At 43.9% G+C, this 120,919-nt stretch overlaps 2 protein-coding genes and 1 long non-coding RNA gene across 9 annotated transcripts; 2 read left to right on the top strand and 1 right to left on the bottom strand.

Annotated features, from left to right (window-relative positions):
- Nucleotides 1-1,360: 1,360 nt before the first annotated feature.
- Nucleotides 1,361-38,233, bottom strand: CCDC40 (coiled-coil domain 40 molecular ruler complex subunit). Of its 3 annotated transcripts, none has more exons than XM_077328181.1 (22): nt 38,081-38,233; nt 36,104-36,170; nt 34,534-34,590; nt 33,826-33,882; nt 32,993-33,463; nt 30,297-30,453; nt 28,355-28,524; nt 26,933-27,016; nt 26,627-26,846; nt 24,901-25,058; nt 23,934-24,056; nt 22,934-23,055; nt 18,983-19,226; nt 18,680-18,862; nt 16,344-16,589; nt 15,536-15,749; nt 14,321-14,490; nt 13,697-13,788; nt 13,354-13,474; nt 10,147-10,335; nt 8,471-8,629; nt 1,361-1,769 (listed from the first exon to the last, which is right to left on the bottom strand). In XM_077328181.1, exons 1-22 carry the CDS (start codon nt 38,095-38,097, stop codon nt 1,521-1,523), a joined length of 3,570 nt encoding a protein of 1,189 aa, XP_077184296.1. In that variant the 5' UTR covers nt 38,098-38,233; the 3' UTR covers nt 1,361-1,520. The 3 variants fall into 3 exon arrangements, with proteins under 3 accessions (XP_077184296.1, XP_077184297.1, XP_077184298.1); XM_077328182.1 differs by having other exon boundaries at nt 1,362-1,769; nt 28,355-28,521; XM_077328183.1 differs by lacking the exons at nt 1,361-1,769; nt 8,471-8,629 and having other exon boundaries at nt 10,192-10,351.
- LOC143832974 (uncharacterized) lies at nt 24,047-26,971 on the top strand. The gene is made up of 3 exons (XR_013229469.1): nt 24,047-25,310; nt 25,763-25,960; nt 26,841-26,971. It is a non-coding gene; the product is annotated as an uncharacterized LOC143832974 (long non-coding RNA).
- On the top strand, nt 38,123-119,484 carry TBC1D16 (TBC1 domain family member 16). Of its 5 annotated transcripts, XM_077328186.1 has the most exons (13): nt 38,123-38,233; nt 39,148-39,256; nt 65,070-65,313; nt 67,523-68,135; nt 106,354-106,551; nt 108,551-108,698; nt 110,974-111,141; nt 112,054-112,202; nt 113,947-114,081; nt 115,154-115,340; nt 116,029-116,208; nt 118,267-118,413; nt 118,628-119,484. In XM_077328186.1, the coding sequence occupies exons 3-13, from the start codon at nt 65,133-65,135 to the stop codon at nt 118,871-118,873; spliced, it is 2,352 nt and encodes a 783-aa protein (XP_077184301.1). In that variant the 5' UTR covers nt 38,123-38,233; nt 39,148-39,256; nt 65,070-65,132; the 3' UTR covers nt 118,874-119,484. The 5 variants fall into 5 exon arrangements, with proteins under 5 accessions (XP_077184301.1, XP_077184304.1, XP_077184300.1 ...); XM_077328185.1 differs by lacking the exons at nt 38,123-38,233; nt 39,148-39,256 and adding an exon at nt 46,083-46,272; XM_077328187.1 differs by lacking the exons at nt 38,123-38,233; nt 39,148-39,256 and adding an exon at nt 46,083-46,282 and having other exon boundaries at nt 110,977-111,141.
- Nucleotides 119,485-120,919: the final 1,435 nt, after the last annotated feature.

Here is a 120,919-nt window from a genome sequence, read left to right as displayed (position 1 = left end):
CCATTTGCAACAGAAAAAAGATATGTCCTGTAAAAGCAATTAGACATTTTAGTGGACCCATAAAGCAGCTCACTGGGATAACTAACCCAATACAAATGACAATTAATGCCTATATAAATGTTCCTCAAGGAGGAGAGTCAGAATCAGCTCGACTCTTACAGCAGTCCAATTCACAGAATCATAGAATACTCAGATTGTTATATCATTATTATCATTATAATGGTATACAACTGCCACTTTTTAAAAAGACTGATAAAACCTGGCATGTGTGGTGGGGAGAGTGGTTAGTCAGTTTCTCATTGGTCCTGAGAAATTTATACTTCATTTTTTTTGGTGCTGCAGAAGTACAACATTAACAGTGACCAGGGAGGGGCGCCCCAGTCATGAATTCTTTCAGTTTTCAGTTAAACTAATATTGCTGTAATATTTCCTTTCAAAACAGAAACAGAGCTCATACTTTCCTGAAACCTATGCACTCTGCTAGGGGTGGGGTATCTCCAGTGGGTCTTCCGCCTCTCCTCCTCTTGCTTTTATACCCCGCTGCCCTCCTGCTCCCTGCCTCCAGGTTTCTACCCCTAAGGTTTCAAAGATGAGGCGTCCTATCAGACACCCAGCCACTGGGGCTGACCAGCTGCCTGTTGCAGGAACGAGGCCTTATGTACCCCACCTGGGTGTTGCAGGGGTAGTGGCTGGGTGCTGGGGGTCAAGGTGGCTACTGGGGTTGGGGGAGGTCCCCAGTCTGAGTGAGTTTGAGCTCCCGGGGGCTTCACACCCCTTTCCTTGGTCAGGACAGTTTCACTGTGCTCCACTGCAGCTCCTCTGGCCCTTCCACCAGTGTGTACTGTCAGAACTTGGTGTCTCCATTAGTGGTGCTGAGACCTGGGAATGGCTGGAGGCCCAGTGGTGCCTGGGAGGGTTGGTGGCATTGTTCTGGGGTCCCCTGCTGCATGACAATGATTTGGGGAGCCTCTGTCCTTTGGGTTCAGGTGAGGTCAGGCCCCACAAAGTGGGCAGGAGAAGTCTGGGGTGTCTGGGAGGGGACCCAGATGCAGAGGTAAAAGGAATAAAAATCAATTCCTGCCATTAAAACTGTGTCTATTAAAATATATAATAACACACTTTAGAAGAAATTAAACAACCAAAGTGCAAACAGTCTCAGAAAAAGGGTCTTATTATTGCAAACTGTGACAAATGTTTCCAGCATTCCTCTCCAATGTGCCACAAGAATTCAAAACTCAGCCGAGCTGTGAGATTGATGACTGTCCTTGAATTCTAAATCAACAAACAGGCAGGAGGCTTGCTACTTGTTTGAAGGAAAAGTCAGAGATGAAAATTCACCAGTGACCCACATGTTATAATTCACTGCCACCCTGGGTCCAGGCCCACAACTTACTTTTCTTTCTTTTTATATATTCTCCCCATGCCAAACGTGGAATTAGAGTCTTGCAGTCATTCTGAAATATATATTTTATTTGTAACATTCCCAAAATTAGAAAATTTCAGTTCAGTCCAGCCATCTGCTACGCTGATGTTTGTGTACCCAGCTTAGAATGCAGGACTTGGGCGAGCCTTTGCAACAGCTTGTGGTGTTGAGGAAACTCCTGCAGCAGTTGATGGACGATGACGTTAATGGCATGTAGTCTGGTTTCCAGCTTCTGCCGTTCGATCCTTATCATCAGCTCAGAGCGGCACAGTGGGCGGTATTTCCCTTCCTTCACTGACAGCATGTATTTCACACGTCCCTGATGGATCACAATATCTGAAAAGTTCTTAGAAGAGCAACATTTAATATAATATTAAAGAAAAGAGGCTTTAGGACAATAAACAAAAAAAAACCCCAAAACCATTTCCCACCAAAGGATCATGGGGTAGAAGAAATGGTTTGACTAAAATCTATTATGACTTAAAGATCCCTGTTCACAGGACAGTAACTGATTTTTAGTAGATTCCAGAGAGAGATCAGTAAAAGAACAATATACTACTGGAAAATTAAACCATACAAACACAAAGCCAATATTAGTACATCTGTAATTGGGCCAGTGTACGTTTGGTGGACAGAGAACTGGATCTAATAAGTCCTGGTTCAAATCTCTGCAATGTATCTCACAAAAAAATGGCCTTGGGCAAGTCATGAGCAGATGCCCTAACCTTTTTCACAGATTGCTATGAAGGAAAGCCCTTCACATCTGGGACTAACATATCTGAAATATCGGTTCTCCTTCAGTGGGCGAAAATCGTCCAAGCTGATTAGGTTACACCTCCTCTTATTCCAAGCAGGGCTATACAAATCTTTGTTTGATTGACCTGGGGAGCAAGACCACCTTTCCAGTTTGGATAGCCCTGCAGCTTGAAGCAGCCTAGGTTCTGCACCATAAAAAAAAACCTTAGTAAATTAGTGAAGTTCGTAAGAATGCAAAGCATGGAAAGAAGAAAAGACCTCCAAGAGGGCTTCCTCGGTGGGTGGGGGAAGGGCTAAGGAGAGGAAGGAGGCAATAAGAAAAGTGCAGCCCCTCCGGCCTGGAACTCCAAGTACAGGAGAGGAGCCCGAGAGAGATTCAGCACCAGCATCTGCTGCTGAGGACAGGGCAAGGGAATCCAAAGCTCTGGATTGCACCCCCAATGCCACACAAAGGCAGATAACAACAGCCCATGTGGAGGAGGCTGTGGCATGGATCACCCACTGGGACCAGGAAGGAAGTGAGCAACTCTCCAAAGGACATTGCAAGATGGATGTGAGTGGGGTGGGGGCCAGGGGTGGCACAGCACAGGGTCCCTTCCTCCAGGATGCACAGGCTTTCCTTGGTCTATCAGCAAGCATGAGAAGCCCCAATATGGCAGCTGTGCCATTTCCCCCATATTTTTAAACTGAGTGTAATGGTATCTATAGGCTGGGAGATTGGCCTGGATGCCCCCCTATTCATCCACTCTCACACCATCAGGGTATCCCAGTATCCCGCTACCCAGGGCAGGGGACAGCACAGGACTGGGGAAAAGGTAGGTGCAGGCAGTCAAGGAATGCTTCCGGAGAAAGCAGAAGTGCAGAGGGAGTTCCTCTTCCCCTAGATCTTCCTCACTGAAGAGTGAGCCTTCCTCTCACAAGTGAAAGTGCCCTAGGAAAAGCAGGTACCCCAGCCAAGCTATAGGGGTGGGTGATGAAGAGGGTAGACAGTGATCAGGAGAGGAGTCTGATACTCAAGGCACTTCATTGACACAGTTCCAAGCCAAGCATTTTCAGAGGCTGCTAAAGAAAGTTATTTCTGCTCTGAATTACCAGATGGACAGCCCAGGAAAACCCATATCATCTGCCTTGGCCAGAAAGCCTGGCCTGGAGGAAATTCACCTACTATCCCACAGTGGTGATCAGCAATTTCCTGGGTATGCAAGGAAGGACCACAAGGGACAAACACTGGCACATCCCTTCCTGCCCACCCACTCACTATCTGCCTATGTTCATAAAATCAACATTTCTGTGAAATGACTATCTAGCCTCTGCTTAAAAACTTCCAAAGAAGGAGAACCCACCACCTCTTGAGGAAGCCTGTTCCACTGAGGAACTGCCCTGTCAGAAATTTCTTCCAGATGTTTGGCCTAAAATTCCTTTGAATTAATTTCAACCCATTGGTTCTGGTCCAACCCTCTGGGGCAACAGAAATCAACTCTGCCCCATCTTCTATATGACAGCCCCTCAAGTTTTTGAAGATGGTTATCATATCTCCTCTTAGTTGCCTTTTCTCCAGGCTAAACAGACCAAGCTCCCTCAATCTTTCCTCATACGACTTTGTCTCCAAGGGGTGGATATTGTGGTGCAGGCAAGGAGGCCAGCAATCAGGCAGATTTATAACTATACTTGGTCTGCATTCAGGAAGTGGGCCAGTGACCAAAGCATAGACCCCCAGACAGTTAGGAGATTCCTTACAGGAACAGTGCAGCTAGGCACCAGGGAGACATAGACTCCCCATCTGGAATCCAACTAAAGTCTTGCAGGCACTCACCAGAGCACCATTTAAGTCACTAAAATTTGCCTTTGGTGGCTGTGACCTCTGATAGGAGAATTCTGGAACTGGGGGCCTTGTCAGTTCCACAAGGAACTCTATAGTGCTTAGAACAGACCCATCCTTTGTTCCCAAAGTAAACTTGGCATACCATTTAAGCCAGTAACTGGTCCTGCCCTCCTTTTGTCACAAGTTTTCAAATCTGACAGTAAAGGAATGGTATAAGCTGGACATATCCAGGGCTCTGTACATATACATAAATAGAACAGTGCAGCCAAGGATAGACAAAAGGAAATCTTTACACTGAGAGTGATGAAAATGTGGAATTCACTGCCAGAGGATATAGTGATGGTCACAGGAATAAACAGCTTTAAAAAGGGGATTGGATAGATTAAAAGATGTGTCTATTAATGGCTACTAACTGTGGAGCCTGAGGGGATCTCCACGTTTCAAGGCAATAATCTTCTGAATTCCAGAGCCAGGAGGCAACATCTGGGGAAGGTCTCGGCCTCTATGCTAAGCTGTTGGCCCTCTGGAGGAACTGTGTGAGAAAGGATGCTGAATCCAGCAGGGCTCTTATGTTCTCAGGGTATATCTGAAGCACAGTCAAGAAGTGAATGTTTCATTTTAAGTCTTACATGTTTTCTTGCTAGCTTCAATCTGGGATAAACAGGTGAGGCAATCATAAGTGGTCAGAGGAATGTTGGACACATTACTCCCTTAGGTACTATAAACCACAGAAACATTATACATTAATTGAATGAGAACAGGCTTTGAAAATGAAAATGTAATGGGAGAACTGAGTTGAGGCAAGAAACAGCGAAACCCTAAACAAAGGTACACCCTTGTAACTTTCAAAGGACAGGAGGTCGTAAATCTGCTTTGTGTTGCACTGAAAGAATACTAAGCATTGCAACGTAACCAGATTGCATTGTCATAGCTGAAGCATTTCAGTCCCCTCTGCCTTCACACCAGACATGTTGGATGCATCTATATCTTGCATTCAGAATGTTCTGCAGCTTGTCATGCCTGACAGCCAGTTCACTTGGCAACACCAAGAAAGAAGTGCAAATGTGTTTCTTTTCCTAGTGCTATTAACACAGAGTACAAGTTTCCAGACTCAGGCTCCACTCAACTTACAGATTTACAGAATCTTGAGTGGGAGTTATAGCAGCAAGGGGAGCTGGGCTGCTGACAAAGCAGTCCGTAAAACTGCTGTTGCCTTGGCAACCACCCAGGAGGAGGAGGGACAATGGCAACCCATAGCTGTGTTACTATGGTGGCAGAAATGAAACTCCTAAAGGCTTTGCTGGGGAAAGGGGAGGAGACAAGAAACTGTCAAGCCAGCCTGCAGGTATTTAAAAGCCAAGAGCCTAGGGTGGAGGAGGACACAGAATCACACACAGCTGGAAGAGACTACAAAGGGTAATCCTGTCCAGCCCCCAAACTTCTCAGGATTTAAAAAATACACACTCCTATAATAGGCCCTCATCCAATCCCCTCCTAAAAACTTCCAACAAAGGAGACGCCACCACCCTCCGAGGCAACATATTCCACATACAAACAGCCCCCACTGTCAGAAAATGCTTTCTCATATTTAAGTGGAACCTCTTTCCCTGTAATTTGAACCCATTGCTTTGTCTCTAAAGCTGCAGTAAACAAGTTAGCCTCTTCTTCCACACGTCTACCTTTTACATAATTAAATCCTACCATGCCCTCCTCTTCTCCAAGCTACACATACCCGACTCTCTCAACCTCTCTTCATAAGGCATGGATTCCAACCCCTGAACCTCTGAACTCTGAACATGTTCCAACTTGTTACTCTCCATGAACTGTGGAGCCCAGAACTGGACACAGTATTCCAAATGAAATCTAACCAAAGTGGAGTGGTATTATCACTTCCCTTGCTCTAGATCAGGGTAGTCAAACTGTGGCCCTCCAGATGTCTATGGACTACAATTCCCATGAGCCCTGTCAGCAAATGCTAGTCCATGGACATCTGGAGAGCCGCAGTTTGCTACCCCTGATCTAGATTCTATGCTCCTAGTGATGCAGCCTAATATCCCATTAGCCTTCATAGCTGCCATATCGCACTGTTAGCTCATATTTAACTTATTGTCCACCAGAACTTCTAAATCCCTTTCACATGTACTACCACCAAGCCAGGATTCCCCATCTTACATTTTTCCATCACATTTTCATTATCCAAATGTAATACTTTACACTTCTCCCTATTAAAATTCATTTTGCTGGCTTTGGCCCAATTTTCCAGTCTATCCAATCTCCTTGAATAGCAGTTCTTTCCTTTGAGGTATTAGCCACCCCACTCAATTTAGTGTCATCTGCCTTATCCAAATCATTAATGAAATGTTAAACAATACAGGCTACAGTACAGAACCCTGCAGTACACCGCTGGTTACTTTCCTCCAAGATAAGGTGACCAGATTGTCCTACTTTTGGAGGGATATCTGGGGGTACCTGGCAAATTGTACTTATGTTGAAATTTAAAATATATATATTACAATACTATTTTTGCGTTCTATGAAAAATTTTGTTGCTCCATATAGACCAAATTTTTAATCAAGAAACCCCCCCACCCCCAGTCAATGGTGTCCCGCTTTACCGATGTTAAAATCTGGTCACCTTCCTCCAAAATGAAGATGAACCTCTGATGAGCACCCATTAGTTCTCCCAGCCAGCTGATTACAAAGCCATTTGATCGTGTTCTGACCTATCCCTGTTTTTTCTAACTTTCTCACAAGAATATCATGGGGAACCTTAGCAAAACCCTTACTAAAATCAAGCTATGCTATATCCACTGCATCTACTAAACTAGTCACAATATCAAAAAGAAATTTATTTGTTTTTATTTTCTTAGGTTTTTATTCCACCCTCCCATATGGCTCAGGGAGCTTTACATGGGAACTTTGTGGGATACATAGAAGGTTAGACATTAATAACAGTCACAACAATATATCAATAATAATTCAAACAGTAAATAGAAATTTAACAGGTTACCATAATTAACTCATTGAACATTTTCAATAGAACAACTTTAACAGAGCCACTAGAGAGGTCAGAAACGTTCAGATTATGGAGGGTATGATTTGAGGGAGACCGCCGGATGTTTATAGGTCGGATTGACCTCAGTCAAATGCCTGGTGGAGAAGCTCCCTTTTGCAAGCCCTATGGAATTCTGGGAGTTCGGGCAGGGCCGCGTCAGCCCGCTGCCTAAGGGAGCTCCCGGCAGTCGCGCGGAGTGCGGCTGCCAGGGGCTCCCTGCCCGGCGCCCTGATGCGGCGAGAGGCGCGAAGCGCCTCTTGCCGCATCAGCCCGCCGCCTGAGCGAGCCCCCGCCACTCGGAGATTTCAAACACCCGCCCGCAACTCGACATCACCGCCGCGCACACGCTGAAGAGCCCAGGACACCCCGCTGCCACCGCCTGCCCTCGAAGACGCCTCATCACTAAGGTGCCCTTCCTTTCTGCACGCTGCCCTGTCCCTCCGTCTCCCCCACATTCTAGCACCCATTGTATTTTGTTTGTATTTGTATATTGCCCTTACCAAAGGCTCAGGGCAGGTCACATAAAACAGAACAGAAACAATATAGATAACTTGCTCCAAAACTTTTTCTGGGACTGATGTTAAATGGACTGGGTGGTAGTTGTAGAGGACTAAATGAGGACCACATTTGCCCTTCTTCAGTCCACTGGAACTTCCCTGTTCTTCAGGACATCTCAAACATAATTGCTAAAGGTTATCAAGATCGCCTCTTGGATGTAATTTATCAAGCCCTGAAGGTTTAATTTCATTTACAGTAGCCAAATATTTCTGTACAACCTCTTTATCAATACTATCATTTATCCCTTCCCCAATATTAGCCAGCTTGGTGTAGTGATTAGGAGTGCAGACTTCTAATCTGGCAAGCTGGGTTTGATTCCCCGCTCCCCCACATACAGCCTGCTGGGTGACCTCACCACAGCACTGATAAAGCTGTTCTGACCGAGCACTAATCTCGGGGCTTTCTCAGACTCAACTCCCTCGCAGGGTGTCTGTTGTGGGAAGAGGAAAGGGAAGGTGAATGTAAGCCGCTTTGAGACTCCTTTGGGTAGAGAAAAGCAGCATATAAGAACCAACCCTTCTTCTTCTATTCTCTATTTCATTCCCCCCAGTTAAATATATGTTTCCTTACGCGAAAACACTGAAATAAATATGGTATTAAACATGTCTGCCTAGTCACCATCTCCAACTATGACACCATTGTCTCCATACAGTCAACCTACCACTTCCTATCACCTGTGTGGCACCACAAGTCCCGGAAGAGATGAAGCAGAGAAGTCAGGGTAAAGGGCAGAAAGTCTATATAACGAAAGCTTTGGGAGAGAAAAGCAGGAGATGTGCTTGTAGATACATGGGTAGATGTGGTAGAAGAATGTAAAAAACAACTCCCAAGAAAGAAATGAACCCAACTGTGCTTACCTGTAGTTTTTTTGCCTGCAGTTTATCAATTTTTATTTCTAACTCATTATTTTCAATATTCAAGCTAGAAATCAGTTTCTGCTTCTCCAAAATAACGTTGCTGAGTTTTTTCTGCGTATCATCAAGCTGCCTTATGATGCTGTTGCTATCCTCAGCATTCTAAGGGAGAGTCAAAAAGAAATATTCTGCATCGCAGTAACAGCTAAACTGAGATGTTAGCATTGTTGTTTCTTCAATACAGAGATTTTCTTCAATAAAGTCTGCTTATTGGGAGCAATTGGCTGGACTCTCACAGATTACTAAAACTCCTCTTTTGACAGTTCCCAATCCCCTGCTGTTCACATGTCTGAAAATGGGGATGAGGAGCTTGAGAAGAAAAATGGAGAGGAATGGCACCCAAGAAGCCCCCTGCCCATGAGAAGGGCACAAAGAGGCAAACTGCACCTTGTCTCATTACCACCACCCTGATCATGTGCACCCAGTTTTGGAAGCCCAGTCCAGAAAACATCAGCTGATGCCTCTACGACTTTCCACCCTGGCAGGTGACCATGTGGTGTCACCATGAGTACGTGACCTACGATTGCAAAATGGGGCAAACTGGTGGGCTGGATCCAAGCCCTGACTGCGCATGAGAGTGCTTTCTCCAGCGAGAGATGGAGGATCTCTGGTTCCTGGTTTGGGAGCTGACAGAGGTGATGACAGCCCTCTTGAGGGGAGAAGGGCAGCCAGACCCCCATGGCCAGGGCCCTGGTGCACCTGCCATCCCAGCTGGGCCAGCCCCAGTGGTGCCAGGCTTGCCACAGAAGCTATGGGCCATGTTCAACTGCTCCACAGAGAAGCTTTCGATTTCATTATGCAAGTCGCTTCCTTCATGGAGAATCATGGGCATGCTTTTGAAATAGATACTAGCTGCATATGTTATGTCAGAGCGCCTCTAGGAAGGAGGCCATGGAAAGGCTAACGAATCTCTATGAAATGGGTGCCCCAGAGTTAGAGGACTTCAACCTGCTCCTACAGACCTATACTACCACTTTGAGGACCCTTTGAGGCACGCTATGCAGGGGTGTTTCCAGCTCACAAGTAAGATCTACAAGTGATCTGAGGCCACTAAGGCCCAGTTCTTCCAGGAAGGCCTCAACTCTGAAAACTTAAACAGGCCCTGCTCTATGATGACCCGCAAACCCTACCGTGATCTGAGTAAGATGTTTGAGGAAAAAGAGTGTGATTGCCTGCTCCCCTCATCACAACATGGACTGTACCATTGTGCTCAAACCAGGGGAGCCCCTGCCCAAAGCCAGACTGTATTCTATGAGACCAAAGGAAATGGCAGGACGATACGATAATATATAGTATTTTACAAACTTGGAATAGAATCAGACACAAGAGAAATCTTTATTAGAAAAAAAACAGCTCTTGGTAAGAACCTCAATTTGAAATATTTTCTTCACGTAAAATCTCTATAGGTAAGATTTACTTCATCTTAGTACAATTTTTTTAAGTTCAGCTGAAATGGAATAAATTGGGGAAAGTCTTAAATTAAAAATTGGGGTTTCATTTTCTCTAAAGGACTGACCTTTACAGTAAATATTGAGTTTAAAGAAAATTTATTGAAAATGATGAGGCACCTTTCACTGATATCCACTTAGGTTATTAATGTCTTTTTATACATGCAATACCTTCTGGATCTCTTTGATTTTTTTCTTCAAGTCCTGCTTCTTATAATGGAAGTCACCTTTTGTGAGCACTTTTTTATTTGTTTTGTTCTGTCCCTCCCCGCGCATCATAATGGTCTCTCGGCGGGCAACAGCAGCCTCCATATCCCGCATCATCATCTCCTGTTGTTTTTTCAGCAGGTCATACCTTACCTACAATACACAGAGGCTGAATGCACAAAGAGACAACGATGTACTTTTTAGCTATACACAGGGGACACGTGAATTAGGCTGCTGTCAAAGCTCGGTTTGGCGTGATCTCTGTGGTTTTAGGAATGTGAGTTCTATTATGGAATTATGCCTGTGTGTGGTGGCCATTACTTAATAACAGTACATTACTTAAAACAGTGTCTTCAACTGTTTTAAAGCAATGTATTAGCCACAAGACTATGCAATCAGTCTCTTCAAGGATAATTCAGTATCGGTACCTGTCTTCTAAGTGAAGAATCAGAAGTTTGTTTCTTCCAGGCCTTGGTGAAAATCTTGAATCTTTATTTAAATAAACAAGGCTATGTCCTTACAACACTGGTCAATAATATGAGAATTCTAAGTGGTTTGCTTCTCACTCTGAATCGGAGATAAATATTCTGCTTCAGCTTGCTCAACAATCCTCTCTCAGCCACGGCAAAAAGAGAACTGAGGGAACAGTGCTAACCGCTCCTACATCATGTGACTTTGGGTGGTAAAGTCACCCTTTAAGAGAGGAGGGGTTCTTAGGAGCTTCTTGGGAGCTTCTAGAACAGGGATTCCCAACCAGGGGTCTATGGGAGCTCTGGAGGGGGGCTGCAGTCTTTCCCCTCCTACCTTAATGGACTTGGCCCCAAGCCAGAGAACTGGCTGCCTCCATCCAGAGGCCTTGGTGATTAGGCCATGAGTGTAAAAATCAAGGGGGAAGTGGTCTGGGTGGTCTTCTCAGTTCCTTCCATTCTTTCAAGCCAACATGTGGCGGAGCTGCCATAATAGTAGTAAAGGAAGAGAGCAAAAGGAGGGCGAAAGATGCAAGTGGTGATATCACTTCCAAGGGGTGTGACAGGGAGGCGAGGCCAGCTGACAACACTTCTGGGGATCCTCGAAGACTGAAAAATTATTTCAGGGGCTCCTCCACAGGCAAAAGGTTGAGAAAGGCTGTTCTAGGAGCAAGGTTGCTAGCTCTTCTCCGTGGCAGGCCTGCGAAGACCCTTGTGTGACAGCACAGAAATCATGAAGATGAGCATTTTAATTTTTTTTACTATAAAGCCTGTTAAGTTTCATGGTGTCCTGTGGCTAAGAGTACACTGGTCAGGGTAATCTTACTTATCAACAGGAGGTCTTGTTCCAGGATCTCAGGTCCAGGACAGGGGAATAATTCTCTCAGAACAAGACAGATCAAACTTGACAAATGGGTAAATTAAATTATAAATAAAAAGCACACATATTATTCATTTTCATACCTAGCCTGAAATTAAAGATAATATACAATGTCTTAAATTCTTAGCAAGAGGTTTCCACAACCCACATTTGAAAGATCTGAGGTTTTGGGACTAACAAAATGCAGCATTCAGACAAGAATAAAAGAACATGAAAGGCTCTTCAGACTAAAGCAAGCTGAGAAATTATTAGTAGCTGAACATGCTCTAAACCAATCTGAACATAGAATCGTATCTGAAGACACATAAATACTGGACAACACCAATAGCTACTATGTTAGACCATACAGGGAAGGAACTGAAATTAACAAACACCAATACAGTTTCAACAAAAAAGACAATCTGAAATCAATGAAACTTGGCTACCTGCCCTAAAAAACACCAAAATAAAAAAAATGGAACTCTAAAAACACTTTGGAGCAGTTTATCAGATAAGAAAGGCGAGACCTTGACTAATGGACTTTCTAATGAACTTTATATAGATACAAGAAAAACACTTCCTAATAGACTTGCTAATAAACTCCATCCAGAAACAGGAAAAGCATTTTCAATTTCCAGTTCATCCTCTGAGAAACTCCCAGATGAGATAGGAATGTGATGTTCCTCTCCCCCAAAGTAAATAAAATGCCCAGCAACTGTTCACACACTCAACACTATGGCAGTGAGAGATTATCATCTTGCCATGTCCTGCCTCGGAGGATGCCAGCCACAGTTACTGGCGAAACATCATGGACTAAAAGTACCAGACCACACCCACACAGTACAGAAAACCCACAACTTAGCAAATGCCTTTGTGCAAAAAGCAATGCTTGCCTGGTCTACCAGCTTTGCAAAAAAAGGAAGTTTAGAAAAGCAGCAGGAGGAAAATAACACTTTTGCTCCCTATAATATTTTGGAAACAACCTCCTGGGTGAAGACTGTCCGGGGCCCTGTCCATCCTTGGATTCTGGCCCCTGGATAATTAGAAGGACGCACAGCAAGCTGTGCACCTTCTGATTGGCCAGCCCCCCTCAGCCCACCCCCCACAAACCTGACAAATCCAGTGGCCACCATTTGGCCACTGGACATCACTGTGGACAGAGGTCTGTCTCAGGAGCCACACGTGACCCACAAAGCTTGCCCGGCCAGCAGCAGGCCTTTGCCAATCCGGGTGGTGGTGGTGGAGGTGGGGGGCTTGCCTGCTGCCGCCTGGCCAAGTCTCATGGCCTGTGTGCTTGCGGCACCCAACTGTGCCCAGAGCCACCCCCAGCCCCCGTGAGCGCCCTGCCGACAGAGCTGGTCGTGGAGGGAGACGCCTGCCACCACAGCCAGCCCTGGCGGGGACCGCCAACAAGTACACTCACCCCACTGCTGCCACTGCCGGCGCACCTTCCCACTCTGCGGGCCCATCTACAAGTGGCGCTGGGAGTTGGCGGCGGAGTGAGTGCCTGCCCCCCAGCCCATGAGGGCCCCAGCTGGTAGCGGCAATTCAGAGGCACCTCACCACAGGGGAGATGCCGCCTCCCCGCAGCCGCTCTTCCCTCCTCTATGGCCCTTTACAGGAGACCCCCTCCCTCCCCCCTGCGGACCCATCCATGCACGTCTTCACCCCATTCCACTGCCTTTTCCCCAGCTCCCCTCTCCTACATGGTTCTACTACCTCTAGTAGTTAAATAATCTGATGTAGGGAAGCCTACTAGATGCTTGGAGTTTCTTAAGTACATGCCTGTACCTGAACCAGGTGCAACCTGAATCATCCAGAACAGTCTACTCAACAATACTTCACCTGCATCCTGTGAATTTCTGACTTCATGGCCTGGATTTCACCCTGCCCACTCTCAGAGTCCACAGCAGCACGCATCTCTTTTGCAATCTGTATCTTCTTCTCCCATTGCATCATCTGACACCTTCAAGGACAGAAGGGCGGCAGGGGGGGGAGATATAGCATGAGGAAATCTGATCTGTAGAGCCCATGATTTCAGTTCGACTGTCCTGTTGACTCCTCCCCCTTCCAAAAGGGAGAAAATGCACTCACAAAAGAAGCTTGCACAATTGCCATCAATGGAAAAGGCTAACTGCTGTACTATATAAAGATGCTACATGAAATATGAGAGGCACCCAGGACTTACTCTGTCTCCACTAGGCTGTTGATGAGTCTCTCTTTTTCCTCATGCAGTTGGTCCAGCTTCTCTTGCAACTCAATTGATTCCCTCTCAGCTCCCTAGAACCAAAGAAATGTTTCATTAGGTACTTGGAAGGAAAAAATGGGCAATGAAAGAACCCACTGTTTCATTTTTTTATACCAAGCCATTACCCTATTCTTGTACCTCTAGCAAAACAAAGCAACAGAAGCTTATGCAGATGACATGCAGAGGGATATAGGGTGATTGTTTAAGTTAGTGGTACATCAGAAAGTTTCCTGCTGAATTGTGACTTAAGAATGATCAAAGTGACTTAGGATATGTAGTCCTTTAGGAAGCAGTGACAGTGGCCATGCTGTGCCTATGACCACCAATGAAAAACTTTTGAGATCTGGGACAGGGTTTAGATGCAGAGTGTGGAAACAAACACTGATGTGGAAAAAAACAGAGTAACTTGGTTTTTAGATTTGTTTGAGAAATGCATCTATTTCTGCCTACTGGGTAGAGCTGGCCCTACTCCTGGCAACAACGACAAAGGTGGCTATAAAACTTGTGCTGCAAGAGAACTCCTGTGCACTGTTCCACCTATGGATATCAGGAAACAGGGCATACCTTGAGGACACGAACAAATTCGTTTTCCATAATAGTGTTGCCCTGCTGCAACTCCTCAGAGCTTGCACTGTTCTTATAGATCAACATGTGTAGTTTCTCCAGATCATTGGCCATGTTCTTCATGTGGCGTTCGATGTCCTTGAGTTCATTTTTCTCCTGCTGGATTTCATCTGAAGGAGAAAAACATAGTTATAGCCACTACCTAACATATGAATGAGGCCTATGTGGCTGGTGTGAATGGGGCTGAGAGAGTAGGCAGGAGAGTGCTGCACAAACCTAGACAGCTCTACAAACATGGTCCTGTTTGTGATGCTAAGTTTGCTGCACTAAAAGCAGCTTTATTTCAGGGCAAAGTATACTCCTCAACTGGCAAATTCCCAAAGCTGAAACCATGCTTAGGGTGTTACTTGCCCGGGGGGGGGGGGGCTCCACATGTAATTAATGTATGCACAACCATTCTAAAAGTCCATATACAAATTCTGCAAGCAGAAAACAAAGCTTCTGCATTCAGAATATTTTCCAGTTTCATTGAGAAATTTGAGATTTTTAGAAGTCAGCTACAGGGCTAGTCAACCTAAGGTCCTCCAGATGCCCATGGACTACAATTCAGGTTGACTACCCCTGAACTACAGCATGCAGTCATGAAACAACTTCATGCATCAGCAGCTCTGCAAGACCTTGACAGCCACTTGCTCTGGAATTATTGACCTTAAGTAGCAAACTCTTTGGGATGTCAGGAACTACTCCCCCAGCCCAATTTATTCCCTTGCACTTTCAAATAATGAAAAACTCATTGCTGGTTGGTTCTTCATTTCTAAGCCACCAGTGATACTTTTCTCTCCTTATATTACCATTACTTGGTGTAGTGGTTAGGAGTGCGGACTTCTAATCTGGCATTCCAGGTTCGATTCTGTGCTCCCCCACACGCAACCAGCTGGGTGACCTTGGGCTCGCCACAGCACTGATAAAACTGTTCTGACCGAGCAGTGATATCAGGGCTCTCTCAGCCTCACCCACCCCACAGGGTGTCTGTTGTGGGGAGAGGACAGGGAAGGCGACTGTAAGCCGCTTTGAGCCTCCTTCAGGTAGGGAAAAGCGGCATATAAGAACCAACTCTTCTTCTTCTGTGTTTAAGTCATTGGTTTGAAACAACAAGTATGAGGGATCACAGCAGACGTTACCTATTCAAAGCTCAGAGGAATGATCTGTGCTTACTTTCTGTGCGCACTTTCTTTTGTTCCTTGATCGTGATCTCTTTCTTCAGCATGTCCAAGGATGTCAGCTGCTCTTCTCTCTCTTTACTCAGCTTCACTAATTCCCTCTGCTGGTTCAACCAAAACCTCTGCATCTTCACTATTTCCATGTCCATTTCATCTATTTGTTTGCTCAGTTTCTTGATTTCAAGTTCCAGAGGTCCCAACTCTTGTCCCTAGAATAAGGATCAATGGATTATTATTTATTTTACCCTATTGTTCATGTCTTTACTCTTGGTGTTGTCTACACTCAGTTCTGCAGGAGTAGGTGGAGGGGAAACAACTTTGTGGCTAATGCCTCCATAGGTACAGAATTCCTTTCTTGCAATTCCATATGGAGAGCCCATTAGTCTAAAGCAGCAAAATTAAACAGATGTCCTGAGACATCTTAAAGACTTTAATGACTAGCAAAGTTTATTCCAGTGTAAGTTTTTGTGAGCTGTAGCTCACTTAATCAGATTGCACTTCCCACTTTAGATGGAAGTTAGACTCAACTCAATATTACTGCTGGAGAAGCAAGCTAGTACAACTGAAACCCCCCCCCCCCAGTTTCTACCATAGACAGGATGAATTATTAGTTTGCTGCACATAGTATTCATTCTCATCTTATTGACTATATCAGCATCCACTGTGTGCTTTGCATTTCAGGGGAAAAGGTGGACTATAAATATAGCAAATAAATTTCATGCCAGAAACTAGACTGAAGAGTCTGGCAAGATTCTCAGCCAGCATGACTGGATTTCAAAAATTTGTGAAAACAGGAAACTGACCCCTAGCTGGGAAATCATTATTTCTAGTTTCTTGTTGTACAGATTGATTATTCCTTGTTTGCGCCCAATCATGAGGTTGTGCCTGGCGATCTCAGATTCACTATGACTGATCTGCCCATTCATGTCATCCATTTCCTTTTCCAACTCTGCAAGAGTCTTCTGAAGTTTATTCAATTTGCAATTGGTGTTTGTTACATCCAGTGCACTTTGGGCTGTATCATTCTCTATTTTGGATAACTGTATATCCTAGTAAACCGAGAAAAAAAGAAGAAAACCTGCATTACATTCTTTATTAATACTGTGAACAGAGGACCATGCTGAAGTCACTGTACTATCTAGAATGAGGAGGCTTATGGATCACATAATTTCTTCAAGTCTAGTGCTTAGCAGATATTATGTTTTGGGTACCATTATTATTGGTTATCAAAAAAGATAAGAGGCTACTGCAATGCTTTCTCCATCTAGTTTAACAGTTTATTTATTTATGTTTGGTTTTATATATAACTGCCGCTCTCAGAGACCTGGATCATGGAGGTTTATAATTTTGTAGTATACATATCCTTCCCAATATTAAGACATTGTTTGAAATAATACATGCTATGCTAGCTAATATGAATCACATACAGCAGATAATTTGTGGGATTTTCATCTGACACAGAACACTGGCGCAGGGAGAGTTTGTTTTCCCCCTTATTTTTTTCCTGAAAATCCCTCCCAACTATTTCTACAACTGGGAGTAGGGGAGGAATCTGCAGGTAGCTATGTCTTTTCTCTTGAAGGTAATGAACAGTGGACATGCATGTAGAAGCCTGTATCCATATGGGGTTGATTCTCTGTTGTGGACTCATTGCATATAGTGATTCACCACTCCTTCCTCATTCTTCCCGCATGCCTGCTATTTTCCTCCCTATCAGCCAGACAGCCTCCTGCTTGCAATTTTTTGGGAAAATATTTTAGCAGAAATACTATTGTATTATTATAGTGATATACCAACAAACCATTTTTCCCCAAATGCCAGCCAGAAGCCTCCAGCAGCAGAAGTATAAATGGCACACATGACGGGAATTAGTACCAGATATAGACGAGGACATTTAGAAAAGTATACCTTCCTGTCCATCACTTTGATACTGATGTTTTCAGAAAAATGGGATCAAAGCAGGTTCCAGAAACATGGAAGCAAATCAGGTGAAACCACAATTAGCAATGGAAACGGGACAGGAGGAGGGAGATGACATCATGTAGATCCTCTGTAAAATCCCACTTCAGTTTGAGAATTAAAGCAAAGTCAGTCCAGTGGGTGAAAGCAGCAGAAACAGCACCTGTTACTACCTGCTATGAGTAGAAAATGGACATTGAACTAGAAGGATCATTGACCTAGCCCAGTGTGGCAAAATCTGTGCAGTGCTGGAAAGTGGAGCCTGAACCTTCAGGATACTGAGTTTATGCTGGCCTACATCCAATTAGTGGCTTTGCATTGCCTGTCAGTGTTATACACTCCTATTCCATTTTATGTTTGAAGAGAACTCTGATTGCTGGCCATATACAACAAGGCTAGGATTCAGCCTCAGACCATAAAGCTCCTTGGAGTCCCTAACATCCCAGTTTAATTGGCCTATGGATTCTTGATTCTGGCTCAGCTCTTCCTTTCAGTGACCCTTAGCTAAGGGGAGTAGTCTTGTTCCTAGCTGGCAGCTAGCTGAATCCATGATGAAGCATCCCCAACTCTAAAAGATAAAGGTAAAGGTATCCCCTGTGCAAGCACCGAGTCATGTCTGACCCTTAGGGTGATGCCCTCCAGTGTTTTCATGGCAGACTCAATACAGGGTGATCTTGCCAGTGCCTTCCCCAGTCATTACCTCAACTCTAGGCAATGTAAAAATACAACAGTTATTTTACCAGCAGAGAAAAGAATTATTCCAGCTGCATTTTGTCTACTTGAGTCTTGCTCAAAAAAATACAACAAGTAGACTGCACTGAAAGTAAGCTGGGAAGGAACCAGTTGCTAAAGTTATCATTACTTGGAGGAATAACGATGACTTAAAGCAATAACATTTATTCTACCTAGAAATGTCTTAGATGCAATTTTATCCTACACTTCCCTGAAAGAACTTAAGGCAGCATACATCACTCTTCCCTCCTTTTTATCCTCTCAAAGGTTGGGCTGAAAGTGAGTGACTGGCAAAAAATTATGGCAAGGTGGGGATTTGAACCTTGGTCTCCAAGATACTAGTCCAACAGTCACATCACTATATTGCAGTAAAAGAGAGGAGAGAATCCTTCCACAGCCCATGAAGCCTGGTTCCCTTCAGTCCCATAAGAATTAATGTTACACATACCAAATTCGTCATTCTGTTTTGAAGCTTAGTAGACAGCTGTAAAAAGTATTTCGCTGCCTTGTTAGACATCAGTTGATCCTGCAGCTTGATAATAATTTCATTCTCCACCTCCTGCTTGATTTGTGATCCCATTTCAATCTCTCTACGAAGGGTAACCAAGTCATTCAAGCAAGCGCTTCGATCCTGTGAAAGGAAGACACGGGATTATTAGAAGGAACATGGAGTTGTCAATGGAGCAGAATGGGGGTTTGATACACAGAAGCAACACAGAGTAATGCCTGATTCCCAGCCCCAGCATCTCACCGTATTGGCCCGATTGAGGGCTTGCTCTGTCTCCTGTAGGGTACGAGTGTAGGTGCCAAATTCCACTTTCATGGCTTCCTGTTTAGCTAAGCTCTGACCTATCAATTTCCTGCTTGTGTTCCCATCATTCTCAGAGCGGTTCAAGATAGAGGCTAACAACTCATTCCTCTCTTCTTCTTTGGAGATGGATTTCTTGTAGACGTCAATCTCAATCTCTAAAGACTTGAGCTTGTGCCTGGTTTCTCTACAAGAGCAGAAAGAGATGAATTGAGGGCTGAGAAATTGCCTTGTTTTCAAATATAAACTCTTATAAAAGCAACAGAGGACCAGCCTGGCCCATCCAGCACCAAGGGCCAGCTGCCTTCCTAAACTGCTAGTAAGGACCTTCCCAGCATTGTTTCTTTGTACAGTAAAGTATACAGTAGGCATTAGTTAAGACATCCATGCAGTGCTTATATTTCAGTTTTTCAGGATTCAAAACTGCAATATTCTGTTTCTGGAAAGATATGACACCTCCAACAAGCAGCAGCTGGTAGGGTAGGTTGCCAGCACTGAGCAACACTGAAAAGGGAGGGGAATGCAGCATCCTTGTCAAAGGGCATCAAAGATGGTGATGCAGCTGCAGGAGCCAGGGTTGCAGCACCTTGTAGGCTCTCAGCTGCTCAGTGGCTACAATAACTGGTACAGGTTCAGGTGATGACATCACTTGGTGGCACTGGGTTCTGGTAGCCACTGAGGAGCTGCAGGCATGGCCCTGGCAACTCCACCCTGATTCAGCTATTAGAAAACAGATAGCTGTGTCTATTCAAAGAAAAGCAGATGCAAAAGTTCAGTATCCACTTACAAATGATGGATTTCTCTCCTCAGGTTTTGGTGACTGACACACAATGAAGCAAATCTGAGTCTTATAAAGCAGGAATTAATATTTCCTTTAGGAATATTGGTTGGAATAGACAATGCAAAAGATATGCATTGTACATCATACTTCAGCTTGCCAACATTAATTAATATATTTAGTTGCCCGTTATTTACACAAAAATGTTCAGAAGTCTGGTAGCAGCCTTGACTGTGTTTAATGCAAAATTTATGACAGAGAAAAGTACAAATCATCTTTCTCATTTCAAGTATCACAAGACTAGAACACCCACGGTGATTATAGGTATACATTTCTTAGGCATACTAGCAAAGAACCATGACTATTCTGATCCTGTCAACTGGGAGATCTTATAAAGAACGGTTGTACAGGTAATTTCTTTGTACAATGGGTAGGCATATTTTGTGGTGAGTTTGTATGTTCCTGAGGCCCAGCTTCAGTAACTTTCCAAAGGCCAAATTCAAAAAAATGACCATTCAATACTCATCATCACTTTCCACCAAGTATTCAACATTATTAAAGAATAAAGAATATTCCCAAAGCCACAGGAAAAAAATAGGACATAAAAATAGTGCTCCAGACAGGTCTACTTTCTTTATATAGATACTAGATACTATGAAAGTCCACCCCGCCCCCCGCGGCTGCTCAGCACACCTGGTGGCCCTGCAAGGCAGTGGGTGTGTTCGGTGGGCCCTGCGGAAGCCATCCCCAGCCCCCTCCCTGCTGGTCAGCCTGCGGCTTCTGTGGGGCCCGCCAAGCACACCCGCTGCCTCTATGAGGCAGCGGGTGTGCTAGCGGGGCAGGCCGGGGCGGCAGATCCTTTGTGCCTCCCAACTGGGTGCCCCTCAATTATTTAACCTTAAGAAAAGTGACTTACCCTTCTATTTTGACAAAGTTAATGGTCATCCCCCCATTCTTGGCAAAAGACCCACTCCACTTCTTTTATACGCAGATATCTTATCTAGAACTCAAGTTGGCCTTATACGCTATCTCCGGTCATTAGGAGATTACTGTAGTGACAATCAACTAAAATAAACTTTGAAAAAACGAAGATGATGGTATTTGCAAAGACCCGATATAAGTTTCCATGGATAATAAATGGTAAACGTATAGAACAGGTCAATCACTACAAGTATTTAGGCATAAACTTTACTTATAATAACAGCTGGGCCAACCATAGAGAAAAAACAATCAAATCTGCAAAAGGCCAGTTGTCCCTTCTAGCCAAGTTTTATCATCAAAAAGGCAACAAAAACGTTCAAGCAGCCATTAAAATCTACAATGCCAAAATAATTCCTCAGATACTTTATGGAATCCCAATATGGATGGATGCATTTAATAATACATTAGAGAACATCCAATCTTTCTTTTTCAGAAATCTGCTAGGAGTCCCAAACTGTGTGGCCAATCATACACTTGTCACAGAACTTGGCCAACAGAATCTAGAAGCCCGGGCTTGGTTTCAGTCCTTTAAATACTGGTTAAAAATTCATTTCCATGCTCAAACGGGTAGTTTGTTAATTAACCTTTTGAGTGACCCTTATTCTTTCAGCTGGCTGGACAAAATGTCAAAAAAACTTCAAATTATGGGTCTGGACATCTCAGCATGCAAGATGAAAGGACGATACTAAAGCTAGTATCACAGAGACTAGAAGATCAGGATACACAAATTCTGGGCTCCTCTAACAACAGTGTATGTTCTCCCCGCTTCTGGGATATTTCCTTATCTTACAAATCCATGCCCATGTATCTCCAAATTTTGGAGACACACCAGTTAAGAAGAGCATTTCTATTAGCTCGCTTAAACATCTTTCCCTCAAATGTCACCTGAGGTAGATTTTTGAAGATCCCTGCTCAGGAGAGATACTGTTTACATGGATGTAGTGTCCCTGACACGTTGTACCATATACTTTAGGTGTGTCCTAAGTTTGAAGTATTTCGTCGCCCGTTAGCTAATTATCTGAAGAAATTGAAATTCAGCTGTGTTAACGAGAAATACTGGATTAAAACGATACTAAATGTGAGGGACACAGCAACTATTATAAAAGTAGCAAAGTTTTTACTGGCAATTTTAAATGAAAATCTTTTACGATAGATTTTACATCTGAAACTGTTTGAAATTTTCATTTTATGCTTTGCAATTTTATGCCAATAAAGGTACTCTGAATCTGAATCTGGGTAGAACTCTGTCCTGTCCAGGTGACGGGATTGGGCCCTCACCCATCTAGAACTCTGGTCTGTCCTAGTGGGGACCCAATTGGAAGGTGCTTCTTGCCTTCCAATTGGGCCCTCACCCGGACCGGCCCCACCCACTTTCTGCCCCCCAGGCCCTTAGCAAAATATGATACTGCTCACCGATATTTATGGTCTTTGCTTATGATACTAATATCATAGACATTTAGTGGAGAATAGGTCTCTCAGTTGCTATAAAGGTAAAGGTAAAGGTATCCCCTGGGCAAGCACCGAGTCATGTCTGACCCTTGGGGTGACGCCCTCTAGCGTTTTCATGGCAGACTCAATACGGGGTGGTTTGCCAGTGCCTTCCCCAGTCATGACCGTTTACCCCCCAGCAAGCTGGGTACTCATTTTACCGACCTCGGAAGGATGGAAGGCTGAGTCAACCTTGAGCCGGCTGCTGGGATTGAACTCCCAGCCTTATGGGCAAAGCTTTCAGACGGCTGCCTTACCACTCTGCGCCACAAGAGGCTCTTAGTTGCTATAAACCATGGTAATTAGAAGGAACCTCCATATACAGAGTCAGCAAACTGAATGTCAGTGCTAGAAGACCATATCAGGGGAAGGGCTCTATGCCATATTTGTTGGCCTGCCAGGGCAAATGGTGAGCCACTGCATGAGACATTGCTGAATTAGATGTACCACTGGTCTGATCCAGCTGGGCTCTTAAGTTCTTAATGAGACCCTTGTGCCTTAAAGCCATCAGCCATTCAAATTTCTTCATGTTAGCTTTGATTCCTGTGTGATTATTCCCATCTAACTCAACAGCAACAACAATTTTGCATTTTTTTCACTTAAATATTTTCCCCTACCCACATAATTCCCTGCTAATTCAGCACTACCTTAGGGCTTCCTGCATGGCAGCATATGCCTCGTCACGCCGCTTCATCCCAGTCAAGCTGACAGCCCACTGATGTAGCAATTGCTTCTTCTCCAGGTTTATAGATTGTATTTCTGTACATGCCTGCAAAGGTAGCAGGGTGAAATGCTAAATCAGCTGCATGGCCCAGTCCTCTTTCTCTCAGTTTTCATCTACTCCTCTTACATTTACAACCTAGTACCAGTGCTGTATATTGGAAACCTTAGCCTCCTTCACTTTGATCCTTCTTATCTTTGCATCCTAGGAGAGGCTGAGCTGAAAACATTGAAACAGTGAATCAGTGAGTCAGCTATACTGAAAAATAGGAATTCTTATGGGAAGTCAGTGAGGGCATGCCAATGGTCAGTGAAGAAAAACCTAAGAACCCCTCTCTCTACATCACTATTCAAAATCACCCTGTCCATAAACTGCTTCTTAATCTCACTACATATGCTAAGCTACATTCTCAACAATCCCTCAGAAAGGCCAAATGTCCTCTGTATTTTAGTTCCATCTCTTAACTGGAATAATTTATTTGAACAAGTAGATTGTATGTAACTATGACTAGGATAATGCAATGTAAAAGGTAAAGGTAAAGGTATCCCCTGTGCAAGCACTGGGTCATGTCTGACCCTTGGGGTGACGCCCTCTAGCGTTTTCTTGGCAGACTCAATACAGGGTGGTTTGCCATTCCCTTCCCCGGTCATTACCGTTTTACCCCCAGCAAGCTGGGTACTCATTTTACTGACCTCGGAAGAATGTTAGGTTGAGTCAACCTTGAGCCGGCTGCTGGGATTGAACTCCCAACCTCATGGACAGACAGCTTCAGACAGCATTTCTGCTGCCTTACCACACTTACCACAAGAGGCAATGTAGTTAACCTTAAAAATGCAATTTGAGAAAATCCTTTTGGGAGAAATTTGGAAAGATGCCTTATCATGAAAAAGTGCTAGCCCAGACAAAGTCATCCTATTCCCTCTTACCTCTGCCACTTCTTGCCGTGTGATTTTGGTGTCTTCAGCCTGGGCTGTGTGTTGTGCTTCATATAAAGCGATCTGCTCCTGCAACTCATTGGCTGTCCTTGTCAAGCGGTCAACATGAAGGTCCTGTTAAGTCAGACACATCCATGACGTGACAAGCCCCCCTCCTTGCTCCTGTTCCTCATCATTCTCAAAGAACCTCTGAACCATATGAATTACAGAGACAAGAAAATTACAAAGAGAAGAGAATCGGATGCCAATGGAAGTCCAGGTAAGATTATTAGGTCTATTTTGTGTAAAAGTTAATATATAAATGATGAGACCAGACAAGGCAGTATTAAAGTATATAAAAAGACTGTTTTTACTAGGATAACAGAGTAGGGAACACTGAAAGGTAAAACAAGAAAAATACATAACTTATATGTGGTCAATCAGGAGCCCTGCACCTTAGCTGTTAGATGGTGAAGATTCAGAATGGATCTCTCTCTACTTAAAGCAGATCTCTTCTCAAACAAAGGGAGGAAGGAGAATCCTTCTCTTCCTGTTACAGTTGTGGATGAAGTAAACAAGCATGTATGCAATAGCCCCTAAACAATTTTGCATATCTATAAACAGCCCACATGACCCACTCTGCCTGTTCCCACTAGCAACTAGTGTCAACTAATAGTTAACCCTTTCTCTGACAGGCAGTGGCTGACTCTTGCTAAAAGACAGTCTAACAAAATGTAGTTTGGAAGGCTCAAAAAAGCATTTGATGACAGTGGGCTTCTAGGCAGAAGCAAATGGTTTGACAATACTGAGTGGGAGTCCTGTCCTAGGGATAAGGAGCAGAATAGCAAATAAAAGCAGGAGACAAAAGGAATAGTGTGAGATGAGGTTGGCAAAAGCTGTGTGGACCTGAGGAGAAAGGATTGTAAGCCAATGGGGGAAATTATATGTGGCCCCAGTAAGTGTAGTGATTGCTTGGTACCTGTTTTTGCTTTTCCACTTCTGCATGCATCCGCTCCACCTCAGCCTTCTTCACTGTTCGCTTCATTACAGCAATATCATCCCGTACATCTTGGTCCATGTTCTGCATGTAGAACAGGCGCAGAGACAGATTTTCCATCTCTGTCTGCATGGATGAAACTATGAGAAAAAAACAGGAAAAAATATTTGCTGGTGCTAAAACCACATCAAAAGGGCAGAAGCAGTAAGCCACACAAGCAAGATGTAAGAGAAAAGGAGACCAGCTCGAAGATTCTGATTTCAATCTGCACTTAAGTTCAAGTCATGCAATCAACTAAAACATGAAAAGGCCTGCTCTATAATAAGGCCACTTCTGTTTACAAGAGGCTATGTGGACAGGCCCTAGCCAGTTGCTCCATGATGTCTACTCAGGTAAGGACCTGCATATTTTGCCTGTGCCCCAACATCATATGAAGCTGCCCTATATGGAGACTAGCCCAGCTATCTCTTCTGCATTTGGCAGAGGTCTTTCGCAGTCCTGCTGTCAGACAGGTCAAGAATTGGCCTTGGAAATTTAAGTACACAAAGAGTTTGCCCAATAGAATCTTTCATGGTCAGATATCCAAACCTCAGGCAAACAACCAAATATTAAGGTACCAAATGTCACTCCTTCAAATTTATATATTTTTTAAAAAATTTAAAACTTAACAAGTGATATGACCATATATGGTTATGTTGACTCTTCTCATAATGGTGAATGGCCTGGAGGGGGCGGAAAGGGGAGGGGCCCCAGTCATAAAAATCCTTGGAGGCTGAGGCTTGTCACAAGCAGTAGCAACTGGAGACCACGTAGGTTAATACTCTTATTTTAACTTCTGCACTAGGGGATGGCAGTGGGTGACAGAGTGGTGGATGCCTGCCCCAGCCCAGTGTAATAGGCTTCTGGGTTGCTAGAATGCTCCCCCCCAATGCACTCTCCAACATATAACTCATGCATCAGAAGAGTTTCTAATTCTGGAAGTAGTTGTCATCAACATCAGAAACATCAGAAACAGTGTTTGGGGAAGAGGAGCACAGAACAGGTAAGCATTCTACCATCTTTGATCTGTGTCCATAATTGCTGTTGCTTCTGGGCTATAAATCTTATAAAATGGAGTGCATCTTGGGCTCCCTGAATTTATCATGGATGAAGGATAGAGTGTCCTCCATAGCCATTCCTCCAGATTTTCTGTTAGGGGATTCCATGTCCAATGGTACAACTATTTACTGGTAGAGGTCAGTTTATCCTGGCCTCCTCCTTTTCTTGAGGATGTACCATCTGACTCAGGCTCAGAGATATTACAAACCTTAACAGCATGTGACATTTGCAGTGCAGAACTAAGTTCTGAATTATAGTAAGTCCACTGAAATCAAAGGGGTTCTTAGAACTATTCAGCTGTGCTTAAGATTGCTAGTTACTGTATTTCAGCTGGGTAAACTAGTGACCAGCTAACATAGTAACAATGAGCTTCCCAGAGCAAAATTCAGCTTGTAATCTACTGATCACCAACTATAGCTGCATGAATATGACCCAACATTTATTAGATAATTAAGGCAAGATGGGTCAGGGGCATGGAATTTTCACAGCCTGTTCTATTAACAGGGAGTTCAACAGAGCACTGATCATGAGCAGTTTTGCAACACTTTGCCATATTTATTTTCACAATGTATAAAGGATAAGGAACAATCTGTCAGTGAAGAAATGTCACCTTTCTTGCGTTCATCCTCAGTGCTCTGGAATGTCCTTTTGTACATGCTTCTGAGGTCTTGCAACTCTTCCTCTAGCTGACGGCGGGTCATGGAAATCTGAGTATGACAACTGTGATTCTTCTCCAAGTCCATTTGCAGCTGGGCCAACTGCTGCTGGACTCCATACAAAATCACACCAAGTTCCTCTCTCTCTTTCTTTGTGTTCTTCATTAGAACGGCCTACAATCACACAAGGGAGGAAAAGGGCTTGCTCACTGTGACACGAAAAAAACAAGGAGAGGGAAATCTAACCAAATATACCTTACCATCTCACGAAGCTGCTCCGTCTGCTTTTCGATCTGTTTACTGAGGTAGGTCTTTAGGGCAGTTTGAAATCTTTTCATCAGAGGCTACAGAAAGAAGCAAGGGCCAACAATTAGTGGTAGAAACACTTGTCAACAATTACAGTTCTTGTACTAACTACATGTACTATATGAGAAGACAATACAGCCCATGTAAAACCTTGTAACAGCTTACTTAAATGATAAAGCTAAAACAAAAAAAACCTCATAAACTTTCACCAAGGCATCATAAAAGGCGTGAATCCCAAGCAAATATATTATTTCTAACCTATTGAAACCACATCAAACATGGCTAGATCAAACTCAACATATATGTTGCCAGAGCTGTGTGAAGGGATCTAACAAGCTAGAATTGTAACAAAATATCTTTGATTTTTCAGTGGCTCTGCATTTAGATGTCATGAATGAACCATACAAGTATACAGATGTCAAATCCTCGATTGCACAAGTTCCCTCTTGCCTCCTCCCATCTTTGTATGTGTGGAGCTTAAAATTGAAGATTTGCAAGTTCAGGGAGCTTTAGATCTAATACTGAGTTGTTGCACTGGCTGAATTTGAGCACCTAAACAAATTGGGAAGTTGGATCTTTCCCAGAAGCCAGGATTTATACTAGCAAAAAAGCCTGTTGTATCTCAAAATACAATGGCCACTAGGCTCCCCCCCCCCCCACAGGCAGGCCAGCTGAGTCCTGGAGAAGACTCGATGGGCATTTTGGGGCTGGGGAGGAAGCGCTCGTGGGGACTCTGCTCCTCCCCCCACCACCCCAGGCAGCCCTGCTGTGGCCTGGCAAGACTACCACTGGAGCTGCTCAGGGAGATGGGAGCGCTGGCGGGAACTGGTTCACCCTCTCCCACCCCACCCCACCCCACCCCACCCCACTCTCACAGTACCACTGACACCTGGTGAGGCTGCGGCTGGGGCTGCTGGGGCAGGGGTGAACACTGGTGGGTGATCCCTCCCTCCTTCCCCACCTGCATCCCCATGGGGCCTGTAGTCCCAGGCCCTCTGCCCTCCCTCCAGTTCCCACTCACCAAGCTGGCACTTCTTCCATATGGAAGAGGATGGAGGGAGATGCAGCCAGGGGCGGGACACCTTTCCTAATTGGCCTTTCCTTGGAAGGATGGCTAATCAGGGATGGGACAGCTGGGACAAACTACCTGATTGGTAGGTGATGAGTCCCAACTCCTCCCAGCACCCTCTTTCCATTTTATTTATCTGTTCAGATACATTTTTCCCATAAAAAAGCAATTGCTGATAAGGAAAATATTATAATACATCAACATTAATTGCCATTCATTGCATTTGTCCCTGAATGATTGTGTGTAACCGTTTGACTTCCAAATTTGGCTACCAACATTAGAACTATTTCTTGGGCTCTGGTCTTACATGCTCAGGATCCAGCACCACCAGCTGTGTTTCCTCCTCTGCTTCTTCACTTCCTTCAGACGCCTGCTCAACCAAACGCAATATTTCATCCCCGTTATCTTCCAAAGCTCCACTCCTACTGTACTGTGGAGTCATCAGCTGAAGAGCAGAACAGGGAGGGAAGGTAGCTTCTCCATGAGACATATATTTGGAAGAGAGATCAGTGACATAAGAGACAGAATGCATTGCAGTAAGTTAACAGTATTTTTAGAAGAAGGAATTTATCCTAGGGAATTTTATTTTATGCAAAGAGACTCAAGTGCTTAACAGTAGGTATGCCAGCCACAGCCCTTCCTTAAGTAGTATAGTTTTGCCACAGTTATCTGTTCTCTGATCACATGCAGCCTGGATTACAGCAATGCACGCTGTGCAGACCTGCTTTTGAAGACTGTTCGGAAGCTTCAGCTCATGGAAAATGTGACAAAAGGATATGATTAATGAGATCTTACCAGATTTAAAAGAACTACACTAGGACTCACCTCCTGACACAATTCAAAACTTATCAAGCCCTAAATGGTTTGAGGTCAGGTTACTTAAAGGTCTCTCAACCTCATCTGAATCTTCCTAGCAGCTAAGACTGTCCCTACAGTCCCTATTTGGTGTGCTTCTGTCAGATGAAGTGATGGGGCACACATACCCAGCTTCCAATAGGGTACATCTTTCTTAATCCCCCTGCTTCTTGGTGCTGAGAACAACTCCGGCTATCCCCAACCAGCAGACAGAAGTCAGAATTCAACAAAAACACCACATTAATCTCACCACACACAACAGAAACAACAGTGGCCTCAAAGAGAAACCAACACAGGAAACTGTGTTGGAAACTAGAGGCAGAGCCCACTGCACCCAGGAATACAATAGCACATATACCTGCACTGTGACTTTCCTGGTTCTGCCCCCCCCCCCTGCTCGACCTTGAGATCCAGTGTGGTGAAGTGGTTAAACAGTAGCAGACTTCAATGTCAAGAGCTGAGTTTGATTCATGACTCCTCCTCCATATGAAGCAAGCTGGTTTGCCAACCTCCAAATTGGGGGCATAGAGACCTTAAGGAAAAACAACTCATATCCAAGATAGAAAGAGAACTGAGAAGGAAGGAAGAGAAAGAGGAGGATGGAAGGAAAGAGAAACAGAAACAGAGAAACAGGGGAAGAGAGAGAGAGAGGTAGAAAGAGGTAGAGAGAGAGGTGTTTGGTTGAGGCTAGGTGCTGGAACATGAACTGTGTCCCTCCTCTCAACACCCCACTGAGAGGTGATAGGTGGCTGGTGTAGTCCATGGAGTTGACAGGAGGGAGGGAGGGGAAAGTGGGTGAGGTTGTGGGTTGGGAATGTGTTGGATTACTTTTAATTGGTGTTTTAGATGTAAGCCACCTAGAGCCAGCTGGCCAGAAGTCGCAGTGAATAAATGGCATAATAAATAATTAAATATCTAAATAATTAAACAAACCTAGTTCCTAGTTACTTGGGCTAAAATCTGCCTTCCACAAATTACTATGAAAATACCACTGCTATTAGTTTATATTTCTGATGATTCAACTGACTTGAATATCCAAAGCATCTTAGTAAACTATCCATGTACACTAATAATTAAAAAATCCAGGCAAGAAATTCAAAATTGCAGGGTAAGCATCAAGCAGCATTTAAAAGCCAGGGTTAAGTGATGCAGTTATTTACATTAACTGGATCAAAACTTGCTGTAATAATAAGCCATCCTCAACAAGATTCTGGCTAGTACGTGAGGCAGCGATGTTCTATATTCTTGGTACTTAGTGGGCAACAGTGAGAGGGCTTCTGGCCCCACTGGTGGACCTCCTGATAGCACCTGGATTTTGGCCAATGTATGACACAAGAGTGTTGAAATGGAAGGAACATTGGCCTGATCCAACATGGCTTCTCTTATGTTCTTACCTGACTCCATTTGAGCGTCTACCACCTGGGGTACATCAGATCTCTGGCTGCTGGCTGCTGAAGACCGAGAAAAAATCTCTACTTGTTCTTCACCATACAAGCTAGAAGGAATTCTGCCTATGGCAATCCTCTCAGAGGAAACATGGTATAGCTTTTCCTGAAAAAAAATCTACTATCAGAGCTGCCGAAAAGGTATTCATGTTTAGAAAGTGGGTTGCCATACAAATATTTCATGAAAAGTATCAGGGAGAGTCACTTATTCTTGTTGCTTCATGAGGACACTGGAAAGCAATGTAAAGGAAATATACAGGATGAGGGGGTTGGAGGGACTACACATTTCCAGATGACACCAAATTGGGAGGAGTAGTGAACACCTCAGAATAGTCAATAAGATCTGAATATGCTGGGAAAGCGGGCAAATGAGAACATGGTGCAATTCAATAAGGATAAGTGCAGAGTTCTACATCTGGGACACAAAAAATTAGAAGCATGGATGGTACACTTCTGGGTAACTGTGTTTGAATTAAATCTTGGGGTACTTGTGGACTGTAAGCTAAATATGAGCAGACAGTGTGATATGGCAGTAAAGAAGGCAAATGTAGTCTTGGGCTGTATCAAGAGAGGCATCAAATCAAAATCACAAGATATCATAGTCCTGCTGTATACTGCATTAGAATCATAGAATCATAGAGTTGGAAGGGGCCACACAGGCCATCTAGTCCAACCCCCTGCTCAACGCAGGATCAGACCGCCCCTGGAGTACCATGTGCAATTCTAGAGGCCTCACTTCAAAAAGGATGTGGACAAAATTGAGAGGGTGCAGAGAACAATGAGGATGATCTAGTGAAGCCCAGGTGGCCAAATCGGACCCTTAGTGATTCGAGTCCTTTGATGATAGGGGAGGAGAGAAAACTTTAAAGAGGCATGCTTTGTATAACAACTTGGGAAATAATTATTTTTTGGGTTGCCTGCATGCTTGAACACCTATTTGTTGCTCCAGGCAGTTTACATTTTAAAAAATCCTGTCCCCAGGAGAAGGGAGGCAGGTATGAGGGCGGGAGATTGGAGGCGGAGATAGGGCTTATTTGCCTTCTCGCCTCCATACATTTCTTTAGCGTGTGGCCTGCTGGTTGCTCTCCTGTAGCTCGTGCTTTTTTGGTTGGAGAATCCACCTTATCGATTCCCCAGCAAGCGCATTAAAATGGAGGCTGTAGCTAGTGGTTTGCTGCTTGGACACTGGATATTGTCAACATCGTGCAAAATGCCAAAAATGTAGCATCTTCACCAGGTAAGCATTTCACTATATTTATGGCGTGGAGAAAAGCCCAAAATATTCTGAGAGTTATTATGGCTAAAAATAATTGGTTTATTTGTTTAATAGAAATGTGATGATGGTTTCTGATGTTATGGCTTTTTCTTCCTCCTACCAATCATTTCTGATCATGGAAACTTCGTTACTGAGGCTGAAGGACCTATGTAGAGTACTAGTAGGAAGGGGTGAAATCAGTCTCCTTTGCCTCTTGCATGACTGATGTTGTGCAAGACTGGGACAATTTTATTCCCTTCTCCATCTCCAATACATCCTGCTGACCTTTATGGTTATTGCTCCATGTAGGTCTCATGAACCTGGGAATAAATTGTCCCTGGGTTGGAAAGGATTCCTGATGAGAGGGGAATATGCAATGGTAATCTATGATCCGTGCAGTGGATCTAACCTGCCTGCTAACAAAATATTATAGTTCCAAGCCCCTTGGCATTATTTTAAGAGTAGGATTAGGACTAACACAAACTCAGGGACTTCTAAGGGCTTTTCTGCACATCAGTCAAAATAGCAGCACATATCCTGCACGCAAACGCACAATAGTACATCATGCCCCACTGGCCCTCCTCACCTTCAAGCCATCTCGCCTTTCCAGCCGCTTTTTTGTGCGTTTTACCCTCCTCAGTAGCGGTTGGAAAAGGCAGAAGAGGGAGCAAAGCGCTGTAGACGTGCCTTGCAGCGGCCTGTCACTCAATGTAGGCAAATCTGGTTCAAAGAAAGTATGCTTAATGTGTTCTCATGTACCAGTAGCAACCCAGGAAGAAGTTGAGTCCCTGGGCCTGTCAGCACCCTTCCCAGTATGCCACCAAAGAAGCCACTTGACTTTGATCAGAGGAGCATTGATTATTAGCTCTCACCTGTTTTTCCCTCTTCTGCCTTATTTAACTATTTTCAAAAGAACTTAGAATCATAGAGTTGGAAGGGGCCATATAGGCGATCTAGTCCAACCCCCTGCTCAACGCAGGATCAGCCCTAAGCATCCTAAAGCATCCAAGAAAAGTGTGCATCCAACCTTTGCTTGAAGACTGCCAGTGAGGGGGAGCTCACCACCTCCTTAGGCAGCCTATTCCACTGCTGAACTACTCTGACTGTGAAAAATTTTTTCCTGATATCTAGCCTAAATTGTTGTACTTGAAGTTTAAACCCTCTCCTCTGCAGCCAACAGAAACAGCATCCTGCCCTCCTCCAAGTGACAACCTTTCAAATACCTAAAGAGGGCTATCATGTCCCCTCTCAACCTCCTTTTCTCCAGGCTGAACATTCAATAACTTGCAACATCAGAACTACCTCTTGATGGTGACCTGCGATGACACATGAACAGCCCATACAGCCAGGAAAAAGAAGTTCCCTATGCATCATGTCCACAGTCACTCACCTCTGCAAAGGAGGGCTCTGTGAGTTCAGGAATGCCTGGTCCTGTTATGCTTGGCACACTCATTTCTTCTAGGAACCTTTCTTGTGTGATTGCTATAGGGACACCTTCAGCCTCTTCCTCCATGGTAACTGTAGGAGTACCTCCAGCCTCTTCCCCTGCCCTTTCCTCCACAGCAGCCCTTGGGGCACCTTCTGTCTCTTCTTCCACAGCAGCTACAAGAACACCTTCCTTCACAGCAGCTATAGGAACATTCTGCCTGTCTTCCTCTTCTGTAACAGCTGTAGGGACACCTTCTACCCCTTCCTCTGTAGCAGCCATAGGAGCACCTCCTGTCTCTTTCTCCTCAGCAGCAATAGGAACATTGTCCACTTTTTCTTCTATAGCAGTTATAGGAGCACCTTTTGCCCCCTCTTCGACAGCAGCCGTGGGAACACCTTCTGCCTCTTCCTCCCTGGCATTACTATCTTCTGGCTGTAATAACAAAAAGTAGTTGAAACCTGAACACTAAAAAGCAGCATTAAAATAGTCCATGTTCCATCTTATACGATTCAGCAAAACGTGAAAGCTGAACTTTGACTACATTAGCCATACTGACTCAACTGTGATTATTTGGAAATTCAGAATTTTAAGAAAAAACTAGAAATGCATATTATTCATATTTCTTTATCATAACATAGCATAATCTTGGGTGATGGGAAAACCTAGAAACCAAATAAAATATTGTTGGGAAATAGAGAGAGGGAAAGAGAAAATGGCAAAATAAAGTATTATGTTAACCTGTGAAATGCAAATTTACAGGATTGGTTCTCATCTGACAAGTCACAAATACTCACTACCAGGGCTATGTCATCTTCCTGCTGTGGGCCACTTGTATCTTCCTGCTGTACAGCCTTTTTGAAAAATACACAAAGGAAAAATACTCTGTAAATGAATTGGCACAGTATAATTTCACCTTTAAACCTTACTGTATGATACAACATCTATGTACCATTTATATATAGTATACGCAAAAATACTGAGAACTCAATGGGATACAATGCTATATAGTCCACACTCCAAAACAGCCAATTTCTCCAGGTGAAATTCTTTTTCATCTGGAGATCAGATGTAATTCTGGAAGATCTACAGGCCCCACATGGAGGTTGGCAAGCCCAACGGGAGAGTAAATTTTCACATACACCACTGACCCCAAAGCCATTGCAAGGAATGGACAGTCAGTACTGTATCCCCTCAGCTCGTCAGGAAGTGGTCCTAAACTATCCAGCATAGAATTGCCTCTAGGGGAAGTCACCTGACTAGCCTATCTGCTCAAGTTAGGGCCCTCCTTTAGGAGTTACCTCTTCTTCTTTTACCTCCTCCCAAAACAAAATGAAAAATGGAAATTATGGGGGGAAATATGATAGTCAAAAGTGACTGTAAATTATGATTAGTGTTAGAAGTAAAAACAATTAACTGATCTACTAAACAGGAAGGAATGTTTTTAACCTCATAATTTTAGAATAGTACCAAATTTCTTTCTAAACGAGGAATCATACACTCACTGCTATGGCCACTCCATCTTCTTGATTTGGATCACTTGGGTCTCCCAGCTGGGCATCCTAGTACATAGCAGGAGAAACAAATTGACACAGTGAATTTAAACTTCAATGCACTTTACATATGCCATGTCTCTTCAATACAAATATAGCAAAGCAGAAAGACCCCTGTGTGACTACTGCAATGCTGCAGTTTCTGCTGGAAATATCTATCCATAATATCCATCTATCCATCCATCCACTTTTCAGATTGCAATGTGCCATAAGTAGTCTAAACTTTAAAAATGTATCTACTCAGGGCAAATAAATGGCTGTTAGTTAAATAAGATGAAAAAGATTTCAGTCCTACAAACTAACATCGGAACAAAAAAGATGCCTTAACTAGATTGTATTTTGGATTTCTCTACACCAAACTGAGTATATGGGCCTCACTTAGGCCATTAAAACACACCCAAACATTCATCATTGTTGTTCTTAAAGCATCTCTGCATTTTAAGGTACTCTTGAAGCATGAAAACTTTGTAATGGACAGAATGCTGCTACTCATGTCCAAGCCATCTGGGGTCTCAGGCAGCTGTCTTCTAGTGGCGGTAATAGCCCCTGCCAACACTTAAATCACATCTCAAGGCACATTGTCTTTATGAATATATCATCTTACTCCCTACCATTGCCTTCAGAATTGAATCACTGTTCTCATAGTGCTAAATAATGCATCTGGAAAAAGTAAGTACAACTGAAAGAGATATAAAAAGAGTACTTTCTAACTATGTACATGCATATTTGGGAATGCAGCTTTGGACAGGCATTTTTATTAGTGCTTCAGTAGATACAGTCTGGCTGCTCAATTCCTGAAGGCTAAATACTCCATGGTAGCTACTTAAGAGGTGGGGGAATCACAAGAACAGAATCAACAGATTATTCTTCCCATAGGTCTTCTACATTTTCCAGTCCAGCTACAATAGCACATATATTTTAAAGAACCCATGTATATATATTTTTTACAAAACTATGTGTGATGATGAGTTAAATAACAATTACAAAGCAATCTATATACTTAAGGTACTAAGTATATAATAATATTTCCATCCTTCAAGGATTCATGATGTCTTCCTTCTTGGAGCCCTACACCACTGACTAACATCCATACTACACCATTCTAGGGTAAAAAGGTAAAGGTAAAGGTATCCCCTGTGCAAGCACCGAGTCATGTCTGACCCTTGGGGTGACGCCCTCCAGCGTTTTCATGGCAGACTCAATACGGGGTGGTTTGCCAGTGCCTTCCCCAGTCATTACCGTTTACCCCCCAGCAAGCTGGGTACTCATTTTACCGACCTCGGAAGGATGGAAGGCTGAGTCAACCTTGAGCCGGCTGCTGGGATTGAACTCCCAGCCTCATGGGCAAAGCTTTCAGACGGCTGCCTTACCACTCTGCGCCACAAGAGGCTCTTCTGTCCTTCTTCCACAGCAGCTACAAGAATTCTAGGGTACTCAGTTCCAATAGTTGAGGTGCAATCTATCTGATTCAACCAGTATACTGTTTTAATATCCAACATATTAAAATCCTTGTAAACATTACCACTTTGTCCGTTGCAAGCAGCTCTTCATTTCCATCGTCTGCAGTTTGTCCATGTTCTGATGCAGTGCTTTATTTTAAATTAAAAACAATATTTTAACAGACTTAATGGTGCATGTTTTTTAAATGGTATGAATTTGGGGAGGGCATCATGTCATGCTATTTTATTAGACATCTCCATCAATTGGTAAACCACCAATATATACAAGCATAAGAGCAAATACTTGCTCCTATCCCATCTCACCAAAGTAAATTTGGTGTGAAATTCACAGTGAAATTTAAATGCCCCACAGAGATAACAGACCAGAAACAGACCTGGGAATAATAGCTTTTACTCCTTTCCACACACATGTGAAATTGGAGGAAAGGAAGAGCTGTGCCAGTGTTTGTCTCTTGTGGTCCTTCCTTGCATACCCAGGGAATTGCTAATTGCCACTGTGGGATGGTAGGTGAATTTCCTCCAGGCCAGGCTGGATTCTGGATATTTTTGGTGGAAGAATCACTTGGGCATGAAATTAGGGTCACCATGGGTAGGCAGGTAGTTGTGAGTTCATGCATTGTGCAGGGGGTTGGACTAGATGACACTGGAGGTTCCTTCCAACTTATGATTCTATTAATCATTTAGTGCTAGACTTAGGCCTTGGGACAAGATATAGGGAGATGCATTTCATAAAATGGAAGACTGAAGTAAAATTCTGAGTGATCCTAAGAACTAGTCATGTGGAGATAGAGCAGCCTAGTTGGTGATGGCCCAAGAATTGTTCTATGATGACTGTGTAGGAAGGTATGGAATGAGGATTTTTAAGGGGATGGGAAAGGGAAAGGGAGTCAAAGTAGAGGGATGCTGTTTTAAAAGTACTCAATTGGATGTGGTGAGAATGTCATACAATATTGGCATACAATATGTTTAAAGAGCTCTGTTTGCAGAGAAATATTTTCTCATCCTTTCCCACTATAAAATGTCCCTTCCTCTGCATTAAGGACAACAGCCGGTTGGCCTAAGTGGATGTATTGCCCCACTACGAACACTGATTCCTCCCACTTTCTTTTTTTAATCAAGCATCCAAATTAGTTTCATTTCCACTAATATAATTAGAGTTTCTTCTCAGAACAGGCAAAAGAAAAAAACAAACAAACTGACAGTCAGGGATCTACAAAAGTAGGGCATCAAACTTCACTCATTAAGCCTACTCCAACTCTGCCTACAGAAAGTTCCTTTTGGTGGACTTTAAAAAAAACAACAACAACACTATTGCCCTTATACATCAGCAACTCTCCTATTTAATGGAGTGTTTAAAGAAGTTTATGAGGAATGTGTTGAAACATCTGCACTTTATTTCATGTGAGGTTTTTTTTTTGGGGGGGGTGGGGGGTGTATATACACTCACACATATATACACACTGCAAATACTTGCTCCTATCCCATCCCACCAAAGTCAGTTTGGTCTGAAATTCACAGTACTTTATATACTTTACACATACACAAACACACAGAGAGACTTAGTGAGAGGTTTATAGATGTTTCAGTTGTTTATCAGGAAACCAATGATTTTCCCATCCATTCCATCCTGGAGAGACAGCAAGCCCCCCCCCCCCCCTTTAGCAAGGAAGGGAGGCTGCTGCCCTGCTTTTGCTTCAGACTACATTTATACAGAATCATCTTAATGTACCACAGCATTCCTGGGGCTACCAAGCATCCCCCGGATGCTTTCCCATAGCAGTTGCATTTGCTTTGGAGAATAGCGCTGCAATTACATTTGTGGGATCCTTGTCGGGCAACAACTTTAAAATGGCAGCCGCATTTCTTCAGGTACCGAGGGACTGGACATGTCGCCACGTACCGCGAAAGGTGATTATATTGTCCTTCTGCGGAAAACTCTTCATGACCCCCCTGCCCGCCCGCCCAATCAGACCCGATGGACGCACTCTGGAAACCAAAGGCTTTTAAATGCTCTTAAACTCGTTTCCTTTCTTGCTCACCCTCGGCTCGCTTCCATCCTCTCTTCTGTTGCTAAGCGACGCTATCAACATCCAGAAGCCAGGTCCCCACCCCGGTCTCCCCGGATGATACCAATTGCGGAGAGGGGATTTAGCGGCAGCGGGAGAAACTATTGCGCTCAACCCGTTCCAGCGGTAGGAGGCCACAGCACGCCGCGATAATCATAGAGAGCTTTAAAAGCTAGAGTGACTCATAGGGTGAATTTCCGGCAAATAATTAATGTCGCTCATTAGTTTAGCCTCTGTTCGATGACTGAAACCAAATAGGATTGTATTAGGAGTGTGGGAAATGACTCTCGTGCCTAAACTGTCATATCAAAATACAATAACAAATGATAACTTTATGGAAAGATGGATTCGAGAAGGATTTTCTCCCATTGTGTGTGTGTGTTTTAACTATTTTAGCCCACAAATGCTCATAGGTTTCAGAAGACAGCTGTTTTGGTCTGCGGCAGAAAAGCCTACTAGCACCTTATACACTAACAAGATACTAACAAGAGTAATAAATGAGTGGTCCTTTGTGTGTGTGTACTTTTACATTTGTCTTGTTAACAATAGTTATAAATCAATAAATAGGAGTCTTATGGCACTTTCCTCCCACCTTCTGACTGGGAAATAAGGACCCAGTCTCTGATCTCTACCTCTATTCCCACTCATATTTGACAAAGGGAGCTTTGACTCTCAAAAGCTTGTGCCTCACAAATCCTGTTAGTATCTTGTTAGTGTATAAGGTGCTACTAGGCTCTTCTGCCGCAGACCAAAACAGCTGTCTTCTGAGACCTATGAGCATTTGTGGGCTAAAATAGTCTTGATAACCTAAGAGTTCAGCTGTGTTCAATTAGCGTTGCCATCCTCCTTAGGGTGTCTGGAATTCTGCTGGAATTAAAACTGATCTCCAGAAATCAATTTTCTTGAAGAAAATGGCAGCTTCATACTATCTGTTCTAGGTGACATCCATCCCCAAACAACCACTTCAGCAGTCACTACTACAAATCTCAGGAAGTGTCCTAAACCAGAGTTGCCAACCTTTTTTTTTTTTTAATGTACAGCAGGATCAAGGAAAAAATCCCAACACTGGCTAATTCCTGTAACTGGATATGCAAGGGATTAAAAAGATTATGTTCTACTACTGATCCTTGGTCCCTCTATTACTGCAGCGTGAGTACAAAGCACTCCATTATCTGTTATTTTTTAAAATATCACAGATTAATCTCATGAAATTATACAATTATATTCATAATAAAGTTTAACTGCAAAGGGAAAACTATCATGTTACTTGCTTTGTTTTAAAAAATTGTTTTGCTTAGATCAACATTTAAATCTGAATATATAAAAAGGAGTTTTTTCTCCTGAACATTGGATAGACAGGTGGGTTTTCCATTTCCTTTATGTGTGGTGAAAAATTTATCTTCTACCATGGTATTTTGTATTCTAATAGTGTCAAGCTTGAATAGATGTAATATATATTTGATATATTTTTTTATTTTTGTGTGATGCTCATTTTAGCATTAGTGGGTTTTATACATTCTTTCCAAATTGGAGGTATATGGTTGTCTTCAATATACACCAGTAGTGTCCTTTTTTCCTTGTAAAGGAATGGTATAACCTGCGGGTGGCATTCTTATTTTGTATTTTGGATGATAGTTCAGCAGAACATATTAAGAACATAAGAAGAGCCCTGCTTGTTCAGGCAAGTTATCTACCTAGTCCAGCATCCTGTCTCACACAGTGGCCAATTGATTCCTCTGGATGGCCAACAACAGTGCATGGAAGCTCTTTCTCTGATGTTGCTCTGGGATTCAGAGGTTTAGTGCCTTTGAATGTGGAGGTTCTCTTCAGTCACCATGGCTATTAGCCATTGGTAGACTTTCTCTAATCCCCTATTAAACTTGTTAATTCCTGTGGCCATCAGTACATCCTCTGGCAGCTGTCCACATTTTCATCACTCTCCGTATAAAGAAGTATTTCCTTTTGTCTGTCCAGAACCTACCACCCATCAGTTTTGTTGAATGCCCTTGAAAGTTTTTATATTTTGGGACAGGGAGAAACATTTCAATTGTGAGCTCTCTCCACCCCATGCATAATTTTATAAAGCTCTATCATATCCCCCCTTAGTAATTTCTTCTCTAAACTGAAAAATCCCAGAGTCTTAAGTCTTTCCTCATTAGCAAGGTGATCCAGAGCCCCTAATGATCTTGGTCTCCCTTCTCTGTACCCCCCCCCAAAAAGTAGGCATTTCCTTTTAATATTTTTCCTCTATGTGGGTGTATGGCATGTGGTGGTCCAAACTGTATTCTGGAGTGCAGTGGGCATTTCCTTATCCAATGCTCCCTTGAAGTACATGCCTCTTGTGAGTAGTCCAAAAAGGAGCTCATGATGCAAGAAACTGTTTAGACCAGTAGTGTCTGCTGGCAGAAGACAGTCTTCAGAATGTGGGGATATGTCATTTTGGGGTCCAAAGCTAGTTTCAATATTGTTGGTTGAATTAATTCACGAATAAGAATGAATAAGGAATAACCAATTCAGCCTCCTCTTTTGGATTGTATCTCTTATGATTTCAGTTGGTCTGTAACTTTTTAAATAATGGAGAACAGGATATGTACTTTTAATTCTCTTCTCTATGAATTTTTTAAAATAGTAACTAAGTAGCATTCTTTTCTAAAATAGTAACTAAGTAGCATTCTTTCTAAATAATATATAAAGGTACCCCCTGTGCAAGCACCAAGTCATGTCTGACCCTTGGGCTGACGCCCTCTAGCGTTTTCTTGGCAGACTCAATACAGGGTGGTTTGCCATTCCCTTCTCCAGTCATTACCAATTACCCCCCAGCAAGCTGGGTACTCATTTTACCGACCTCGGAAGGATGGAAGGCTGAGTCAACCTTGAGCCGGCTGCTGGGATAGAACTCCCAGCCTCATAGTCAGAGCTTCAGACAGCATGTTGGCTGCCTTACCACCCTGTGCCACAAGAGGTTCCTAAAATAATATATATATCTTTAACCGCTCCTGTGACGCGTAATAAATAAAAGAGTAAGCCCTAAGGGGGAGGAGAAAGGGCGGGCTCTGTCCGGTATAAAAAGTCGGAGGGCCCAATCAGGAGTGCAACTATAAATTACACTATAAGCTCCTGATTGGGCCCTCTGAGTGTCACTCGCCTTGCCCGGCCGGGGACTCATCGCACACAAGGAGAAGCAGCCTTCCCCGTTGGTGAGTACTCCTGCTGGCTTCCCCTCACCCTCACGAAAGGAGCAGGGACGCTTCCCTGCGCCCAGAGAGAGAGACACACACACACACACAGCCTCAGCAGCCAAACACCCCTGGCCGCCCCCCCCCCGATCGCTCCCCCGCCACTTCCGCGTGCCCAGAGAGACACACACACACAGCCACCCACCGTGCTCTTCCACTCCTTCCCCCACCCCACACACACACACATTCCTCTCTACCCCCTCTTCCCTCGCCACCTCCCCCTCGCAATTTGCCCCCCCTCGCGATTCCCCCCCACCCTTCACACATCCCCTGTCCCCTCCCCTTTCACCTACTTCTCTGCCTGCCTTCCTTTCTTCTTCCTTACTTCCTGACTTCCTGTATTTCTCCTTCTCCTTCCTGTCTCTCTGTCTCTCCCTCTCACTTGCTTCCTGTCTTTCTCCTTTACTTCCTTTCTTTCTCCCTTCTACCCATCCCTTCAACCACACCTTGCCCTTTTTTCTCCCTCCCATACCTCCTTTCCTCTTCTTCCTTCCTTTCCTACAGTCTGCCTCCCCATCCATTAGCGCCCGCTGTATTTCTTCTACAGCGGGTTTAATTTCATATATATATATATAGAGAGAGAGGAAAATCAGATAGATAGATGGATGGATGGATGGATGGATGGATGGATGGATGGATGGATGGATGGATGTAATCCTTGATGTGTTAAACTTTAAGCCTTTTGAGAAAGTTAATGTAGATAAAGCTCACCTACAAAAAGAAATGGCTGTCATTCACAGATTACAAACATTAGTACGGGCTGGCTTAAACAATGTCTGAGGTCTCTCTCATTATTTGTAACTGTGCTGTGCTGAACATTTGAAGATAAGGGTTTCTCTTCCCAGCTTTCTCCAATCTATCTATCTCTCCAATGAGAATTTGACCCAGGGACTTTCCGCACTCGTCCAAAATAGCACAATGGTTACAAATTGAAATCGCTACAGTTTTGCCATTATGCACAACGTTGTTGACAATCTGCAACACTCCTGAAACCGATCCGCAAAAAGCGCTTCGTTGTAGCGCTTTCAGGTAAATCCCCAAAAGTGGATTCACCCTCCGGTAAGCGCTACACTCCTGCAACCAATCTGCAACACTAGCGGGAAAGTTCTGTGCGTTACCATTGTAGCAGTTCCTGCAAAGTTCCTCCTCCTGGCTCTCTCCTCTGATCTTCCGGCGAAGAGATCACCATTTTTTTTTCTCCGAGCAAGCGGAGATCAACGCACCGGAAAGCCTTCGTGAGGCTTCCCTGGCTACAGTCCCTCTGTTTAAAGTCACCAAGCACAAGCAACACAGAGGCCCGTTTGCTGGTTTATTTTCCCTTTATTTTTCACACTATTTTTGGCCAAAAATTGCGCCCGTGAGGGGGGGGGTATTTTTTTTTTCACTCGGGGGGAGCGTGGCAACGATGAAACGGCAGCTCAAACACCACCTGCTAGCTGGATGGGTCTCTCCGTTGCAACGAATCAATGCAGATTCATTGCAACGCGTGTGTGTGTTTTTTTTCTAAACTTTCCTTAAAGGGAAAGGGGCTGTTCGGGAGCATGATAACGCCGCCCATTGGCTGCTTGATGGCCAGGGGCGGGACACAGCTCGGCAATATCGCTTCCTGGCTAGCGATTTTTGCCGAGACCGGAAACCTGTGGGAAATGATAGAAACGCAACTGGATTCCACTACAATAACTGGCAATTTCTTTACTAATGCATTTTGTTTCTGCTAACATATTAATACCAGGAAAGTACTAAGTTTAAGTATCTGAAACAGTAATCAGAAGCTCTTGCTATCATACATTCGATGAAGTCCATTATGTTTATAATTCATTTAGTAACTTTATAGCCCACCTTTCTCCTTGATACCAAAGTTTTATGATAGAATAAATTCTGTCTAGAAGAGATAAGAATGCTTTCTTAAATGAACAGTGCAAACAAATAGAAGAAAACAATAGAATAGGGAGGACCAGAGATCTCTTCAAGAAAATTAGAGATATGAAGATAACGTTCCATGCAAAGATGGGTATGATAAGGGACCAAAATGGTAGGGACCTAACAGAAGGATGATAATAATTATATAACAATCTGTGTATTCTATGATTCTGTGAATTGTACTGCTGTAAGAGTCTAGCTGATTCTGACTTTCCTCCTTGAAGAACATTTATATAGATGTTAATTGTCATTTATATTGGGACCAGAGATACTTTCAAGAAAATTGGAGATATGAAGAGAACGTTTCATGCAAAGATGGGTATGATAAAGCAGGGGTCCTCAACTCCCGGTCCGCAGCCCGGTGCCGGGCCGCAAAGACCATGGTACCGGGCTGCCAGCGGCCGCGCCTGCCTCCCCCCCCGCAGCGAGAGGGAGGGAAGAGGCAGGCACTGCCGCTGGCATGCGCATGCGCGGAGCTGCGCGCATGCGTGTTTGCGCCCCCTGCTGGTGAAAATGCGCATGCATGGCAGCTCCACGTGCGCGTATTAGCGCCACCTAGTGGCGAAAACGCGCATGCGCGGTGACTGCGCGTGCACATTTACATGCAGCTGCAGCGGCCGGGCCGCCGGCTCTCTCCCACCCTCGGAGGCAGTCCCTGACTACAAGAAGGTTGGGGACCGCTGTGATAAAGGACCAAAATAGTAGGGATCTCATAGAAGCAGATTTTTAAAAAGTGGCAAAATTATACAGAGGAACTATACAAGAGCGAGCTTAACATCCCTAATAACCATGATGGGGTGGTTACTGACCTGGAGCCAGACATCCTGGAATGTGAAGTCAAATGGGCCTTAGGAAGTCTGAGCAACAATAAAGCTAGTGGTGATGACAGCATTCCAATTGAACTATTCAAAATCTTAAAAGACTTTGTAAAAATGCTACACTCAATATGCCAGCAAATTTGGAAAACTCAGCAGTGGCCACAGGAATGGAAAACGTCAGTTTACATTCCAATCCCAATGAAGGGCAATGCCAAATAATGTTCAAACTACCGCACCATTGCACTCATTTCTCATGTTAGCAAAGTTACGTTCAAAATTTTACAAACTAGGCTCCAGCAATATGTGGACTGAGAACTTCCAGAAGTACAGGCAGGATTTTGAGGAGGCAGAGGAACTAGAGATCAAATTGCCAACATACGATGGATCATGGAGAAAGCTAGGGAGTTCCAGAAGAACATCTACTTCTGCTTCATTGACTATGCTAAAGCCTTTGATTGTGTGGAGCACAACAAATTGTGGCAAGTTCTTAAAGAGATGGGAATACCAGAGCATCTTATTTGTCTCTTGAGAAACCTATATGCAAGTCAAGAAGCAACAGTAAGAACTGGGCATGGAATCACTGATTGGTTCAAAATTGAGAAAGGAGTTTGGCAAGGCTGTATACTGTCGCCTTGCCTATTTAACTTGTATGTGGAGCACATCATGAGACAGGCGGGGTTAGATGAGTCACAAATTGGGATTAAGATTGCAGGGAGAAATATCAACAACCTCAGATATGCAGATGATACCAGTCTAATGGCAGAAAGTGAAGAGGAACTAAAGAGCCTCTTGATACGGGTGAAGGAGGAGAGTGCAAAAGTTAGCTTGAAACTCAACATCAAGAAAACGAAGATCATGGCATTTGGCCCTCTCAATTCCTGGCAAATAGATGGGGAAGAAAAGAAATGGAGGTAGTGACAGATTTTATTTTCCTGGGCTCCAAGATCACTGCAGATGGGGACTGCAGCAAAGAAATTAAAAGACGCTTGCTCCTGGGGAGGAAAGTTATAGCAAATCTAGACAGCATCCTAAAAAGCAGAGACATCACCCTGCCAACAAAAGTGCGTTTAGTCAAGGCTATGGTATTCCTAGTTGCAATGTGTGGCTGTGAAAGATGGACCTTAAGGAAGGCTGAGCATCAAAGAATTGAGGCTTTTGAACTCTGGTGCTGGAGAAGACTCTTGCGAGTCCCTTGGACTGCAAGGCGAACAAACCGGTCAGTCCTAGAGGTCAGCCCTGCCTGCTCCTTAGAAGGCCAGATCCTGAAGATGAAACTCAAATATTTTGGCCGCCTCATGAGAAGGAAGGACTCCCTGGAGAAGAGCCTAATGCTGGGAGCGATTGAGGACAAAAGAAGAAGGGGACGATAGAGAATGAGGTGGCTGGATGAAGTCACTGAAGCAGTAGGTGCAAAATTAAATGGACTCCTGGGAATGGGAGAAGACAGGAAGGCCTGGAGGATCATTGTCCATGGGGTCGCGATGGGTCGGACACGACTTCGCAACTAACAACAACAAATTCTGTCGGTCATTGAGGTGACAGTAGATTAGCCTTTTTACTTTGCTGCAACTAGCTCAGGTAACTCTCTGGAATTTGCGGTTCAGACCTTTATATTTTGACTAGTGTTACTGTCCTGTATGCATTTAGAGCTGTTAGCTCTTGCTGGTCTCCAAGTAGATGTTGAGCCTGCTAAGGTGGGCAGGATCTCCTGCATCTGTTTTATTGGGGGGGGGGGCAAATAATGTGTGTCTTAGTTCCCATAGGTCAGGCCGTGTTAAATAGCTTGAGGATGAGGATTATTCGTGCCGGTTTTAAATGAGGCGGCAGTTCGAGACCTCGCGGGTCCACAACGCCGACGCTCGGCTCTAGTGACTGGAACGGCCCGGCCCGCCTGAGTCTGCGCGCAGAAGAGCGAAGGATACGGTCGCTCCTTGTCTGGCCGCCGCCGCCGATGCAAAGCCACGCCCCGCTTGGTTTCCTTTTTAGCAGGGGCGGGAGTTGATTGATGACGCAAGGCCGAAGTCGGTCCGTTCCCCACACAGGCGGGCGGGATTAGAGATGAAGTGGGCGTGGCCACCCGCCTTCCCTTGGAGCCGCCTCCTGCGTGGCGAGGCGCTGGGTGGTGGCCTCTGGATGAGAATTTGCCCTGGCGGGTCGTGGGCGCAGCTCGCCCGCGGTGCTCCCCCGACGTGTATGTGAAGGTACAGTATTAATTCGTGGGAGGGGCAGGGGTGGAAGTGCTGCTGGCTCTTGGGATGGGGGGCTTCATGGGGCCTTATTCTCTGTGGGGTGCGGAGGATGTGCTGCTTTGCCGGAGGAGGCGAGGCGGTTGGGATTGCGAAGGAGCTTGGTGCCCTGGGGACAGGAGAATCGAGCTCTCTCCCGGCTGTTCCGCGGTGTGGGTGACCTGTTTTGGATGCACGCCTTTTGTAGAACACGAATAAGAGTATTGAGGCATGGGAGGTATTCGGGTGGCGACCTGCCTGTAGTCTCCGGCGCTCGCTTGCCGCACCAGTAGTAATACATGAGGCATGGGTAGGAGTGCGTGGAGACGCTGGCCTCCTTGGGCGATCGGGGATTGGCTCGTTGAGTACATGAAGCAGCACTATGCTTATGTATTATGCACCGAGATGTGAAGAGGAGAGGTTTTGTGTATGCCGGTTCCCGGGTTATGTTGGCTGCAAAGGGGAGCACGTTTCCCTGTTGGGTGTGTCTCTTTAGGCTTATTATTGTGAGTCTTCTGTAGGGCCTTGGGACTTATTCTGCATTGGGTAGGTATAGATGCCTTTTAGAAATGAAAGTCTGACAGTTGTCTGGTCGCACTATTCCCCCTGCCCCCCTTGCATTGGTATGGTAAAACCTTGAATGAATTTTAGTGTGGCCCTAGTTAGAAATAATTCAGCATAGTGGAGAATGACATACGATGCATGTTTTGGAGAAGGCAGTAAGTTAAGCATGGCTTTCTGTCTTTTCTTTGAACATAATACTGAAATTGAAGCCTTCACTTCTTTCCCAGTTAATTGGCAAGGTATAGCAGTAATTGTCCTTTTTTAAAAAAAAAAGCCTATATTGGTACTATTCTACCGGTTTTGTTACCCTTGTTTGTGTTATGCTTGCTTTAAAGTTTGCTTTAATTATGAAGTCAGTATGGAAATGCCATAAGCATTCAAAACTTAACCTGTTTGTGGAAACAAAGTACTTTATCTGTTGAGTCCTGCTGCTATGCAGAGTCAGGTACCCTTAATTTTAATAGTTTAGTCATGTCGAATTCTACATTGGATTGGACTGTTAATGAGCAGTTTATTTTAATTTATAGAGACTTTGCCAGCTCTGAAAGTTTTTCTTTTTCCCTTTTCTTCCTCCCGCCGACCATGAAATGCATTATTCATGCTGATTTTGGAAGCCATAAAGCAGGGATCCTGTGCCACATGAGGCCAATGCTTTAAACCTTTGCTGCTGTGGAGATACAGCCCTGGCCTACAGAACGCACAGGGGAAAACAATAGTCTTTAAGTATAATATAAATATGTAGTATTGCATGCCTTTCCTATGGGATTTCAATGTACCTCTTGTTTGTGATTTTTCTCTTTTTTACGTGTTGTGATTCTTCATGAGCTTCTCAGCTTTAAATACAAAATAACAGAGAAGCAGTTCCAAACACTGCTGATGTTCTTCATTCTATAATTGCTGGATTTTAATGAATATTTTACAATAGGGTCTCTGTTTTTTGCAAGTTACCTTATGCAGGCTCCTGGAGAGATGACATAAAAATCTTCTAAATAAATAGATGAACATTCTTTTTAGCTGCATGTACATTTTCTTTACAGTCAGTTCCCATTAGGATCTAGGTTGTTCATGTCATTGCTTATAATACAGATGTAATATGATTCTAATCATGGATGCTTTAGACTGTTTCTTCATGGAGCAGGGGGTTGGACTAGATGGCCTGCATGTCCCCTTCCAGCTCTACGGTTCTGTGATACCATGGGAGCTCTGTACAAATTATGTTCTCAGTGGGTCTGCTTGCAAAATGTCCATTGGCTTAGAAAATAATGGTTACAGAAAACGTAAAGCTTACCAGTTGAATGGAACAGAAAAGCATTAAGGTGATTGTAGGAAATATGGCAAGGTATAATTGAGACATACAAAAGTGCAAGACTTTTTTGTCAGTTACAGAGAAGTTGCACAAAGAGTGTGACCTGGTGGTAACAAAAAAGGGAACAAGAATTAAGCAAAGCACAGAAAGACTATATAAGCACAAGAATGGAGACCGAGCTGAAAAGTATTTTGTAAGAAATTTGGGTGGGTTTGTGCCTTAAGATAAAAAGCCCAAGCAAACTGTAGGGTTTCACATGAGATGGATCCAGGGCCTGCAGCTATAAGTGGGAAAATACTGGAATGTTTACAGGATTCTAAGATATCTGATCTGAGCAAAAAGTTGAATCTCAGGATTTCACCAGTCAGTGCTGAGGACATAACTTAGGCTAGTGTTTAAAGAACAAGTTACAGAAGTTGATGTTAGTTTGAACGCAAAAATAATCCAGAGCAAAATGTTGGCTGATCAGTTAGAGGTGGGCCATGCTACTGTCAAGTGACACTTCTAGAGGAGGAGGTAATTGGGGTCAAGAGTTGACAGCAAAGTACAGAGTGGGTAAGAGGAAAACACAACCAGGAAAGTCCAGATAAACTACATGAGCAAGGCAGGAATCATAGCAAAAGTTCACATATGGCATTTTGCAGGTCAGGGAGTCCAATGTGTATCAGGAGAAAAGGGAGCAAATGCTTTGATATATGTTCCTGGCTGGTGAGGCAAGGCTGGGTGCTGGAGAGGTAGATGTGCGTGAGTGGTGAAGAGAGAATGGCTATTGAATTTAAACTTGTTGGGATAAACTGGAGTTCAGTTGAAGGTAGCTATCATCAAGCCAATGAAAGGGACCTCAGGTTCAACCTTTTTACTGGAAAGCTTTGAAAAGCATGCTAATTCTGTAGTGGTGAGTAGTCTAAGGCAGTAGCTTTTATGCCTTCTACTTTCTATATATCTTCAGAGGATACTTTATATGCCAAAGTGTCTGAGGATCTCCCCTGTATTTGTTGTGTAATTTGCAGAGAATACGTACCATCTTCATCCTTGTAATGGATCCTTGTCAGTTCCTTGAATACATGTCCAAAATGTACCCAAACACCTTCAGAAATTCATATGAACCAATGATGACACGTTTGGTGCACTAGAAAAGGAAAATCCTGCTTGGAGAAGCACCAACAAGGTGCCAGAAACTTGTTTATTTTGTGTGAAATATATATTTCATGCCTTTTAAGGCAAGAAATCTTTGATATGGGTTACAATATTTTAAAACTCCTTAAAATCCAAAGTAGGTGAGGTACAGTAGAGCCACTCCAGTGGTCCACAGGTTAGGTGCCATTATAGGAAGAAACCCGCTCTGCTATCTTGCATGTGATGGTGGGACCCATGGCCCCCAGTGTTGATCTTGCCCTCCAACGCAGCAGTTGGAAGAACAGGTGGTCTATCTAGTCCAGGAATACCCAACCTTTGTGAGCCAGTGGACACTTGTTATTCTGACACAGCATGTTGGGTGCAGCCCCAAAATGGCTGTCTTAAAATGGCTGCTGCAGGAAGTAAAACTAACTATAAAATGGTTGCCCTAGTTTTTCAGTCATACAGTGAAGATCCTTGTAATATGTCAATTGCTGCCACAGCAACATTTAAAAAAACATAGAAGTCATCAAATATACAGTGGTCAGTCCAGGAGGTTTGCTGGACAAAACGGCCACCTGACCTCATCCACTTTCTAAAGACACTTGGTGGGCACCATGTTGGTGACCCCTGGTCTAGTCACTTGGTCCCAAACTATGGCAGGCCCTATAAGTCAAGAATGGGTGTCTTAAAGTATGTCTAGAAACAGCTGTTGGCCGAATTTGTCCTTTAAAAGTTTGCTCAGAGACAAAAGGAGAGTGAATTTCCCCCCAAAGACATGACTTAAAGTGAGCTCACTTGGTAGGAACTTATTCACTTGAGTCATTTGTGCTCAAAACTCTGTGCTGTAATAACACATATACAAAATCCCTTTATTGGCATACAGATAAGATAACAAAAATAATTCATAAAGCATTAATTGTTTCACAATTACAAGACCTCATAGCCAGCTGTACAAACTTGGCAACCGAATCAGTAACTTGAGAGTTTTTGTTTCCTAGTGGGAAAATGATCTTAATCTCATCATCAAGTCCATGTTGTTTGGAAAAAACTGGATTGATGAGCTGCCCACAAATAATGGTGCAAAGTAGACAGTGGAAAAACTCTTGTATGATGGTTTCAGTGCAGCCAGAATTACAGGGATGTATTTCTTTTAGAGTAGGGCCTTTTTGAAAATCTCCCTTGAAGAGCAGCAGAGGGGAGAACGCTAAATGTTGATAGCCTAAATCGGGGGGAGGGGGGGCTGTAAAAATATGAAGGAACCCATAGCTTGGCTGAAGTCCCAAACTCAGGAAAACATGATCCTCTGGCTGTCTCTATAAGATTTTGTAATTCCAAATCCAATAATCTACACTTTAGGCTTCCATATGCATAAGATTCGATTGCTTTAATAATCACAGGAGATGCCCCTAGATCTAACCTTTTGCTCAGTGCTTTTCAGCCAGGATCCTCACAAAAACATCATGGAGATCCCACATCCGGCCAATACTCCCATAACTTGGCTGGCTCCCAGTTGAATTCCGTATTAAGTTTAACAGTTTGGAACCACCTTTAAGGCCATATGCGATTTGGGCCCGGTGTACTTGAAAGACCACCTCCCTGCCTATACCTCCCAAAAGAGCCTTGCGCTCCGCAACCTCCAACTGACTACGGATCCCTGGCCCCAAAGAAGCACAGCGGACCTCAACAAGGGCCCCACCTGGTGGAACGAACTCCCTGAAGAGATCAGAGCTCTGCCTGAACTTCCACACTTCGGCAGGGCCTGCAAAAGGGAGCTCCTCCACCAGGCATTTGCTTGAGGCCGACCGACTGAGAACATCTGCTGGGCCCCACTTCAGATGCCCTTCCATGACTGAACAAATTTGATCTCCCAGTGTTGTTATTTATGTTGTGTTATAAATTGTTACTTGGTTGTTGTGATGTTGTATTAAAACTTGTATGTCATAGATTATTATGTTCCATGTAAAATTACATAATGTTCCATGTAAACCGCCCAGAGCTGTAAATAATGGGCAGTATATAAATCCATATAAATAAAATAAAATAAATAAATAGATGAAGAGTATTCTATGGGCATTAAGGATACAAAACTGTTAGAATCAAGTGCGCAAAAAGCCAAAACTTAAAAGTCATGCTTTAGTTTCTAATGGGCTTTGATTCACTTCCAGACATTTATTTTTTATTTACTTTAATTTTTTTTTGTTACACTTATAGTCCACTTAGGGGACACAGTTCAGAGTACTAAGAATTTTATGAGCTGAGCTCCTGGAATGTGTCTCTTAGAGTCACTTCACTAGGGAGTAGTTTCATGTTTTTATAAAGTGGGCATTTTGTGGCCATCTACTAGGGATATTGCAGTTGTTGAATTTGGCAAATTCAGGAACTTGTGTTGTTGTGTGTTTGCTGCATTGCCTGATGATCTGTTGTTTTCACTGTGGGACTCTTTGTACTTCCTCTGGAGTTAACAGCCTCTGCTTTTGGAGCTCTTTTTCACACATCATTAAAAATAGCGTTACGCCAGCTGAATGGCATAACGCTAAATATAATCATGCCTCCTTACCTTTTTGATGTCTTGCTCTTCTCTGCTGCCATTTCGTGCTTCTCTCCCTCCACATGCCTGCTTGAAATGGCGGAAGAAAGAAATGTGGTTTATATGTGAAACTCTTCTGCCTGTCAATCAAGCCGGGCAGCCAATCCCTTTTCTCCATGCTTTAAAGGGCCCTCAATGCCCATTAGTTTTTTAAATTCAATTCTTCTCCGTTGAAACACCTATGCATCTAATCATAGATCATAGTGCTCCTGTATTGCCACCCTGGAATCACGAGTCTTGCTTCTTTTAAAAATTAATCTTGTTCCTGATTTGGGGGGTGGGGTGGGGGGGGGGAGAGCAAGCTTAGAGAGGCATGCTTTATGCTACAACTTTTTGGGGATTTTTTTTGGCTTTGTCTGTATGCTTGTATGCCTATTTGTTGCTCCAGGCAGTGGCAGTTTGCTTTAAAAAAAAAACTCCCATCCCTGGGAGAAGGGAGAGAGAGGCGGTTACGAGGGCAGGACATTGGAGGCGTAGATAGTGCTTCTTCACCTCCATACCTTTTTTTTTTTGGTGGGCTTCTGGTTGGTGAATCCACTTTTGGGGATTCACCAACTAGTGCTTTAAGATGGAGGATGTATCTGGCCATTTACTGCCAAATGCTGCATGTTGCCAACGTCATGTTGAGGGGCCAGAATATAATGACTACTTAAGGTAAGCATTTCACTATTTTTGAAGGGTGCAGAAATCCTTTCTGTGTCCACGTTGTTCTTGTTTCTGTTTGCATTCTATCATTTCTACCAGGCTTTAGGTTTTTTTATGGTCAACTTTGTGAAGTAGGTTGCATTTGTTTCTTTTTTACGGATTGGGAATGGAAGATGAGAGTGCCTTCCAAGGTCATACGATGAGTTGCAGCTAATGTGAGTTCTGGCTGCCCAAATGCACGACCAAGCAGTATCTGTGCCACTATGCCGGTTGCCTCTCAGACGACAGAAGTGGGTGATGATTTTTGTCCAGAAAACCACCTCCGTGTTGTGTGCATGTGCAATGCAAGGAAGTATTAACTGGGTGCATCTGGAAGACAGTGATTCAGCCTTGGCTGAAGAAGGGGTAGAAAGACAATGAAGAGAATGAAGAAGAGCTGGGTGGGTACCCCACTTTTTATTACCCGAAGGAGTCTCACAATGTTTCACAATCAGCATCCATTCCTCTTCCCGCAGCAGCAGCCTTGTGAGGTAGGTGGAGCTAATTGAGCTCTGAGAGAACTATGACCTGTTTGGCTGCATGTGGAGGAGTGGGGAAGGTTAGGGACTGCCTCTGTTAACCACACTGACTCTCAGAGCTATAGATCTGTTGCCAGGATGCTACAGGCAGGCTGTTCTTCCTTGGCCACTCTTCTTCAATATGGGAACATTAATTTGTTTGTTGGATTTTAATGAATATTTTACAAGAGGGTCTCTTGTAAAGATATGATTCAGTCATTAAAGCTGGAGAGCCAGCTTGGTGTAGTGGTTAGGAGTGTGGATTTATAATCTGGCATCTGGGTTTGATCCCCTTCTCCTCCACTTGCAACCAGCTGGGTGACCTTGGGCTTGCCACAGCACTGATAAAGCTGTTCTGACAGAGCAGTGATATCAGGGCTCTCTCAGCCTCACCTCACAGGGTGTCTGTTGTGGGAAGAGGAAAGGGAAGGCGAATGTCAGCTGTTTTGAGACTCCTTCAGGTAGAGAAAAGCGGCATATAAGAACCAGCTTTTCCAGTCACTGGCAGGAGTGATACTTTCCCTACTCCTGTTCCCGATGGAATATCTATTTCCTAAGCCCTTTGGCAATAAGAAATTATGTAGGAATGTAGTTTTCTTTCTAGCTCTGCTATATTCCAGTCGTCTGTCCAGCTGTTTGCTATGTAAGTCGAAAACTATATTTTTGAATGCTGTTCCATGGAGTGACTCCAGGAAAGCCAATCATAGATTAGCTAGATAAGTGCGTTGTGTCATATCTGGTGCTACCTTTGAAAACCTTACCTAGTTTGGAATACAGTGAGATGAGTGTAGATCAGGTGAAGGTCTTACTGGTACTTCCACTGTATTTATGGTTTAATTGAAAGTGGTAGTTGTTTCCCACCACTCAGCTGTTTTTGCCGCTTTACATTACAGATATATACCACACTATATGGTATTAATATACCTGTTGCAGAGTAGTTTTTTAAAGTTATGACAGATTGTCTTTTGTATGTTTTAAACTGAAACTGCTTGAAAGGAAGTTGAGATATACAATTTCGAATAATGTGAAGAAATAGATCTTGAATAGGAGGTTCATATACATTTTGTAGTAGGTGGTGCTATTTTGATAAAGGCCCCAAGAATGGGAAGCTCTCTTTGGGTCACAATTCACTTCCGCAGCCAGTAGTGAAACAGCCTTTCTGATTCCTGCCATGCCCAAATTTTGATACTGGGTCACTTAGATTTGTCTCTCATAGTAGGTCACTGTTAAATATAGCATATTCCTAAGCAGATGCATTTCAGTTCTACAATAACCCCTGGGACCTTTGCTTTGCTATAGTAATTTCTGTTGTCTAACTTGATTAGCCTAGCCTAGCTCCTTTCCCTTGTTCAGGATAAATGACAAGTGAATCAATTTATATAATTATTTTTGGTGAGATCTGCTATCCCTTATTTACTCCATCTCCCTTAGTTCTTCATCTTCTTTAACACTTTTAATTTTATTCTCTCCCCCCCCCCCCACTATGCTTTTTAAGCTGGTGGTATGGGGTGATTCTAGAAGATTTTTCTGCACATATGTGTTCTGAATATTATTATTATATTGTAAAATTTATGTTTAGTAAGATTTTGTCTAAACCTTCTCTGCTTTGCCACCTTGCAAGCCTTTGAAGAAAAATGTGGTCCCTGTCACTGTGCCAAGTTCTCAATATGAAATCTGTGCTTCCAGCCAAATCATTACCAAGAGCTATCTGACTTCAGGCCATTTCTGATAAGTTAAAAAAATGTGCTGTGAGAGCCAACGTGGAGTGTTTGAAGAAACCCTGCCAACAGGATCTTGAAAGAAAGAGGGCGAGAGTTTGTGCTGTGTAAGGCACTTTTGTATAGAAGCTGTACTGATGAGCTCTCCAAGGGATTAGCCAACTGCTGTCCGCCTCTCAGCTTCTGTGCTGACAGAACAGCCCTGGGTATTGGCCACAAGAGCAACCAATCGCTGAATGGAGTACCTTGCTGGCTGCAGTGCAGTTGTTCAGCAGCAGCAGCTGTTGTGTGGGAGGAAATAAGGGGTGTGTGTGTGCACAGTACTTTTTTAGAAGAGGCAGTTGGCACAGCCTTATCAATTGTGATTATATTATGTGTTGAAGGAAGGGTGCAGCTATGAATGACTGATCACTGTGGAGGGTCAGCTGCTGCCACGCTGGGAGAATTGGATTCCAGACTTAGAATTTCAGCGCTTCATGATTAAAACATGACTGTATGCTCTCCAAATGCCACAAGGCAACTTGAAAGAGAGCTCATGAAGAAGATACTGGCCTCTGTAAGAAACTTAGAATCATGTTTACTGAGAAGCACGGATTGTAGAAGGGCCATTGTCATGCTGTGGGGAGGCCTGCTGAATGGCTTAGGATAGAGACAAATATAGCTCTTTACAAAAGAAAATCAACTCTTTATGTTCAGGTATACTGATGGCATGATATGGTATATAGAATAATCAGTATGTGAAGGGGATGTCTGGCAAAGATTTTTAAGGGACAAAATTTTCTTGGATACTGTGCACAGAGGGAGGAATAGATGTGAAGAGTTGTCAGCAATTCAGTTGCACATTGTTTGTAGATTTGTTAGAGCACTAATCATGTAAGATATTCCTGGGTTTTTTAATTACTTATTGTGAGGCCTGAGTATGCCAATTCCTATTAAAAAACTAGCAGCAACCAAGTCCTTAAAATATTGGGCTAGACTCTGGGTCTATATCCTCATTTTTCCATGGAACTTGGAAATAACATTGGGCTTAGTCACTTATTCTCCACCTAGTCTACCTCCCAGGGTTGTTGTAATGAAGTGGGAAAGGGAGAACCATGTGTACTGTTCTGAGTTCCTTGGGGGAAAGGGTGAAATTGCAGCATGTTAGGTAGATACATCACCTGGAACAGGGCAGTTTTCCCTGCTGCAGTGGAAACCTGTGAAGGTTCCTCCCTGATACCTTGATACTCCAGAGGAATAGTTGCCTGCATCATTATATAAGCAAGAAGTATGTTTAAACCACATGGAAAAAAAACCTTTATTCGGTACTGAATCATCATGGGAATGGCTATGGAAGTTTTGTTAACTATTGTTCCTGTTACCATAAAGATAGCCCATGATGGAAGCGTGCCTCACACAGACACCTTCATGCATAGATGCCTATGATTGGACTCTGAGCAGGGTAGTACATGCATAAACCAGCCTGGCAGAGACTAACTATAGAGTCTGTAGGGCCCCTTGACAAACCTAGGAAGCCAGGCCAGGTTTCCATCTTGTTTTGGCTTCACTAGATTTCTTTCTGCAAACTTAAATGGACTCCGGGGAATGGTAGAGGACAGGAAGGCCTGGAGGATCATTGTTCATGGGGTCGCGATGGGTCGGACACGGCTTCGCACCTAACAACAACATAACAACAGATTTCTTTCTCTTGCCTAGAAAAGCCATGCCAGTTTCCATCTGGACTAGAATCTTACCTTCCATTTCCTGCTTGCTCAACTGACTGAGCTAAATGTGCACATTATCGAACTCACCTCCTCCCAGACAAAGATCATTAGACTATCTACAGGAAAGGAATATGCCTTCCAGGTGCTAACTGCAACTTCTTTTGTCTCTTTTATCCAGCTTCTCTTCCCCCCCAATTGTCTCCCACTGTACTGCCCTCAGAGTCCTTCATGAAAGGGCTATTAGTGACACATTATACCTAGCCAAGGTATTGTTCCACTTGATGAGATTACTCCATACCTCTCACTCCAGTGACCTCATATGCCAACCACCCTATCAGATTCATATGTAACTCACAACCAATCATCAATCACGTACCTCCTCGTGGGCAGTGACTGGGCTGGCTGGGAATTTCAAACACTATATCAAACCTTGCATACAGCCCGTGTGTGTGTGTTGTGCTGCTTCCTCCGAAACCCGGCATCCTGTCCACCCCCTGATGTTGTCAACCCTGTGTCATGGCTGCTTGGATGCAAGAAAGGTGCAGTATCTTGAACTTGTCCCCCTATAGAACTTAGTGTATGTATTTTTTTGGTTCTGTATGTGTTTTGAGTGTACCCTGATATTTTCCCCGAATAAATCACTTGTGTGTGTTCTTCATTTAAAAAGGGTTTCTTCCAGGGAATGAACCCCATAAAATTGGTAGAAAAGATCCTTGCTATATTCATGATTCCCCAGCAATTTGGGTAACATTCCTGGTAATTTGTAAATACTGAAGAGACCAAATTGTAGGAAATACATTTTTATTTGGTTCTTCCTCCTGCAGAAGGCCCCATCTCCTGCAGAAGCCATGTTGTGATTGTGCCCATTAGTTGCTCCCAATATTACTCAAAGTTGGGCCCCCCCCTGCTCTATAGGATCCAGGGAAAAGGAGTTCTCTGGTTTGAATCTGCAGAACTGTATGGTTCAGGATTAAGGAATCCTCCTGTTCATAAAAGAAGAAACACTAGTAAAATGAATCCATTTTCTCACACTCCTAAAGTTGACAGTGAATCATTTAGTAAATATAAGGAGGGTGTGTATAGAGAGGTAGTTTATGGATCTCCATCATCATGCCACATAAAATAATTACTGTGCTACTCGAAGTGCTAGGCCTCCAATTGGCCCTCAGTAAGAGGGCCCTCTCCACTGAGGCCCAGCCAGAAGGCTGCCATGCTCTCCTCTGGGACTCTGACTGGCTCTCAGTAGCAGAATCCTGTCCCTGCCATCTTGAGAGCCCTGTGGAAAGGCTGGCTGCGTGCTCCGTGGCCTCCCTGCCATTCTTCCCAGCATTCTTGCCACTGAGGGCCAATGGGAAGGCCCCCTGGAAGGAGTTTCCACCACACTTTCCTACCTGCCTGGCCTCCCTGACACGCTCTTTGCAGCTGAGAGCCTTCAGGGAAGGTCTCCCACCCCCCTCTGCAAAGATGCCCTGGCCCTGCCCACACCCTGTGCCCATCGTCCTTGCTACTGAGTCCCAGCGGAGAAGCTGGCCCACCTCCACAACAAACACATTGTTCCTCCTGGCCACTGATGGAGAGTGAGGAGACACCTCTGCTGACGCTTCACCAGGACTCTGCAGCTCCCACAGACCACCTGCTCACCAAGGCAGCAGTGTGTGTGGGGGAATCCTGTCCCCCCCCCCAGCCCATTTTCAAAATGGGCTTCTTTGCTAGTTTAATAAATAAAAGCAGGGTGTGTATGTTGAGGTGGTTCAGATCTCCAGTCTGAAGGGCTTGTTATTGTAAAGTGCTGTAAAAATGGAATAACAAAAGAAGTCTGATCAGGAGTTTTGGCACCTGGAAAATTTTATTGTTCTTTAAGGTGCTGTTGGACTTTAATTTTGTTCTTCTACTATGGATTAACACAGCTAGCCACCTGAAACTAACAAAGTCTACTACATCATTCATAATTGAGTGTACTATTTATATTCTCCACCATCTTAAGTTGCCTAGAGAGTCAGCCTTCTGCAATATTTTAAAGTCTTCTGTGTGTGAAAATGGAAGTAGACCTTGCAATTCAGATTAAGCAGAACATTTCTTTGTTTGTCAATTTCCTAAAATTCCTTCCCGGGGAAAAGTCTTCTGATTTTGCTTCTGAAGAGATGTGACTCTTTTTCATTACATGAGACCAGTGCAGCTTGACTGAGTAGCTGGCAAATGTGGGTTCATGGTGGAGTGGGTCACATTTTGCTTTCTTTAAAGAAAAATTCAACTGCCTTCCTCAGCTGGGGAAGACCTTGGCATCCATGCTCTGTCTTGCAATTTTGAGCCTTCTGTGTTGAAGTATGTGCATCTTGGTGTTGACAGTGCTCTTTGGGGAGACAAGGTACGTGCAGGTCAAAGTTTCAAGGGTGCAAAGACATCTTGTGAAATCGGCCTAGGCTTGTATGACTCCAAAGTACTCAAATGTTACCATGGCCAAAAGTTTGAAAACGTATTTGTGGCTTTTCAGGTAACTACAAATGAGGTTTCTGAAAAGCAGTGAAGCTGCCCACAAGCCATTGCTCCCAAACCTAGGCAACCCCTTACCATGTTCTCCTTCCTTGAACTGTGGTAAGGCAAGGCTGTTGCCTCTTCAGCAGAAGTAGAATGACAGGCTTTAAGTACTAGACCAGTTGTCCCCAGGGTAGTGCCCATTTGTTTCTTTGACAAAGTGCCTCTTAGTTGCTGGGACCCAGCCACTTACTGCCCTGTTTCACATCCTGCATTCCTGGGGAATGTGATTGTAAGGGCAGCTGGGGACCAGCTCTTGGCTTTCTTGGATGAGGCTTTGGTCCTTCATCCTTTCCAGTCTGGCTTCTGTCCTGGACATGGGGTGGAGTCGCCCCAGTGGATGACCTCTGGTGCCAGCTGGATCGAGGTGGATTGGCACTACCTGTCTTACTCGATCTCACAGCATCATCTTTAACCGCTCCTGCGGAGCGGAATAAATAAAAGGGTAAGGGCAATGTGGGAGGAGATAGGGCGGGCTCTGTCCGGGATAAAAACTCAGAGGGCCCAATCAGGAGCCGCTTTGCGGCTCCTGATTGGGCCCTCCTAGTGCCCACCCAGGGCCAAGCAGCCTCGCTTGCCCCGGCTGGGGAGTCGCTGCACACACAGAACGCTGGCTGCACGGTGAGTCCTTCAGCTGCCTTCTCCTCCCACTAGGAGCGGCGTCCCTGCTCCTTTCCCGCCCTGGGTCCCTTCCTCACGAGCCTTCTGCCGGGCCCAAGCATTCCCTCATGGAGTCCTGGATGCTGCAAGGGAGTGCCTGGGCCCAGCAGAAGCCTCCGCCACCCGCCGCCATCCTTCTTCGTCTTCTGCCAGGCCCCGCATGCCCCGGGGCCTGGCAAAAGCCCGTGCCACACCCCACCCCCGCTCTTCCCCCTGCCCACCCCACCTCACCTCTCCCTTAACCCTCCCCTCGGGACCCACTTCTACCCACACAAACGCGCACACACACACACCCATCTCCCTTCCACTTGCCCCGCGCCCACCCGCCCTCTGCCATCCCATTCTACCTACCTCCCTGCCTGCCTTCTTTCCTTCCTTCCTTCTTTCCTTCCTCTTTCTCCATCTCCTTCCTGTCTCTCTCTCTCACTTGCTTCCTCTCTTACTTCCTTGATCCCTTCCTGTTCTTCTCCCTTCTATCCATCCCTGCAAAATCCTCTTCCCCTCCTTTCCCCCTCCCACTCCTCCTCCCCTCTTCTACCTTCCTTCGCTACATTCTTCCTCCCCACGCACTAGCGCCCGCTGTATTTCCCTTCACAATGGGCTTAATTTCTAGTTCAATATAATCCATCATGAGCTTTTAGCTCACCGTCACTCTGGTGCTGGAATCTAAGGGAATCCTTCAGTGGCTAGTCTCCTTTCTTCAGGACTATAGACAGAAGGTGGCTGTGGGGGAGAATCAGAGTGTTACCAGCTCCTTTGTGGAGTTCCACAAGGCACGATACTCTCCCCCACATTATTTAACATCTTCAGACAGGCAGTTTGTAGAATCAGGAATAGAAGGTTGGGTGTCAAATGACAAGATCATTAATAATCCTCAGAGGAAATTCTTAGTGCTTTAATTTGCTTTTAATCTATATTTGTTACGTGGTTCACGATATGTCTCAGGAGATGCTTTTCCATATATTTCATAAAGCATAGAATTGGAAGGGGCCATACAGGCCATCTGGTCCAAATCCCTGCTCAGTGCAGGATCAGCCTAAAGCATGCAGGATGCTGTCCAGCTGCTGCTTGAAGACTGTCAGCGAAGAGGAGCTCTCTACCTCCTTAGGCAATTGATTCCACTGCTGAACTACACTGACTGAAAATTTTTCTCCTGATATTTAGCTGATATCGATCTTTGTGTAGTTTAAACCCATTACCGCATGTCCTATTCTCTTCTACTAACAGGAATCGTTCCCTGCTCTCCTCTCAGTGGCAACTTTTCTCATACTTAAAAATGGCAATCATGTCTCCTCTCGCCAGCTTGGGGTAGTGGTTAGGAGTGCTGACTTCTAATCTGGCAAGCTGGGTTTGATTTCGTGCTCTCCCACATGCAACCAGCTGGGTGACCTTGGGTTGGTCACAGCACTGATAAAGCTGTTCTGACCCAGCAGTGATATCAGGGCTCTCTCAGCCTCACCCACCTCACAGGGTGTCTGTTGTGGGGAGAGGAAAGGGAAGGCAAATGTAAGCCACTTTGAGACTCCTTTGGGTAGAGAAAAGCAGCATATAAGAACAAACTCTTCCCATTTCCAGGCTGAACGTTCCCAAATCCCTCAACCTTTTCTCATAGGGCTTGGTCTGCAGGTCCCAGATAATTTTCATCGCTTTCTTCTTAACCCTCTCAATTTTATCCCAGTCCTTTTTGAAGGGAGGTCTTCAGAACTGCACACAGTACTCCAGGTTGAGTCTGACCAATGCAGTATATAGCAGGAATATGACATCTTGTGATTTTGATGTGATGCCTCCGTTGATACAGCCCAAGCCTGCATTAGCCTTCTTTACTGCCACATCACACTGTCTGCTCGTATTTAATTTACAGTCTGCAAATACCCCAAGATTACGTTCAGATACACATGTCTCCAGTAGAGTTCATTGTTTGCTCTGGCTGCTAGACAGATAAGATTTAAGGTGAGGGGCGATGGCAGATTCTGATGGTTTGTGATATTCCGTTGTATGGATTCCAGTGTATGTATTATTACCTAGTGACCTGCTTTTATTGCTTATGACTGCCCTTTTGCACTTTGTAAAGGCCTATGTCTTCACAATAAACTAGATTCTGATTCAACATCTTTGTGCACCCTCTGTTCCGGAGTTCTGGGCTGGGTTGCCATCAATATGCAGATGACACCCAGCTTGGACTGGCATCCTGTCTCCCCACAATATATTTGCCATATGTTTGGAAGCAATGACAGCTTGGCTCAAGCAGAGTTACCTGAAGCTCAACCCTTCCAAGACAGAGGGTAGGAAGGGTCCAAATCTGGAAGTGCGTTTGCCCTGCCTGGATGGTGTGCAACTTCAAATTCAAAACATTTAATGTCATTTGGTTGCACAATCCTCCAGAAATTTGGCCATGATCATTGATGCCTCCCTTTCTATGGAGGTGATGGTCACTAGAGTTGCCCAGCTGGCTTTCTCCCATCTTCACCAAGTCAGGCTACTAATGCCCTTACAATCACCTTCCCCAGGAACACAGGATGTAACTCTATCCTGGCCTGCCTTTTTCCGTGACCCAGAAATTGCAACTGGCACAGAGTGCAGCAGACAGGGTTCTCACTGGAATGTTTTAGAGAGCCCACTTCTGTCCCATTCTTGAGCAGCTTCACTGGCTGAATTCCAGATCTGGTTCAAGGTTTTTGGTTTGACCTTTAAGGCCATTCACAGTGTGGGCCCAGTGTATCTGAGGGACTGTCTGTCTATGCCCTCTATAGAGCTCTTCACTCATCAGATACCAACAGGTTGGTGGTCTATGGCCCAAGGGGTCCACCTGGCCTCAACTACGGCCAGGGCTTTTTTGGTCCTGGTCCCTACCTGGTGGAATGAGCTCCCAGAAGAACTAAGGCCCCTGACAGAACTCCTTAGGGTCTGTAAGACAGAGCTCTTCTACTGGACGTTCGGTTGAAGCCAGGTTGCAGTTACCATTCAGTGGTCCTTCCTCTATATAACAGCAACCACCCATTACCAAAAAATCATAAACAATGCTAGATACTATGACGTATTTATTAGTTTAAGCAATTGATGCCATATTGTTTGGTGTAGATCAGTGTTTTATTGGAATTGTTTTTATTGACTGTACTGTTTTTTATGCCTGGGAATGTTGGGGTAAAAGTCTAACAAAATAAATAAATCAACCAAAGAACCAATTCTGGCTTTCATCCACTTCCCAAAATGACAGGCTCTTCAGAAGAAGTATCACCTTTGTGTCTTCAGCATCAGCATTGAGAAATGGCACCTTCCATGCCTACATTTCTTATTGGACCTAGCATTTTAGGCTGTCATTTTTGGTTGTACAACTTCTTTTTATTATATTTAAACATTTTAAATTTTATTATTTATTTTTTACTTGGCAGCCACTTTGAGAACCCACAAAATTAGGGACCTCTGTACTAGATGAAACAGGTGGTCTGCTACCTACTTGCCTACTGTTTTGATGAGCATGAGTTTTCCCAGCACTCAGGTAATGGGGTGGTTAGAGAGCAAGAGGGGGAGACATTTTGAAGGAAGAAGGAAAGTTATGTGAATTTAGGATAGGCATAAAGGGCAGATTTGTGTCTCTATATGCTGAACTTGTCTTTATTTTGGGTGATTTGGGGCCTGTTGCTGATGATATATTTATCATTGTTTCTGAATGCGTTCTTCCTTGTGTGTTTCAAATGGTATTATCTTTGACCTGCTTCTGTAGGAAATATTTGGGGGGGGGACATGATATGGGCTTGCTTCCTTGTATTCCTTTCTCCCCTCCAGTTTCCTACCTTTGTATTTCACTTGTTCTGTGCAAGCAAGGAACTGCTTTCTGGAGGCCTTGTGGAGAATGTTTTGGGTGGTGTTTAGAGCGCAAGAAGACTATAAAAGTCAGGCCAGGTTAGACTGTCCTGGCCAGGAGGAGCAACGTTGAACAACCTGTTCCTGAGTATAAAAGAACAGTTTTGTCTGAATGAGGCTTTAAGAAGGAAGCAGATTGCTATCCTAGTAGAACAGGAGCTACATAGTTCATATCTGATGCTGCTGGTCATTGGAGGACAGTCAGGCAGTTCATTTCAGAAGGCTGTGTGTACGAAAAGTTACTGTTTTGTACCTGGAACCAATGGGCTTAACAGAGTTGTAGATCACTTCTGGGGTCAAGTACTTTAAATTCTGGATTCTGTAGTATTTCAAAGGTCTTTCATGGCTTAATTCAATTTAGCTGGAGGAAACAAGCAGCAGATGGTGAGGGGTCATTTCCTTTCCCTATACCCAGTTTAATATATTTTGAGTTAAAATGTATCCTTCATCAAAAGTTGTTGTTCAGAACATGGTAGTTCCTGTACAAAAGCCTCATGCATATTTCTTTCTTATTAGGTCTCCGTAGAGGGTTTTTACTGAAATCTTCTGGGCCTTTGATTCATTGAGAAAAAGATTCTGAAATTTAGAAGGGAATGCTAAAGCATCTGCTTAAACCCAACATTGTGTGAAGATGCAGATATAATTTTAGTACCTTTGAATAAAAAAAGCAGGACATTACAGACTCCCAAAGGAGTAGTTGTGTTACCAATTATGGTTGGGTTACCAGGTGAAGTTTGTTATTTTGGGATTGGTGACTGCAAGCGGTGATTATACATAAGAAATGGTAGTTCTCTGTATACTGTAACAGCTCCAATAAGTACTTTTACTGGTTTACTGGTTACTACAAGCTCTAGTCTGAAATGTCAGATTGGTGACAACTAGAGCAGCGGTTCTCAACCACTCCGATGCTGTAACCCAACTGTGGCACTGTGCGCATACGCAGGCACACATGTATGCACACAATGGTCGGGCAGTGTGGAGGCGGCCATTGCAATGGCTCTGCTGCTGCTGACCTCTGCTGCTGCCACTGGTTGCTGCCCGCTGCCACGGCAACTAACCTGGGGACCCTGAAGAAGGGGCCAGGCGACCCCAAATGGGGTCGCAACCCCTAGGTTGAGAACCACTGAACTACAGAACCACTGAACTATTTATTCATTACAAATTACTACATAGACCACATTCATTCATTCATTCATTCATTCATTCATTCATTCATTCATTCATTCATAGAATCATAGAGTTGGAAGGGGCCATACAGGCCATCTAGTCCAACCCCCTGCTCAACGCAGGATCAGCCCTAAACATCCTAAAGCAAATGAATCCGTCCATCCATCCATCCGTCCGTCCATCCGTCTGTCTTATTAATCCTCTCATAAGTTTTTTAAACCTCATGAGCTAGGCTAGGGCAACACCTTAGGCAACCTTTTGTTCACTTTTTGTGGGGGAGAGTTAAAGGTGGAAAACATGACCCTTGTATTAATGCCGGTTCCCTCTCTCTTTCCCTTGGGCAGACCTTACTGCCTGTTTTAGGCGCTTGCTTTAAGTTGACAGAGAATGGAAACACACTATTGGCAATGTCTCTGGGAAGACTTCTCCGACGTGCCTCTTCAAAAGCCTCTGACCTCCTGACCTTAAATGTCGGCAGCGGTGGTGGTGGTTCGTCTTCCATCTTGGATGGGGAGATTATCTACTCCAAGAACAATGTCTGTGTCCACCCACCTGAGATGCTGCAAGGCATTGTGGAACACCACCCAGGTAAGGGTGTTCCCTGATATGTATATAGGGCAACTTGTTTACCTTTCCCAGTCGAATATTTGAGTTCTCAGCTCAGGTTTTCTTTGTTGGAAACTTGTTGTACAAGAGGGTCAGTCAAGGAGTTGAGGCTGTCTCATTCACCAATGTGTCCTACCAGCATGTCCAGATTTATGCCAGGATTTATAGCATGATCTTAAATAGTAGTTAGCCGTGAATGCTATCCTTGCTAATTTTCATACAGATCATCTTTTCAGCCCAGGTTCAAAGGTGACACAATGTTGATTGTTCTTTCTGTCCTACTACTTAAACTTCTGATATTAAGTACCTGAGTGCCAGGTGGTAATGTGTACTACTGTAAGCCTCTTTTAAAAAAATAACGAAGCCTGTTTGCATCAGTTGCTTAAGGGGAAACGCTTTTGTCCTGTTTCAGGAAAGACGCTTTGATGTTGCCTGACAGCCTCCTTTCATAATGCAGCACAAGTTTTCAAGGTGATAGCCACTTGCAGGCCTGTCTGTTCAGTAGGAAAAACCTTGACTTGGAGCTACAGAAACTCTCAATCAGGCCACCTGGCATACCAGCAGGACATCCAGTCAGTTCTGTGGTGTCCAAAAACTGTTAGCAGCTGATATTTTGTTTGTTTGCTTTGTCCTTGAGATAACCAGAATGTATGTGAGTTGTACCAAAGTTCCATGGATTTTCTTTTCCCCTCCATATTTGGATCTTGGTGCTGTCTGTTTACTGTTGATTGCTGCCTTCCATGTGCTACTCAGAAGTAAGAGCTGTGCCATTATTTGGCAGTGATGGAACCAGCACTGACTCTTGTGAAGAATTCCAGTGTGTCTGGTCTAATTAGATGCAATAAGGGAAGTACAGCTGCTAGCAACCTTCATCTCCACATCATTGTCCAGTTGTGGTGAAGATTGTCAGCACTTTTTCTTTGCCTCTTGTGGCAGCTCATTGACAGCCTACTGCAGGATTCAGAGAAATGCTTAATGACTTGGCATTGTGTACCTTATGTGTCAGCAGCACAAAAACTTCCCCTGTGATGTCAAGTGTTTGAACAAATGGCTGGAGAAGGATGGATTAGGCGTTTAATCTGGACAAAATTGATAAATGACAAAGCAGCTCAGGAACTGAGGAGTTCTGGAGGTGGTTACACTTGCCATGAGGAGACAGGTTTGCAGCATGGGAGTGCTTCTGGTTCCTGGCCAATGACTGGAGGCTTGGGTTTATTGTTTAGCTTTTGGTGAACATTCTTTCTTGATTTTTGAGCAAGTATCTTCAGTGCTCTTTTATTTTACAGTTTGAATGAGAAGGTATTCAGTCTCCTGGCCAGCATGCTTACTGCTAATGGTCCAGACTACCACTACATCTTCGTGTGGTGCGTAGGTTCAGTACAGTTCATTTGATTTTTCAATAAGAGGTTATCACCTTGAATTATTACCCTTACATGTAATCTTCAGGTAAAGTGGTCACTGTCCATTTATGAAGGTAGAATGGCATCCATGCCATTGATTTTATACTCAAGGACACAATGCAGACATGTGCTCCCTTGAACAGAAGTTCAGGCAAAGCTATTGTGATTCTTCTGTCTTTGGTGAATCAATAATAGGGTTTGTCCTTTTGCAAAACTGACTTGCAGGTAACCAATTTAGGAATCTGGCTGGAGATTTGGGTACAGTTTTATAAATAACTCTATTTGCCTGTACAGTGCCAGGCCGGAAGACCTTAAACTCTCCACATTTAGCTACAGTCTAACTATCGATGCAACATAGGCATGGCCATTGATCAGTGGTGGCATCCTTCTCTGTGGGTTTTGACTGATCAAACTCTAGTTATGGGGCTCCAGTTGACATGAAGATGGTGTGGAATCTGCAAGATAGTGCTGAGTTATAATCACTGCCTTTATGCCCTCCCAAGGTGGACTTCAAACTATGGTTCTGAGCTAGAAAATGGACATGGAGAAATACCTTCAAAATATGATTGGCAACCTGGCAGTTGCTGAATGACTGAATCTGTGTTTCTTTAAGACGTTGGGAGAGGGGGACTGAAATAGTGGAAGTAGTGCAAGGAGCTGGCAGAGAAACAGATGGATAACGGGGAAATCCAAATGCTAGCAGGAAATTGGGGTGCTAGCTAGTCAAGAACTTCTGAAGACTGTAATGCTACTGTTTGAGTGAAACCCTGAGCCTCTGTATTCTCTTGCAGGCTATTTGTGCCTGTACATGGAGAAAGATGAGCTGCTTGGAACCACACTTATCCTGGCTTGGGTCCCAAATTCTCGCATCCAGAGACAGGACGAGGAGGCCCTTCGCTACATCACACCAGAGAGCTCCCCAATCCGTAAGGCTCCCCGCAAGCGTAACCACCACACTCAGGGTTTTGGCACCCCTATGCAGTCCTCTTCCTCTGGACAGAAGCAAGATGTGGCCTTGAAGGAAGATGAGGACATCTTGACCTTGTCACAGATTGTTAATGATGTCAGCTCTCCTTTGGAAGAAGGGGAGAAACTGCCCCAGGGTAGCTTGGCAACAGACAGCATCCACAGTCCTGCACAGCCTATCCATAGTGACTCAGGAAACTTATTGACAATCAGTTCTCAGGACAAGCAGAACCGGTTGGAGGCATTGGAGGAAGGGCTGGAGGGCTTCCTGGAGGCTGGGGAAGATGAGGGCTCTTTGGAGTTGTCTGCCGATGATGTTAGCAGGGACAGCACATTTGACTCGGACTCTGATGCCTTCTCTTCTCCATTTTGTTTCTCCCCTGTAAGTGAAGCGCTTGGGGAAAATGTCAGTTCTGTGTTCCTGGTTAATGAAAACAGGTGAGTTATATTCTTGTGTTTCTTAGGGGATGGAAGGGGGCAGAGGCCAAAATAGAGAAATTCTATAGAAAATCCTTGTTGTGCTAATGTGTGTATATGTTTAGTTAAATCCCTTCATACACCCTTAAATCTGCCTTGTTGGATGGAAACTTGGATCCTATTAGCTACACAAGCCTGGTGAAATTCCTCTGCTATTTCTGCATTAATTCTGATCACTAGAAATGATTGTTTGGTCCTCTAGGATATAAAACCAGCTTATTCTGAGCCATTCACTACAATAGAGGTGCACTACAGTACTTGCCTCGCTGAACTTGGCTCATCTCAACTAGACATCTGTTAAATATGGTGCTTTTGGAAATTGTAGGGCATTGAAGTCATGTAATGGATAATTACCAGTTGCCTCGCTATCTGGATTCCTTCATAGCAAACTGCTTTATTTCGTTTTAAGATATTACTGTCTGCAGCCAAAATAAACTTTCACCTGCCAGAAATAGTATGCTAATCACTGTGCTGTTATCTGTGTGACAGCCAATCCTATGCAGAATTCTTCCATTCTAAGGTAACTAAAATAAGTAACTCTGCATAGGATTTATTTATTGGATTTCTAGACCAGGGGTAGTCAACCTGTGATCCTCCAGATGTTCATGGACTACAGTTCCCATGAGCCGCTGCCAGCAATCACCTATGCAAACACTGGCAGGGGCTCATGGGAATTGTAGTCCATGGACATCTGGAGGACCACAGGTTGACTACCCCTGTTCTAGACCGCCACTTCCGGCCAGGCCGGCTTGTGGCGGGTTACAATAAAAATGTGAAAACCATTAAAAACTCCAATACGATTGGGGCATACAGTTGGTACGATCAACAGTCAATGGCAGCAATAAAACAATACCCTGTTCTCTCCAGCAGAGCCTCCACTCCTCTGCTCATAGTTTTTGTCTTTAATAGATCGATGTTGGCCTAGGGGGTGCTGATCACGAAAAGGAAGGGAGGGGCCCAAACTTACTGCCACAGTCTCCATCCCAGCTTCAACCAAATGCCTGGTGGAAGAGCTCTGTCTTGCAGGCCCTGCAGAACCCAGAGAGCTTCCAGAGAGGCTTGTGAAAAATAAATAAGTAGTTGTAAGCCACCTTGAGCCCTCGGGGTAGGGTGGCATAAAAAATGAAAAACAAATAAATGTACAGTCCCTCATAAACAGGTAAGCCATCTTCTCTGCTGTCCTCCAGAGCCCCTGTATGACGGCTTGGTACTCCTGTATTTTGAAATCTGTATCTCGTGCGTTCTGCCTTCCTGGAATGGACTGGGATACCCATCTGGGGTGAATGCTCTATATTTGTCACCCTAGTGTGACTGAAGACCCAGGGCTCCAGTAGAGTCCAGTGGCACATGTTTGTGTGACGTGCTTTGTTCATCTTCATTCTGATGGGAAGAGTGCCCTCATGTGGCCCTGGGATTATACTGCAGGATAACACATCTTGGAAGATTCTTTTCAACAACCACCGAAACGGCGATTTTGGGTCACATGGTAAATGCGGAGGGGGAAGAAGTGAAGCAAACCGTTTATGCACGGGACGGGACGCAACGGTGGCAAACCCCAGAGTAACAGATTATGCACGCGGCGACCCCGGCGCCGCTTCTGGTTGCGCCCCTGTCACCCGGAAGCTGCGCTTTCTTCCGTGTTTCGCTAACGTGGCTTTTTCGGCGACATGCACCAAATCTGCATCCGGTTGCAGCCGGCTCCGTGCGTTATCGGTGATTTTAGTCGCCGCCATTCCACCCCGAATGTGCGCTATCCCCCCCCCGTGCATAATGGGCCTAAAAGAAAACTGAGGCACACTATGCTGCTTTCTCAGCAGCTGACAATATCCAAAGCTTATGAAGTTAAATGGAATAATTTGATGAGCATCTATGGTGTTTCCTTCTGCTAGAAAGCATGTCTTCCAGTTGAAATTAATTTGACTTACTGTTTTATAAATGAGGTTTAGAAATGTGAAGTCTGAATGAATATACTGTTTGGTCTGTTTGTACTGAAACCTTCATGACCTGACTTTTCTCCATCACCTGATGTGGCAAAAAATAATTCATTAAAGCTAGATTTGCTACAAACATGAGAACAGTTAAAACAGTAACAGCAGTTCAGGTATTCTTCAATAGAAATTATGGTTGAACAGGACTTCTGAAATAATTTCTGCCTCTAAGCACTGCTTGTGAGAGATAGGGAAGGGTTTTGAAAGCTTATTTTTACACCATAAGTAATGGAAGCTGATTTACTACTGAAGTCACTATTGAAGCTGACCTTTTCTTAAATCCACATGTGCAAAGCTATAGTGATGTTTTTTTTTTTGCAAGGGCTACAGATCTTTTGTAGAGGAAGTCACAGAGTTTTCAGAACATTTTATTGAAAAAGGTATCTCAAACTCTGCCCTGGTTTGTATTTACTTAATTTTTTCCATCAGATCCTCCTGTGTAGTGAAAAATTGATTTAGTGTTGTTAAAAACTACTTGCATTATCTCTAAGGTGCTGTGTCTTGTGATACTTTGTGGAAAGTGAAAACTTGAATGTGAAAGAAGTTCCTGATATTAACTCTATTAGTTGACAATTTCTGCGGGTGCCTAAGAACTCAGGGTTGTTTAAAAAAAAAACACATCAGATTTTGGCGGGAGGAATTGAAAAAAATGCAGTATTATTATGCTTTAAAGATAAAGATTGATAATTGTTTTCTTCCTTTGGAAAACAAGAGATGGAAGTGAAACGTTATGACTTCCTTTAGTGTTTTTTTTCTTGTCTCTGGAGAGCTAAGATGGGAGCACCATAATGCATGTAGTAGCAGGCCTCTGCTGCTGTTCTAGTTCTTATTTATGCATGCTTCTCCCTCCCTTCTTGTTAAGCTGAGTCAGCTTGCTAGCAGCAAAACCAAGGCTTATGTCATCAGTGCAGATATTCTGCATGCAGGAGGATTTTGAAAAGGTTATTCAGTGTTTAATTGTCACTATAAACCTTGGGGTTACATAACTATGTAAGATATTACTTTGCATGAATTGTCCCTGTGCTGGCCACATGCTGGACAGGGGGAGACAGAGAAGCAAGGCCTCAGGTCTGAGAAGGAAAGATAAAGATTCTTACTATCCCAGCAGGCAATCCTGTATAAAGGCCGAGGCTCTTGCAATTTTTAGCAGAACCTATTCTAGATTGGCTGGATCAGAGTTTGGGTTCTGCAGGAGTTCATCGACCCAAAGTACCACTATTCTGAAAAAGACAAAACTAGATGAGCTGGGCCAGGTCAATGAGTACATTTTCCAAGTCCCTGACCACCACAGTACGTGAGAGCAGGCTAGTCACTAGAGCAGTGGTCCACAGCCTTTTTATCACCGGGGACCGGTCAACTTTACACAATACAGAGGCCCGGGGGGGGGTAGACTTTTGCCGAGGAATGTTGCCACCACCACCTGAGCCCCTGCTCCACTTGCTTTCCCGCCAGCGCCCCTGACTTCACGTCACCCGCTGGGAGGTGCTGCCAGCAGCAGCTGCGCAGTGCCACGCCGAGGGGGAGCCCCAGCCATGGCGGTTGCTGGAGAGCACCAAAGGTGAGCCGGCGGCAGAGTAGCAGGGCAGCCCCTGAGGCAGCAGCCGGGGAGGAGGATGAGGAGGAGCCATGGCCCAGTACCAACTGATTCAAGGACTGGTACTGGTCTCCGGACCGGGGGTTGGGGATCACTGCACTAGAGCATCAAACCAAGAAAAGTTGTAGTGTCTTCTTTGTAGGAGGGAGGGACTAAAGGTTCTTTGCAACCAAGTGTAAATTCATGGCGCTGTGCTCCTCATGGCGCTGCATTCCCTTCTCACAGCTTCCTCAAATGAGACTGGAAAAGGCACCTGGATGGGGTGTTAGCAGGTTAGTAAAAGAACCTTGAATCTTGCTTGCTTGAGGTTGTCGGTAACGTTTGGAATGGTGTGTCAGGAGAGAATTTTAGCTCTACAATAACCTTTCCTAGGAATAAAAGGAAGTCCTCTTGTTCCCATCCTCTTCATTTGTGTTCTGTCAGACTACAGTGGATTTGAGTGTGAGTGATGAGAATCCAGATGGCCAGAGAGGGAAGTGTGGAGTCATCATGCTGCATTTAATGTTTTAGACTGTGGTTATGATTTTGTTATGTATTAAATATTATATATTCTATATATCAGGAGTTTAAATTATGGTTTATTATAAGATAAGATTTTCAGAGCTTGTAAAATCATCAAAACACAAAATAAAAAAATTAGGTAAATCTTTGAGGTATAATAAAAGCTAACAATAATTACTATGTTCATCTCATGACCAGACCATCTAGCAGAACAGGTGGTGGGAAAGTTTTGGTCTTATCAAATCTTGTTCTTTAATTTGTCCCCAGGAATAAATGTAAGCTATTCACTTCTAAGGGGGAAATTATGGAAGAGTGCATTCAAAGACACTTGGAAGATGGCACTTCACAAACTCTCAGGAATGGCAGTGAAATATGCTCCCGCCCCAAATGATCTCTGCATTCATTTAATTAATTAATTAATTAATTAATTTTTATGCTGCCCTCCTAGCAGAGGCAACTTTGGGTTGTGTACAATAAGCATGCCCATTCACATAGGCTGTTTGGGTATTTGTCATGAATCCACTTTAACAACGAAAACAAAAATGTTTAGCACATGCAAGATTTGCCTGAACTAGTAAAAAAGTTGGCTAACGAAATTTAAAGAATACCATATTTGAAACTGAAAGCAGAACACTAGTCTATAAGAGCCAGCATGGTTAAGAGCAGCAGGCTATAATCTGAGAATCGAATTTGATTCCCCATTCCTCCACCCTCAGCCAGCTGGATGACCTTAGGCTAGTCACAGTTCTCTAAAAATTGTTCTCATAAAGCAATTTTATTATAGTTTTGTCAGGTGTCTATTGTGGGAAATGGAAGGGAATGGTGATTGGAAGCCTCTTTGGGACTCCTCTGAGTAGTGAAAAGTGAGATACTAAAAAAATAGCTCTTTGACTAAACCATCTTTCTCAACTTTTTTACTGTTGAGTAACCCCTGAAACATTCTTCAGGCTTTGAGAAGCCCCAAAAGTGGTGTGATCATGCAGAATATGGTTGGGAAGCATAGCAGTGTACACACCCACCCGGGGTCCCTCCCCTACCTACTCTCTCCACACCCATCATTGGTTATTGGAGGATCAACAGGACCATATATGGTCATATTACACATCAAATAAATAACGAATTAACAAGTATATTAAAAAATTAACTCCCATTTTGGAAACCCTTCCAGGACCGTCAAGAATCCCCAGGGTTTCATGAAAACCACCTACCTTTGTTTTTCCCCTCTCTATACCCTTTTTGTTCCTTTCTCTTTCCCCTTCCCTCCCATTTATCACTGTTCCTTCCACATTTCTAAATTCTAATTTTATAGGGAGAAGAAACATTCTGTTGATGATATATTGAAGCTTGTGGATTAATGATTAGAACCACCATTGGTTACTCACTGAAAAGGAGGACATGTTGGTGGGTGTTTCCCACCTCTCTTCAAGGGAGGCAGGACAAATTGAACTTCCTGTCTCCTGGTGAGAAGCACCCTCCTCCTTCAGCCTGGATACTCCAAGAGCTAGCTATAACAACTGCATTTGTGAATGTTTAACATGTATGAAACAAACTAGGAGGAAGGTAACAGGACAGGAAGCATCAACAAAATGAACTAGGCTTATAACACTATGAATATTTTCACAATAGAGACACTAGGGCAGGGGTAGTCAAACTGCAGCCCTCCAGATGTCCATGGACTACAATTCCCACGAGGGAATTGTAGTCCATGGACATCTGGAGGGCCGCAGTTTTGACTACCCCTGCACTAGGGAATCTCTTCCCGTTATTTGTCTATTGTCACCTATAAAACAGAGCTCTTCCACAAGGCATTTGGATGAGGTCAGGTGGTGAAATAAGAATTGGATCCCTCCTCTGAATTCCCCCTCCATTGGGGCATGGGAGGAACGTGTAGTCTATTGAATGTCAGGAGAGAAGGATAGGGGTGAGATTTCAAAATGTTATTTTATTCAATTGATGTACACTACCTTGAACCAGCCATCTGAGAGTGGTGATAAATATATGGGTTATTGATGTCACCCATGACCACTGTGTCCCCGCCTCTTTGAAAGTTTTGTAATCTGATTTGAGGAGCATTTCATCCAAGTCTTCTGCCTGGCCAGGTGGTCTCTAGCAGGCCCCCACAGCAATACCAGTATTATTTCCTAATTCCTCTAGGACTTCTAGTTCTTCCTGCTTGTTTCTCATACTCTGTGCATTAGTATTGAGACATCATAACCTTTCATTTGTATGCCCCAATATTTTAGTTTTTTAACTTACTGGTAAACTAATGATAACCTGAACATACGCCATTCCCTGTAAATCTGCATGTTACATTAAATTTACATTTGTTTAAGGCAAAAACAAAGACATCTTAAACTGTTAACACTAGCACATTCAAAGAAGTGATGCTTGTGGATTAATGATTAGAATGGCCATTTTTAATAAACAGTTCACCTTTTTAAATAAACCTTTTAAAATAAAATTTGGACAAAATGGTCTTTTTATTATCAGATACCAACCCCCTAATTAGTTATAATGTTTCACTATTTGCATTAGCAGCAAGAAAAATGCGAGCCAAATTTACGCCACCAGCGAGCTAGAAACCTGAATTCTTATTGTCTTTTATTATCTATGGACTACCGCATATATTGTTCTAATTCTTTTCCTGTTTTTTTATATCAACTGATATGATATTGATTGCATTGTAATGGCCTATGGCTGGAAACAATAAAGTCTTATACACACATACACTATAACTCAATGGAAACTGAAATTTCCCTATGCAGGGAAAGAAAGCACACCTCTGATACAAAGATACTTTAAGGAAGGAGAGTGGTGGTACTTCTCCAAGGAACTTAAGGGACTCATAGATGGTTGGTCTGTCCTTCTTGGTTAGGAAGCTTTGGGTTGATCCTGCGTTGAGCAGGGGGTTGGACTAGATGACATGTGTGGCCCCTTCCAACTCTATGATTCTAGGATCTACCTAGCCAGCTAAAGTAACCATTATTTGTTTTTGTTTGTGTAGATCTTTGTGTATATAACCAGCTAGAAAAGCTTACTATCTTTGTTGCTGTATTACCTTTCCTTGCACTATGCAGTGAACCTGTGGAATTTCTTGGGAGTGTATGGAAGCAATTCATAACCTCTGATACTCAGCGCTCTTATAGTCTCCTACTGTTTGGTCAAATAGCCAGCCACTTAATGTATATTATATACTCTTTGTGATGTAGTATATACATTACAGCCTAGAGGGAAACACTATGATCACTGACACTTTGGGCCAGATGGATAGTCCTCTTCCTAGTGCTTGTCCAGCCCTCTCCCTCTTGTGTTTTGTACTCATTTCAGAATTAATTGCAAAGAAATTGATGGATAGTTACAAAATATTTTTCATGATTAATTACACTAATGCTCCAAGATACACAGCGAGCAGTGTTCTTCTAAATAGTGTTTAGAATATATTTAACCAAAAATATTTATTGATTTATTTAGATTTCTATACTGCCCATTTCTTTGCAGCTCTGGGCGGTTTACACTGAACATTATATAACTTTCATGGAACCTAATATAATTAACCAAATATAATATACATAACCAAATTGCTGTATATGTTACAGCTGTGGAGTCAGTAACATGTCAAGCAAAACTGTTTAGTGGGTTAATCGGTTAAAACATTTTTTGCCAAATTAAAAAGATGTTGCCATTTAATCAAGCTGTTGATATTTAAGTTTATAATAATACTAGCCTGAAAGCCTGCTGCATCCAGGAATACAACGGGCGCTAGCGGAGGACCTACCTGGAGTGCCGTATGGTGGCTGGGGCGAGGCATCCGGAGGCGGGCGGTGTGGCACGAGGTGATGGAGCCGCTCGTTTTGCTGGTGGATGGGGTGAGGGTATGACTGCCGGTCGTTGTGGTGTGTGGCAGCCAGGTCTGTCGCCCTGATGGAGCTGGGGTGACGTCTGTGGAGGTGGTTGGGCCACAGTGGCAGTCCAGCGAGTAAGGCTGGGCAGTGGAGCAGTGCCATCCTTGGGGGCGCTGGGGGTGCTTCACGGCTGGCTCCTGGAGGCGGGCACACCAGAGGCTTTTTGTAAATATTAACCAGAAAAATGGTAAGGATGAAAGTACTCATAAAACTGCTAGTGACAGTTGTCACTTTAGAAGAGAGATTTCCTCCTGTGTGCAACGGACGGGAGGAGTGTATCTTTCAAGATGGTGCCTGCTACAGCATGCATGGGTAGTTTGGAAATGAAGAAAATATACTTTTCTTCCAAACTAGTGTGGTGTTCATATGAATCAGACCAATGGTGTCTTAACCTTTGGTAGAAGCGTTCCAGACTTGCAGAGAGCATATACTATATGAGACCCTTTATCTGCAAATGCCAGGGATTAAACAGGGCCTGCTGCATGCAATCCAAGCCCTTCCTCAATTTAAGATAGCTTTAAGACTGGTTAATTAAAACTGCTTAAGACTTCTTTAATTGGGTGATAGCATTAAGATATCTTTTGCAAAATCTGTGGTCCCTGTTCAGAAACTGAATGGCACACACACAGAATGTGCCATTCTCAAGAGGCAGCTTCTCTTGGGCTTAAAATTGATGCAACACTTATATTTTTCTTGCCCTTTCTGTTAAGTTCTCTCAGGGGAAATTGATAAGTAAATTGCTTTCTTGTTGAGCTTTTAGATTGGGCAGGGAATGTGTGATTGACTGAGCTTGGTACTGGCTGCCAAAATCAGCAACAACAACAGGGTATGGGATGTTGTGGTGGCAATTGTTGTGGTTGGTGCTAACTTCAGTGTTTGCAGAGTAAGCAGGAAATGAAATTCCTTGTGAAGCTGACATGAGCTGGAGGCATGCACTGGATACAGTAGTTGCGTTTCTGCTTTGCTTCTGCTTTGTGGTAGTGACCTGATGGTACCTTTGCAGTCCAGTTACATATCTTATGTTAGGAGGACAGCCTGTTTTAAAAATGCACCACAAGAAAGCAGAGGGAGGGCAGAAGAGTCCCACAGACCAGGGGGGCTGGCTGTGATGCTGGCCACCCTGTACGGCACAGCTGGAGTGTAGCCAGATGCTCCCCAGCTCTCCCGGAGGCCAGAAGCGTGGGGAGCATGGGACAGCACAGCATGCATGGATGGCCCTTCCTGATCTCCCAGGGGTCAGGAGAGCTGGGTGCAGTGGAGCATGCCTGGACAGCCGTTCCCAGCTCCCCAGCTTCTCTCCTGCTGGCTCTTCCTCTTCATGCTAAGTGCTAGGAAGTGGCATCTGATTGGCCGTCAATGGGGTGTGCCATCACCCTAATGGGGGCATGTGCCCCAGTGACAGTCAATCAGAGACTCAGCATGTTATAAGGACCCAATGCATTTTATGACGTATGATGAATTTTTTTTAATTGTGAAATATAATTTGGAATCAAGAGTATCATCAGTTGCTCTGCCGATATCCATACAGCCAGTAATATTGATAGAGGTAAACCAGATTTCACTTGTAGAGATATCTATAATTGTAGCAAAGACTAGTTTTCTTCATTGTGGACTGACCTTCATCACTAGATCTCTGTTCAGAGGCTATGTTACATATCGTTTAGCTCCCATAAGTGAACAAGAGGAAAGAAGTTAAAGTGACCCCTGGATTGCAGCTTCCTCAAACATTGGAGGAAGAACAGCAAGGTGCATTTTGAAGTCATACAAGTCATTTAATCTCAAAGAAGCAGCAGGATCTTAAGCTAGAGAGAGGCTACTGTTAAGATGTTACTCATATATTTTCCCATCCATGCAAAAAAATTCTTACTGTTCTGTTGTCATGTGAGAGCTGTTCACTGTTATTAGCAAGATATGTGGGTGAAGATGAGACCCCTGCAGACCCCAGCTCCCCCTTACAAGAATAAGAAGTTAAACCCTGAAGTTCCAATCCTTTTTTATTCCCGGCTACCTGATGCTGTTTTTGGTTTTGAAAGCCCAACACAAGGGGAAAAACGGAAAGCAAGGAGGGACAGAGCTTCTTATGGCAATGAATGCTAAACATGGAATACTTGCTGTAAGGAACACTCCTTAAACTAAGCCCAAAGCAGAAGGCCAGGGCAAGATGGCAGCTCTTACAACAGATACTAGGGATAGGAAAGAAAATTGAGATTTTGGGGTTAAGGTACCCCAAAATGGTATCTTCTGATATTCCCAAAACCAGTATGGTATTCAGATTCAGGATGTTTTGGAAACTCTGGTGTTTTTTTTTTGCTCCATTATAAGTTACGGAGACCAATAGAGTCAGCAGCCCCATACAGAGTATAATGGGGAATCGATCCAGAGGTATCGGGAGGTGGCTTCAGTGAGGTAGAAGCATCAAATTTGCAGCATTGCTGCTGGTGCCTCTACTCAGAAGAACCCAACATTTCAAAAAGAATGTTCCCCCATCCTCCGTTATTCCGGGGGAGGGGTGGAAGGTATTTAAAGAGACCATCATATCTTTAAATGCCTTGTCCAAGCTGAGAATTAACTCCAAAGGCATTTCAGGAGACTAAGACCACTTTAAATGCCTTTTAACTGTGACTATCTGACATTCCTGGATAATCCTGAATATTTTCAGAATTTTTCAGGAATAGCTATATTGGATAGCCAAAAAATAGACTCTTATCAGTATTTGGTAAATTTTTGACTCAGATATAGTCCAAGTGCATATCCTTAGAAGGTGCTTTCAACGATAAAAGAGAGACTATCCTGCAGGTATGTGGAACTAAACCTATTGAGGGCTTTACAGGTGATAACTGGTACTTTGTTGTATTATGTTTCTGTATTTGAGTGTTAAAAGCTAATAATATGTGTGTTTTCTTTTTTGCAATGGCAGGTGGCCGTGGGGGAAAAAAGAGTACATTCACAGCTGAGATGCAGGGATTCCCTAAACTGCCAGACCAAGGAACTGGGTTCATAATAGGAAATGGGATAGAATTCACATTGATTAGATGTCTAATCCTTAATTAGATGTCCCTTGAGCCTTCGGGGAGGGCGGTATATAAATATGAATAAATAAACACCTTAGCAGGTGTGCCCTTTTAAGCCCAGTGACATCAGTGGACTTAAAACTGCATAGTAGAAGGATTATTTTGAAAGACTTCCTTTCATATGAGTTCTTCCCTCTTCTCCAAGAAAAAGGCATGACAGCTTTCTTGCATGTCAAGCTGAAAAATATTCCCGACTATTGAAGTATTGTATATCCTGATGGATATTAGGGCAAAAATTGCTGAGTTTAAAGATAAGCCAAAGAAAAATAGACTGGTGTTGACTAGGAAAGAAATTTGGGGGATTGTGGTAAATGACCTGATGAAATGCTAATTCAGTATAATGCTAATTCAGTATAATGCAGCAGTGGTGGAAAAAAACAAGGAATCTGTTAGGAAAGGAAGTGAAACAAATCAGCCAATATCAAAATACTCTTCTATGGATCCGTTTGAGTTGCTATGTACAATTAATGGTTTGTCACATGTCAAAATAATATTGCTGTACTATAAATGTGTGAACACAATCATTAGGGGTTTATTATTTATTTATTCATTCGATTTCTTACCCGCCGCTCCCAGCAAGTTGGCTCGCAGTGGGCTACAAATAATAAGCGAGGCCCTTATTATAAGGCGATAGGCGGTCCCTCAGATATATGGGACCCAGACCATGGATGGCCTTAAGGTTAACAACAAAACCTTGAACTTGATCCAGGATGCAACTGGCCATCCATGCAACTGCCATAGCACTGGAAGGGTATGGGTCCTCCAAGGTGTTCCAGTGAGGATCCTACAAGGTGCATTCTGCACTAGCTGCAATTTCTGGGTCAAAACAAGGGAATGCTCACATAGAGCAAGTTACAGAAGTCAGTCCTGGAGATGACCATCACCTAAGGAGTTTACTTTTTCTTTTAGAGAAAAGATGATGTGAGGGGGGATGTGAAAGAGGTTTATAAAATTACTTTTCTCTCTTTCCTATAATATTAGAAATTGGGGGCACCTGATAAAGTTAATGGGCAGTAAATTAGGACAGATAAAAGGAAGTGTTGATTTAATTGCACAATTCAATGATACAGGATTTAAGGGTGGCCACTTCTGTGGTAAGAGCCTCTTGTGGCGCAGAGTGGTAAGGCAGCCGTCTGACAGCTTTGCCCATGAGGCTGGGAGTTCAATCCCAGCAGCCGGCTCAAGGTTGACTCAGCCTTCCATCCTTCCGAGGTCGGTAAAATGAGTACCCAGCTTGCTGGGGGGTAAACGGTCATGACTGGGGAAGGCACTGGCAAACCACCCTGTATTGAGTCTGCCAAGAAAACGCTAGAGGGCGTCACCCCAAGGGTCAGACATGACTCGGTGCTTGCACAGGGGATACCTTTACCTTTACTTCTGTGGTGGCTTTAAAGGGCATCTAGAAAAAACCCATAAAAGATTGCTAGTTGTGATGATAAAATGGAACCACTATGTCCTGAGAAATAATTGTCAGAACATTTTTGCTGAAGGACTATTTGGTCTTGTAGTAGACCTTCTGGGCCTTTTGTTTGGCCACTGTGTAAACAAGAGGTTGGACATCAGGACCATTGGCCTGATCCAGTACTGCTGCTCCAGTGTATGAAACCAGTGTATGAAACTGAGTTGTTCAAGTTGCTTTCTGTTATAATTTGTGTACGCACTCCTCTCCACAGCTGCTTTTTCAGAGATCTTGTGAGAGGTTAGAAAATCACAGCTGCTTCCTCAGAGCCCAAGCTTTTTTACTAAACAGAGTTTTGTCAGTAATCTTTGAAAAGGCCAAATGTCTTCCAGCTTAAGGGTGTGCAAAAAAATCCCAAACTGGCATTTTTCGGGTTCAGGTAATATTGAACCTGAAAAAATACTGGTATTGCCCAATATTTACGAATCCCAATACTGGTATAGTATTCAGATTTGTAAATATTCTGGAATGCCAAGTGTTTTAGGTTCCATGAGTCCAAAGCATTTAAACCTATCTTGGTCCTTTTAAAGAGCCTCTTGTGGCGCAGAGTGGTAAGGCAGCTGTCTGAAAGCTTTGCCCATGAGGCTGGGAGTTCAATCCCAGCAGCCGGCTCAAGGTTGACTCAGCCTTCCATCCTTCCGAGGTCGGTAAAATGAGTACCCAGCTTGCTTGCTGGGGGGTAAACGGTCATGACTGGGGAAGGCACTGGCAAACCACCCCGTATTGAGTCTGCCATGAAAACGCTAGAGGGCGTCACCCCAAGGGTCAGACATGACTCGGTGCTTGCACAGGGGATACCTTTACCTTTACCTTTACTGGTCCTTTTAAATGTCTTCGCCACTCCAAGCCACAAAGTTGAGACTTGGAGTGGACTCTGAGGCATTTAAAGGGATTTTGTTCCCTTTAAATACCGTAACTTTAGTTATCCAGCAGTCTCAAAAAATCCTGAATATTTTTGAGATTTTTCTTTTTGCTCAGCCATTTTGGTAGCTGGAAAAATACCCCCCCCCCAAAAAAAAACCCCCAACGACACCTATCTGAATTAATACAGGTGATTTTTCTGCTTGATTTAGCTTAATGCACACCCCTAATTCCAGCATTCAAATGTATCCCAGCACTCAAACTGACATGGTTTTATGGAACAAGGTTTGAGTCTAGTAGTACAAAGTTTTACACTGCTTCAGTCAATCGCATAGCCATGCTACTTCAGGCCAGTCTGTGGTTTTCTGGAGATTCTGATGATTTAGTTCTATGAAGACCCAGATCACAATGGAGAATTCTACTGCATGTTCCCATGATACCTGCTTGTTTCAATTTGTGAAGATTAATGGAGCGATTTTTTAAAAAAATTCTTTGAAAAGAGCAAGCATTAAGGGATTTTCTCCATCTATCCAGTAGATGGCATGCTTTTCTCAGGAGGCAGCGAAAGAAAACTGGAAATCTAAATGGCAGGGGAACTGGAGACCAACCACAGCCCCCCTTCCCCCTCCACCTTCTTTCTCCAGAAGTAAACACATCCAGTGTTGCTTTTGGGGAAACAGCATGGAATCCCACTATCTGCTAACTCAGATGTGGGTTTTCTGCCAGCCCTTCATTTTATTGCTGCTACTGTTATTATCTCCCCCTTGCCCTTTGTGTGGAATCATTTTGCATCTGTGTGTCTGCAGCCAGTCCCAGTACCTGTGCCCTTCGGTTTCCTCTGGGAAGTTTGGACGGACAGACTGGATTAAGCCAATTGCTGAATCAAGTGCCTGCTGCAGTGTTCTGATTGGCTAGCATATTCTTCTCCAGGGGCATAGCCTTTGACCTTCCATCCTCTGAGAGACAATGATTGAGAGAGCTGGAGTGGGTATTTGCCTTCAAATAGAAGACAATGCAAAAGCCATTGGTTTACTTCTCTCTCATTGGGTGCAATGGAAATCTGAATAATAGATGGTCTAAATATGAGGTTTTTAAAGAGTGATGTTATGTGCATTTTAATGGAGAGTCCTCCCAGGGGATCTGGAAATTTGCATCCAATTGATTTGTGTATAGTATAAAATTGAGTAGTTTCCTTAAACTCCTGGGCCTCTTCAGTATTCATGTATGGAACAGAAGAAAGTTTCTCACTCTTGTGGTTATAGCCAGAAGTTTTATTTGAAAATAGGCAGGCAAATTTGGGGAACACAGATGGGAACTCACTGGGGTCCATACAAATGGCACCTCCCATAGTAAAATCTGTAGTTAATGCAAGGTTGCTTTGTAGTAAATGTTTCTGACTTAGGTTCCATTGCAAGATCTTGCAGGTGGGAATGATGGATACAGATGTGATCAAAGAGATGTTAATGTGAAGAGATTTGGATTTTTGGTAAGCACTTGATTGTGCAGTTGCAATCATTTATTTGCCACTTACAAATGTATGTTCGGAAGTTATAGATGGCTGGCTCTGTATAATAGTTGCCCAAAGCCATACATGTATTATTTAAAATGTACTGCACTTGTTAGACTTGCTTTCATTGTGGCTAGACTCTTTAGGACATTACACCATTATTATAAACTAGGGGCAAATCCCGTTGTATCCAAGAGCTTGGCAGTGGGAAGAGGAAGGGGAGGAATTTTCCAATCTGTAAAAGCATGGGGTTGAATGTGTGTGTTGTGTGGGAGGTTGTGGTGGCATGGTGGCAAATGAGGGTATGGGTGTCAAGATATGGGTGTCAAGAACCTGTGGTGTGGAATGTTCATTGCGTGTGGGAGAAGACTGACTTTTGGGAATTTTGGCATAGTGGTTACAGATGGGCTTTCCAGAGCCATGTCCTCAGATATGTGAAGGGAAAATCAGACTGGAGACTCTTCTTAGGGGAAGATTACATGGCAACCAATTCCCCCCCAGTTCTGCGTCATTTCCCTTCTTGTGTGAATTAGGCCACGTTCACCAAAATGCCCCTCTGCCCTAATACACATGGGGTAGTCACAGTACACAGGTGTCCACCCTGTTTCTTCTGTCTCCCATATTTTCACTGTTGGTAAAATGTTATGTGCCCACATGCTTCTTTCATGGTTGCTCCTTAGAAGAACGGATTTTTGTACCCTATTGCTTGCTGCCCAAAGGATACACATTTTTCTTGGATGCTTTATGATGCTTAGGGCTGATCCTGCGTTGAGCAGGGGGTTGGACAAGATGGCCTGTATGGCCCCTTCCAACTCTATGATTCTATAAAAGCGGTTTACAAACAACTTTTCCATTCGTATCTCCACAATAGTCAACCTGTGAGGTATGTGGGGTTGTGAGAGATCTGAGAGAACTGGGAATGGGCCGCAGTGACCCAGCAGGCCTCAGGTGTCTCAAAGCATTTGGACAGGGTTGTGGTAGAGAAGAAACATTTAAGGCTTCCCACACAGGTTGTTGTTGAATTGAAAGACTTGAAAGCATGCATGCACGGCACTTTTGCGCATGCGCACATGCCCGAAGTGCCACGCATACGCGACTTCGGCTGCGCATGGCGCATGCGCGATACGCGGCCCGCACGCACATGCGCGATGCGTGGCCCGGCCACACATGCACGATGCGTGGCCCGGCCACACATGCACGATGCGCAGCCGCGGCATTTGCCCTGCCAGTCCCTAGCCTCAGAAAGGTTGGGGACCACTGGTGTAGGGTGCATATGTCTTTGCATCTTGTGAAAGCTTCCATGTGTACCAGTGCTGGAATTAAAGGCCTGCACAATAGTATGAATTTTTTACAAAAATAAGAGCTGAATGGGAGAGGGGATTTGTAATGGTTGTGGGACCAGCAACTTGAATTACATTAGAAAGGAGCTTTTGGAGAAAGCCCTTGCCCACTTCACTGGAGCAGACCTCTGTCACTTGCTACAGATATGGATGAGGGCTTCCATTCTTGCCCTTGGTCTCTTGTCAATTTCACTCCTTCCAGCTGCAGGAGCTGTACTGAGTTGGTCCCAGAGAAAGTAGAGGGGAGAGATAAAGTGAAGAAGGTAAGAGAGGTAAAGGAACAAGGAGGTAACAGAGCATATAATAGTAATACTCTGTGGTCCCATCTTCAGAAGTTGCATTGGCAAACCAGGGGAGTTTTTCAGTTCACATCTGAAAAACACCCCTTTGCAATTTCAGTGGAAAGAGTGTAAATTGCTTGCAAGCCTTCAGCTTAAAACAAAAAGGGAGGTGACTGTTGGGAGGCGGGATAAGGTAGGAGTTTGGAGGAAGTGTTCTCTGGTGTTAAAAATAAATAATTAGACAGTTTATGTCATTGGGTGGGAAGGCTACAGTAAGGTTGGCCCATAGTATCTAAGTTAGTCTGGCTTGCCTATAACCAGTCTGGTCTCTACTATGAGATCACTTCACACACTTGGGTTTCCCTTGATGCCCTTCCCTTCACCCTTGTGCCTTTTCTCTGACACAGAGTCCCATAACCTGTCCTTGCTTCTCACATGCACATTCACAGTTCTTTCAGCCTCTTACTTACAATATTAAGAATAAATAGTCAAATGCAAGCCAAACATCATTTTTGCTTTTCTGGGATAATACAAATCATTTTGATTGAATAAAAAAGTACCAATTCTCCTCCAACTTGTTGAAAAATAAATACACGACTAAAATCCATTTAGTATTTAGGCAATTCTTACTATAAGCCTTTGAATGTTTCTAAGTCGGTAGTATTCCCAGTATCTACTGATAGCATGCACCCCTTTGCTGTTAAAAGCTTAATCTCTGTTTGTGGACTTCCATAATGCATTTGTACTCTTTGCATGATTACCTCAGATGCTTGCTAAAGAGCAAAGACTCTTGGAGGGTCTTTTGCCTAGCAACCTGCCCTGCACCCCTGGGCATTCTTCTGCAGCCCCAGAGCTTGCTTAGCTAGTACCTAATTGCTTGCCCTACCCATGTGCAATTCTGTCTATATTGCTTAGTTGAGAATCCTTCTCTGTTTCTTAGATATTTGCTGCCCATTCAGGGGGAATGGTGTGACCTGTTTACCTAATGCCAGTCCTTGGAAATAATAGAATGTTAAATGATTTCAGTAAATCTTTGGCCAGTTCTCTCTCAACCCACCCACCCACTGAGGAATGTTGTGCTGTATGCTAGCAGGTCTGAATGGCACTGCCAGTCTCTTTGGCTGGTGCTGCTAAGCAAGCATTGGGCTCTCAGCAGAATGCAAGTTGATGGGTGTGCTTTAGTCTGCCAGGCAAAAGACCCTCCGGGATCCTTTTCTGTTTGCCAAGAATCTAAGAACAAAGCTGATCTTCAGGGGTTTCAAGTGACTTAAGCTTTTGAAGGTTTGATCGTAATTAGCATAATGAGCTTTGACTTTTATTTTTGCGAGGGTAGATGGAGGGGGTTGGGTGGGAGAGCAATAGGGAAAGCACAGCAAAATGACCCATTGATTCTTTTTAAAAAATAAAATAAACACTTCTAAGAAAGCTCTCCTTTTCCAGGCTGGACCAGCTGGAAGGTAAACATTTGTCTTCATGCTGTGCTAAGAAATCACATTTTCCATCTCCAGGATTTGGAGGGGGGAAGGGGGGAGTGTTACATTTCAATTGATTTATTAACAAGCTGGAGCCCAGGAGCAAAGGACCTCCTCTTCTACGCAGAATGCAAAGACGTATCATTTGGCTTTGGCAGTGCTTGCCTTGTTTTCAAAGGAAGGTCAGGTTCATGCCCATGCCTGCCTCTCAATGGTTAGCTCTGTTAAGCTGAGCAGGGGTGTGTGAGTGTGTTTATTCATAAGTGTCAGACGACTAGACCTGTCACCACTAAGCAACTGTAACAACAAGAAATGCTAGGGGAAAATCCTTTTCTTGCATTTACCCACGCACGCCTCCCCTGTTTGGCAAGAATATTTTTGGTAATGAGAGAGAGAGCCTGTACTGATGAATTTGTATCTTGTATTGTACTCTGTAAAGCAGATTAAATCACATGGATTTTATATATATATATTATTGCTTTCCCATTTTAAATTAAGACATTTGGTTGGGGAACTTGACTGATTCATAACAGAAGACACCCAAACTCCACAAATACTGGCATTGCTTTGTATAGAATAGAATAATAGATGAAAAGCCGTAAATTTTTGCTCCGTTTTGCTGAATGTGCCTCTTGCACCAGCTATTGAGCACTGGGAGCCTGAATTGTTTGCAAGACTTTCTTCCTTCTGAAGACTTTCTCCCCTTCCCCCCTCCCCCAGGGCCTTGTTTCAGAGGCCGTAAAATATGGGAAGTATCTACTCAGAATATTTTTGGGGGACTACTAGGGAATTGAGTTTTTTCCCCTATGAAAGATCAAGTCCTAAGAGTTGGTTTCTAGGAACAGAACTTATGTGTGAGACAGCTAGATTTCATGCTGTATGCACCCTGTGAATGGGACTGTACAGAAATAGGGATGCCTAACCACTGTTTAAAGCTTCCTGTTACCATCCAAAACCAGACTTCTACTCCTTCTTTTCTCTGTTACTCCTTTGAGAAATTAATTGGAGTTCGATGGAGGCCTTTGACATCTTTCAGATGTCTGTGTCCTTATATTAAGTCACAGTAATGAAGAGGACTTGCAATTTTGTATGATTCTGAAGTGCATTTTCTTTAAAGTATCCCACTGAGGGACTATTTTGTACTTATGATGGGCCTCCAGACATTATTGTGTGTGAATTGCTAGAGCTTGGATCAAAATGCCAGATGAAACCACCAATTTGTTTTCCACAGAAATAGACTGTTGTTCTGCATCCCATTCGGGTTTCCTTCCCCTCAGCATTTACATGAAGCACCTGGATATCCGGAAAATAATGATGGCATTGCACAAAATTATCAAAGAACTTCTTTTAGAGCTCCTCCCTTATTGATAAGGAGTAGATGCCAAGCACATGCAAACAATAAACAAGCTCATATTTTTGTATAAGTGAAAAAAATCTGCAAACTGATAGACATTGGGGGTGGGGAGGACTTAGTTTAATCAGGTTTTTAGCACTAGGTAAATTCATAAGCTTTTTGCCTCTCTTTCTTCTATTGTACATTGCTAGGCAAATTTGTCTGCAGCAGTGGTATTCCTAATTTAGTCCCAAATGACCTCTGTGGCCATGATTGGCAGGTTGCCGTCAAGGTAGGACTTGTGTCTGGATGGTGGGAAGAAGCAGAACAAATGCCAGTGGACAGCTCTCTGTCCCTTGGGGAAGTGGGTTAAAAAGGTGAAAGAAACGCAATTACAGGAGGTTTTCCAGCACAGAAAGTTAATTAGCTACTTAAATAGCGTTTAGTACTGCTCACTCTCTGAGGGGGGGTGGAATGGAAACACAGCGAAGATTAGTGAGGGATGGTTCCAGGAGTCAATGCTTACCCATTCAGCATGTTGGGTTCTAATGTTTCCATAAGCCCACCCTTCAAAAAAGTTGCTAGGTACGCCTACTTAGTAAGCATATGTATGGGGGGGGGGATTGGGTTCTGTTCACATGCTCAGAATAGAATAGAGATCTGTGGTCTTATTTTTACTTAAGTAAGTCTGCACTAATATCTACATCACTTATGCACTTGTTTTCCTTTACTCAGCTATCTTCTAATCTAAATATATATTTATTTCTTTAGAATCATAGCGTTTGAAGGGATCTCCAGGATCATCTAGTCCAATCCGCTGCAGAATGCAGGGAGTCCACAACTACCTGCCTGCCACAGGACCCCAACTCCATGCCCAGATGATTCCCCCTCACCCCCCCCCCCCCAAATCCATGGCCAGTCTGGCCAAGTGGAAATTTGCCCCCTGACCCCAAAGTGGCAATAGGCATTTCCCTGGGCATGCAAGAAAAGGCCACTGACACAATTCCTTCCACCCACTACTTCCAATCTGCCGAAGTTCACAGAATCAGCATTTCTGTGAGGTGGCTATCTAGCCTCTGCTTAAAAACTTCCAAAGAAGGGGAACCCACCACCTCCCGAGGAAGCCTGTTCCAGTGAGGAATTGCTCTGTCAGGAACTTCTTCCAGATGTTTAGCTGAAAATTCTTTTGAATTATCTTCATCCCATTGGTTCTGCTCTGACCCTCTGGGGCAACATAAAACAGCTCCACTCCATCCTCTATGTGGTAGCCCTTTAAGTACTTGAAGATTACTATCATATCACCTCGTAGTCTTCCCTTTTCCAGGCTAAGCTCACCAAGCTCTGTCAGCCTTTCCTCATATGTCTTGGTCACCAAACCCCTCACCATTTTCATTGCCCTCCTCTGGATGCGCTCCAGTTTGTCGACATCCTTCTTCAGTTGCAGTGCCCAAAGCTAAAGACAGTATTCTAAGTGAGGTTTAACCAGATCAGAGTAAAGTGGTACTATATCACCTTGTGCGATCTGGACACTGCACCTCTTTTGATACAGCCCCAAATCCCATTTGCCTTTTTGGCCATCGAATCACATTGCTGACTCATGTTCAGTGTATGGTCTGCTAAGACCCCTAGATCCTTTTTGCACATACTACTGCCAAGACAGATATCCCCCATCCTATAATGATCCATTTAGTTTTTCCTATTTAAATACAGAAATTTATCAGTATTGAAATTCATTTTAGCCCAGTTTTCCAGCTTGTCAATATCCTCCTGTATGCTGAGCCTTTCTGCTGCATTGTCTACCCCTGCCGGTTTAGTATCATCTGCAAATGTAACGAGCATCCCATCTACTCTTTCATCTATATATCATTTATAAATACGTTGAGCAACACAGGGCCCAGGACAGATCCCTGAGGCACTCCAACTGTCGCTCCCCTCCAAGAGGATGATAAACCATTAACAAGCACCCTTGGGGTGTGATTTGTCAACCACTTCTCGATCCACCTAACAGTAATAGGATCCATACCACATTTTACCAATGTCATCAAGAATATCATGTGGAACCTTATAAAACGTTTTCCTGAAATTGAGGTAAACTATATCCACAGCATTCCCCTGATCTAGCAAGGTAGTAACTTTCTCAGGAAAAGAGATAAGGTTAGTCTGACATGACTTGTTCTTGAGAAAGCCATGCTGACTCTTAGTAATGACAGCCATTTATATTCCTCCCTTCCCTCCAATGGGTGTAAAAGGCTTAAGAAAGGGACTTTTGTGCTGCTGATGTAGCTCTGTAAAACAGCATGGACACTGATGGTGCTCTCTTGTTTTAGTATCGCAGACTTTGCCCAAAGAGCTTCTAATGGCACGTGTGTTCTCTTCTGTGAATGAGCAGGGATTTGAACCTGAGTCCTCCTGAGTCCTAATTTGACATTCCCAAGAGAAGAGGAGCCCATGGAATTTAATTAGTGTTTCCACTGGAGTAATTCCACCATGGGTTCATGTGATTTGGTGTGTAGCATTTACCCCTAACATTTTAAATTACAGTATTTGCTGGCATATGACTACTTTCCCCCCCTGAAAAACATGCCTCCAAGTGGGGGGTTGTCCTATATGCCGGGTGCACTTCAGTTGGGATAAACATAGGTGCCCATAGTACTGTAATGTAATATAACAAATTCTTATTTTTTGAGTGGAAATGTTGGGGGGTCGTCTTATACACCCAGTCGTCTTATACGCCGGCAAATACGGTAGTTATTTGACAGTTTCCTTCCACGTTTCAGTGTCTGTGCAAGTATTTGGCCTTACATTGCTGATTTTTTATTTACTTGCTTTATCTTATGCCTTTCTTATAGGGACTCAGGACAGATTACAGACTTCCAAAGCAATGCAGTAAAGACCAATAAAATACATACAAAAATGCAGAAACACAGAATTGCAGAGTTTGATTATTAATGAAATAAAACCAGTATAAGACATTTAAGAAGATAGGCAATACAAGATAAAAGTATAATACATCCACATATTGGTTTAATGGGGAGAGAAGTAAAAATGCATCTTCACCCCTGGGGGCCCTACATCAGACATACAGGTTTGCAGGCCTCCAGGAGCTCATTTTTGCTTTGCCTTTCAGGAAGCCAGCTGATATGAAATGTGGCAGCCAGGTTATAGACTGGTTTGTGTGTGTGTGTGTGTGTGTCTGAGAGAGGGAGGGGGGGGGACACCAAGGAGCCCAGAGGAGGCATGTGTTCCACATAACCTTGTGAGAATCAGGCTGTCACTAATTTTTGTATTTAATCAATTAATTTCTGTACCACCCTCCCATCAAACCAGCTCAGGGCGGTGTGCATCATTTAACCATATAAAACACAATCAAACATGATTAGAACAATTTTAAAATAAAAACGATAAAACAAACAGGTAGACAGCATCAAGATTTTAAAACATCAACGTATAGAGGGATTGAATAACAACAAACCCAGTATGAGATCATCATTTGATCACGTGGAGCTAGTACAGTCGGGGGGGGGGGGGTGTTTTCAGTTGGGGAGACCTGGTGGAAGGCATTTTTTCACTATAATTCTTTATCCTGACCCCCACGTGGTGGAATGAGCTCCCAGAAGAGATCAGGGCTCTGACAGAGCGAGCATAGTTCTGCAGGGCCTGCAAAATGGAGCTCTTCTGCCAGGCATTTGGTTGAGGTCAACAGAACCAACACCATCTACTGGGCCCCCCAGAACCCCTGCCTTGACCTGAATCCTCAACCGAACAACCTTTGGGGTTATAGTTACACGTTTAACATTACTACCGCCAGTTATGGAATGTTAGGAAACCATTGTTACATGTTATTGCTGTTGCCTATTTGACGCTTATTTGACTACTGAATCACACTGTACTTACTCTTATGGTCTTCTGTGTTCTGTGTAAACTAATAGGTGTATATTAATAGGTGGCTTCATCACTAGATGTTATAACATCACTATATAATTATTATATTGTATAATATATAGATCTTAATATAAGTGGCTTCAAGCATCATGGACAGAGAATCGGCTAGCAGACAACCATAATACAACCTTCTTTGTCTCACTGGGCTTTACCTGTAAGCAATAGATACGGGAATGCATGATGGCGCTCTTTGTGATGTCTTTTTTTTCCTTACTGCTTTGCGCTTCCTGCACTTTGTATGATGAAGAGCCGCTAAAAATGTAAGGGGAGCAGCTAGTCTAAGTAAACTCTTATGTACAAATACTATTTTTGTAAAAGTCAACTTTTGGTGAATTGTCATGTGGTTTTGAAGTTCAAAACATGTCAGAGAATGCTCTGTTCCCTCCCCCATGCTGTTTCCTGCCTTTTCCAGCATGGTAAAGAAGTGGCAGTGTGCCCTTCTTCTCTCCGCTGCCCCAGAGAGAGGTTCCTTGTTAGAAGTTCTGTCATTCTGTAGCAGCATCAAACTGCCAACATTTCTATCTCAGATTTACCTCTATAGAGCCTTGCATCCCAAAAGTGGCACAAAATCTCTTGTTGAAAAATGTGGGTCTTGGAAGACAAGAATCACCCCCACAGGTGACCATGAAACATGCCTGTCTTCAGTAGAGAGCATTGTGTCTTTAGCTGCTCTTTTTGTTGCTAAATATTTACCCAAAGCAAAGCATAATAGAGCTTCTCCGTTGAAAATAATGTTCTCAGACAAGGCTTTGCCTGAGACGGCTCAAGTAAAAGATCCAAGAACAGTGCTGATGTCCAATGGTTACAGATAGATCTGATCATCCTTATTTCTGATGGTTCCAAGACCCCGAACCAGCTTATGACAGCCTGCTTCAGCCTGCAGACCCTATTCCATCCTGCTCATTCCAAAGGTTTCCCAACTCTTGGAGAATCTCTCTTACTCTCAATTGAGCAAGAGATTCTAAAATAAAGTGGATAGAGATGAAAATCCTCTGTTCTTCTTGCAAAGACATGCCCTATCAGATGTTAAAATATAGGACAAACTCCTTTTCTTAAGAAGTTACAACTTCCTATAGAGTTCTCATCATCTCAAAGCTTGTTGAAGCAAACACATATTCAAGGGCAACCCGTCCAGACCTGAGGTTGGAGGTCTGACTCCTCTTATAGACCCAGTTCAAAAGAGACCATCTCCCTTGTTCCTCTGAGATTTATCACCTTTGCTTTCCCCACCCACTGATGAGGTCAGGCTAGGTCAAAGAAGCATATCCTGGAGAGGCTCAGGAACTTACTTCCTGGAGTTCTGTCTAGCAGTTCTAACTTCCAAAGCTCTGATTCCTACTTGGAGGAAGGGGGGGAGAACTTAACTCCCCTATTGGCTATAGTCCAGGGGTAGTCAACCTTTGGCCCTCCAGTTGTCCATGGACTACAATTCCCATGAACCCCTGCCAGCAAACACTGGCAGGGGCTCATGGGAATTGTAGTCCATGGACATCTGGAGGACCACAGGTTGACTACCCCTGGACCATAGTCAGTTCACTTAGCATTTATAAGTAGGTACATCTGATGATCAATCAGTCTGACTCCCTCCTTCCTTCCAGAGGTAAGAAAACCTGCTAAAATGCTAATTCTAACCACACAGAAAAAATGTCTTTCTTTACACCTTACCCAACTCTGGATTAACTTTACCTTATCTGTCATTAGTGGGATGTTCCCTTTGCCCAGTCTGCATCTCAAGAAGATCACCCCTGGCCTTCCAAATAGACATTTTTCCAGCTTGATGCAGAGACTTGCTCTCAGGGGCCCTTAACACCCGTGCTAAATGCTCTAAGTGCAAAAGCAGGGATTGTAGAAAGGTATGATGCAGTCCCTGTAAGTCACTATCTATTCTGACCTGCCACTCCAGAAGTCATTTGCCAGCTTCAGAAAGGATGCACCTGTGTTCCTAAATTCAAAATGCCACACAGTAACTTCATGTGAACTATCAGGGGTTGTGAAGGCAGATTTAACTCTGGCTTCTTCCTCCAATTCCAGTCACAAACAGCTCTTGCCATCTGCTTTGAAATGGGGTCACTAGGTCAGCCAACACTAGGGTTCCAGAGGAGCCTATGTCAGCATATGCCCAAACATCTTGGTCTCTCAGTAGCACTGGTTCCCTGTAGTGTTGCCAGGCTTCTGTTGGCTCCAAGGTGACAAAGAGGAACTCACAGTCAACTACAGCCATTGTTCCTCTCTCACCTTCTGAGTAGCTGGTGTTTTGGAGTGAGTTTGGAGATACCTGCTTGTAACTGAAGACAATAAGAGAAACACAGGATGGTCTCAGATAACTCAAACCAAGAAGAAAAGACCTATCCTTATAGCATTAAACAATTAAATAACAATAAAGAATGTTTTTAAACAATGTCTTTTCTTCAGGGAAATAATTGGGACCTTGTCTTTTTGGACTAGGATCTCCATACTATTATGAGCCGTTGGCCAATTTATATTACTACTTTTGAGGTAAATTCACTGCATTTAAGATACGCAATATGTTGAATGTTTATATTACAATATTATAGTTTATTGGATGGTATTTATGTTTATAGGTTGTGGAAGAAACACTGTTTCAGATTTATTGCATTTAAAAGAATGAGAGGTATGATATAAGTATGAATGAATTAGTTTATCTTACTTCTAACAAAAATTAAAATGATATATTAATTGTGATTGTTTACAATTTAGGGCTTGCCACTGAGGAAAAGATAATAAAAAATGGATTTTATCTGGAAAACCATTCTGGCTGATGTCCTTGAATGAAATTAAAAGTAAACTCAAGAAAGGACATTGCTTAAAAACATTCTTTATTATTGTTTAATGCTATAAGGATAGGTCTTCTTCTTGGTTTGTAACTGGAGACAGGCAGCCTGCAAGTGGTCTGTCCTTCCATGGTTAAAGCATTTTGGAACCTGGGCCTGGTTCCAATTAATGGAATCTGTGGGTTCTTAACCTCTGCCTGAGTGGAACCCCCCTCCCTTTTGGGTTGAGAATCTACTTTTCCACCCCACTGGAATCCTTTCCCTTTTCTTCCCAACTGGGAACTCCTCTATCCCAACCCCTCCCTGTTCAGCCCCAGCTTTTCCTCAAGTTCTGATACCTCAGTGGCATCTTTAGGTTCTTTATTCTCTACTAGACATTTTAGCTCCTTGGGGAGTTTGGAATACAATTGATCTCGCACCATTGACTGGAATAAAGCCTCAAAATCCCTTGCTTTTGTTTCTTCCACCTATTTCTCCCTATCTCACTCATTTTCATGACATACTCCAAATAGGTTTTGTATTGCTGTGGGGATAAACCCTGAAACTGCCTCCGAAAGTGATCAGACCCAGTCTGATCCTCTTAAAAACTATTGCTTTGAAATCTTTAAAAGTTACTCCCCCCCCTTCCTCTAGGCATGCTGTGTTAGGCAGCAGTTAGCTCCCCCATGGGAATGCTACACATGTAGGAAATGTAGTCTGCCTCTGCAATCCCCCACTGCACAGCAGCTTCCTCAGAATTTGAAAGATATGCTGAGGGGTCTTCCCCTGTATGGAACAAAATATTTCAGCATAACTTTTATATTCTTGCTTTGCGCAATCTGTAGTGGGCACATTATCTTGAGGTTGTTCTTTTGCTGTTCTTCCTGTGCCTTCCACTGCTCTGCTTGTATCTTCTCTCTTCTCTCCTGCAGCCTTTTCTCCCTCTCAAGTTCTTGCCTGTGGGCATCTCTTTCTGTGCCTGCAACCACAATGTTTCCATCTCCCTGAGGCGGACCTCATCCTGCTGGCTTGGGTGTTTAGCAGCTGCCACCCCTCCTGACTTGCCATAGTTCATCAACAGTCTTGCTCTCATGATCTATATGCTGCTTCTGGAATTCTTTCTCCAGCTCTTGCTTGTCAGCTTAAGTATTCCCTGTTGGTCTGCAAACTCCATTTTAACAAGTCTAATCTTATCCTACTTCCATTGACCCATTGCTCTGTATGTGTGTGTACGCGTGCATGCGTCAAATGCACATCCCTGCCCAATTAAGTTCTCTGTCTTCTCCCTATTTGTCTGCCAAGTGTGGCAGAAAAAGCCCACTTCAACCTGCAGACCCTGTCCTACCCTGCCCATTCCAAGGTGTTCCCAACACCGGGGGAGGCCTCTCTCTCCCCCTCTCTCTGTCACTGCCACCACTGTCCTTTAAGCAAAATTGCCTGCTGAAAGGGCCAAAACTCCCTGCTTCCCTTGTCGAGCCAGTGCCTCTGTCTCTCCCACTGCCCAGCAATTGGCTACCATGGGGACAATTTTCTTTGGTGTGAGTCCCTGGAGGAACATGCCAGTTGCCAGCCTCTCTCCCTTCCTATGTCTCCTCTTTTCCAATAGCGTTTCTAAGATGGTGGAAGTCTATGTGGTACAGAAAACAACTAACTGGATCAAAAGTTATAAAGTATTTAAGAGAAAACATTTAGAAGCATTCTTTTAGCACAGCACCAGTTTGAGCAAGAGATTCCAAAAGAAATTGAGTAAAAATGCAAATTCTGTCTTCCTCTTGCTAAACAAATGTTAAAATATTGGACAAACTTCTTAAGAAAATACATTGTTCTTTAGAATTTTCATTACATTAAAGTTTGCTGCAGCTCTCCAGGTGAAAACATTGCCATGGACAACCCCCCCTCCCCAGGCCTTGGAGGTCTGATTCCTCTGATGGATCCAGTGAAAAAAAGACCATCTTCCTTGTTCCCCTGAGATTTATTGCCTCTCTTTTTCCCACCCACTGACCAGATCAGGCTAGGTCAAAGAAGCATATATTTAAAACCTCCAAATCTCTGATTCCTGCTTGGAGGAAGGAGGGAGGGCTTGATTCCCCCATTGACTCTAGCTAGATCAGCATCTGTATGCAGGTACATTTGGGGATCAATTGGTCAGACTCTCCCCCCTTCCTTCCAGAGCAGGCTTTCTGAACCAGGATTTCATGAAACCCTGGGATTTCTTGACAGCCCTGGAAGGGTTTCCTGAATGAGTGGGAGTTAATTAATTTTTATATATGTATTTTAAATTTGTTAAACATGTGTCAACTGATATGACTATATGGTCATGTTGACACCCCCTACCCAAATGGCCAATGATGGGCCGGAAGAGGAGGGGCTCTGGGTAGGCATGTACATAGCTATATTTCCCAGTCATATTCTGCACAATCCTTCCTCTTCTGGGGTTTCTCAAGGTCTGAATAATGTTTCAGGGGTTTCTCAATGGTAAAAAAGTTGAGAAAGGTTCCAGATGAAAGAAAAAACCCTTGCTAAAATGCTATTTCCAACCACACACAAAAATGTAATTCTTTACACAGCTCATCTCAACCTTTTCAAAAAAACACAGGAAAAGCCTTGGGCTGGGTGACCTTGGGCTCGCCACATCACTGATAAAGGTGTTCTGACCAAGCAGTGATATCAGGGCTCTCCCAGACTCACCCACCTCACAGGGTGTCCCAAGATCAAAGCTTCTTGGAGCCTGCACTGAAGAAGACTCAGCAGAAGTACAAGTACCTAGAGAAGCCTCCCAAATCAAATGCCTTTGACTCCTACCTGCTTCTGCCCTAAGGACTCAGCTTCTCACAAGTCAACTTTGAAGCTAGTCAAAGACGCAGTCCTCATTCTGAGAATGCCCTCACAATCAGGCTGCTCACTATACTCATCCCATTCCATTTCTGCCATCCCTTGTTGTGAATTAAATATCACAATCCATTGTTTGAATTCATCACATCAATCAGTGGATTTTTTCCCTTCACATTCGTCATACCAAGTGCTACAGAGTGATTACAGTGACTGTGGCTGGGATCCATTTGAGAGCCATATGTTCCCTTGGTTTCAAACAAGCAGAAGCAGGCTGTTAACCAGTAAGTGATCCAGAAATTCTTCCAAATCCACATAAAGAAGCCCACCCCTTTGGAGAATTGGCCTTCAGTCATGATGAACCTTCAGTCATTCAGTGATACGATGCAAGAATTGTCACTATACTCTCTGAGTAAGGATATCTGGGGAACTTGAGCCCAGTCATCTTTCCCATGAAGTTTGATCTACTGAACATCATTACTGGACTTGGTTATACCCAACATTGGTGTCATCTTCTGCTGGGTGTATTAAAATCAATATAGAACCATGCAGGGAGTTCAGGCATTCATATTCTGGCTTCTCACAGTCAACTCCCTGTTTATTGACCACCTTCAGGGCAAGACTAAGGGCAGTTGTCATTCAGCCCTGAGGACTGAAAACTGAACAGGGTAAGCAGAAAGATTACACATTTTCTGTCTTGGGATTCCAGGTTGCCAATTATCAGTGTATAATTGCATGCTATATGTTCTTTTTATGTGATGACATTGTACTCTACTTGTAAATGTTACCAGATGATGAGTGCAAACTGTAGAACTTATGGCCCCTGAGGTATCAAAGCTGTCTAAATGCCATATACCCTTGACGAAACACTCAGCTGACTGTATCGCTCGCAGCCATGACTCTTGCACTACATCTCCACTCCTGGCTGAGATCAACTAAGGCAGGAAATGCATGCCGCAATTGAAGAGCTGTCTTTTGAGGGCTCAGATATGTTTAGTGCTGCCTTTCTCGACTGTTTTACTATTGAGAGATCCCTGAAATATTCTATAGGCTTTGAGAAACCCTAGAACTAGCATGATTGTGCAAAATATGGTTGGGAAGCCTAGCAGTGTACAAACCCACCCAGGGTCCCTCCCCTTCCCACCCCCTCCAGGACCATCACTGGCCATTGGGGGGGCGGCGCAGGTCGACATGACCATATATGGTCATATCACCGATAAATTCTTAACAAATTTAAAAATATATTGAAAATTAATTAATTCCCACCCATTCAGGAAACCCTTTCAAGACTGTCAGGAAACCCCAGGGTTTCATGAAACTTTGTTTGAGAAAGCCTGCTTTAGTGCCAGAATGATGGTACTTAAAAATGAGGAAGGATGCTTATGGCTAAGACCTTGAGAGTGATCCTACCAGTCTGAAGGTCAATTTTGTCTACAAGTCTTACAAGAGACAGAGGCCACCAAGTTCCCCCTTTTTCTTACCTGCCTGCCAACCAATCACCTACCCAACAGAGAAGGTTCCCTACCCCAAGGGGCAAGGCCACACCCCAGTTCTCAAACCCCATCAACCCACTAGGAAAGACTTTTGACACTCAAAGCCCATGCCCAGAATGTCCATAAACTGAGAAACACAGTTCACTGGGCAAGACATCCCCCAAGACCAGTGGGTACTCAATATTATGTCAAAAGGGTATGCCAAAGAGTTCACCTCTCCTCTAATCCACTTACCCTTATCATCCAGTCTTCCCATACCATCTCACCCCCAGAAGTCTTCATGGAGGTGAACATACTCTATAGCAAAAAGAGAGAGAGAAAGCACTCAAGACAGTGCCTTTCTGTGACAGTGATTTTCTGCTCCAGATACTTTATGATCAAAAACAAAGGGGAATAACGAGTCCCATCTCATATTTCTCTTAAAGAAGAAAAGCTGTTTTTTGTACCCCACTTTTTACTACCCAAAGGAATTTCAAAAGGCTTAGAGTTGCTTACCCTTCCTCATTCCACATATACCATGTGAGGTAAATTAAACTGAGAGAGCTCTAAGATAATTGCAGCTGTCCCAAGGTCACCCAGCTGGCGTCATGTGGAGGAGTGAGGAATCAAACCCGGTTCTCCAGATTAGAGGCCCCCCCTTTATCTGCCACACCAAGCTGACGGAAGTTTAAAATGTTACCAGTCTCTGATGTACTTCCTCTGTTATGTTCAGGCATATGGTTTTTAACACTGAATCTGCTAGATCCATACTTCCATGTAAAAATAAGTCCAGAACACCAGAAATATATTTGATTCCTATCCAATTTCTACCATTTTTCATATGGAGTCCCCCCCTTCAGGTTAACAACAACAACACTCAGAGTATTTACTAAGGGGATAGCAGTGGTGGCAGCATATCTATGGAGAATGGGGTACAACATTTTTTGTGATTGGCAGTTAGGAGTGTGGACTTCTCATCTGGCGAGCCGGGTTCGATTCTGCGCTTCTCCTCCATGTGCAGCCAGCTGATTGAAATACCAGGGCATTCAGAACAAAATAAAAACAGAGTTTGAATTGGGAGACTTTTAAGAAGAAGGGAGTGTGCATCTGAAAGTATTAGTCACTCTTTTCTTTTCTTTTTGATTTGGAACATCTACTGGCGCGCTCCCTGCAACGGAAATGTAGAAGGACATGACATCCGTTATCCCACCTTAGGGAGTATGCCAGTGGATGGCCAGCAGCAGCTCCAGCACCAGAGCAGTGAGGCCTAGCACTGATATGCGCTTGTTGCTCTGGTACCACCGGTGCTCCCAGTCTTTCAAGGTCGTTCCCACCATCCAAGGAGCAGGAGCAGTCTTGGAAGACTTGAGGGGCTGGCAATGGCAAGCGTGCCTCAGAACTGGTGTTTGCTGGGCTTGTGCTGCCTCTGCTAGGCTTCCAAGGCTGCTCCCGTGCTCCAGAGACTGGGAGAAACCTTGGCAGACTGGCAGGGGTGGTGCCGCCAAACGCACCTCGGTGTGGGCCCCAGCTGCTGAGGCTGCGCCAGCCACTGCACCTAAGAGCCATGCGCGCAAGTCATGGAAGGGAGTGCGGGGCGGAGGGGAGGAGGGAGTGGGCAATTTTTGCTTTGGTGATTTTTTAAAAAAGATTTTTGCTTTAAGATTATGTTTTTGTTAGTGGTAAAATTTGATACAGTGCAAGGGCAGGAGTTGTTTATGACTGAGTTGGGAAGAAAATGGGCAGGCAGGAGATCTCCGTGTTAGACAACCAAAAAGGCTGGGAATGTACGTTGGCATGTGCAGAAGGAGCAAGAGCAAGTCTGGATCTGATTGGCACAAACTGCATTTCCAATTTGCACTTATTTAAGTTTTGATGAAGTAGACTGAGGAGGAGGGGATTTCATCTGCACTGTGTGAGGGTGTGTGGGCCCATACAGTTTCAGGCTGATTTGCTGAACTTGATCTTTCTACCTAGGCTTCTGTTGACAATGTAGCCTCTCGTTCTGGATATCCAGGGAATGTGCATTGGAATGCCAGACTAAAAATAAGGCTGCTCTAGCAGCTTCGAGTGGGTCCAGTTTCAGGGGCCATGTTGTCAGGGAAGGAAAGCAGACTGGTGGGATGTTCTGCACAGGCATGCTGAGTGTGTGATTTCTTCAGCATTCAGTGCCTACATTGTTCAGTAAGCGGATTAGAAAACACTGCATAAAGTGGCTTTTCAGGGGGCTGCTTTTATACCTGCTTTTTGCCTTGTTTTGCAAACCATGATTTCACAGTAGAGCTCATTCAGGCTGTTCAAATGCATTGGCCTTTTCAAGATCCCAGAGGTCACAGTTTCAGATTCACTTATTTCCCAGAACATTGCTGCTAGCCTGCTTTCTTGCCTTGGGGGTGGGGAGCTTCTGTAGTCTGGACTCTGGGGCTTGAATGACGTCTACTGAGCCTGGTTACTCAATGAGCCAAAAACCTTTGTCTGACTTTGTCTAGTAATTTTAGGTTGTGTGGCAATGCTGCTGCTAGCTTTTCCAGTATACAAATGTGCTATTAAATGAGAAAAAAGTTTTTGTATGGAAGCCTATTTAAATTCCCAGGGTTAAAGTCTTGCCTGATAGGAAGCCTGAAGGAAATACTGAAAATAATTGTGCTGCATGACCAGATGTATTTTTAATTTGCATGTATTTAAATTTGAGATCAGCTGGAAAGTGGATGGCTTTGTCAGTATTGTGTGTATGTGTATGATTGTCACACAAAGATTGTCCAGGCTGTGCTGAAAATGGATTTATTCATAGTTTATAAGAGACAAATACAGCCTGGACAATCTTTTTCCTCTCCTCTCTCCTTCAGAATAATCAAAGTTGCTCCATCAGGAGCTTTGGTTGTAATGGGCCAAATACTTTCATTTTCCCCCTGAGTGACAGTGGCCATTGCAAGGGGTCTGGCTTCAGAGCCATTTTCTGCAGCTATTTCAACCCAGACATAGCTGTGAACTATTGGCGTGAACTCATATGATGTAAGTTGTTTCAGATGGTGTCTCTAATAGAGAATGCCTAGCGGGATAAAAACCTAAATGTATGCTCATATGCCTGTGGTGATGATCCTCCTTCGATTTTAGTTTCCTTTTTCCTTTTTATTTCCTTTTATTTTAGAAGGTAACAATAGAAAAAAAAGAAGACACAGTTGATTAGTACAACCCCTCAGCCGATAAAAGTTCCTTGGTCAAAGAATATAGGTGGCATTGACATACAGGATTTCAACAGATACTGTATAAATAAAAGTGGGTTGTTGTTTTTTTTTGAAGCAATTCGAGCACATTAAAAATTCCTCTGGGGAATCTCTGTGAATTAGATGGGTACGTTTCTCCATTGTTTCAAATTCTTCCATTTCTATCAACCAAAGTTCAATTCCTGATAACTCTGGTGGTTTCTATCGCTGTGCCACAATGAGTCTCGCTGCCACCATCACATGAAAAAAGAATTCAGTTAGATGCTTAGGGGAGAAAGGACAGCACCATACATTTAGCATGCAAAGGAAACTTAACATTTATTATTGTTTACATAAGACCATGTATCTTTTCCCCAAAAACAATCACCACATCCAAAAGAAGGACCCAGTAGCTTCAACACTCACTGTCCATATGAAATTCTACTTATATACCTTTAGGCATGAGATACCATGTATAAAACATCTCATACCAGTTTTCCATAATCATTGACATTTTGTCTGCTTTTTCAAACAACATTTCTTATTTATTATATTTATTATATGCCATCCCTGAAGGCTCAGAGCGGTTTACAGGAATTATACAGATAACTCAATATTTATAATAATAATACTACAGTGGTAACAGTAGACAACATAGTAGAATGGTAGAACAAAGGGGAGAACATTATGTCAACTAACGCATACTGATGGCCCTGTGGGTTGGATGGATCGGCAGTGGTAACCATAGGAGGGAGCCTTGGGGGCCAGTGGGAAGTGAGTGGTTCAAGTCAGCCTCAACCAAATGCCTGGCAGAGGAGCTCCCTTTTGCAGGCCTTGCAGAACTGTTCAAGTTCTGTTATGACCCTGATCTCCTCTGGGAGCTCATTCCACCAGCTGGGGGCCTGGATGAAAAAAGCTCTGGCCATGGTTGAGGTCAGGCGAGGTTCTTTAGGCCCAAGGATCACCAGGTAGTTGGAGGTAGTAGAGCGTAATGCTCTTTGCAGGGTTGGCAGAGAGGCGATTCCTCAGGTACACTGGGCCCAGACCGTGTATGGCCTTAAAGGTAATGACCTAAACCTTAAGCCTTAAGCGGAATTTGACGGAAGCCAGCACAGCTGCTGGAAGGTAGGCCGAATGTGGGTCCTCTGTGGTGTTGCTGTGAGGACCCTGGCCGCTGCGGTCTGGACCAGTTGTAGTTTCCAGATCAAGGTTACGGGCAGGCCTGCATAAAGCACGTTGCAGAAGTCTAGTCTAGAGGTGACTGTTGTGTGGATCACTGTGGCTAGGGGTTCCAGGGCCAAGTAGGGCACTAGCAGTTTTTACACCACAATTGCTCCCACTCCTCAAACAGTATATCTTCACCAAAGTCTGCTAACCATATATTTTTGACTTGTTCATCTTCCTTGTCCAGCTTTAAAAGACATTTATATATTTGCCTTAACAAGTGGTTTTTTCCTGATTAATATGTAATTCAAACTCTGTAATATCTCTTTAAAGATTTGCCACTAAATTCCGTTTCCTGATACATTCTTGAGCTGATCTCTGTGAGTGAACCAGTCTATTTTGATTCCCTCTTGATTCAAATCGGTTACAATCCTTGAGCAGTCCATTAGGCAGCATAAGGTCTTGATACTTAAGTGGGTCTAATCTTCTCAATTGTATTCTGTCCATGCTGGCTTCCACCAATGAATTTAATGGCGATATTTCAGGGCTAATTCTGTTCTTATACTTCTGCCAAATCTTTTTTTTTAATGTTCTTTTTTAAAGGATGAGAAACTTTTGATACTTTTTCTTTAACAAGATGCCAAAGCAAATTATAAAAGCCTTGCTTTAGTTCAAATCTCTCCAATAGGAGATCTCATCTCAATGGATCAGTAATCCAGTCAGAGTTCCAAGTTAAAGCGGCTGCATGGTAGTATAACTTGAGGTCCGGGAGACCCAGACTGCCTCCTTTTTATCATCCTGCAGGGTTTTTGATGCCGATTCTAGGTCTTTTACAGTTTCATATACATTTATTGAATTCTTTTTGCCAGTCTTGCAAAGTCTTTCTTTAATAACAATTGGGAGTGATTGGAAGTTCAATTTAGATAATATTGTCATCTTGATAGCTGCCATTCTCGCTGACCAAGAAAAGTTTAGCTTAGACCATCTGGAAAGATTTGTCAGAATTGAGGCCCAGACCTCCTTATAACTGTTCTGAATTAGACTTTTCAAATTTTTATAAAGATATATGGCTAGATATTTTATCTTATCCGGCTTAATCTTGCAGTTAGAGTCCGCAGGTTCGCAGTTTTTTGGTCATCTTCCACAAACAGGAAATTTTTCGTTTTCTTTTATATTCATTCTATAACTGGATACTTATCCAAAATTACTAAGAAGATCCATTAGTTTTGGGAATCATCTTGTCAGTTTTGTCAAAGTTAAAACGGCATCATATGCATAGCTTCTCATTTGAAATTCTTGGTCTTTCCTCACTATGTCAGAAATTTCGGGAACAGACCTGATTTTTATTGCTAATACTTAAAGGACGGTATCAAACAAAAGTGATGATAAAGGACATCCTTGCCCGTTTCCTTTATCAATCCCAACTCTCTTCTGCAACCATACCATTAACCAAGATTTTATCTTTTTGTTTGGTATAAATCTGCTGTATCCCTTTAAAAAAATTTGGTCCACAGCTTTCAAAAAATTGTACATTGTCAAATGCTTTCTCTGCATTAAGAGAAACAAAAGCTGAGTCCTGTCCACTGACAGTTGTAGTGTTTTGTGCATTTAATATAAACTGGATATTGTCTTTTATATATCTTTTGGGAATAAAGTGGATTGGTCCCCATGAATCACATCAGAAATACATCTCTTAAGCTTCTCAGCTAAGATTTGTACAAAAATGTTATAGTTCACATTTAATAGCGAGATAGGCCTATACAATTGTGGTACTTCCGGATCTGTGCCTTCTTTATGAATCTAAGTAGGCTTATTCCCAAGATTCAAGAAAGGTTCTGTCTTTCTGGTTGATTATTTCATTTGTAACTTCTTTCACATGGGGTAGTCACAATACACAGGTGTCTGCCCTGCTCCTTCTGTCTCCATTTTTTTTTACTGTTGATAAAATGTGTGCCCACAAGCTTCTTTCACAGTTGCTCCTTAGAAGAAGAAGAGCTGGATTTTTGTATCCTGCTGTTTACTACCCAAATGAGTCTCAATGTAGTTTACAAACACCTTTTCCATTAGTCTCCCCACAATAGACAACCTGAGAGAACTAGGAATGGTCTGCAGTCACCCAGCAGGCCTCGGGTGAGGGAGGTGTTTCCGAGAGCAACACAGAGGAGTCTGTGGGAGTTCTTGTGCTTTCCTTTTGAGGGGGAAAAACTTTCCCCTTCTGCCAAACAGCTGGCTAACAGAAAAGCCCCTTCTGACTTAAAATACTGCTCTAGCCAGCCTCACTGCTGGAGGGAAGAAACAGCCAAGCTATGTGTATTCCTTCAGTGTGACTCTCTGCAGATTTGATGCCTACAGGGTTGTTGTGCAGGTGAAACAGGAGGCAAAAGAACTTCCGCAACAGCACCCAGTTTCATCTGTACAACAACCCTATGCGGTAGGCCTCAAATCTACAGAGTTGCTTGGCTGCCTCTTCCCTCCAACAGCGAGGCCGGCCAGAGCAGCATTTTAAGGGAGACGGGGCTTTTCTGTGGAGTCTCTGTCAGCCAATGGTTAGGAAGAAGGGGAAAGCTCCCCCCCCAAAAAAAAAACACATCCATGTCCACAGACTCCCCTGCATTGCTCTTGGAAACACCTCCCTCGCCTCTGTCACGGGCGGTTAGAGGCTCCTTCACAGCAGGCCTGAAGGGAGGGGGAAGGGACACACTCACCAACCACCTGCCAGCTCTGTGAGGGGGCGTGAGGGCTTCCCGGATAAAGGGGAAAGAAGTCCACCCCCCCCCCCCGGGCCACTTACTGTGTTCCTGTCAGCAGCCAGGGAGCTTGCCAGATTGTCCCTGGCTGGGGGGGGAGGGGGGCTGTGTCGGCTCCCTATTGGTTACAAGTCCAGGGGGGCAGGGCAAGTCCAATCTTTGGACTGTCTCCGCCTACTATCCAACCACCTAGGCCTTAGCTTTTTATATTATACAGAGAAGCTGTTCCAGATTCCTTTAAAGAAGTGATCAGTGACTCACGAAAGCTCATATCCTGCCACAAATTTTGTTAGTCCCGGTGTTTCTCTCAACCCAAGCTATCTCGTAGTTTGGTTGTGAGAATAAACTGGGGAAGTGAGGGCCACACATACAGCTCAGAGCTCCTGGGTAGAGGGATGGGCTGGCAGTTTATTAGGCACAATGAAGTACTTTAATTGTGCGGTTGTGTCCACCTTCAGTTTGAGGAAGGCTGCACCAACTGGCAAGTAAAATTTAACTAAAGGAATCCTGTCTTTTAAAATGTTTATTTGCTATCCACAGCTTCTTCTGTTTCCAGGCAGTTCAGACTACTTATTGGCATGGAAGCCTTTTGCCATAAGCTGAGAGAGTGACTTGCCCAGGGCCACAAAGTGACTTCCAAGTTTCCTACCTCAAAACCTGCCCCTGTGGCTACTCTACCATTCTGGTTCTTGTGTTTAGTCACTTTCAGATGATGATTCCTATGTGCCACTCTCATTTGGTGTAGAGAGCAATGCAAAAGCCACATGATTCACTCAACAAGCTCCAGTTCAAGCCTCGACCCCAATGGCCAGTTCCAGGAGAACAACGGGCAGGTGCAGAACTCCAGATGGGACGAGCAGCAGAAGGTGTTTGCCTTGGAGCAGATCTGTGGGGTTTTCAGAGTGGACCTGGGACAGATGAGGTCTCTTCGCCTGTTTTTCAGGTAAAAACAAACATCTTTAGTAATGTGATTGCCCTCTGTGAGTGATAATACAGGAATGCTAAAATTAGTTACCATTATTTGGTGTTCTATGGGTGGAAATCTGCTTCGGTGGTTCAAAGAGTATCAGCTGTTGTTCTTTGTGGGTGGTCCTGTGTTCCTCAACTTGTTCTGTCTGACAACAGCCTGCAATTCCTTTGTGCATTTGACATTGAACCAAGAATGGCTGTCTTCTTTTGGGAAGAAATTTTACGGAATTTTACGAAGCTGGCAATCCAAGTCAGGCCTGACCCCAATGAATCCTCCCTCAGAGGCCAAAAGAGACCTGCTCCCTCTCCCTGCCTCCTTACTCACAAAAAAATCAGCTTGTGGAATACTATGGTTGCCTAGCAACAGCCACTGTTGGAATCCATTTTTTAAAAGGTACAGGCACTCCTTTTTAATCATTTTTTTAGATTTTTAAAAACTCCCCAATGTATTTTTTAGATTTCACATTTTTATGCAAACCTAGGACCCTTTTCAGGTTTCAGAAATATCTGCCTTGCCCTTTCACAGCTCCAGTCACTAGATATAAGTATCCAAAGTTCTGCCTACTTGCTTTTAGAATATAAGATACACAAATGTAGTAATCTGTGTTTGAAAAGCACGAGATACCACTCCAAAGGCTATTTCACACAATCCACATGCTAAGAAAAATAATATTTGTATTGAAAACCCCCTTGAAGTGGCAATATGCACTATCCCTGCTAGTTAAAGTAAATATCAGCCAACACAGCTAAGTGGCTGTTACCCAACCAACCTGTTAATTATGTTCCTTCTTGGTCTGTGGGAGGAGCTCTTTGGCTTTTTAATTAACTTCTTAATTTGTATATCATAGCTCCTTCAGTTAATTGCTGCTTTGCCTATTATCCTCTTTCCCCTTTGTTTTGATTTCCAGGATCTATATTGTTGAGTGCATACAATTCCCCAGCCCCACCCCCAGTCTGTGATGCTTTTGTTTTCTGTAACATTTACATCCTTTACCAAACTTCAGGGCGAACAAAAAGTTTCTTCCTCACTTTAGAATTGAAGAGAGCTATAAGGCTCTGTGGCTAATGAATCTTGGTAGTCATTGGTAAATTAATATAGGTTGTATGTACGATTCAAGAGTTGTTGCTCTCAAATGTTTATAAGAACCAACCTCAAACTAGTAAGCTTTGGGAAAGTTTTGTGAACTTAGAAATCAAGCAAGTCGAAAAGCGTAACAAAGGAGCTTCTTTGAACATAGAACCTCTGGATCAACATAAATCCATGTGAGACCTTTTTTAGTTGTATGGCACGCAGTGTATGGTAAACAAGCTAAAAATACCAGCAGATGTAGGTAAAAGTCTTCTTTTGGTTGCGTGTGGGTGGGGGTGGAGCACTGTGTGCTCTAATTCTGTGAGCCCCTCGCAAGCACCAAGTGGACCCCGAAACTCATAATCAGAGCAGAGTGTACTCTGGGGGAGGGTTTTTGTTTTAAACAACTGTTTCACTCAGAAGAAAAAGGCAAAGCATGTGTTTAGAATATATTATGCAAATCATCAGATCTTGACTTGCATCATTTGTTTTGATTGCAGCTTAAAGGTTGTTGTTTTTCCAAAGTAACAGAATTTGTCATCAAGGACTAAGATGGCAAAGGGAGGAAAAGAGCTTTGTTCAAAGAGACGGTAGAGTGATTTGTGGAAGGCCCAGGGAGAGATGAGAGAGAACAGGGCTATATGCAAGGCACAGACTTTTTCTTTTCTGTGACTCCAGCAAGGCCAAACTTAGATCAGTTTGATTGATGAACTTGATAAATATTTTACTGCATTGCTTATGAAGAAAGCTGAAAATGTCACAACTCAGCCTTGTATTTTACACGTGTCAAGACAAGCAACTGTGCCTCCTTTGTGGTAGAAACTGTTTTACCCCTAGATATTCTAAACAGTGAATTTTGCTCTTGACTCTGCACTTTCCACCTTCTTTTTGCCTCCAACTTTAGTGATGAGGCATGCACCAGTGGGCAGTTGGTTGTTGCTAGCAGAGAGAGCCAGTATAAGATCTTCCACTTTCACCATGGTGGCCTGGATAAACTGTCAGACGTGTTTCAGCAATGGAAGTATTGCACAGAGACCCATCTCAAACATCAGGTAAGTGGCCAAATCCAAGAGTCCCCATAACAGCCCCCGCCCCAGCCCTATATGTGGTGAGTGTCTTTCTAACACAAGATGGAATAGAACTTAATAAATATTTCACTAGTATACTGCCCCATCCCTGATAGTTCAGCATTGCTAACAACATTTTAAAACAATACATAGCAAGCAGTAAAACAGCAAATCCTTCGTAAAAATTGCCCCCTATTGTTTGTTTCCCTGTGAGGATTGATTGAAGCTTGGAGGGGTTCCTGTTGGTGGATCTTTCGAGTAGGGAAAAAAACATCTCATGATGTTATTGCCTGGCCTCAGCTAAAGTCCTGGAAGAACAGCTCTGTTTTGCAGATCGTCCAGAATTGTTTAAGATCCGGTGGAGCATTCCACCAGACCAGGGACAGGGCTGAAAAAGTCCTGGTCGAGGCCAGTTTTATCTCTTTGGGGCCAGGGACCCTAAGCAGATTTGGACTGCCTGATCTTAACGTCCCTTGGAGGGGAGGTATAGGGGAGGAGACAGCCCCGAAGATCCAGGGGTCCCAGACTGTTTAGGACCTTGAACATAAGAGTCAAAAGCTTGAATCTGATTGAGTCTCCAATCTGGAACCAGTGCAGCTGGGATAACACAGGTGTAATATGTGCTCTCCATGAGGCTGTTGTCAGGAGCTGAGCTGCTGCATTCTGGACCACTTGGAGTTTCTGGAGCAACCTCAAGGGTAGCCCTGCATAAGGCAAATTACGGAAGTCTAATCTGGAGGTGACTAGGTTGGACATCACTAGTTAAGGTGCAAGCTGCCATGCCAGGTGTAGATCGAAGAATGCCCAGCAAACAAACTCTATAACTTGGGCATCCAGGATCACACTCAGACTCTTGACAGAGGTTAAAGGTATTAATTGGACACTGTCAAGCATTGAGAATTGCATCATCTTACCTTCTGCATGTCAACCTAGCCACAGGACTGGCTGGATTTAACTTTAGCCAACTCTGCTTGAGCCAATCCACCAACCGGGTCAAGGTATGTGGGGGAGTTGACAAATGGCTGCCCATCAGCAGAAATTGCTAGGTGTCATCATTTGAGCAATGAGCCTCCTTTCCAAAGATGAAGATCCTCCCCAGCTTCCAAACCTTGGTGTGCTTGCCTTTGCCTCCCTCTCATGAGCTGAGAAGCATTCAGGATTGCATTATAGTCTTGCACAGCTGGGTGGAAACAGAGACAGACAATACGGCCATTTAATCCCAGGGTAGAGTTTAAAGGGGCAGGGCAGCACAAGCAAACAGGGAAGTTGTAGCCGAGCAAGAGTGTCAAATGTGGAATGCTTGACGATGCCGTTGGGTCTTTACTGGCATTTATAACCACCTTGGTTGATAAGATTTGGGCTTGGCTTCATGTCCCTTATTTATCCTCATATCCCTCCTGAAAGGTTGGTTTGAACAGATGTGGAACCAGCAGTGCCAAGAAAGCTTATTCTGTGATAGAGTCAGGGGTTTGTTCTGCAGGTCCAGTTGGCCTATATTTGGGGAGATAACTCCCCCCTCCTTCAGTATCTTAGTGTCCATAGTGCCTCTGTGAATGGGCTTCTCCTGAAGTAAATGACTGCTCATTTTATGAGTCTTCCATATTCAAATAATGTGCTGACGCTTATTGCTACAGACTCTTGCTTCGTTCTGCACAAAAAGCCTTACAAAAACCTTAATTATATCTTTAAAGATACTAGGGATGCTTGTAAGAAAGAGTGATTTCTGAATGCCCTTCCTTCCCACCAAGCGCCCCCATTGCTTTTTCCCCCCCTGTTGCTTTCCCCATGGGGGGGCTTACATTTGTGTTGAGCAACCTTTTGATTTTTCAATGAAATGTCAGCTGTGGTTTTCACCCTGGAATGGCAAGTGCCCTTGCAGAGACCCTGGCACTGCCACTTCCCTGTCTTCCTTCACAGCAGTCCTTTTGTACATGGCCAATCAGATGTAGTTTATTGCCTGCATTCCTGGGCAGACGGAAGATACTGCAACAAACTGGGTGAATTCTGGCCCTGGGCAGGGGAGGGTGGGAACGGCAGGCAGACTTAATGAAGCAGTAGTGTGTTACTCTGCTTGTTAATGCTTCCAATTACATGTGCCGGTTTTGACCAGGAGCTTGCCCCCAAACTCCCAGGACCCTCACAAGGCTAGGTCTTCCATTTTCCAGTCTGGGAGGCTAATCCAGCAGTCTGAGTAAGGGATGCAGCAGTCGAGATTTTGCAGCTGCTGCACAGGCCCTTTCTTTTCTCATCTCCCACTTAGCAGTTCACTGACGTGAAGACCTGCATGCAGTTCTCAATCCGCCGGCCCAAGCTGCCCTCTTCGGAGACCCATCCTGAGGAGAATGCCTACAGGCGCCTAGATGTTTCTGCTTGGCTCAGTCATGTGAATGAAACTGGACAGGTGGAGGAAGAGTACAAGCTGAGGAAGGTGAGGGGGAAGCATTGTACATTTTCCCTGCATGCTTTTCCAGTGGAGAAAATGTCTCTAGGTGGACTTTGTGTTTTTCTTTGTCAAAAGCCCTTGCATGTGTGCCTGCTCCTGTAATACAGTGTAGTGTCTGGCATGCACAATGGAGGAGCAACCATTTATTGGGCAGAATGCAGAACAGTGCAGCATGTTTCTCAGTCCAGTGGGTTTTCTGGACTCCTGCTACATTTTCCTCTTGCTTATGGGGGGAATGGACACTTCTAGAGCAGGCTTGTGCGATACAGCAGGGACAGGCCTAAAGAAACGGAGTCCAGTGGAACCTTCAAGATGTGCAATTAATTCCAGCACAAGCTTTTGTTGGTCTTTAAGACTAGCACAACATAACTACTACTTAGAAGGGTATTATTCCAGAATTTTAATTCGCTAATTTTTTGTTTCTTTCTTATATTACATTACGTTAGGTTATGCTGAAATCTGACTGGTCAATGACCATAAAATGTAAAATAATGTAATGTAATGTAATGTCGTGTACATAACTACCCATCTTGAATTAAAGTCCAAAAAAAGCAATTGAGACTGGCTTGAAATAATTAAGAGTTGGGGGTGGGATGAAGGATTGTCTCTGTAGGAGGCAGGGAAGAGTCCAAGTGTAGGGTTTCCAACATTGGGGGTTAGGCCGTGGTGAGAACAATGTGATAATTGTGCTGGCCCTCCAGGGGTGTTATTGGCATTGAAATGAGTCTGATTTGTGCCTCCTCTCAGAAGAGGTGGGCACCTCAGTCCCTGTACGTAAATAGGTGTGAATTGTGGGCTTCTGAATTAAGGCCTCACTTGACAGGAGAAAGCGCCCCCACACACACACACACACACATATACACAAAATTCAGCTTCTCTTCCCTGTCTCACCCACAGGCTATTTTCTTTGGTGGCATGGATGTCTCCATCCGTGGTGAAGTCTGGCCCTTCCTGCTGCACTACTATAGTTTTGAATCCACTTCAGAGGAGAGGGAGGCTCTGCGGGCACAGAAGAGAGAAGCATACTTTGAGATCCAGCAGAAAAGGTATCAAAGGGTGCTAGTAGCACCGGCTTCAGTCTGTATAGGCTTTTAATTACTCTCAAAGCTGCAATGCATAGAAACTGCAGTGAAATTTGCTAGTCATCCTGCCCATCTTTCCCATTTGGAAGCTTCCCTGCAGCAGCTGATGGTGAGAAGGCAACTATTTCTCTAATGAGGGCAACTCTGCCTTTCACTGCTGTTGAGATATCAGCCCAGATCCACCATTAGGAACATGACCAATGTGGAAATGTCATGGAGAAGAAAAGCTTCGCTGCCGGGAGATAAGCTTGTTTTGCTCCATTTTCCTAATTCCTTCTTGCAGCTGTTTCCTTTAATTCCATGTAAATCAGTGGAGTGGTTCAATTGAGGAAACCAGATTAGAAACCGATTTGGGCATAGTCTATATTACAATAGAATCAAAGAATCATAGCACTGGAAGGGGTCATACAGCATCCCTGATAAGTATCTGTCCAGCCGCTGCTTAAAGACCGCCAGTGAGGGGGAGATCACCACCTCCTTAGGCAGTCGATTCCACTGCTGAACTACTCTGACTGTGAAATTTTTTCCTAATATCTAGCAGGTACCATTCTACGTATAGTCTAAACCCATTCCTCTGTTGCTAACAGGAACAGCTCCCAGCCCTCCTCCAAGTGCCAACCTTTCAAATACTTAAACGAGTGAAATCATTTTCTCTCCCAACCTCCTCTTCTCCAGGCTGAACATTCCCAGGTCCCTCAGCCTTTCCTCATAGGGCTTGGTCCCCAGGCCCTGGATCATCCTTGTTGCTCTCCTCTGAACCCTCTCAATTTTGTCCTTGTCCTTTTTGAAGTGAGGCCCTTAGAACTGCACATAGTACTCCAGGTGCAGTCTGACCAATACACAGTGGGATTATGACATCTTGTGATTTTTATGCCATTGGTGAAACGTTCACCAGGGGAAATGTTCTTTCCTTAAACAAGCAGACATGAACCCAATCTTTCACATATTTAAAAGAAAGAAACCCCCTATTAAAGTACATTCCAAAAGATGGTTTAGCATTGGGGAAGGAGGTGTAAGGAGAAAGTGGTACTTTTATAGGCACTAGCTAGTAAATGCTTACAATAGTCTTACACCGAATTGTCTTCATGATGCTTGGATCTTGTTTAGATTTTTCCAGAATAGAACATGAACTGCTTTGAGAATGTGCAAAACCCCTTTGGGTAGTGGTCATAGCTGGACGCACCCAGTGATCAGATGTACCACTAGCAGTTTCAGTCCTCTAGGATGCTGGAGAACTGATATTTGTGCACAGCAGATTCATGTGCCTGGTTGTGTGTGTATGAGAGAGGCACTTTTGAGTCCATGAATGCTGGTGCTTTCACTGGCTTGTTGGGATCCTCTGGCTCTGTGACAAAGTTCACCTCAAGTCATGACTTACTGTTACTTTGTCAGGTTAAATGGCTGTCCCTCCTCCTCCTCCTCCTCCTCCTCAACATGAGATACCTGTTATGAACCTTTGAGTTAAGATTGCTACAGGAGAAACAGATCTAGCCTTGCTCCTCACATGTGCCCCAGTTCTTCATCCTGGCATTTCTTCCTTATCTGCAAAACCGCCCAGAGCCATATGGAAAGGCAGTATAAAAATACAAATAAATAAATAAATAGTTTGCAGGGCTGAAAGGATGCCCTGGTCCCCATCACCACCACTACCACCACGCTTAACCACAGTTGCTTTGGGGATGTACTCATGTTGTTGTGTGATGCTCAGACTCTCTATGACGCCGGATGAGCAGAAGGCGTTCTGGCGAAACGTGCAGTTCACAGTGGACAAAGACGTGGTGAGGACTGACCGCAGCAACCAGTTCTTTCGAGGAGAGAACAACCCCAACGTGGAAACAATGAGGTGACGACTCCATTTACGCAAATGCACATTCTTGCATGTGAAGTCCATCCCCCACAATATTAGAACACATGTCCAGACACCACGGCCCTCGCTGAACTCTGAAAGGAGCACAGGCCGTCAGCCTGAAGCAATCGATAACTTATTAAGCACTTTTATAGTTGCAGAATTTGCTCTTGGCAACTCTTGGAAGACTGCTTGTTCCAGTTCGAGATGAGCAGCTGTTGCTTCTTATTTGGGGGCCTCCAGCTCTTGGTCTTTCATATACATTCAAACACATGTACATCTGCATATAGTTTTACACTAGATGTTGGGGCTACCTTGCTCCTATTGCAAGTTCTTTGGGAGGCAGCTCATTACACTAGGTTGGGCCAAGGCCCAAAAAGGCCTTGGCTCTGGTTGAGTTCAGACAGACATCTTTGGTATTTGCAGAACGTAATGCTCTCTAGGGAACATATTGGGAGAGATGGTTCCTAAGGCACTCAGGGGCCAGATCATGTAGAGCTTTAAACTGCTCTATCATTGATCCAAGCCCTTGACTGTGATCTGGAACTTGACCAGCAACCACTGCAGCAGCTGGAGGGCAAGTTGAATATGAGTCTTTGTGAGGACCTAAGCCGCAGCATTCTGTATCAGAACCAAGGGTAGCCCCACATAGAGCTAAAGGTGAGTCAGTTTTTTTTAAATGTACTGCTTCCCAATATTGAGACATGTCATAGGTGAAAGGTTATGTCTTGCTGTTGATCTGGTTTTTCAAACTGGCAACCCTGCAAATACTTTTCAAGGCTGATGTTTGGGAGTGTGATCTTAATTAGTTCTGCATGGACCCAGTTTCTGCTGAAATGCCCACACAGTCCTCATAGGAATATAAAGCTGCCCTGCCCCCTTTTCCTTTCTTTTTAAACTAAGAACTGATATTTGTATAGCTTGTATTGCCACACGTTTTCTTTGCTCTCACTTTTTGTTTTAAGTTCCATCCTGTTAAACAAGACAAAGTCTTTACTAAGAATTCTCTGTTGGGGGAAGAACAAGACCCTTTGGTCGTCTTTTGGTCATTTGACTGTCTTCTTCTTAGGCGAATCTTGTTGAATTATGCAGTGTACAGCCCGGATATTGGCTACTCCCAGGGGATGTCTGACCTCGTTGCCCCAATCCTGGCTGAGGTTCTGGATGAATCGGATACTTTTTGGTGCTTTGTGGGTCTGATGCAGAACACTATATTTGTCAGCTCCCCTCGTGATGAGGATATGGAGAAACAGCTGGTAAGGATTTGAGCTTGAGGCTCTTCTCCAACTACCTTAACTCAAACAATAATTAAGAAACGTGAAACTAACATCCATATTGTTACTAGGCTGCATATAGTTGACTGGAGAAGTCAAGCTTTGCAGTTTCAGAACTATCAGAAGGCTGTGGTATCCCCAGTTCATATTCCCTTTATACGAGAGGAGGCAAAGAGGTCACGGGGTTTGAAACTGCAACCCTTTTGCAACTGCAATATTGGCTTAGAGCTGTGTCACTGGGGCAGTTCATGGGCTTTAGCTACCAACTCCCTTGCATAAGTCATTTCTGCACCAGCAGAGTATAAAGATGAGTATAGAGATGAGCACATGCACATACTTCTAGAAGTTGCAGTGGAAGCTGCTGCTACTTGGTGCATGGTCAGCGTAATGCAGGATGAGCATGCTTGCAGAAGTTGCAGTAGCAGCATCTGTGAATGTGTGTTTTTGGTGTGAAGAAATTCACACACTCACAAAACTGCTGCTACAACTTTCACATTTCCTGACAGCAGGCAGTTCACGTGGGCAATTGTGAGTTTGAATGTCCTGTTGGTTGAGCCAGCTCTGAGACACGTGCACACACTAGCTGGACTTGCTGGGTTTCTGGTGGGAGGAAAGTCGTCCCCTCTCCCTGGAGGTTATGGGTCAGTTGAGCATCAGACTCTCTTTGCAGATGTACCTGCGAGAACTGCTGCGGCTGATGCATTCGCGCTTCTACCACCACCTGGTCTCCCTTGGGGAGGATGGTCTGCAGATGCTCTTCTGTCACCGCTGGATCCTCCTCTGCTTTAAGCGCGAGTTTCCAGATGCTGAGGCTCTGCGCATCTGGGAAGCCTGCTGGGCTCACTACCAGGTTAGGCCTTGGAGTCAGAGATTCCTCCTTTCTCGGGGGCTCTTTGGGGAGGACACTGAATGGGAACATGGCCAATGGTAGCTGCTGGTTCCCAGCTGTGTCTCTTCCTTCAGCCACGACTAGAAACACGTAATTCCTTGGCGGATTGCTGGTCTTCTCCCCCACTGTTTGCCTCTGACATTATACAAATTGATGCAAATTTCACCCTGACAGTTCATTACTGAGCTCCTGGGCTGTTCTTGCTGCTGTTGCATCACATCAACCCCAAAGCCTTCATCTTGCCTTAAAGTTGTCAGTGCAGCCTTGGCCGCCTGGCTTTCTGCAAGCTGTAAATGTTGCTCTGAAGGACAGCTGTGCCAGCTGATTTCCATCTCTCACTGTGAAGAGGGGGAGAAGATACGGTTTCTGTCTGACTTGGTCTCGTCTGCAGGGGGAGGGGACTGCCACCAGAGTGCGTTAACCTTGTTGGCTGTTGGCTCACATTTATGTTAGCCAAATAATTACTCTGGTGGGTTTTGCCTGGGAGTAGCATGTAGTAGTCATGTGAAAGGGCTGTTTCTCCTGGTTGAGATTCCCCTACCCTGAGCCAAGTGGTCTAAATGCTGCTGCTAAAGAACCTCACAATACTGGCAACTAGACAGTTTTAATTCTGTGAACAGAATTAATGTCAGAATTTATTGTTTTGTAACTTACAGATTGCTAACTCTGGTTATCAAGTACGTAATTTGGGTATCTGGGTAATTTTTTTTTTTAGTAAAAAATAGGGTGGGAAGCACTGTGTTGATTCGGAGCAAGATATACGGAGCATAAGAAGGATAAGTGTTAGATACTCTGTGAGGAAAAGACAGGAAATATTGCTTGACCCAAATTTCATCCCCTAACCACAAGAAGAGTTGTTTTCTTTTGTGTTTAGTTTAAGCTGTAGCCCACGTGATTTTTCACTGTTATCTGGGGAGTTCAGCTCTAGACATTCTTATCACACTTTTATCATAAATCCTGGTGACCTACTCAACTTTGATAGCCTTCAGCTGTCGTTTTTCACTTCTTAAATGTGTGTGAATGCTGTGGTAGCGCAGGCAACCTTTGTGTCCCTAACTGGCTGCCAGGATATTCATCTTGGTCCCTCTGGCCAGCTTGACTTCTTCTTTTCCACAGTCCTGATTTAAAAAAAAATCAAAAGGGACATTGTTTGTGAGGTAATGACCCCCCAAAACCTTGCCCTACAAGGGGGCTGTGTGTATTTTCATGTTCGTTTCTCGACTTGAGTGTCATTAAATATTTGAATGTTGCTCTTTGTAGCTTTGCAAAGCAGACTGGCTGCATCGCTGTGCAGCAGATAGCAGCACAGAAGGCTTCCAAAATTAGACCAAGCCCTTCAGCCAGTGCTGCTTTCATTTCTGTCTGGGGCCCATGGATGAAGCTTTTGGCAGGAAGTGGTCAGTGGTCCATATAGCTCAGCCCTGTCTGCTGGGTCTGGCCCGAATAACTTGGGAAAATTCAAAAGTCGTGTGGGATGGGGGTGTGAACTACCAGTGGCTGCTACCTATGCCTGCTTCATGGATTAGTTAGTAAAACTACTTTCCTTGTATCCTTTTGCATTGATTATTCCATGATAAATTTTGAGAAGACCTTGCTGCATATGGTGAGCATCCTGTTTAAAAGCTCATTGCTGAGGGTGCATGCCCTGGTGTCCATAATGTCTGCCTACTAGAGCTGCTTATTCCTGGGGACAGTTCTGTGTGTCTGTGTCCAACTGTTTGGTGTACTGGTGTTCAGGTGCTTTTAAGCATGCTGTGTCTGGTGCGCAGCATAAGCACAAGTCAGGGCTCCCCACGACATGTTCATGAGACATGGCCAGGTTCAGATTGACTGTGATAACCTGTGGATGGCATTTGTATGTGCTCCTTCTTGTCTCAGGCAGTAGGGTGAAGGATTTGGGTGGTTGACAGAGTGACGGACTCTTTTGAAGGCAAAAAGTCCTGCAAGCTCCTTTGATATTCTGCCTAGTGCCCGTTTTTAACTAGTTGCTTCCTTTTCTCTTTTTCTTTGCTGTTACAGACAGACTATTTCCATCTCTTCATCTGTGTGGCCATAGTGGTGATCTATGGGGATGATGTCATTGAACAGCAACTGGCTACTGACCAGATGCTGCTGCATTTTGGGAATTTGGCCATGCACATGAATGGGGAGCTCGTACTCAGGAAGGTAAATAAAATTTTCACGATAAGAAGTAAACCATTCTGCAAACTTTGTAATTTGATCTGTTTCAAAAGATATATTTTGGAGATACTGTGTGTGAGTCTCTGGGTGGTAGTGATGGGTCTTCATTGAAATAACTTGAAATAACTGACGTTGATTGCCCATTCTTTTAATCCGTGCTGTTTTTACTCTGTATTAACTTTTACTGCCTCACCTCCAGGCTAGAAGTTTGCTGTATCAATTTCGCCTGCTACCCAGGATCACCTGCAGCCTGCATGATTTATGTAAACTCTGTGGGACAGGTATGTGGGACAGCGGCTACATCCCTGCTGTGGAGTGTACTGGAAATCACCTAGACTCTGACAGCTGCCCTTATGGGGGCATGGTGAATGAGCCCTCTCCAAAATCAGGCAGTGAGGGCAGGAGGGGGCTGAAATCGCAAGAGGTCTTCACCTTCCGGAAATGAGAACTCTAGCCTTAAGACACACAGTGACTGGAAGAAAACACACCGGAATGGGCACAAAGGAATCGGCACAAGAGTGAGAGAGAAGGGAGAGACTCTCAGAAGATGTTGAATGAGGACTAATGCTGTTTCCCTTCCTCTTCCAAGAGGAGGGATGAGAGGCATAAGGATACAGATGCTTACTAGGGAAGTTAAAGCTTGAAGCCTCACTGATGTGTCATATCAGGAAAGTCCTTGGTTGATCTAATGATCATGAGCATGTTGGTGCTCTGCAGTGCAGGACATCTGAAGGAAGTGTGCTGGAGTCAGACTGGCAGAGAAGACTCCCAGGTGGCAAAGGATTCTTCTGGCCCTTCCCGAAGCACAAAGGGAAACACAGGCTGCTCGGGAAGACGTCGTCTGCAACCAGCAACATCAGTGATGGGCGAAGGGGCTGGATTAGATCTCCCTTCAGTCCTAAATGCACCATACACCTGCGCACACATACTTTGCTTAAACCAAATCGCAGAACTCACTGGTTTCTATGTTAAGCCATGGTGGTCATTTCAAACATAGTTTGCCAAAAAACAACAACAATAATAAAGTGCAACTTTTGGATTTCCAAGGGAAATGTTTCCATGTGTGGCCAGAGTGTGATCATTTATTTTTCAAATCTTTTGTAGTCTTATACACAAGAATACTGGCTTACCGCAGGTCTGAAATCAGGATTTTGCTGTACTCCATTAGACGCTTCCAGTCACTGTTGTACAGGGGACATTTGAATGGAATCCCAGGCTCTGTGTTTCCTTGCTCATGCTGTCCTTCCTCTTTCACTTTGATTCATACTTTCCTCCTTGCTGTGGTTTCTGCTCTTGACCTTTGGAGCATGGCTTCCTGTAAGGACTGCCACAGGACAACTTGAGCCACCAACCTGCATTTATATAGTGCTGTGGAAAGCCAAGGACAGAGTTATCCTGTCCTTCATCTCTCTCTGATACCACACTCTTTATATCCCCAACACACTGTCTAGCTAGGGGGGTCTCAGTAGCAGCTGTTCAGAGAGTGCCAGGAAGGCTACTTGATCTTTAAGCTTTTTACTCATGTGGTGTATCTGTAACAAATGTATGGAAGAAGCCCCTAAATTCTAGGTCTAGCTGCAACATACGCCTATTCTCTATTAAGGATGCTTCCAAAGTCTGTTTTACTTGCATCATTTGTGGCAGCTGTTTTTAAAAGGAGCTCACTGGGAGCGGTTCTTGCACTTTTAGCAGAATGCCGTATGCCTGCAGCCCATTAAATTATATGTACTCTACAATTTTTTTAATGGATGCCTACTAATGCTGCTTTGCAATCCTACAGAAACCAGGAGCACACACACACAAAAAGATCACAGCAAAAAACTGTGTGTGTATATATGCACTGATACAATAAGTTGTTAATGAAGATTATGAGTCCTGTATTTCCAGTTCTTGGTATGCCAGAGGAAAAATTCTCAATAATGCACACTAAACAAAGAGGATTCTGGTACAAACAAAGCCTGTTTCATTACTTTCTTCAGCAGCATTAACAAAATATCAGGATATAAGCTCTCGGTGGAAGCGGCTCACAGTGGCTTGTGGCTCAATCCTTAACTAAGCGACTATAGGAGTTATTCTTCTTGTATCCGGTATCCTTTGCAATCCTAGGCAGATGCCACCTTGAGTTGCTGTGGGAAGGGCTCCCTTACATGCCAACCAGGCTGGATTGTAAGTGGTGGAAGTCTGACCCTAGGGGTCCTTATTATAAAGGAGCAGCATTCAGCTTCCATTAATGGGCAGGAATATGAACAGAACTCCACCATTAACTCTTAGTCTAGAACAGGGGTAGTCAACCTGTGGTCCTCCAGATGTTCATGGACTACAATTCCCATGAGCCCCTGCCAGCAAACGCTGGCAGGGGCTCATGAGAATTGTAGTCCATGAACATCTGGAGGACCACAGGTTGACTACCCCTGGTCTACAAGATGCAGGTTCAGATTATTTTCCTTCATAGACTTGTGAGGTCTAATGTTGCACATCCCTACCACCTTAG

Source organism: Paroedura picta, chromosome 3 (assembly GCF_049243985.1).
Source record: "Paroedura picta isolate Pp20150507F chromosome 3, Ppicta_v3.0, whole genome shotgun sequence".
NCBI lineage: Eukaryota > Metazoa > Chordata > Lepidosauria > Squamata > Gekkonidae > Paroedura > Paroedura picta.
This window is presented reverse-complemented; position numbering and strand designations above follow the sequence as displayed.

Coding starts and splice junctions, on each gene's coding strand:
- CCDC40 (XM_077328181.1), bottom strand. Junction 15,750..16,343: donor TAATGATTTCCCAGCTAGGG/GTCAGTTTCCTG, acceptor TCCTTATTCTAG/GGACAAGAGTTGGGACCTCT. Junction 13,475..13,696: donor AACAGCCTAGTGGAGACAGA/GTAAGTCCTGGG, acceptor CTGTCCTTGAAG/GTGTCAGATGATGCAATGGG.
- TBC1D16 (XM_077328186.1), top strand. CDS start 65,133: ATGTCTCTGGGAAGACTTCTCCGACGTGCCTCTTCAAAAGCCTCTGAC. Junction 108,699..110,973: donor AGACCCATCTCAAACATCAG/GTAAGTGGCCAA, acceptor TCTCCCACTTAG/CAGTTCACTGACGTGAAGAC. Junction 111,142..112,053: donor AAGAGTACAAGCTGAGGAAG/GTGAGGGGGAAG, acceptor TCTCACCCACAG/GCTATTTTCTTTGGTGGCAT.